Genomic DNA, 144,179 nt, shown 5'->3' on the forward strand with positions numbered 1-144,179 from the left:
ACACCCAAGACCCAAACACCTTCCACCAGGCCTCACCTCCAACATTAGAGGTCACATTTCAACATGAGATTTTTGTTTTCAGGCATGTTCTTGCTTTGTTTGCTCAGGCAGTGGCATGATAACAGTTCACTGCAGCCTTGACCTTATGGGCTCAGGTAATTCTCCCACTTCAGCCTCCAGAGTAGCTGGGACCACAGGCATGTGCCACCACACCCAGCTAATTTTTGTATTTTTTTCCTGTAAAGATGGGGTTTTCCATTATGCCTAAGTTAGTCTCAAAACTCCTGGGCTCAAGAAATTCACTCACCTCAGCCTCCGAAGATGTCAACATGAGATTTGGAGAGAACAAATATCCAACCCATATCACACACCTTAATACACTTCAACCTGTATTTCAATTCACAGATTCCCTCTTCAGCTATGTCTAATGTGTTGTTAAACTCAACCACTGACTTCTTAAATGTTGTCTATTTCAGGTCTATCATCACTTCCACTTGTTTGGGCAGCAAGTCACCCAGGTGCTGAGGCAAGAGACCGAGGGCACAAGCTGTTCCAGTATAATAAAGAAAATATATAGAATAAGAATAGTTATACTAGAAATAGAATATAGGTATGATTATATATAAATACTATTAATCATTAGTTTGTAGCATTACTCTTTTTTTCAATATTATAATAATCTCTGTTCTATAATTATAATCTAGGAAAAACCAGGCCATACAGAATAGGAGCTGAAGGGACACGATGAGAAGTGACCAGAAGGCCAGAGTGTGAACCCTCTGCCATACCCGGACAGGGCCACTAGAGAGCTCCTTGCTCTAGCAGTAACACCAGGGCCTGGGAAAGCACCTGTTACTTAGCAGACCTTGGTCTAGCGGTAGCACCAGTGCCTGGGAAGGCACCCGTTACTTATAGCAGACCGGGAAAGGGAGTCTCCCTTTCCCTGGGGGAGTTAGAGAAGACTCTGCTCCACCACCTGTTGTGGAAGGCCTGGTGCACCGGCAGCCATCCAGAGGCCTAAACGTCTCCCCGTGATGCTGTGCTTCAGCAGGCACATTCCTGGTCTGCTTTCATGTTCCACCCTGTACACCTGGCTCCACCTTCTAGATAGCAATGGCAGAATTAGTGAAAGTACTAAAGTCCTTGAAATGCACAGAAGAAATAATGATGTAAGCTGTCCCTCTCTCTCTCCACCTCTGCTACCAAATAGGGAAGGGCCCCCTGTCCAGTGGATACATGAGTCGTGTGACCTTACCTATCATTGGAGATGACTCACATTCCTTACCCTACCCCCTTGCCTTGTATCCAATCAATAACAGTGCAGCCAGGCATTCGGGGCCACTACTGGTCTCCATGTCTTGGTGGTAGTGGTCCCCCGGGGCCCAGCTGTCTTTTCTTCTATCTCTTTGCCTTGTGTCTTTATTTCTATGATCTCTTGTCTCCGCACACAAGGAGAAAAAACCCACAGGCCCTGTAGGGCTGGTCCCTATACAGTTGGTTCTTTTTCAACTCATTCTCTTTTTTCTTTTTGTTTTTTTAATTTTGATTTTTATTTATTATTATTCTTTTGAGACAGCAACTCACTGTTGCTGCCCAGGCTGGAGTGCAGTGACACAATCTCAGCTCACTGCAATCTCCACCTCCCAGATTCATTTGATTCTCCTGCCTCAGTCTCCCAAGTAGCGGTGATTACAGGCATCTGCCACCACACTGGCTAATTTTTGTATGTTTAATAGTGATGGGTTTCATCATGTTGGCCAGTTGATCTCGAACTCCTGACCTCAAGTGATCTGCCTGTCTCTGTCTCCAAATTACAGGTGTGAGCCACTGAGTCCAGCCTCGTTTTTAAAAGCTTTAAATTTCTTGTTCACGTTTAATTATTTTTACCTCCATGACCATAGTAAGCTTGTCTCACACTGGTGTGTGATCTTTCTAAAATGAGGAGTCTGTGTAACTGTGTCTGTTGTCTCTTATTTCTCCTGAGTCTCACGCATGTCTTGATTCAAGACATCTTTGGTTAGGTAGGGAAGTAATTTTAAATGAATTTACTTTAGGTGGGCTTGGTCTGGGACTGATTATCAGTAAGGAGGCATTCCTGTACTTACAGCCCATTCTTACTCAGCTGTTTATGCCTGCTTCCTCATCTGCAAAATGGGGTAATGATAATGCTTCTGTTGTATGTCTCTTCATGAGTCTTTAATGATAGCTTCTGAGTGCCTGGATCCAGTCATACCTGAAAGTAGTATTTCCATTCCTACTTTGCTTGTCAGTTTAAGCTGGGCTCCTCACAGCAACTGCCTTGATTCCTGCCTAAGCCAGCAGAGTGACTGGGAGATTTGTGGGTGGTGATGCTGGGGTTGAGTGACCCTCACAGTGAGTCTGGCCAGACCCAGTGCATAGGAAGTAGGCTAGGGGGAGTGTTGAGGCTGTGGTCCTTCAGCTGCCACCAATTAGGATTCCCCCCACCATCAGTGTGAAGGGTTGGATGGCTCCTTTATGTCCAGATTCCTGTGGTAGGTGTTCCATCTTGTTTGGGGTGAGGCTGGAGGGACGCTGCCTGGTGGGGGAGCTGGGGTCATGATGGAAGAGGGGGTTGACTGCAGGGGCCACACAGACACAGCACATTTGTCCTGTCTGCCAAGTGCAGGTATCATCTCCACAGGAGGTCTCAGGGGGATAAAATCTTTTCAAAGGATACTACTGGGGGTCTGTGAGGTGGTCTGGAGACTAGCATCCTTTTTTTTTTTTAGCTGGGGTTTTGCTCTGTGGCCTAGGCTGGAGTGCAGTGGCATGATCATAGCTCACTGCAACCTCAATCTCCTGGGTCCAAGTGATCCTCCTGCCTTGGCCTCCCAAATTGTTGAGGTAACAGGTGGCACCTGGCCTGAAAGCAGCCTTTTTATGTCCCCAAATCACACATTTGCCTACATGGATGCATCTGTTCCATGTGCTCTATTTCCACATTAGCTGTGGTGCAGCTCATGTCCGAAGAGTGGTTAGCAGTCCTGGGTCCAGACAAGCCAAACACCACCTCCAGGAACTGACTTCAGTGCAGCGCATGGCATATACTGACCTCCTGACAGAACCTGAGCCATTCCATGACCTCTGTTGCTCAGTGTCCCCATCCAAAACTGGAGTCAACAATGTGTGCATGAGATTGTTGTGAGGATTATGTATCAACATTTGTAAAATGCTTTGGGAAAAAAAACGGGTAAACCGTTGGTGCTTGGAATAGTGCCTGGCACACATAGGGTGTTTTAAAAGCACTTAGAACAGCAGCAATTGGCCCACTGCTGGTGTTCACTAAGCACTCAGAGCTGCACCCATCACACAGCTGGCCTTCAATAAGCACACAGAGCACAGGCACAAAACTGGTGCTTACTTAAGTACATGGAGAAGAAAACCACTCTGCTGAGTGAGGGGCAGACTGGTGCTTTATATATATACACACACAGCAGAAGGTACAGGGCCTCAATAAGAAAATATGCTCTGTTCAGGTGAACCCTCCATGCAGAACACTTGGGGTAGAGGAGAGGGAAGGGCAAAAACGTAAATAAAGACTAAGAAAGAGGGTTACTACTGGAAGGGCAAATACAGGCGGGGAGCACACTGCGGGTGGGAGACAGGACCTGTTCTTCTCTGGGAGATAGCAATGCAGCACGGAGGAGAACAGTAGTCATGACTAAACCTGCAATGCCTGGTGGGGGCACCCAACATAAATAAGAGAAGAGGGGTGGACCCAAGAAGAAATGACTGCAGAGAGGGCTTCCTTTTCTGTGGCAGGACCTAGGGCTCTCAATTAACATCCGTGAACTCAGAGCTGGGAAGAAAGCTGCAGGCAGGGGAGACTGGGGTGCCAGATGAGTTGGGCTGGCACAGTAGGCTTCACATCACGTCCTGGTGTTGATAGAAGGGAAGAAAGGCTGCCTTGGACCGCAGGGAGAGGACAGGAGTCAGTGTGGATTGTGTGGGTGGGTGCGAGGTGGGGCGGCGGTGTCAAAAGGGAAGAAGGGGAGGAGGGAGGATGGAAGTCACACCTGGATCTGATTCTCATGCACAAGTGAGATGCTGTTGTCATAAAAGTAGTGCCACTGGTCCACTGTCCTTGTTGCAGTCAAATGTTGTGTCTGAAAGGGAGAGACAGTTATCCTCACCCTCCCTTCCTGCCCCTAGGACGTGTCCAGATTCACTCTATCATTCTTTCCACCATGATAACCTCACCACTGGCTCACATCTCTAGTCACCCACTGAGAAGGTACTGACTTCCCCCAAGCCCAGATACCCCAGAGCAAGCCCCTGCCTACAGCCTGGCTCATCCAGTGTCCATCATGCATGCCCCCATGATGGTTGGAAGCTGCAATGAGGTCACCCCTGTACAGCTCCGGATTCAAGTCATTCTGTGGTTTGATGACAAACTCAGAGAAGTCCAGGTCCCTGTGGGTGGGGAGAGGGTTAATCCTGGTGCACCCCCTCCTTTCCCTGCCTTCACCCAGCCATCCTCCCCATGGCCCTTGACCAGATAGAAAACTCCACGAGGGTGTCCAACTTCTCTCCGGAGAAGTTGGTGTAGGGAAAGCATTTCAGGTGGACAACAGAACACAGGCAGCATCCACAGGTCCAGCTTCTTGGTGGCCAGCTGGTGCTGCTTGCAGGAGGGGCAGTGCCTACAGACAGAGCCCAAGTCAGCAGACATACTTTTTCCGAGCACCTACTGTGTGCTGTTTGTACTGCCTGACTCTCATGTACCATTTCAAGCCCACAGAGACACTGCCCTTACTATTAGCCCATCTGGTATTCTAGTTTGCTCTGTTCCTGTTAAAATCCTTTCACTCACTCATCAATTGCTTACTAATTATCTTTTGTATATGCTTTCATGCCACGTTTTGTATTTTTGTTTGATTTCTGATCCATGAGATGCTAGTCTTATTTTAGAGCCCACCTCTATCCCTTCATATTTTAGTCATTTATTCATTCACGAGGCATTTAACACTTTGGTACTGTTCTGTATTTCTGTTCCATTTCTGCTCCACGGAGATGCTGCTCTTATTTCTGAGACTGGCCACATGGCCTTGGTTCTCTCTTTTTGTTCATTCTGCAAGTGTCTACTGAGCATCTACTAAATACCCAACACTATTATAAACAGGGAGAAGCAACACACAGTGAACTGAAGTCTTCACCCTCAAGGAGTTAACTCTAATAAAGATGACAAATAACACAAAAGGGGATAGAAGACATCACATCATGTGGCATTCCTGAGCTAGAAAGAAAGTAATGCTTGACTAGGAAGAAAAGAGCACAGAGAGGGGGTGGAGAGGGGACAGTGGGGAAGGGTGGGTTTTTTTGTTGGTTTTTTTTAGACAGAGTCTTGCTCTGTCGCCCAGGCTGGAGAGCAGTGGCATGATCTCAGCACACTGCAACCTCTGCCTCCCAGGTTCAAATGATTCTCCTGCCTCAGCCTCCCGAGTAGCTGAGATTACAGGTGCCTGCCATCACACCCAGGTAATTTTTTGTATTTTTAGTAGAAACGACGGGGTTTTGCCATGTTGGCCATGCTGGTCTTGAACTCCTGACTTCAGGTGATCCACCCACCTCGGCCTCCCAAAGTGCTGGGATTACAGGCATGAACCAACACGCCTGGCCGGGAAGGTTGATTTTTAACAGGGTAGTCAGAGGAGGGCTGTCTGATGAGGTCATGTTTGGTTGGAGACCTGAGCATAATAAGGAGTGAAGTCCAGCAGATCACTGGGGAAAGAACATTCCTGGAGAAGAAACAACCCAGGCCGAGGCACTGAGGTAGGAGTCTGCTCAGGGTATTGGTGGCCAGGGTGGCAGGAAGGGTTTCAGTGTGGAGGAGAGTGGAGGGAAGTATATTTAGAAAGGTAAATATAGTGGTACAACCCAACAAAGCCCTCACAGGCCCCGCTCTGGCCCCTTCTCAGGGGTTTTCTTTCTCCAGGGTCTCCACAGTGGTGAAGAGCTGAATGCACTCCTACAGCCGCACAGAAGCCTCCTTCGTCATGTACCCAACATAGTCATGCTTTACACGGCCCTAGGTTGGGTGAGCAGAGGCCAGCTGTGAAGACTGACGTAGAGGCTGACTGTGAGGAATGGGGGAGAAATGTGGAGTCAGAAGGTGGGGACACACGACACGTCGAGTGGGTCAAAGCATAGACTTTGAAGTTAGGAACCTCAGGCCCTGGAGCTCTCAGCAGGTGTTCAGGTCCCAAGGCCGGGCTGGACCTGGATCTCTTGACTCTGTTCCCGCTGGAGGAGTTTGTGGCGAATGTGCAAAAGCACTCTAGATTTTAGGCACAATGAAAAACTGTCAGCAAAAAGACAAATAACCAAGACTCTCCCAGGAGACAACGAAAGACAGGATGAAGTTGTCTATGTTTTGAGTGTCTTGTTCACCTCTGTATCACCAGCACTCAACAGAGACAGTAGCAAAGTCAGAGGTCTAGACAAAGAAAAATCCCTACAAGTCATTCCATGGCCACATTAAGTCTGAACTATCTTTTGCACGTTGCAGGGGAGGTGTCGAATAAGCAACTAAACAACCAAGTCTGAGTTCAGACCCCACTGGCCCCGCCCCTGGGAAGAGGACACTTATGAAAGCTGATACATCAGAATGTTATACAGGCCCTCTGAAGAGAACTGGTCCCAGGGCACCGACCCTAGGAGCAGGTGCCAGAAAAGCATCAGGCCATAGTAGGAGTTCTTACTATGAGAATTTTTTAAGCTCATGGATGTATATTTAAACAATCTGAGTATTTCCAAAATAACTTGCCTGGCTTTTAAACATTTCTTCTTAAGAGGTCAACTTGTTTATCTACTAAGTACCTCCTTTCTTCTCTCAAATTATTTCATTCAACCTATTTGTCACATATGTAAAAATAGATATAATGTACAATCAACTACCTGCAATGCTACTACCATATAGCTTTGAGTTTAGGAGGTATATCATTTCAGAAAATGTTAGGTGATTGCAGTCATGAGTTAGCTTGCAGTTTGAATCATCAGGAAGAACACCAAGATTGTAGCTATCAAAACATTAGTATGGTTTACCTATTAATATTTCTCACATTCAAGCCCCAAATGAAGGCAAACAACTATCTAGACTTGGGACATGTCTCTTAATGAGAATCTTCCCAAATGCATGCTGTAGGTTCTTTTGACTATCCTATCCCTGAACTTCTAGTTCAGTGAAATACTGGGGAATTGATTGCATTGACCTAGAGAAGTCACGGTTCTCCATGCCTTCATTTGACTGTGTTCACATTACACGGTTTTTTCAAACTAATTACTACCTTTTACCTGGAATAGTTCTCCATTACCATCATATGTTCCACGTGGCCCTATTCTTAACTTCTGATTCATACTCCTAATTAAGACTGAGACCTTTTTCAGAGTTAACTATGAGTATGCTCAATGTTAGAAATATGTTATTTTCTACTTCTGGCCAAAATTCAAACTTCAATATTAGTTGTAAAATTAGCATAAGAAAGTTCACTCCTTTGAGAATGATTGCTATGTGCAAAGTCCCCACAAAATCCCACATTTGCCTTTACACGGGCTCTATCTTTTTTTTTTTTTTTGAGATGGAGTCTCGCTCTGTTGCCCAGGCTGGAGTGCACTGGTGCTATCTGGGCTCACTGCAACCTCCGTCTCCCTGGTTCAAGTGATTCTCCTACCTCAGCCTCCCGAGTAGCTGGAATTACAGGTGCATGCCTCCACGATGGCTAATTTTTGTATTTTAGTAGAAATAAAGTTTCACCATGTTGGCTAGTCTGGTCTCAAACTCCTGACCTTAGGAAATCTGCCCACCTCGACCTCCCAAAGTGCTGGGATTACAGGCATGAGCCACCGCACCCAGCCTTAGTTCTATCACTTTTGACGTAATCTTAATTTGTTAGGAAACATTCCACATAAACGATTTCATCCTCATAAAAATATTCCATAGTTTCTTCCCATAGACAGATTTAAATTCACAAAATGCCACGTTGCTGTGTTCTGTTACTGATTACACAAAGGAGGCAAGCACTCAACTTTCCAGCTCTAAAGCATTCACATTAATGCATTTTGCTACTGACAGGTCTAGCTTGGAATAGATTCTTAGGCTGAAGGAGTGATTATAGAAGACCAGATTTCTTAAAACAGGTAATGAAAAAGAAAGTTGTTATTTGCTTAGCTGAATTATTCTTTTTCATCATGAGTGCTTTACATAATTAAACAGCATGGGCTTGAAGTTACTTTACACTAAGTGAGACTCGTGTTTTCTCTTTTAATTGGTTAATATGATAAATTAGAAGAAGAAATAAAAAATGTTAAAAATCAGGCAATATAAATTTGTAACAATAATAAGAATATGTTTTGAAAGACATGAATAGCCTGAACATTTTATTAAATTACAGTTTCTCATAGTGAGAAACTGAACTGAAAGATACAGATCATTTGTTTCCATTAATAGTTTGTTCTTCTTAGAGAGCCCTGGGATCACACCTTAAAGCAGGGTATTAGTATTCACATTTTAAATAATATCTTGGGCTGTTGCTAATAAGCCACATTTCAAATAAACATATCAGTTACTGAGAGTCCATGTTGTTAATAAGCCACATTTAAAATAAAGGTATCAGTTACTGAGAGTTTAACAAAAACAGATTCCTTTTTCTTTTTCACTCTATAATCACTCATGCTTCTATCCATATTTATAGACTGCCCACAGGCTCAATGTTGTCCCTAAGCCTGTTTTGTTTGGTCCACATTATGTCTACAATTTTGGAGTTATTTTTCTCTCCAACAAGTAACAGGCAATCTCCAGTTTATCATGGTCCCTCACCTCCCTCAAGATTAATCCAAATCTCATTTGACTAGTTTCTGTAATATGTAAAAAATGAAGAGAAGGGCTAGAATAGCAAGTGAGAGGGTGTGGCAATCTTCATATGATGTTTCCAAAGCTGAGAAAGGCATGTGCCTTTATTTTAATCACAGGAGAACAGGGAGTGAGCCACTTGACCTGAATGGGAACTGAACAGAATGAGAATTGGTCTAGTACCTAACAATATAGATTGGTGTACTAGTGAAGTAGTCAGTGGTTGTTGGGTTTAGGAATAAGTGAGTAAGGAATAGAAAGCATGAATGGAAAAACAGCATATGCAAAAGTCCTGGGGTGATAGAGAAATGCTGAGATTGGCATAGCTAAAAAAAAAAAAATAAGAAGAAAAAGACTGTAGCCTGTATGCAGAGACTGTAGGGGAATCTGGTGAGAAAAAACGCTGGAGCAATGGGTAGGAGAGTAAGATGGAGTAACTACAGCATAAGCAAAACTTGCCTCCTAAGTATTGTTAGTAAATAAATATTTATATCAACCCAGCATTTATATTTGCATTTTAAAATCATTATGGAAAGTTTCCAAGGGTACAACAGTAGACAGAATAGTACCTATAATGAATCTCTGTGTACCCTTCACCCAGCTGTAACATAATTTTGCTTCATCCAGATTGATCTTCTTTTTCCCCTCATATTGTTTTGAAGAAAAACCTTAGAAATCCTGTGATCTCATCTATAAGATATTTGTCTTTACGGTAACTTCCTACTGTTGTGGAAAAAAAAGTTTAAAACTAAATGTAAAGGTGGAGTGTGGTGGTTCTCACCAGCGATCTGGAAAAGCATGAGGATTTCCAAATGGGCTTTTCCTCTACAGCTCAGCACCCCGGATTCTCTCATTGGTCCAGGTAAAAGGAGGAAAGGTTCCTTTCCCTCTAGACAACACTGGCAGCAGCTTCCACTGCTACTCACCTAAGGATCTCAGATCTTTGTTTCAGACAGAGTTTTACCTGCTATGAATGGAGATGTACTTCTTGTAATGAAAGGAGAATCCTTGGGTCTTCAGCTCTGTGCCCCTTGGTTTCCTGGATTTAATTCCAAACTCTGTGCTTTCACATACCAGTAATTTTGTTTACAGTTTTCTGCCTAGGATGGTCTAATCTTTTTTTAAAAAAAAAAAAAAAAACAAAATTAATACAGAATAGAAACAGAAATAGTAATGAGTCAGTTTACACTTTAAGAAATGTTTACTTTCCACTTAAAAAACGACATTAATTTTACATGGTCCTGTTTGTTCATTTAGCGGAGACTTACTATAGACTGGAGCTTGGTAAGTACTTTAGCTTAAAATCCAAAGGCTGTTTTAAGAATGAACACACTGGCTGGGCACGGTGGCTCAGGCCTGTAATCCCAGTACTTTGGGAGGCCGAGGTGGGTGGATCACCTGAGGTCAGGAGTTCAAGACCAACCTGACCAATATGGTGAAACCCCATCTCTAGTAAAATTACAAAAATTCGCCAAGTGTGGTGGCGTGCACCTGTAGTCCTAGCTACTTGGGAATGTGAGGCAGGAGAATCGCTTGAACACCTGGAGGTGGAGGCTGCAGTGAACCGAGATCCTGTCAATGTACTGCAGCCTGGGTGACAGAGCAAGACTCAGTCTCAAAAAACAAAAACAAAACAAAACAAAAGAATGAACAGACTAAGTCATGTAAGTGATGAAGGCTGGGAGTCACAAGAGAGCATTCAAGTTTTAAATAATATTCTGGGCCTTTCCAAAGTATGAATTGTACCTATAAAAAAAGGATAAGCTTAGGTACCATAATTCTTATTAAGAAAAAAAATTTTCCCGCTATGAGACAAATAAAACTACATGGTATAATCAAGTACTGCAAATCACTTAAATAGGCACCAAAAGTCCTGGCATTTTTGGTTGATAAAATTTCTTCCTAAAAAAGTCTTTTACTTTGCCCAAAATGTTATTATTTTAATTTCATAAGTAGATTAATAGTTTCAACATACATCAAATTAGACAAGACCTTTTGAAAAATTGCATATTAATTAGAGACAGAGTAGTTGTCCTAAGAAGAATTTTAAATCACAAGATAATTTTAAATTATAAAACAGAGTTTTCTAGTTCTTATTTGAATACCAAAAATGAAAAAGACCATAAAATGCACTAATTAATTAATTGGAAAATATTGTTTTTAAGCCATAAAATAATTCATTTTTTAGGAATTTTGCAAGATAAGCTTGAGAGAAATTAACTTTCAAAAAATTTCTTTGAAATATGCCATCCAGTATGTTAGCCACTAGCCTTATGTAGCTATTTGAATTTAAATTTATTAACATTAATAAAATAAAAAACTCAAGACCTCAGTCTCAATAGACACATGTGGCTAGTGGTTATCATACTGGACAGTACATATACAGAGTATTTTTATCATCACACAACATTCTGTTGAATAATGTTGCTTTAGAAGACACAGCTGGTGGTGGTGGGTGTCAATTCCCGTTTCCTGAATGGGGAAGTGCCTGGTCTGCTGCCTGGTCAGAGAGGGGCAACGTGGGGGGCAGGCCACCATCTCTCCAGCCACAGCTGGGATAGGAGACCTCCTTTCTTCTCCCCTCACTTTTCCCATCCCTTTCTTAAAAACCGCACCTCATTACTTGCCCCCTTTGCCATCAGTTCCCACCAAGGAAAAGAAGAATTGCTGGAAACTCACCCCCCACAGAGCCCAGGTCCTGCCGCCCAGCCCTCCCACAGCCACTCCCAGTAGCTAATCCTTTCTCCGTTACTCTCTCCTAGAATTCTGGCTAATGGGATGAGCCTCCAACCGCCTCTTGAAAAAGTAAACATCCTTTTGTGAGACCCCTCCCGAACCCGACCTCCACATCAACATATCTCGTCGTGCATCTGGCCCTTTCTCAGAGTCTATCCAGCCCTCTTGCTTCAAACCAGTTTACCCCATGCCCCCAGTCACTTAGGACCAACCCCTCCAGGTTCATGGCCCCCGCTGGCCTCCCCCAGTATCGCGGCTACTTCCCTAACACCACCTCCAGCCCCCTTTGCCCTTCCCTGTGTCTGCCCGTTTTCTTTCCCTTCCACTCTCCCTAGCTGTGGGCTAAGCTGAAGACAGGGGCAGAGAGACTGGAGAGATGGTAGGCGTGCCTGAGATATTGGGGTGCTCCCCTGGATGGTACTCTGGGGGGGTCTTGGAAGTGAAAATTTGAATTGTTAGGTTTTGGGGTTCCTGGAGGGGGCAAGATAGCAGGTAGTGGCTGCAGGGCTGTCATGGTACAATTTTGGGGCATTCTATACTACACTTCAGGGAAAAGGACCTGAAGTCTTAAGAGGCTGTGGGGAGACCCCAGATCTGACCCATGCTCCCATCGGCCCCCTCCCAGGTTTCCTGTGGCCAGGCAGAAAGCAGCGAGCCCAATGCTGAGGACAGGACGTCCAAAGATTACTACTTAGACTCCTATGCCCATTTCGGCATCCAGAGGTGAGTGCGGACAGCCCACGGGCCGGCGAACCTTAAGGGGGTTAAATATTGGGGAGGGGGCGGAACCTAATTTCCCACGCATGCGCAATGCATCCTCCGGCAGCAGGCCGCTCCTGTGTCCCTCTGCTGCGCACCCACGTCGCCTCGCCGAGCCTTTGCCTTGGAGACCGAGGTTAATCTCAAGCTCTGCAGGGGCCCCTCTCCGAAGGCTAGGGTGGGAGCGCCCATGAGTGCCTGGGGCCTTAGCCTCGGGTCAGGCAGGGCCCGCTGGTATCTGCCGCCCTCTAGAGACCGGTGGTGCAACTGCGCCCCGGCCTCTCCCGGCCTGACAGCTTCTGGACCCTTGTGACGAAAACACGGAGAGCCGGGCGCGGTGGCTCAAGCCTGTAATCCCAGCACTTTGGGAGGCCGAGACGGGCGGATCACGAGGTCAGGAGATCAAGACCATCCTGGCTAACATGGTGAAACCCCGTCTCTACTAAAAATACAAAAAACTAGCCGGGCGACCTGGCGGGCGCCTGTAGTCCCAGCTACTCGGGAGGCTGAGGCAGGAGAATGGCGTGAACCCGGGAGGCGGAGCTTGCAGTGAGCTGAGATCCGGCCACTGCACTCCAGCCTGGGCGACAGAGCAAGACTCCGTCTCAAAAAAAAAAAAAAAAAAAAAAAAAAAGAAAACACGGAGATCCCAGAATGCGGCTGGGGTGGCGTACTAAGGAATTTTCTTCTTCCCCTGAGGCCACTTTCATAAAATCGTGGCAAAATATACACAAATTACCATTTTTTATTTTTAGAGACAGGGTCTCCTTCTGTCACCCAGGCTGGAGTGTAGTGGTGCAGTCACCAGTCCCTGCAGCCTTGACCTCCCAGGCTCAGGTGATCTTCCCACCTTTCCCTCTGGAATGGCCGGGAATCACAGGCGCGCACCACCAAACCCGGCTAATTTTCTTATTTTTTATAGAGGTAGAGTCTTGCTTGGTTGCCCAGGCTGGTCTTAAGCTCCTGGGCTCAAACTATCCTCTCGCCTTGGCCTCCTGAAGTGCTGGGATTACAGGCGTGAGCCACCGCCCCTGACCTGAGGACTTTTAAAAGCCAGGGTTCGCTGGTTCTTAGGTAGCAATGGTAGCATCTGGCTTAGAAGAGAGTTTAGTCCATCTAGTCTGCTTTTACAAATAGGGAAACTGAGGTGCACGGAAGGAAGTGAGAGGGCCTAGAGCTGTCCCTGGCCGTTCCAGCTGTCAGGACACCCTGTTCTCCAGCTGAGGATGTAGGGCCCTCACGACGTCTTTGTGCTGCTCTTCCCCCACCAGATGCTGAAGGACGAGGTTCGCACCCTCACATAGCAACTCCGTGTTTCACAACCAGCACCTCTTCAAGGACAAGGTGGTGCTGGATGTGGGCTCAGGCAGGGGCATCCTCTGCACGTTCGCTGCCGAGGCTGAAGGGTCATCAGGGTGAGTCTCCAGTGTGGCCAAGGGGGCCCGAGCCTGGGGACAGAGAGGGGGCCCATCGGGGCTCAGGGACTGGATGAAGGAGGATGGGGGCTGAGGATGGAACTGGGGGGGGTCTCACCCTTCCTTCTTCCTGGGCCCTCAGATCGAGTATTCCGGTATCTCTGATTATTCAGTGACGATCGTCAAAGCCAACAAGTTAGACCACAGTGAGCTCAGAAAGAGGATGGGTTTGTGGGAGTGGAGTGGGGAAATGCCCTGCTTCCCCAGGGCCTCCCCAAAGAGTTGTGGGGTCTACAGATGGGCCACAGACTCAGCAGCTCCTCTCCCATGGTCTTTTGGGCTGCCAGCAGCCTGAGAATCTGAGTGTAAAAGCCCTAAGCTTAGCACCTCAGTCTTAAAGTTAGGGTAAGAACCACTCTCTACTTTCTTGAATGAGTAACAGAGTCCCATGGTTGGCGGCTGAGGGCCCACAATGAGAAGTCTCCCCTCTGATTCCCAGATGCCCTCCTCTAGTTTGACCAACACTAACTTCCAGAAAAGTCTGCACCTACAAGCACATATATGAGTAAATGCGTTTACATTTATGTGCATAATTTTCATGCCAGTAGCATTTCGTACCAGGCTCTTCCCTTGGCTTCTTTCCTCTGCGTATTGTGTAGTTTGACACTTTCCAGGATGTTGAGGCATTGCACTCTTTCCACTAACACCATCATAGTACGTCCCCCAGCTTTTTAAACCAGTCTTCTGTTGATGGGCGTTTAAGCTGCTCTGAGATTTTCTTTCTTTTCTTTTTTTTTTTTTTTTTTTTTTTTTTAGACAGGGTCTGGTTCTGTTGCCCAGGCCGGAGTGCAGTGAATGGTGCAATGATGGCTCACTGCAATCTCTCTCAGCCTCCTGAGTAGCTGGGACTACAGGCATGCACCACCATACCTGACTTTTTTTTTTTTTTTTGTAGAGGCAAGGTTTTGCCATGTGGCCCAGGCTGGTCTTGAACTTCTGGGCTCAAGCAGCCATCCTCCCACCTTGGTCTTCCAAAGTGCCGGGATTAAACGCATGAGCCACTGCACCCAGCCTGCTCTGAGATTTTCATCCCCTGCACATAATGTCATTTCATACACAAACTAATATATTTGTGAGGTCAATTTATACAAGCAGATTGCTTGGGCAAAAGGTTAGTGGCCGGAGCAACTGGCCATGCCCACTCTCTCACTTTTATGTTACTTAGGGTCTAGCACGTCCGCTAGGAGGTCCTTGATGCAAGACATGTCAAAGCCATACAAGATCTCCCGCCCTCGGGAGGCAGGCAGGGAGGGTTGAAACCAAAGACAGAACATCCCCGGGACCTGGTGCAGGACTTTGGAAGGCAGAGTGTTGGCCTGAGGTCTCAGAGCCTGACCTGTCAGCTAGAGGTGGTGCTAGAGGCACAGAAAAGCCACTTTGTCCTTTAAGTATCTTCATGAGCTCTGCCTTGTGACAGCCATGCTTTGTGCTTGGCGCCCAGGCTCCAGAAACGGTGGTGAGCAAGGCAGGCTGGCCCTGCCCCAGGGGGACATCTTCTGGAGGACACACCTAAGCCAGCAGCTCAAGGCCTGCAGCCTGTGCACTGGAAGGCAGGACTCCAGGGTGATGAGCCGGTGCACAAGAAGACAGACCACTGCAAAAGAGCATGGGGACAGGCTGGACTCAGAGATGTGCCTGTGGTCCAAGCTACTTGGGAGGCTGAGGTGGGAGGATCGCTTGAGCCTGGGAGTTCAAGTCTCCAGTGAGCTGTGATCCCACCACTGCACTACAGTTTGGGCAATGGTGTTTGTTTTTTTCTCTTTTTTTCTTCAGAGACCCGTTTTTTTTTTTTTTTTTTTTAAGTATGGTGATAGCGAGTCTTTATTGAGCTGGAGCTGGGGGATGGGGTTTGGTATGGGGGGGCAGAGGAAGTCTTTGAGGAGGAGAGGAAGTTGTTGAGTGGCAGAGGAGAGGAGGCTGGAAGGGCAGGCACCCCACCCAAGCCACCCTCCTGAAAGCAGGTGGGAAGCTGGCGCAGGGTTTTAGGTCAGCGTTTGCGTCAACATTTGAGGTCATCACATTGGCAGACTTGTCAAGAAGGGGTCAGGAAGAGGACAAAGCAGGGCCCCTGCATTTGAGTGAAATTTGGCCAGGTGGGGGGGTGGGGCGGGAGTGGTCACTGGACAGAGTTAGAGTGGAGCTCCCAGATTTGGGTGTGAGAAAGAAGGGAACAAGGAATACAGGTTTGAATCTAGCGCGGTTTGTTGGGAGCCAGACAGGCAGGATGAGAAATGAATGAGGAGCCGAGGCCAGGCACCAGTGAGTGAGGACCAGCAGGAGGGGGACAGCAAGGTCATGGGCCCTCCAGGAGCTGGGGAGGGTCGGGAGGAGAAAATGAAGTGGGGTGGAGATACATCCAGAGCTTTCCCTCTCCTGTCCTGCAGGAGGTGGACATCTATACTGTCAAGGTGGGAGACCGGATGTTCACCTCCCGCTTCTGTCTGCAGGTGAAGCAGAATGACTAGGTGCACGCCCTGGTGGCCTACTTCAATATCCAGTTATAGAACTGATAACAGGTGAGCTTTCTTGGGGGTCATGTCCTCCACCAGAGATTTCAATGGAATGATCCCATTTAGCCCCCACTACAAGCTCATGGGGGTCTGTTATTATCCTTGTCTTGTGCGGGTGGAAAGTCTCCATTGTGCAGAGTGTTGAAATCAGAATTTGTACATGAAACCACAGTCCTGAATCATTCATATCCCAGGACCCTCTTCCCTTTCTCTGTCTCTGCCCTCACTCTTCACTCTCTCTGGGTCTCTAACCCCCATCTTGTGCCCTGAGCCTCCTCAGTCTTTGTCTTTCCTCCTCCTTCTAGGACTCTGTCCCCCCTCATTCCTGTGCCCCTCTGTCTGGGTCTCTGTACTCTCCTCTGGGTGCCTGTTGCCCTCTGCTCTCTGGTTCCTTGCCAACCCGTCTCTGATCTCCCTGGACTAATGCAGATGTTGCTGTATGGCCGGGATGCCTCTCCTCCTCACAGGGCTCTGCCACATTTCCCTTCCAGAAGGGCATCCTGGCCATTTCACCCATGGACTTGAACTTGCCCGAGGACTGAGATCTTCCTCAGAAGCTGCTACAAGATTGGACCTCATGTTGCTGCCCTCTTTGTGTACTTTTCCAAGCCTTCCTATTCTACTCAAGGCTGTGAGGTGATGGTTGTCCTTCCAATTTTTGTCAAAAATAAATTGTTTAAAAACTGTCATGTTAAAAAAATTACAAAGTATTCAGTTGTCTGTTCTTTCACTAGAGAACTAAAGTTCTAAGTAGAGAAGATTTGGTTCAGAGATCTCTGTGGTTTACAAATTGAAGAAGGATATTTACTTGGAGCACCTACAAGGGCCTGTTACCTGGACATGTAACATATTTGAGGATATCTGTAAATATGATTCCAGCAACTTGCGTTTTTTTCTCCTATTGTGCAGTCTGGTTATTCCAGCTACTCATGTGTTGACGGTCATGGAGTCTTTCCAGCGAGTTGCAGAGAAAGGTATAGTCTAACTTCACCTGTGTCTAGGACACCACCATCTTCTTGCTTTTCTCCTCCTATTGCTCTTTTTGAGTCTATTTTGCTGATTTCTCATCTACCTATAGACAGTTGTTTGTCACACACACACACCCAACTTTTTTTTTTGAGACAGGGTCTTGCTCTGTTGCCTAGGCTGAAATACAGTGTTGCTACCATTACTTACTACAGCCTTGACCTCCTAGGCGCAAATGATCCTCCCGCATCAGCCTCTCTAGTAGCTAGGAATAAAGGCGTGTACCACTACATCTAACTAATTTAAAAAAAATTGTAGACATGTGGTCTTGTAACCTTTGTTTTCCCAAAGGTTACTGAACTGCTGCCTAAGCCTATGTACCTTGATTTTAAAAAGGCCTCTGCTTGAGACTTAGAGAGGTTTAGTGGCATCTACTGTCATCTTGTGTCTTAAAATATCTTGAGTTTGGCATAGAAAATGATGAAAGGAGATTAAATTTTTTAATTTAAAAGAACAACACTAATTTGGAAGGATGAGAAGCAGAATGCCTTTCCTTTGATTTTTTTTTTCTGTCATCGGATTCTATTCACATCAAGTGGACAAGAATTGAAAGTAAATGAGTTGATAAACAACTAGATTCAAATTAGAAGCAACTTTGTTGCTTGGGGTTCTATACAGAGCTGTCAGACAGAGGCAGCCCACTAGGGCTGCACCATATACCACCCCACCCTCTGAAGCCATCCTTGCAAAATGTTTAATTAAAAAATTCTCATTTTATAATGGTTTGATATTTTTAAAAGCATACATTTAGAAAACTATATATCCCTCAAACATAAAATCTACCTACTAAAGTTTGATAAAACGTGAAAACTAAATCCATAAACCAGAACAGAGGAATGAGCATTTCAAAATGCTTTTGAAGAGTGTTCATAGTTTGATAACATGACAGTTTAAAAGTAAGATCCTTTTTTCTTTTTTTAAATTGCATAATTCATTGATACAAATTGTCAAATTTTAAATATTTTAAAGAGGTGAGCTACTAATCATTTGAACATATTGCTATCAGTGGCATAGTAGCTGTTTTCATGAAGTTGAACATATACTAATAAGCAGAAATTAGCTCTATTATAATCCTGAAAGTCTGAATTTATTGAAAGTAAGGTTTGCTAAAGAAACCTTTGTTCTAATGAAAACACTACACAACTTTACTAAAAAGCAACAACCATATTAAGCTGTCTTGTGACCTATCTTTTCTATAAAACTGTCCAACACAAGCATTACATGCCCTTTTTGAGCTATATGGCCTTTCCTACAGTTATAGTAGTTAAAATACATTAAAATGTTTAAACTATCTTTAAGAAACATGTACATTTTATTCAGCCTACCAACAGAATAAAGACTGCTTCATAGGATCTCTGAGCTCCTTTTGAAGTGCTATAATTTCCATCAACACTTAGGGTGCAAATTATTGTACCCTATTAATGCTAATTGTAGATTAGGAAGTATACGGGAAATAATAAAAATTAAAATAATATAATATTAATAAAATATATGACGCCTCCAATATAAAACAAAAAGATACATACTCAAAGAAACCCATTTTTTTCATTAATTAAAGCTTCAATTAAATAAATCTTTCAAAGTAACTAATGAAAGGTTTTCTTTTCTTTCTTTTTTTTTTTTGAGACGGAGTCTTGCTCTGTCGCCCAGGCTGGAGTGCAGTGGCGCGATCTCCGCTCACTGCAAGCTCCGCCTCCCGAGTTTACGCCATTCTCCTGCCTCAGCCTCCGGAGTAGCTGGGAATACAGGCGCCCGCCACCTCGCCCGGCTAGTTTTTTGTATTTTTTAGTAGAGATGGGGTTTCACCATGTTAGCCAGGATGGTCTGGATCTCCCGACCTCGTGATCCGCCCGTCTCGGCCTCCCAAAGTGCTGGGATTACAGGCTTGAGCCACCGTGCCCGGCCTGAAAGGTTTTCTTGATTTCATGTAACTTGATATAGAGAAGTTGAAATGTATCTTGAAAGACAATTTGACAATGGCAAATTAGAAACACACTAATAAAATACAATCAGAAACTTTAATCCCCCTAAATCCTCCCCATTCACTGTAACAAATACCTAGCACAGTAGCAAATCACAGCATAATCCTTGGGAAATGTTTTACAATTTAATTTTGAAAATACATGTTATAGCAATATGTCAAGTCTAAGGTTAACACAAAATACTTTTTTCAGTAGCCCAATATTTTAAAAGTACAAGATTTCATATTAATCATGTTAAATTTCTTGTTGACAATATATGCAAAGCTAGCACAGCCTTTTTTAAAGACAATAAAACTTTAACTGTGTGTAGAATCTTGCTATAGAGGTAGCTATTAAAACTACACCAGGGCCGGGCGCGGTGGCTCAAGCCTGTAATCCCCGCACTTTGGGAGGCCGAGACGGGCGGATCACGAGGTCAGGAGATCGAGACCATCCTGGCTAACACGGTGAAACCCCGTCTCTACTAAAAAAAATACAAAAAAAAAAAAAAAAAAAAAAAAAAAAAAAAACTAGCCGGGCGAAGTGGTGGGCGCCTGTACTCCCAGCTACTCCGGAGGCTGAGGCAGGAGAATAGCGTGAACCCGGGAGGCGGAGCTTGCAGTGAGCCAAGATCGCGCCACTGCACTCCAGCCTGGGCGACAGAGCGAGACTCCGTCTCAAAAAAAAAAAAAAAAAAAAAAAAAACCACACCGGACAGAATTCTAAAATTGCTGTAACATTTTACCCCATATGCAATAAACGTTTTCCAGAAACATTGTGGTGTTCTAAGGCTGAATCAGTTGGCTCCCAGGGCTGAGTGGCAATAGGAAAGTATGTTTTATTATGAATGTCATGGAGACCGTGTTAAAACTCAAGAGTCACAGGCAGTCAGCAGCAAAGGGTCAATAATGCTCCCAGACACACCGTGTAATCAACAAGGCCCAAGGTTTTTTCAGCACTGCACACAGCTGAAGGGTAAATTAATATAGCCAGGGAAGGACACTGCCCAGCTCCATTTCCCACAGTACACTATGGCTGCTCTAGGGAAAACACCCCCAAAATGAAAATAAAGCAAACTGGTTGTGCAATTGGAAACCAACTAACTTTTTAATGCAATCACAAATTCATCCTTCAAAGAGGCTTCCAAAAAAAATCCAAACAGTATTCAATATAAAGTCTGCCTAAAAACGAAACCACAAGAAGGTTTCATTTTAAAAGTGCTGCATAAGGCCAGGTGTGGTGGGTGGCGCAGGCCTGTAATCCCAGCACTTTGGGAGGTCGAGGCTGGTGGATCACCTGAGGTCAGAAGTTTGAGACCAGCCTAACATGGTGAAACCCCGTCTCTACTAAATACCAAAAATTAGCCAGATGTGGTGGTGGGTGACTGTAATCCCAGCTACTTGGGAGGCTGAGGCAGAAGAATTGCTTGAACCTGTGAGGCGGAGGTTGTGGTGAAGTGAGATCTCACTACTGCACTACAGCTTGGGCAACAAGAGCGAAACTGTCTCAAAAAAAAAAAGTGCTGCATAAATAGGAATTAAGACATAATTACTTAGGTATAGAAAGGACAAACATGGTCTTATGAAGCATTTCAGTTTTTTAAATTTAATTATTTATTTTTATTATTTTATTTTATTTTTGAGATGGACTTTCGCTGTTGTTGCCCAGGCTGGAATGCAATGGAGCAAATTCTGCTCACTGCAACCTCTGCCTCCCGGGTTCAAGCGATTCTCCTGCCTCAGCCTCTAGAGTAGCTGGGATTACAGGCATGTGCTACCAAGCCTGGCAAATTTTGTATTTTTAGTAGAGGTGGGGTTTCTGCATGTTGGTCAGGCTGGTCTCAAACTCCTGACCTCAGGTGATCCTCCCACCTCAGCCTCCCAAAGTGCTGGGATTACAGGTGTGAGCCACTGTGCCAGGCCTCATTTTTTATAATCTTAAAGTTTAACCAAAATTTTTGTGAGTAAAATATTTTAGTTTGGGAGATTTTACTGTTAACCTTGGGGTATAGTATTGCTAGTGCTCAAACAGATTATTCTTACATTTATAATTAAAAGAGTAAATGAGGGTCGGGTGTGGTGACTAAGCCTGTAATCCCAGCACTTTGGGAGGCTGAGTGGATCATGAGGTCAGGAGTTCAAAACCAGCCTAGCCAACATAGTGGAACCTTGTCTCTACTAAAAACACAAAAATTAGCCAGGTATGGTGGCACGCGCCTGTAGTCCTAGCTACTTATGAGGCTGAGACAGGAGAATTGCTTGAACCCGGGAGGCGGAGGTGGTGGTGAGCCAAGATGGCGCCAGTGCTCTCCAGCCTGGGCAACAGAGCAAGACTCCATCTCAAAAAAGAAAAAATAAAAATAACAGAGTAAATGAGAAATCAAAAACTACTACATTTTAGAAAGTGTGAATTACATTTGAATGACTTTGTTTCCAAAAAAGGAACACAACATTTAAATGTTTTCTGTTGGTTCTGAGGACAACATTTTGTCAACAGTTTTTGTATCCAACACTGTGATAAATATATGATGTTAATATTTTACATTTTTCAGTAAAAGTCTATGGGTAGGAATATGTTGATGTATTATTTCTCAAGAAAAAGGTGATTCATGACATCCATCATTTTGTTAATCATTAGGTATTATTTCTAAGTTACTATGTAAAGCCATCTTTCTTGAAACATGAAGAAAAGGTGCTGGAAGAAAAAAGGATAGTGAAAAATTTTAAGGTCTATTTCTTAATTTTTACAATTCAGGTTTTTTATTTTCAAGCAGATAAAATAATATCTTTAAGCATTAAAACATGCCCTAGCTCAAGATGGAGATAACTGTAAACATTCCTCCAACATGTCAAGGGAAGAGTTGCAGTATGTTCCTATTGTTGTAATATCAAAATAATATTAAAAAAGAAACACACTACAATTGTGTAAAATGGCATGTAAAAGAATTTAAGAAACAAATCACTGCCCTTTTATAACATTTTAATTGTATTTTAAAGAAATGTTCTCTATTCATTCTAGTGATGAGGCCATCTTGTTTTTCTTTTATTTAGTGACAATTATTTATAGGTATTGAGGAAAACAGTTCTATATTGTTTAGTAAGGTGCTACCATAAGAATACTCCAAAATTATCATTATTCTGGGGACATGATTTTTGACTAATAAGAATATGAATTAAAAAATAATTCCTGAGGCCAGGCGCGGTGGTTCAAGCCTGTAATCCCAGCACTTTGGGAGGCCGAGACGGGCGGATCACGAGGTCAGGAGATCGTAGACCATCCTGGCTAACACGGTGAAACCCCGTCTCTACTAAAAAATACAAAAAAACTAGCCGGACGTGGTGGCGGCGCCTGTATTCCCAGCTACTCGGGAGGCTGAGGCAGGAGAATGGCGTAAACCCGGGAGGCGGAGCTTGCAGTGAGCTGAGATCCGGCCACTGCACTCCAGCCTGGGCGACAGAGCGAGACTCTGTCTCAAAAAAAAAAAAAAAAAAAAAAAAAAGAAATTCCTTTCTCGATGGTTATTTTTTACTATTAGAAAACTGACATGGATGGCCGGGTGTGGTGGCTCACGCCTGTAACCCCAGCACTTTGGGATGTCAAAGCGAGCAGATCACCTGAGGTCAGGAGTTGGAGACTAGCCTGACCAACATGGTGAAACTCTGTCTTTACTAAAAATACAAAAAAAATTAGCCGGGCATGCTAGCAGGCCCCTGTAATCCCAGCTACTTGGGAGGCTAAAGCAGGAGAATCGCTTGAATCCGGGAGTTCCGGAGGTTGTAGTGAGCGGAGATCGCCGCCACTGCACTAATCTGGGTGACAGAGCGAGACTCAGTCTCAAAATAAATACATTAATTAATTAAAATGAAAATAAAAAAGTTTGGCTACTTGAAATTTTGAAATTTACATTTGGCTCACATTTTATTTCAGAGGATTGCTTCATTTTTAAAATCTCAGGCTGCCTGTTCAAAGGACCAGAAGCCAGGAAGTTCATAAAATCTGAAATTTTAAAATAATCGTTATTATATTCTTTTCATTTGCGAATAGCCATATAATATGTTATTTATAAATGCACGTCACCTTGTACACAAGGTTAAATGCAAATACACTCCCGATTGGTCCTAGCTCAGCTCAGGGAGGAAGCCCTGCCCGAAAAGGTTGCAGCCCAGGCTGTCACTCTTTCTTCATTCAGCACAGTGTCTGGTCAAATCTTCTGTCACTCAGGGACTGAAGGGGCGGGCTTTAAGCGTTATCCAGTCAGAGACTCTAAACTAGGGAACCGTCCAGTAAGACACGCTCCTGGAAAGTACAGGACGGCTTCCGGGATTTGGCTGGTCTTTTGTCTCTTCCTGCAGCCAGAGCTCCTGGTCCCGTCTTCACTGCTCTGTGTCCTCCGCTTCTGGAGGCCCAGTCTGTGTGGCCCGGTGACCTGCAAGTTTTGGGAGATCCACAGCTAAGACGCCAGGACCCACTAGGAAACCCAGAAATGGTGAGAGTGCCGGGTCCGACATCTCCAGAGAGGGGGAAGGGGCTGATTGAAAGCTGTCGGAAGTGGCTGTAGCGGGACTGAGGCCTCCCATCTGTCAGCTCCAAAATCTGAGGCGCCTTGGTGCAGCTCGGCCCTCAGTCCCCTTCAGCCGTAAGATGGCGGCTGGGCGGACAGGCGGGACCCCGGGCGTCCTGTCTCTTCCCTTCTGTGTGACTGTGCCCGGCCTGGAGCCCTCTCTGGGCTGCGCTGCACTCACCGCGCCGCGTCTCTACCCGATTGTGCGGGGACCACGGGAGGGTAGTCAGGGGAGAATCCTGACTCGGGGTGCGGGGTTCATGAATCGGAAGAGCTTTTCGTCCCTCTTTTCTCTTATGAAAAATTTATGGTAGTTACCGCAAACGTTAAATAATTTATTGAAATAGTAGTTCAAAAATTGTAGAGCACCCTAAGAGAAGACTTTTATAAGGTGCATGACGAAAAAACCCACATTCATTAATCGGTTACGTACAGTTAGGTTGGTTGGTTTTTTGAGATGGAGTCTCGCTCTGTCGCCCAGGCTGGAGTGCAGTGGCGCGATCTCGGTTCACTGCAAGCTCTGCTCCCGGGTTCACGCCATTCTCCTGCCTCAACCTCCAGCGTAGCTGGGACTATAGGCGCCCGCCACCGCGCCCGGCTGATTTTTTGTGTTTTTAGTAGAGAGGGGTTTTCACCGTGTTAGCCAGGATGGTCTCGGTCTCCTGACCTCGTGATCCGCCCGCCTCAGCCTCCCAAAATGCTGGGATTACAGGCGTGAGCCACCGCGTCCGGCCACAGGTAGTTTCTTAATTTCCACTCTGAGCGTACAGATTTCCTGGTTATGCAATCAGAGGTTACTTGGCAGTTTATAGTTGGTTAGGTATGAATTTTGTTTCCCATAGTGTAGTAATTTACAAAAACAAAAACAAACAAACAAAAAAAAACAAAAAAGACGCACTGGAGTTAAATTTTTTTTTTAAATCAAAATCCAAAGACTAGAGTCACATCAGTTTCATCGCCTGCCACTTAAGTTATTTTCACACTCCACAGGGGAATGATTTTCCCTTCGTTTTTCAAATGCATCCCAAGCCACCTCTCAAGTCAACACTCCCACCACCCTGCATTCCTTCTTCCTAACTCTGGCTTGCAGTAAAATACTAAATTTTCAGTTCTTTTTGACATTCCCAAATGCCAGTTTCCCCTCCCTAATTCACATTATCAGCTATTTGTCCTTTACTATGCATTTTAGATACCGTGTTTTAATTAATAATTTTTTAAAAATTAAGATGGAGTCTCACTTTGTCACCCAGGCTGGAGTGCAGTTGCGCCATCTCTGCTCACTGCAGCCTTTGCCTCCCGCGTTCAAGCGATTCTCGTGCCTCAGCCTTTTGAGTAGCTGGGATTACAGGCGCGTGCCACCACACCTGGCTAATTTTTGTAGTTTTAGTAGAACCGTGGTTTCACCTTGTTAGCCAGGCTGTTCTCGAACTCATGACCTCAAGTGATCTGCCCGCCTTGGCCTCCCAAAGTGCTGTGATTACAGGCGTGAGCTACTGCTTATGGCCATGAATTACACATTTTTTGACAAAGCATTGGATGGGGCTTTTACAAAGATGTGTTTGAAAAATATTTCCCCTGAGAAGAAAGTGAAGAATAATCCCCTGACACTGTACTGTAACTCTCTTTTATCTTCTCTATGTACAGAAGTCTTATCAGAATGTTTTTGGATCAAGGTTTCCCTTTGGAAACTTTTGGGATTATTTGTTTTCAGCCACCCTTGAATTTTTCCTGGTCTTGGGTTTCAGTATTGTTTGGGGATAAACCAAGATACCCACCATGGTTATGTCTGCTAGAATGTCTAGTGAATATTGGCTCCTGGGTTATTTTCTTTCATAGGAAAACCTGAGGTATGGAGTGTAGCCTCTCAAGGAAGCAGTATTTTACTGCAAGCCAGAGTTAGGAAGAAGGAATGCAGGGTGGTGGGAGTGTTGACTTGAGAGGTGGCTTGGGATGCATTTGAACAATGAAGGGAAAATCATTCCCCTGTGGAGTGTGAAAATAACTAAGTGGCAGGCGATTAAACTGATGTGACTCTAGTCTTTGGATTTTGATTTAAAAAAAAAATTTAACTCCAGTGCGTCTTTTTTGTTTTTTTTGTTTGTTTGTTTTTGTTTTTGTAAATTACTACACTATGGGAAACAAAATTCATACATAACCAACTATAAACTGCCAAGTGACAGGAATCTCCTGGTGTACTTAGTTTTTTGAAAAGCTAACCCCTTGAGACATTAAAGCTGTCTTTACCCAACCCAGCTTCCATTTCTTGGAGACACATTGCTGGTCAGCCAATCAGATGCTGGTATTGAGGGAAAAACAAATAATTTCTGCCCCCTGGGTTTTTTTTAAGGGGACAGAAAAATAGTGAAATAAATATAGTTAAAGAAAAATAGTGAACAATTTGTGAAAGAAAAAAATGGCATCCCAAAAGTCAAAAACAACCTGACCCCAGTGAGATGGTGCAAGAACTTGGAAAGTAAAACGCATCTGGTGCACTCACTGGGCCATACATAGTGCAGTGTCTCCTGAGAGGGTGGTTATTGAGCACTTAATTGAGCAGGATGGGGTGGGAGAATCTCTTAAGTGATTGAATGGCCTTACTTGACACATGAATAAGGCACATGTGGTTTTTAATCAGCACTGCCACTCTCTAGGCTTATCACCTGTGAAAGATTTGTTCACTTCTTGAACCTCAGTTTTTAATTGTTTCTTTAATCTAATATATAGTTTTTAAACATTTTTTTTTAAAATTATACTTTAAGTTCTAGGGTTACATGTGCACAACGTGCAGGTTTGTTACATATGTATACATGTGCCATGTTGGTGTGCTGCACCCATCAACTTGTCAGCACCCATCTTTTACATCAGGTATAACTCCCAATGCCATCTCTCCTCCCTCTCCCCTCCCCATAAGAGGCCCCGGTGTGTGATGTTCCCCTTCCCGTGTCCAAGTGATCTCATTGTTCAGTTCCCACTTATGAGTGAGAACATGTGGTGCTTGGTTTACTGTTCTTGCGATAGTTTGCTGAGAATGATGGTTTCCAGCTGCATCCACGTCCCTACAAAGGACACGAACTCATCCTTTTTTATGGCTGCATAGTATTCCATGGTGTATATGTGCCACATTTTCTTAATCCAGTCTGTCACTGATGGACATTTGGGTTGATTCCAAGTCATTGTTATTGTGAATAGTGCCACAATAAACATATGTGTGCATGTGTCTTTATAGCAGCATGATTTATGATCCTTTGGGTATATACCCAGTAATGGGATGGCTGGGTCATATGGTATATCTAGTTCTATATCCTTGAGGAATCGCCATACTGTTTTCCACAATGGTTGAACTAGTTTACAGTCCCACCAACAGTGTAAAAGTGTTCCTATTTCTCCACATCCTCTCCAGCACCTGTTGTTTCCTGACTTTTTAATGATTGCCATTCTAACTGGTGTGAGATGGTATCTCATTGTAGTTTTGATTTGGTTTGATTTGACTCTTTATCCAGTTTGCCAGTCTGTGTCTTTTAATTGGACCATTTAGTCCATTTACATTTAAGGTTAATATTGTTATGTGTGAACTTGATCCTGTCATTGTGATATTAGCTGGTTATTTTGCTTGTTAGTTGATGCAGTTTCTTCCTAGCATTGATGGTCTTTACATTTTGGCATGTTTTTGCAATGGCTAGTACCAGTTGTTCCTTTCCATGTTTAGTGTTTCCTTCAGGGTCTCTTGTAGGGCAGGCCTGGTGATGACAAAATCTCTAAGCATTTGCTTGCCTGTAAAGGATTTTATTTCTTCTTCACTGATGAAACTTAGTTTGGCTGGATGTGAAATTCTGGGTTGAAAATTCTTTTCTTTAAGAATGTTGAATATTGGCCCCCACCCTCTTCTGGCTTGGAGAGTTTCTGCCGAGAGATCTGCTGTTCGTCTGATGGGCTTCCCTTTGTGGGTAACCGACCTTTCTCTCTGGCTGCCCTTAACATTTTTTCCTTCATTTCAACTTTGGTGAATCTGACAATTATGTGTCTTGGAGTTGCTCTTCTCGAGGAGTATCTTTGTGGCATTCTCTGTATTTCCTGAATTTGAATGTTGGCCTGCCTTACCAGGTTTGGGAAGTTCTCCTGGATGATATCCTGAAGAGTGTTTTCCAACTTGGTTCCATTTTCCCCATCACTTTCAGGCACACCAATCAGATGTAGATTTGGTCTTTTCACGTAATCCCATATTTCTTGGAGGCTTTGTGCATTTCTTTTTCTTCTTTTTTCTCTAGACTTGTCTTCTTGCTTCATTTCATTCACTTGATCTTCAATCATTGATACTTTCTTCCAGTTGATCGAGTTGGTTACTGAAGCTTGTGCATTTGTCACGTATTTCTCGTGTCATGGTTTTTATCCCTATCAGTTGGTTTATGGCCTTCTCTGCATTGATTATTCTAGTTATCCATGCTTCCATTATTTTTTCAAGATTTTTAGTTTCTTTGTTGGGTATGTAGTTCCTCCTTTAGCTCTGAGAAGTTTGATCGACTGAAGCCTTCTTCTCTCAACTCGTCAAAGTCATTCTCCATCCAGCTTTGATCCGTTGCTGGCGATGAGCTGCGTTCCTTTGGAGGGGGATGCGCTCTGATTTTTTGAATTTCCAGCTTTTTTGCCCTGCTTTTTCCCCAGCTTTGTGGTTATATCTGCCTTTGGTCTTTGATCATGGTGACATACTGGTGGGGTTTTGGTGTGGGTATCCTTTCTGTTTGTTAGTTTTCCTTCTAACAGTTAGGACCCTCAGCTGTAGGTCTGTTGGAGATTGCTTGAGGTCCACTCCAGACCCTGTTTGCCTGGGTATCAGCAGCAGAGGTTGCAGAAGATAGAATATTGCTGAACAGCGAGTGTTGCTGTCTGATTCTTGCTCTGGAAGCTTTGTCTCAGGGGTGTCCCCCACCGTGTGAGGTGTGAGGTGTCGGTCTGCACCTAGTGGGGAATCTCTCAGTTAGGTCCCAGACTCAGGGGTCTGGGACCCACTTGAGCAGGGAGTCCGTCTGTTCTCAGATCTCAGCCTCCTTGCTGGGAGAATCACTGCTCTCTTCAAAGCTATCAGACAGGGTCATTTACATCTGCAGAGGTTTCAGCTGCTTTTTGTTTAGCTTTGCCCTGTCCCCAGAGGTGGAGTCTACAGGGACAGGCAGGCCTCCTTGAGCTGTGGTGGGTTCCACCCAGTTCGAGCTTCCTGGAGTCTTTGTTTACCTACTTAAGCCTTAGCAATGGTGGGCGCCCCTCCCCCAGCCTGGCTGCTGCCTTGCAGTTAGATCTCAGACTGCTGTGCTAGCAATGAGGGAGGCTCCTTGAGCATGGGACCTTCCTGACCAGGTGTGGGATATAATCTCCTGGTGAGTCGTTTGCTAAGGCCCTTGGTAAAGTGCAGTATTAGGGTGGGAGTTACCCGATTTTCCAGGTGTTGTGTGCCTCAGTTTCCCTTGGCTAGGAAAAGGGATTCCCTTCCCCCTTGCACTTTCCAGGTGAGGTGATGCCTCGCCCTGCTTCAGCTCTGGCTGGTCAGGCTGCACCAGCTGACCAGCACCGATTGTCCGGCAGTCCCCCAGTGAGATGAACCCGGTACCTCAGTTGAAAATGCAGAAATCACCAGTCTTCTGTGTCACTCACGCTGGGAGCTGGAGCCTGGAGCTGTTCCTATTAGGCCACCTTGCTCCGGGACCATCTCAGTTTTTAATTGTAAGTTGCATTTTATTAGTAGGGCTTGAAAGGTGGAAAAAAAATATATATATGTATATATATATATTTGTAAATGGCATAAAAGAGGTGGGTTTCAGAAAAAAATTAATATCTAATCATATATTCCATTTGTTAAAAATTCTCATTTACCTTTTTCTTTCCCATTGTTGAGTTTTGAAATTTTCTCAGGTGTGTTTTTTATGGCTTGGTGATGTCAAACGGAATTTTAAGGCTTAGCTTTTAGATGCTAGCTATGAAGGAAAAAAACAGGAAAAATCTTCCATTTTGGCTCTAGAAAATGAATACATTTCCACAAGAAAATGTGGTAGATAACTGGTGAGTTACATAGATTCATGAAAACATTAGTTCCTCTTCTTGCAGGGTACGTTTGTGACAGTCACTATCTCTTTTCTCTATCCCTTTATCTTGATTTCTGAGTTTCATGCCAAATTTTATTAGATGAAACTTGGTACCTCCTAGAAGTGTTGCCATGTGACTAATTGTTTACTACATGATTTTTAATTGAAATAATTCGATAATACATTTATTGTTTGAAAGGAATAGATACTTTTGGTTTTCTTATTGAGGTATGAAATGCAGACACCTTAAAATTTCCTTCCCTTATATGAATACTGTGTTTGAGTAATTTTGCTGGATTTTACAGTTTCAAAAACCAGGTGAATAACTCTGAGATGAAGATTAAAGCTTGAGCCCAGTTACTCTGAGCTAAGGCTAATATTGAGCCTGCAAAAAGAGGTTACTAAAGGCCCAATTACTTCTTTCTGGGGAGCCTCCCTCGTCTGCAGGTGTCTCAGCCTGCTCACCACAGCCATGGAAGAAGGCTTTATACTGAGAGAAACTTCAGAGCCATGGAAAGCTGGGGGTCCACAGGCAGATTGAAGGGGACTGGAAAAGTCTTACTGAAGATGAAGCTGTTACTGTTTTGAGGCAGTTCTAGATTTTGTAAAATAAAGCAGTTAGATTTAAGTAAAAAAATAAAAATTGAATTCCGAAGGAGTATTGCAACAGGAGGAAGTACCGGCTATAAGATCTATAAAGATTGCAAAATTTAGGCAGATAAGGGCTTTCTGTCATAGGGAGTAGCAAAGCCAGTTAGAAACAAGGTGCGACGGGAATGGCAAATGGAGGGTGAATAATCAGATTTTAGGTCAGAGAATGTTTTACCCTGAAGTCAGCATGTTCTTAGGAGGAACATAAAATACATTTGTATGTTGACTCAGACTGAGGGTAGCTCAAAGTTCAGGAGCCTGTGAAAAGGAGATAAACTTAATTAAAGTTTGGTTAAGAAGTATTTTATTTGGACCACTGACGACAAATTCAGCTGATTTTTTTTATGAGAAAAAGAAGAAAATGTGGAGAGCCCGTGTCTGGCTATGTGAAAGGTAAGAAAAGAGAGCACCATCTAAGTCATGAATGGGAAGGGTGTTTCCAAGAACAGTTCCTGGAGAACACAAAGGATGGGGAATTTTATTAATCACAGCTGTTCACCTGGATTATCTATGTGCTTCATTTCCCCCCACCTTTTTATTTGTTCTATACATGTCTTCCATTTGACTTGTCCTGGGTTGTATCTCTTTTAATAAACTGGTAAACATCACTACAGTGTTTTGCTGAGTTCTGTGAGTAGCTCTACCAAATTATTGAACTTGAGGGAGATTATGAAAGTCTCCAATTTTTAAATAGTAGCTCAGAAGCATAGATGGGCCCATGGGATTTGTGACTGGCATCTGTAGTAAGGACAGTGTTGTGGGACTGAGCCCCGAATCAGAATCTGCACTGACTCTGGGTGGTGTCAGAATTAAAATATTAGACAATGAGTTGGTGTTGGAGAATTGCTTGGTGTTCAGCAAAGATTACAGAATTAATGCCAGAAGAAAGAGATCACAGAGGCCTGGCCTGACTTGGAATGGAACTCTGGTTGTCTGGGAATGCTAGGCTCTGCTCTTCTGCACATAGGCTGTCACATTGCCCGTTATCCTGTGATTCCATGTCTCCTCCCAGGGTGAGAGAGGATTGAAAACTTAAGAGGAAAGGAGTTTTGATAGCGGACCCCCTTTTCCCACAGCTGCCACCACAGGATTTCCACCCACTCACAGACACACCCACTGGACATGATGTGTCTACACCCCTCCCAGGACTGAACACAACCCTTAGGAATTTCACCACAGTGTTTTTTTTATCCTAGTGTTTCTTGCCAAAAACCTACTGAAGAATCTACAAGTCTCCTGGCATATCCCCACCCCCAGGCACTGAATCTGCAGCAGTAAGCTGTTTTCTCCACCAACCTAGGGTTCTGGACCATCTGTTTATAATCTCATCTGCCTGCATGGACACAGAAATAAACCAGAGTACAGCTCTACCTGGGCCATATCTGTAGCACAAACCATTTCTTCCACCTACATTGTACTCTCCCCTGCTCATGGATTTTTTTCCTTTTAACTTTTATTTTTGGTTCAAGGGTACATATGCAATTTTGTTATGTAGGTAAAATTGTGTCATGGGGTTTGGCGTGTTGATTATTTTGTTACTGAGTTACTATAGAGCCAAACAAGTGTTTTTTTCTGATCCTCTTTGTCCTCCCACCCTCCACCCTCAACTAGACCTCAGTGTCTGTTGTTTGCTTGTGTCCATGTGTTCTTATTGTTTAAATCTTACTTTTAAATAATAACATTCATTTGGCTTTCTGTTTCTGCATTAGTTTTCTAAGGCTAATGGTCTCTAGCTCCATCCGTGTTGCTGCTAAGGACATGATCTTGCTATTTTTTATGGCCACATGGTATCCGTAATGTTTATGTACATATTTTGTTTTTATTAAATCTTGTTTTATGTTATTTAACTTTTTTGGAGAAAGAGTCTCACTCCGTTGTCCAGGCTGGAGTGCAGTGGCATAATCTTGGCTCACTGCAGCCTCAGCTTCTGGGCTCAAGCAGTCTTTCTACCTCAGCCTCCCAAGTAGCTATAAGTACAGATGCACACCACCAGTCGCAGCTAATTTTTGGTTTTGCAGTTTTTGTAGAGATGGGGTTTTGCCTTGTCGTTCAGGCTAGGTTTTGAACTCCTGAACTCAGGCTATCCACCTGCCTTGGCTCCCAAAGTGCTGGGATCACAGGTAGGAGCCACCATGCCTGTCTGTACCACATTTTTTTTATTCAGTCTACCATTGATTGGCATTTAGGTTGATTCCATGTCTTTGCTATTTTGAATATTGCTGCCATGAACCTGCATGTGCATGTGTCTTTTTGACAGAATACATTTCTTTGGGTACATACCCAGCAATTATGAAATTGCTGGGTCAAATGATAATTTTGTTTTTGGTTCTGTGAGGAATTACTACACTGGTTTTCACAATGGTTGAACTAATTTACATTCCCACCAGCAGTGTATAGGCATTCCCTGTTTTTTACAACCTTGCCAGCATCTGTTATTTTTTGACTTTTTAATAATAGCCATTCTGACTGGTGTGAAATGGTATCTCATTGTGGTTTTTCTTTTTCTTTTTTCTTTCTTTTTTAGTAGAGATGGGGTTTCACCGTGTTAGCGAGGATGGTCTCTATCTCTTGACCTCGTGATCCGCCCGTCTCGGCCTCCCAAAGTGCTGGAATTACAGGCTTGAGCCACCGCACCCGTCCTCATTGTGATTTTTCTTTGCATTTGTCTAATAATGAGTGATGAACATTTTTAAAAATATGCGTGTTGGCAATATGGAAAATCTTCTTTTGAAAAGCATCCGTGCATGTTTTTTGCCTACTTTTTAATAAGGTTGTTTGCTTTTTTCTTGTAAACTTGTTTAAGTTTTTTATAGATTCAGGATATTAGACCTTTGTCAGAAGTGTAGTTTACAATTTTTTTTTTATTCTGTAGGTTGTCTGTTCACTCTGCTGATAGTTTCCTTTTCTGTGAAGAAGCTCTTTAGTTTAATTAGGCCCCATTTGTCAAATTTTGCTTTTGTTGCAGTTGCTTTGGTATCTTCATCATGAAATCTTTGCCAGTTTCTATGTTTAGAATGGTATTTCCCAGATTATCTGTCAGTGTTTTGTTTTTCTTTCTTTCTTTTTTTTTTTTTTAACAACTTTAAGTTTTACATTTAAGTCTTTAATTTATCTTAAGTCTTTTTTTTTGTATATGGTATAAGGATGGAGTCCGGTTTCAATCTTCTACATAGTGCCAGCTAGTTATTTCAGCACCATTTATTAAATAGGGATTTCTTCCCAAATTCCTTTCGTCAGCTTTATTAAAGATCAGATGGTTGTAGGTGTGTTGCATTATTTCTAGACCTCTATTGTGTTGCATTGGTCTATAAGTCTGTTTTTTTTGTACCAGTACCAGGTTGCTTTGGTTACTGTAGCCCTGTAGTATAGTTGAGGTCAGTAATGTAATGTATTCAGGTTTGTTCGTTTTGCTTAGGATTACCTTGGCTATTTTTTTTTGGTTCCATATGAAATTTAAAGTGTTTTTTTTATTTCTTTAGTTCTGTTAAAAATGTTAACAGTGGTTTAATAGAAATAGCATTAAATCTGTAAATTTCGTTGGGCAGTATGGCCATTTTAATGATGTTGATATTTTCTATTTATGAGTATAAAATAGTTTTCCATTTGTTTGTGTCGTCTCTGACTTCTCTAGTCAATGTTTTGTAATTCTTGTCATAGAGATCTTTCACCCTCCCTGGTTAGCTGTATTCCTAGTTATTGTGAATGGGATTGTTTTTGATTTGGCTTTTTGTTTGGCTGTTGTTGATGTACAGGAATGCTACTGACTTTAGTACATTTATTTTGTATTTTGAAACTCTGCTAAAGTTGCCTGTCAGTTTAAAGAGCTTTTCTGCTGAGACTGTAGGATTTTCTAGATATAGAATTAGGTCATCTGCAAACAGGGATAGTTTGACTTCCTCTCTTTCTGTTTGAATGCCTTGTATTTTTTCTTTTGCCTGATTGCTCTGGCTAGAACTTCTAATTCTATGTTGAATAAGAGTGGTGAGAGAAGGCACTTTTGTCTTCCTCCAGTTTTCAAGGAGAAATGCTTCCAGCTTGTTTCCATTCAGTATGTAGGCTGTGGATTTGTCATAGATAACTTATTATTTTGAAGTATGTACCTTCAATGCATAGTTTGTTGAGGGCTTTTAACATGAAAGATGTTCAATTTTGTTGAAAGCTCTTTCTCCATCTATTGAGATAATCTTGTGATTTTTGTCCCTAGTTCTATTTATGTGATTAATAACATGTATTAATTTGTGTATGTTGAACCAATCTTGCATCCCATGGATAAAACCTAGTTGAACATAGTGGATTAACTTTTTGATGTGTTGCTGGATTTGGTTTGCTGGTATTTTGTTAAGGATTTTTTTCATCAATGTTTATCAAAGATACTGGCCTCAGGTTTTCTATTTTTTGTTTTATCTCTGCCAGGTTTTGGTATCAGAATGATGCTGTTCTTATGTAATTACTTGGTGAGAAGGTCTTCCTCAATTTTTTTGGAATAGTTATAGTAGAAATGGTACCAGATTTTCTTTGTACATCTGTAGAATTCAGCTGTGAATCTGTCTGGTCTTGGGCTTTTTTTGGTTGGTAGGCTATTTGTTACAAATTCAGTTTTGGAGCTTGTTACTGGTCTATTCAGGGACTCAGTTTCTTTTTCGTTCACTCTTGGGAGGATGTATTTGCCCAGAAATTTATCCATTTTTCTAGATTTTCTAGTTTGTGTGCATAGAGGTGTTCATAGTAAACTTCAATAGTTACTTGTATTTTTGTGGGATCAGTAATAATATCCCTTTTGTCATTTCAAGTTTGGATCGTCTTTCTTCATTAATCTAGCTAGTGGTTTATTTAACTTAGAAAAATTTTCAAAGATTTAACTCCTAGATTTCTTATCTTTTGTGTAGTTTTTACTGTCTAAATCTCCTTCTTTTAACATCTGATTTTGGTTACTTCTTGTCTTCTGCTAGCTGAAGAGTTGATTTGCTCTTGCTTCTCTCATTCTTTACTGATGATATAAAGTTGTTAAATTGAGGTCTTTCTACCTTTTTGATGTGAACATTTAATGGTTTAAATTTTCCCATTAACACTATCTTAGTTGTGTTGCAGAGATTCTGTTATGTTGTATCCTTGTTCTCATTTGTTTTAAAGAACTTCTTAATTCCTGCCTTAATGTTGTTATTTACCCCAAAGTCATTTAAGTGCAGGCTATTTAATATCCATGTAATTGTATGGTATCAAGTGGGTTTTTGTTTGTTCTTTTTGTTTTTGTTTTTTGAAATGGAGTCTCGCTCTGTTGCCCAGGCTGGAGTGCAGTGGCATGATCTCGGCTCACTGCAACCTCTGCCTCCCGAGTTCAAGCAATTCTCCTGCCTCACCCTCCTGAGTACCTGGGATTACACGTGCGTGCCACCACACCCAGCTATTTTTTGTATTTTTAGTAGAGACGGGGTTTCGCCATGTTGACCAGTCTGGTCTTGCACTCCTGACCTCAGGTAATCCGCCTGCCTCAGCCTCCCAAAGTTCTGGGATTATAGGTGTGAGCCACCATGCCCAGCCTAAGTGGGTTTTTAAAATTGAATTATATTTTTATCAAGCTGTAGTCTGTGTGTGTGATTAGTATGATTTTGGGATTTTTGAATTTGCTAAGGATTGTTTTATTTCTGATTGTGTGGTCAATTTTAGAGTATGTGCCACATGGTAATGAGAAGAGTGTATATAATCTTGTTTTTAGGTGGAGAGTTTTATAGATGTCTATTTGGTCAAGTGTTGGGTTTAGGTTCTAATATCTGTGAATTTTCTGTCTCAATACTCTAATAGTGTCTGTGGGGTGTTGTAGTCTACCACTGTTATTGTATCAGAATCTAAGTCTCTTTATAGGACTCTGAGAACTTGCTTTATTCATGTGCAACCATGGACTTTTTATAACACATTTCCTCTTTAGCTTTTTACCCCATAAACATTCTTCCAAGTGCACCATGTGCCCAGGGTTACTCCTTAGATGCCTGAATCCAGTGTCTACTAAAATTCAGATATCCAAGAGTTCAAAAACATGTCCAGAGACCTGGCTGCTTTCGGACAAAACATAAATGAGAAATAAGTGGCTTTATTATCCTACCTGAAAATCAGGGAGGATATTTTGTTCATCTCCCTTAAAGCATTTAGATTATATGTAGGCTTTTTTCTGTGCTTTTAAAAAAATATATGTAAATAATTGTAACAGCTAAATCAACCTTTTTTTCATTCTTACTGACTCAGGATAGTATTCATTTAGGACCTCAGATTCTTTGCTTTTTATTTTTGCTTTGGCAAAGGTTTGTTTCCCTTCTTACCTTCCTTCCTTCCTGCCTGCCTGCCTGCCTGCCTTCCTTTTGAAATAGAGTCTCACTCTGTCGCCACTGCAAGCTCCGTCTCCCAGGTTCACGCCATTCTCCTGCCTCAGCCTCCCTAGCAGCTGGGACTATAGGCGCACACCACCACGCCTGGCTAATTTTTGTATTTTTAGTAGAGACGGGGTTTCACCGTGTTGGTCAGGATGGTCTCGATCTCCTGACCTTGTGATCTGCCCGCCTTGGCCTCCCAAAGTGCTGGGATTACAGGCGTGAACCACCGTGCCTGGCCATGTTTCATGTTCTTAGTCTTTTAAAGTGGACACAGATTTGTTTAGATTAAAGCTCATTGTAAGAGCACACAAAAGTTGAGCACTAAGATAGGATTAAATTTAGCATTGTAGAATGATAAAGACTAAAAAATGCTAAGTTTGTGTGGTGGGAAACTGATTATGCAAGGTAATTATTCAGTATTTGCAGGCTGAAGTATTTACACTTCAAAAGCAAAAGTGAGGTGAGAATTTTTCTCTTAATTATAGTTCCCAAACACTGTCTGGAATTACTAGACATGATATAAATATATTAGATGCCAACTAAGCTTTACTCTAGCAAGGACTTTCCCCCTCAGGCTTCCAGTATACTCATAATTGTGCTGCAGAGTGCATGCTGTCCCCTAAATATGCAGGCAGAACTGTGTCTCTGCCTATTTGCTATTTATAGTTTTGTACAGTCACTTCTAGAGAGGCTAGATCAGATTTTTACAAACTTCACAGGGTCGTAATCTATCATTTTACCTCTTTCAGTGACTCTTCTGTTTTCAGATGTGAAACTAATTCACAGACCACGGGGCCCAAAAGCCCAATCAGAGTAATGACATGTAGACATGAGGTTCTCCGCTTTCCCCTTCCTTCTCTTGCTAAAATGCCCACAAATTTCCTCTTTATGCCCACAAATGTGCAGGTAACATCTGTTGCTATTCCAACAATCCAGGACCTAAACCTGCAGCTCCATTTTCTGAATCTAGGTCTTATATTGGGGAGAAAACCTTCTATTTGAGGAATACAAATTCTTTCAGTTGTCAAACTCAGACATTAAAATAAGAGCACAATTATGTCTTTTTTCCCCCTTTAAACTATATTCATTTCTTAAAACTGTTCGCTGTTGCCATTAGTAGAGTAAATTAAACTATTAGTGTCACACTGGACACTAACACTATAACCCATACTCTAAACCTTCATAATGTATATCCAACTGATAATTAATGTTATTTCTGTAAATAAATAAGAATTTTTGTATCAACCCACTCTCTCTTTTTTTTTTTTTTTTTTTACCTTTACAAATCCACTGGTAACTACTGCTAATTAAAGTGTAGATTCCAGGCAACTTGAATCTTTGCTGCCAGGTTACAGTCCTCATGTTTGGCCCAAATAAACTTGTCAACTTATATTCATGTTTCTTCAGCTTTTTCCTTTTAGGTAGACATATCACTTAGAATGCTAGAGCCGCCCGTATGAGGGGCTTTCTCCGTTGATTGTACTCCACTTGCTGTAACACCCAAGAATGTAGAGCCAGGTTGATCCCACCTAGAATCTACACCTAAGTTCTGGCCCCTGCCTGGGATTACAAGACAGGGTTAGACTTTGTATTGAAAATGTACAGAAAACCAACAAGAGGCATTTTCTGCATTGTGAGATGTCAACACTGACATCTTAAAGTTTCTTTTTAAGAGTGTGGCTCTTTCAGCTTTTCAGATCTTATCCAGTGACCTGCTATAGTTATGTGAGAGGCTCCAGGTGTAAACAATCTGAAGGCAAAATCTGTAAGTGTAAACAAGCATCTTAGGAGTGATAGATCAAGACCTCAAAATATCCACAGCATGATCCCAACTACACCTACCTGTAAAATGTGATTCTGGAGTACAGTATTCTCCTTCCTCTTATCCAAGAGATCCAGGTTCTGGAGCTCCACCAGGGCAGTTCTATTTTCTATTTAGAATCAGCCTGAGTTTCTCCTGCCTGGCTTACCATTGGGCCGTCAGCCCAGGCTCACTGGAAACCCTCTCACAATCAGCTGGGTGTTGCTGAGAAATTTGAGGATGTCCAGAGCAGAACTGTGTCAGTCAGACAAGAGTGGTTAATTCTGCTAACTCTCAGTGTAAGAGAAATGAAGTCAGCCTGTGTTTGTTCCTCCCTTCATACAAAATAGGTCTTTGGTTGGTAGCCAGATGAGAGTTTCTCCAGTTTCCTGGCACTCGGGTGAAAAACGAGGTCTGGAGACTCAAACAGATAAAGTAGTATTTTAAACTTTTTATGGCCATTCAAAAACTAGTTGAAGCAGTCATGGTTCTTACCATCCAGGAACTTTCAGTCTAGACTAGCAGCTAGATATATTGTTGAATTAAGCATCATATGGTTGGTACAATGAATAGATGTGTGCAAAAAACCTTAGGCTTTACTTGGGCCACTTTATGTTTTTGTGACTTCTGATATCATCTTAAGAGATACTTAGGGACAGAAGAGTTGTTATTACTCTTTGTATTTCTATTACCTTGCTAAGAATACATATTTATCTTCTAATAAAATTACCCTAAGAAACCTTAAGAGATTTGTTTAAATTACTCATCAGTTTATGTTATAAAATTAACAGGGCAGTGGCGAAAAAAGATTAAAATTACACAAAGTCTGGCATTTAAGTTTCTCTTGGGTAAACTTAGGAAAAATAGAACTGGAAATACCCCTGGAGACATAGAGAGCAGAATTCTACATAGGGTTCTCTCCCTGACCCAATTCTATTCAGAGTCACCTTGTTTGGGGGCTTCATTTAGGTCTGGCACCACCATGGAGTCTTGCCTCACAGAACTGATTGGGAAAAATCAATCAGAGTTTTGGGTAGTGAATCCTGCTACCTTTCTAGAGCTGTTATGCACAATTTCCTGAAACCCAGAAGGAGATAAATGGAAAAAATCAAGTATGCATTTTAAGGTCTTAATTTTTAAAGTTTCTATTAAAACCAGTGCTTGCAGAGACATTCCATTTAGCAACTTGTTTTCTATGCCTTCAGATCCAGTAGTTGCTCCACAAGTCACAAGAAAATAAATATAAATACAATAAAAATTTCGCTGAACTACATTAACCTCTTCCTTTCTGTATCCCTCTCATCTGTCTATATTTAGCTTTTACTCTATACATTTTTTAACAACCAATGACTGAGAAACAGAAAAGTAAATACAAATGGTGGGCCTTTTATCTTAATAATGGGAATTATTAGACACTTAGTACTAAACCCTGGGGTGTTACGAGGATTAAATCACATAATACATTATTCCCAACACAGTTCTCTGTAACATACTCTTGATCACATAGTACTTGCTTAATAAACATTGCATTAGTACACGTGTACATGTTCTTTTCCAAATGCAGACTTATTCAGACATTGCTGCCTCCTATTTTCTCTGTAAACTTTAAAGAGCCAACAAAGAATATGATATTGTAGGATGGAGATTGGTTGTCTTCATTTGTACCAAAATTATTTGTGTTGTGACAAGAGTGCTGAGTGTAAGGGATTCTGTGCTGTGCCCGCTTTCTCTAACTAATCTAATGATGAGTCCATGGGGAGCACCATCAGCATTGACAGTGGACTTGTTTAAAACATACATTTACGGACCGTTTGCAAACCTTCAGAATCGCATTACCTAGAGTGGGGCCAAAATTATCAAGAGATTTATAAGGTCATTCAAACATGTGAGGTAATTCTTAGCTAAGTGGTTATCAGCCTAGGCTTCTAATTAGGATTACATGGCCAATTTGCAGATATCACTATACTTGTGTTTATGAGCCAGCAAAACTGGGAAAAACACAGGTTCTTTCATTTACTGGATGTTTGACAAAATATTCTTATTAGGACAAAAACAGTTACATTACTGGTGAACTTGTTAGAAATTCAGAAACTCAGACTTTATTCCAAATCTTCTGAAAAAAATAATCTGCGGGGGCGGAGCAAGATGGCCGAATAGGAACAGCTCCAGTCTCCAACTCCCAGCGCGAGCGACACAGAAGACCGGTGATTTCTGCATTTTCAACTGAGGTACTGGGGTCATCTCACTAGGGAGTGCCGGACAATCGGTCCTGGTCAGCTGCTGCAGCCTGACCAGTGAGAGCTGAAGCAGGGCGAGGCATCGCCTCACCTGGGAAGTGCAAGGGGGAAGGGAATCCGTTTTCCTAGCCAGGGAAACTGAGACACACAACACCTGGAAAATTGGGTAACTCCCACCCCAATATTGTGCTTTAAGCAAACAGGCACACCAGGAGAATATATCCCACACCTGGCCGGGAGGGTCCCATGCCCACGGAGCCTCCCTCATTGCTAACACAGCAGTCTGCGATCTAACTGTAAGGCAGCAGCCAGGCTGGGGGAGGGGCGCCCGCCATTGCTGAGGCTTAAGTAGGTAAACAAAGCCGCTGGGAAGCTCGAACTGGGTGGAGCTCACAGCAGCTCAAGAAAACCTGCCTGTCTCTGTAGACTCCACCTCTGGGGACAGGGCACAGCTAAAAAAAAAACAACAAAAAGGCAGCAGAACCTCTGCAGACGCAAACGACTGTCTGACAGCTTTGAAGAGAGCAGTGAATCTCCCAACACGGAGGTTGAGATCTGAGAACAGACAGACTGCCTGCTCAAGTGGGTCACTGACCCCTGTGTAGCCTGACTTGGAGACATCCCCCACTAGGGGCAGTCTGACACCCCACACCTCACAGGGTGGAGTACACCCCTGAGAGGAAACTTCCAAAGGAAGAATCAGACAGGTACACTCGCTGTTCAGCAATATTCTATCTTCTGCAACCTCTGCTGCTGATACCCAGGCAAACAGGGTCTGGAGTGGACCTCAAGCAATCTCCAACAGACCTACAGCTGAGGGTCCTGACTGTCAGAAGGAAAACTATCAAACAGGAAGGACACCTATACCAAAACCCCATCAGTACGTCACCATCATCAAAGACCAGAGGCAGATAAAACCACAAAGATGGGGAAAAAGCAGGGCAGAAAAGCTGGAAATTCAAAAAATAAGAGCGCATCTCCCCCTGCAAAGGAGCGCAGCCCATCGCCAACAATGGATCAAAGGTGGTCAGAGAATGACTTTGACGAGATGAGAGAAGAAGGCTTCAGTCCATCAAACTTCTCAGAGCTAAAGGAGGAATTATGTACCCAGCGCAAAGAAACTAAAAATCTTGAAAAAAGAGTGAAAGAATTGACAGCTAGACTAATTAATGCAGAGAAGATCATAAACGAAATGACAGAGATGAAAACGATGACACGAGAAATACGTGACAAATGCACAAGCTTCAGTAACCGACTCGATCAACTGGAAGAAAGAGTATCAGTGATTGAGGATCAAATGAATGAAATGAAGCGAGAAGAGAAATCAAAAGAAAAAAGAAGAAAAAGAAATGAACAAAGCCTGCAAGAAGTATGGGATTATGTAAAAAGACCAAATCTACGTGTGATTGGGGTGCCTGAAAGTGAGGGGGAAAATGGAACCAAGTTGGAAAACACTCTTCAGGATATCATCCAGGAGAACTTCCCCAACCTGGTAGGGCAGGCCAACATTCAAATTCAGGAAATACAGAGAACGCCACAAAGATACTCCTCGAGAAGAGCAACTCCAAGACACATAATTGTCAGATTCACCAAAGTTGAAATGAAGGAAAAAATCTTAAGGGCAGCCAGAGAGAAAGGTCGGGTTACCCACAAAGGGAAGCCCATCAGACTAACAGCAGATCTCTCGGCAGAAACTCTACAAGCCAGAAGAGAGTTGGGGCCAATATTCAACATTCTTTTTTTTTTTTTTTTTTTTTTTTTTTTTTTTTAATTATACTTTAAGTTCTAGGGTACATGTGCATAACGTGTAGGTTTGTTACATATGCATACTTATGCCATGTTGGTGTGCTGCACCCATCAACTCGTCAGCACCCATCAATTCATCATTTATATCATGTATAACTCCCCAATGCAATCCCTCCCTCCTCCCTCCTCCCCCCTCCCCATGATAGGCCCCAGTGCGTGATGTTCCCCTTCCTGAGTCCAAGTGATCTCATTGTTCAGTTCCCACCTATGAGTGAGAACATGCGGTGTTTGGTTTTCTGTTCTTGTGATAGTTTGCTAAGAATGATGGTTTCCAGCTGCATCCATGTCCCTACAAAGGACGCAAACTCATCCTTTTTTATGGCTGCATAGTATTCCATGGTGTATATGTGCCACATTTTCTTAATCCAGTCTGTCACAGATGGACATTTGGGTTGATTCCAAGTCTTTGCTATTGTGAATAGTGCCGCAATAAACATACGTGTACATGTGTCTTTGTAGTAGAATAATTTATAATCCTTTGGGTATATACCCAGTAGTGGGATGGCTGGGTCATATGGTACATCTAGTTCTAGATCCTTGAGGAATTGCCATACTGTTTTCCATAATGGTTGAACTAGTTTACAATCCCACCAACAGTGTAAAAGTGTTCCTATTTCTCCACATCCTCTCCAACACCTGTTGTTTCCTGACTTCTTAATGATTGCCATTCTAACTGGTGTGAGATGGTATCTCATTGTGGTTTTGATTAGCATTTCTCTGATGACGAGTGACGATGAGCATTTTTTCATGTGTCTGTTGGCTGTATGAATATCTTCTTTTGAGAAATGTCTGTTCATATCTTTTCACCACTTTTTGATGGGGTTGTTTGTTTTTTTCTCGTATATTTGTTTGAGTTCTTTGTAGAATTCTGGATATTAGCCCTTTTTCAGATGAGTAGGTTGCAAAAATTTTCTCGCATTCTGTAGGTTGCCTGTTCACTCTGATGGTAGTTTCTTTTGCTGTGCAAAAGCTCTTTAGTTTAATTAGATCCCATTTGTCAATTTTTGCTTTTGCTGCCATTGCTTTTGGTGTTTTAGACATGAAGTCCTTGCCCATGCCTATGTCCTGAATGGTACTACCTAGATTTTCTTCTAGGGTTTTTATGGTATTAGGTCTAACATTTAAGTCTCTAATCCATCTTGAATTTATCTTCGTATAAGGGGTAAGGAAAGGATCCAGTTTCAGCTTTCTACTTATGGCTAGCCAATTTTCCCAGCACCATTTATTAAATAGGGAATCCTTTCCCCATTTCTTGTTTCTCTCAGGTTTGTCAAAGATCAGATGGCTGTAAATGTGCGGTATTATTTCTGAGGACTCTGTTCTGTTCCATTGGTCTATATCTCTGTTTTGGTACCAGTACCATGCTGTTTTGGTTACTGTAGCCTTGTAGTATAGTTTGAAGTCAGGTAGCGTGACGCCTCCAGCTTTGTCCTTTTGACTTAGGATTGTCTTGGCAATGCGGGCTCTTTTTTGGTTCCATATGAACTTTAAAGCCGTTTTTTTCCAATTCTGTGAAGAAACTCATTGGTAGCTTGATGGGGATGGCATTGAATCTATAAATAACCTTGGGGAGTATGGCTATTTTCACGATATTGATTCTTCCTATCCATGAGCATGGTATGTTCTTCCATTTGTTTGTGTCCTCTTTGATTTCACTGAGCAGTGGTTTGTAGTTCTCCTTGAAGAGGTCCTTTACATCCCTTGTAAGCTGGATTCCTAGATATTTTATTCTCTTTGAAGCAATTGTGAATGGAAGTTCATTCCTGATTTGGCTCTCTGCTTGTCTGTTACTGGTGTATAAGAATGCTTGTGATTTTTGCACATTAATTTTGTATCCTGAGACTTTGCTGAAGTTGCTTATCAGCTTAAGGAGATTTTGGGCTGAGACGATGGGGTTTTCTAAATATACAATCATGTCATCTGCAAACAGGGACAATTAGACTTCTTCTTTTCCTAACTGGATACCCTTGATTTCTTTCTCTTGCCTGATTGACCTAGCCAGGACTTCCAACACTATGTTGAATAGGAGTGGTGAGAGAGGGCATCCCTGTCTTGTGCCAGTTTTCAAAGGGAAATTTTCCAGTTTTTGCCCATTCAGTATGATATTAGCTGTGGGTTTGTCATAAATAGCTCTTATTATTTTGAGGTACGTTCCATCAATACCGAATTTATTGAGCGTTTTTAGCATGAAGGGCTGTTGAATTTTGTCAAAAGCCTTTTCTGCATCTATTGAGACAATCATGTGGTTCTTGTCTTTGGTTCTGTTTATATGCTGGATTACGTTTATTGATTTGCGAATGTTGAACCAGCCTTGCATCCCAGGGATGAAGCCCACTTGATCATGGTGGATAAGCTTTTTGATGTGCTGCTGAATCCGGTTTGCCAGTATTTTATTGAGAATTTTTGCATCAATGTTCATCAGGGATATTGGTCTAAAATTCTCTTTTTTTGTTGTGTCTCTGCCAGGCTTTGGTATCAGGATGATGTTGGCCTCATAAAATGAGTTAGGGAGGATTCCCTCTTTTTCTATTGATTGGAATAGTTTCAGAAGGAATGGTACCAGCTCCTCCTTGTACCTCTGGTAGAATTCAGCTGTGAATCCATCTGGTCCTGGACTTTTTTTGGTGGGTAGGCTATTAATTGTTGCCTCAATTTCAGAGCCTGCTATTGGTCTATTCAGGGATTCAACTTCTTCCTGGTTTAGCCTTGGGAGAGTGTAAGTGTCCAGGAAATTATCCATTTCTTCTAGATTTTCTAGTTGATTTGCGTAGAGGCGTTTATAGTATTCTCTGATGGTAGTTTGTATTTCTGTGGGGTCAGTGGTGATATCCCCTTTATCATTTTTTATTGCATCTATTTGATTCCCCTCTCTTTTCTTCTTTATTAGCCTTGCTAGCGGTCTGTCAATTTTGTTGATCTTTTCAAAAAACCAACTCCTGGATTCATTGATTTTTTTGGAGGGTTTTTTGTGTCTCTATCTCCTTCAGTTCGGCTCTGATCTTAGTTATTTCTTGCCTTCTGCTAGCTTTTGAATGTGTTTGCTCTTGCCTCTCTAGTTCTTTTAATTGTGATGTTAGAGTGTCAATTTTAGATCTTTCCTGCTTTCTCTTGTGGGCATTTAGTGCTCTAAATTTCCCTCTACACACTGCTTTAAATGTGTCCCAGAGATTCTGGTATGTTGTATCTTTGTTCTCATTGGTTTCAAAGAACATCTTTATTTCTGCTTTCATTTCGTTCTGTACCCAGTAGTCATTCAGGAGCAGGTTGTTCAGTTTCCATGTAGTTGAGCAGTTTTGATGGAGTTTCTTAGTCCTGAGTTCTAGTTTGATTGCACTGTGGTCTGAGAGACAGTTTGTTATAATTTCTGTTCTTTTACATTTGCTGAGGAGTGCTTTACTTCCAATTATGTGGTCAATTTTGGAATAAGTGCGATGTGGTGCTGAGAAGAATGTATATTCTGTTGATTTGGGGTGGAGAGTTCTATAGATGTCTATTAGGTCCGCTTGGTGCAGAGATGAGTTCAATTCCTGGATATCCTTGTTAACTTTCTGTCTTGTTGATCTGTCTAATGTTGACAGCGGAGTGTTGAAGTCTCCCATTATTATTGTATGGGAGTCTAAGTCTCTTTGTAAGTCTCTAAGGACTTGCTTTATGAATCTTGGTGCTACTGTATTGGGTGCATATATATTTAGGAGAGTTAGCTCTTCCTGTTGAATTGATCCCTTTATCATTATGTAATGTCCTTGTCTCTTTTGATCTTTGATGGTTTAAAGTCTGTTTTATCAGAGACAAGGATTGCAACCCCTGCTTTTTTTTGTTCTCCATTTGCTTGGTAGATCTTCCTCCATCCCTTTATTTTGAGCCTATGTATGTCTCTGCATGTGAGATGGGTCTCCTGAATACAGCAGACTGATGCGTCTTGACTCTTTATCCAGTTTGCCAGTCTGTGTCTTTTAATTGGAGCATTTAGTCCATTAACATTTAAGGTTAATATTGTTATGTGTGAACTTGATCCTGCCATTATGATATTAACTGGTTATTTTGCTCGTTAGTTGATGCAGTTTCTTCCTAGCCTCGATGGTCATTACATTTTGGCATGTTTTTGCGATGGCTGGTACCGGTTGTTCCTTTCCACGTTTAGGGCTTCCTTCAGGGTCTCTTGTAAGGCAGGCCTGGTGGTGACAAAATCTCTAAGCATTTGCTTATCTGTAAAGGATTTTATTTCTCCTTCACTTATGAAACTTAGTTTGGCTGGATTATGAAATTCTGGGTTTAAAATTCTTTTCTGTAAAAACGTTGAATATTGGCCCACACTCTCTTCTGGCTTGTAGAGTTTCTGCCGAGAGATCTGCTGTTAGTCTGATGGGCTTCCCTTTGTGGGTAACCCGACCTTTCTCTCTGGCTGTCCTTAAGATTTTTTCCTTCATTTCAACTTTGGTGAATCTGGCAATTATGTGTCTTGGAGTTGCTCTTCTGGAGGAGTATCTTTGTGGCGTTCTCTGTATTTCCTGAATTTGAATGTTGTCCTGCCCTACCTAGGTTGGGGAAGTTCTCCTGGATGATTTCCTGAAGAGTGTTTTCCAACTTGGTTCCATTTTCCCCCTCACTTTCAGGCACCCCAATCACACGTAGATTTGGTCTTTTTATGTAATCCCATACTTCTTGCAGGCTTTGCTCCTTTCTTTTTCTTCTTTTTTCTTTTGGTTTCTCTTCTCGCTTCATTTCATTCATTTGATCTTCAATCGCTGATACTCTTTCTTCCAGTTGATCGAGTCGGTTACTGAAGCTTGTGCATTTGTCACGTATTTCTCGTGTCATGGTTTTCATCTCTGTCATTTCGTTTATGATCTTCTCTGCATTAATTAGTCTAGCTGTCAATTCTTTCACTCTTTTTTCAAGATTTTTAGTTCCTTTGCGCTGGGTATGTAATTCCTCCTTTAGCTCTGATAAGTTTGATGAACTGAAGCCTTTTTCTCTCCTCTCGTCCAAGTCATTCTCTGACCAGCTTTGATCCATTGTTGGCGATGGGCTGCACTCCTTTGCAGGGGGAGATGCGCTCTTATTTTTTGAATTTCCAGCTTTTCTGCCCTGCTTCTTCCCCATCTTTGTGGTTTTATCTGTCTCTGGTCTTTGATGGTGGTGACGTACTGATGGGGTTTTGGTATAGGTGTCCTTCCTGTTTGATAGTTTTCCTTCTGACAGTCAGAAGGACTGTCTGTTGGTCTGTTGGAGATTGCTTGAGGTCCACTCCAGACCCTGTTTGCCTGGGTATCAGCAGCAGAGGTTGCCGAAGATAGAATATTGCTGAACAGCGAGTGTACCTGTCTGATTCTTCCTTTGGAAGTTTCCTCTCAGGGGTGTACTCTACCCTGTGAGGTGTGGGGTGTCAGACTGCCCCTAGTGGGGGATGTCTCCCAGCTAGGCTACTCAGGGGTCAGGGACACACCTGAGCAGGCAGTCTGTCCGTTCTCAGATCTCAACCTCCACGTTGGGAGATCCACGGCTCTCCCCAAAGCTGTCAGACAGAGTCGTTCGCGTCTGCACCGGCTCCCGCTACTTCCCCTGTTGGTCTTCAGCTGTGCGCTGTCCCCAGAGGTGGAGACTACAGAGACAGGCTGACTTCCTTGAGCTGCTGTGAGCTCCACCCAGTTCGAGCTTCCCAGCGGCTTTGTTTACCTACTTAAGCCTCAGCAATGGCGGGCGCCCCTCCCCCAGCCTCGCTGCTGCCTTGCGGATAGATCGCGGCAGACTGCTGTGTTAGCAGTGAGGGAGGCTTCGTGGGCGTGGGACCCTCCCGGCCAGGTGTGGGATATATTCTCCTGGTGTGCCTGTATGCTTACAGCGCAGTATTGGGGTGGGAGTTACCCGATTTTCCAGGTGTTGTGTGTCTCAGTTCCCCTGGCTAGGAAAACGGATCCCCTTCCCCCTTGCGCTTCCAGGTGAGGCGATGCCTCGCCCTGCTTCAGCTCTCGCTGGTCAGGCTGCAGCAGCTGACCAGCACCGATTGTCCGGCACTCCCTAGTGAGATGACCCCAGTACCTCAGTTGAAAATGCAGAAATCACTGGTCTTCTGTGTCGCTCGCGCTGGGAGTTGGAGACTGGAGCTGTTCCTATTCGGCCATCTTGCTCCGCCCCCCTGGAATCTCAACATTCTTAAAGAAAAGAATTTTCAACCCAGAATTTCATAATCCAGCCAAACTAAGTTTCATTAGTGAAGGAGAAATAAAATCCTTTACAGATAAGCAAATGCTTAGAGATTTTGTCACCACCAGGCCTGCCTTACAAGACGCCCTGAAGGAAGCCCTAAACATGGAAAGGAACAACCGGTACCAGCCATTGCAAAAACATGCCAAAATGTAAAGACCATCGAGGCTAGGAAGAAAGCTGCATCAACTAACGAGCAAAATAACCAGTTACTATCATAATGGCAGGATCAAATTCACACATAACAATATTAACCTTAAATGTAAATGGACTAAATGCTCCAATTAAAAGACACAGACTGGCAAACTGGATAAAGAGTCAAGACCCATCAGTCTGCTGTATTCAGGAGATCCATCTCAGATGCAGAGACATACATAGGCTCAAAATAAAGGGATGGAGGAAGATCTACCAAGCAAATGGAGAACAAAAAAAAAGCAGGGGTTGCAATCCTAGTCTCTGATAAAACAGACTTTAAACCATCAAAGATCAAAAGAGACAAAGAAGGCCATAACATAATGGTAAAGGGATCAATTCAACAGGAAGAGCTAACTATCCTAAATATATATGCACCCAATACAGGAGCACCCAAATTCATAAAGCAAGTCCTTAGAGACTTACAAAGAGACTTAGACTCCCATACGATAATAATGGGAGACTTCAACACTCCACTGTCAACATTAGACAGATCAACGAGACAGAAAGTTAACAAGGATATCCAGGAATTGAACTCATCTCTGCACCAAGCGGACCTAATAGACATCTATAGAACTCTCCACCCCAAATCAACAGAATATACATTCTTCTCAGCACCACATCGCACTTATTCCAAAATCGACCACATAATTGGAAGTAAAGCACTCCTCAGCAAATGTACAAGAGCAGAAATTATAACAAACTGTCTCTCAGACCACAGTGCAATCAAACTAGAACTCAGGACTAAGAAACTCCATCAAAACCGCTCAACTACATGGAAACTGAACAACCTGCTCCTGAATGACTACTGGGTACATAACGAAATGAAAGAAGAAATAAAGATGTTCTTTGAAACCAATGAGAACAAAGATACAACATACCAGAATCTCTGGGACACATTTAAAGCAGTGTGTAGAGGGAAATTTATAGCACTAAATGCCCACAAGAGAAAGCAGGAAAGATCTAGAATTGACACTCTAACATCACAATTAAAAGAACTAGAGAGGCAAGAGCAAACACATTCAAAAGCTAGCAGAAGGCAAGAAATAACTAAGATCAGAGCCGAACTGAAGGAGATAGAGACAAAAAAACCCTCCAAAAAATCCATGAATCCAGGAGTTGGTTTTTTGAAAAGATCAACAAAATTGACAGACCGCTAGCAAGACTAGTAAAGAAGAAAAGAGAGAGGAATCAAATAGACGCAATAAAAAATGATAAAGGGGATATCACCACCGACCCCACAGAAATACAAACTACCATCAGAGAATAGTATAAACACCTCTACGCAAATCAACTAGAAAATCTGGAAGAAATGGATAATTTCCTGGACACTTATACTCTCCCAAGACTAAACCAGGAAGAAGTGGAATCCCTGAATAGACCAATAGCAGGCTCTGAAATTGAGGCAATAATTAATAGCCTACCCACCAAAAAAAGTCCAGGACCAGATGGATTCACAGCTGAATTCTACCAGAGGTACAAGGAGGAGCTGGTACCATTCCTTCTGAAACTATTCCAAGCAATAGAAAAAGAGGGAATCCTCCCTAACTCATTCTATGAGGCCAACATCATCCTGATACCAAAGTCTGGCAGAGACACAACAAAAAATAATTTTAAACCAATATCCCTGATGAACATCGATGCAAAAATCCTCAATAAAATACTGGCAAACCGGATTCAGCAGCACATCAAAAAGCTTATCCACCATGATCAAGTGGGCTTCATCCCTGGGATGCAAGGCTGGTTCAACATTCGCAAATCAATAAACGTAATCCAGCATATAAACAGAACCAAAGACAAGAACCACATGATTATCTCAATAGATGCAGAAAAGGCTTTTGACAAAATTTAACAGCCCTTCATGCTAAAAACGCTCAAGAGATTCGGTATTGATGGAACGTACCTCAAAATAATAAGAGCTATTTATGACAAACCCACAGCTAATATCATACTGAATGGGCAAAAACTGGAAAAATTCCCTTTGAAAACTGGCACAAGACAGGGATGCTCTCTCTCACCACTCCTATTCAACATATTGTTGGAAGTTCTGGCTAGGGCAATCAGGCAAGGGAATGAAATAAAGGGTATCCAGTTGAGAAGAGAAGAAGTCAAATTGTCCCTGTTTGCAGATGACATGATTGTATATTTAGAAAACCCCATCGTCTCAGCCCAAAATCTCCTTAAGCTGATAAGCAACTTCAGCAAAGTCTCAGGATACAAAATTAATGTGCAAAAATCACAAGCATTCTTATACACCAGTAACAGACAAACAGAAAGCCAAATCATGAATGAACTTCCATTCACTATTGCTTCAAGGAGAATAAAATACCTAGGAATCCAATTTACAAGGGATGTAAAGGACCTCTTCAAGGAGAACTACAAACCACTGCTCAGTGAAATCAAAGAGGACACAAACAAATGGAAGAACATACCATGCTCATGGATAGGAAGAATCAATATCGTGAAAATGGCCATACTGCCCAAGGTTATTTATAGATTCAATGCCATCCCCATCAAGCTACCAATGCGTTTCTTCACAGAATTGGAAAAAACGGCTTTAAAGTTCATATGGAACCATAAAAGAGCCCGCATTGCCAAGACAATCCTAAGTCAAAGGGACAAGGCTGGAGGCGTCACCCTACCTGACTTCAAACTATACTACAAGGCTACAGTAACCAAAACAGCATGGTACTCGTACCAAAACAGAAATATAGACCAAAGGAACAGAACAGAGTCCTCAGAAATAATACCACACATCTACAGCCATCTGATCTTTGCAAACGTGAGAGAAACAAGAAATGGGGAAAGGATTCCCTATTTAATAAATGGTGCTGGGAAAATTGGCTAGCCATTAGTAGAAAGCTGAAACTGGATCCTTTCCTTACTCCTTATACGAAGATTAATTCAAGGTGGTTAGAGACTTAAATGTTAGACCTAATACCATAAAAACCCTGGAAGAAAACACCAAAAGCAATGGCAGCAAAAGCCAAAATTGACAAATGGGATCTAATCAAACTAAAGAGCTTCTGCACAGCAAAAGAAACTACCATCAGAGTGAACAGGCAACCTACAGAATGGGAGAACATTTTTGCAATCTACTCATCTGACAAAGCGCTAATATCCAGAATCTACAAAGAACTCAAACAAATATACAAGAAAAAACAACCCCATCAAAAACTGGGCAAAGGATATGAACAGACATTTCTCAAAAGAAGACATTCATACAGCCAACAGACACATGAAAAAATGCTCATCATCACTCGCCATCAGAGAAATGCAAATCAAAATCACAATGAGATACCATCTCATACCAGTTAGAATGGCAATCATTAAAAAGTCAGGAAACAACAGTTGTTGGAGAGGATGTGGAGAAATAGGAATACTTTTACACTGTTGGTGGGGTTGTAAACTAGTTCAACCATTATGGAAAACAGTATGGCAATTCCTCAAGGATCTAGAACTAGATGTACCATATGACGCAGCTATCCCACTACTGGGTATATACCCAAAGGATTATAAATTATTCTACTACAAAGACACATGCACACGTATGTTTATTGCGGCACTATTCGCAATAGCAAAGACTTGGAATCAACCCAAATGTCGATCTGTGACAGACTGGATTAAGAAAATGTGGCACATATACACCATGGAATACTATGCAGCCATAAGGAAGGATGAGTTTGCGTCCTTTGTAGGGACATGGATGCAGCTGGAAACCATCATTCTTAGCAAACTATCACAAGAACAGAAAACCAAACACCGCATGTTCTCACTCATAGGTGGGAACTGAACAATGAGATCACTTGGACTCGGGAAGGGGAACATCACACACTGGGGCCTATTATGGGGAGGGGGGAGGGGGGAGGGATTGCATTGGGAGTTATACATGATATAAATGATGAATTGATGGGTGCTGACGAGTTGATGGGTGCAGCACACCAACATGGCACAAGTATACATATGTAACAAACCTGCACGTTATGCACATGTACCCTAGAACTTAAAGTATAATAAAAAAAAAAAAAAGAAAGAAACAAGAAAAAAAAATAAAAAAAAAATAATGAAATTAAAAAAAAAAAAAAGAAAACAGTTTCTGGGCTCTCTATTCCGTTCCATTAGTCTGTGTGTCTTTTTTTTATGACAGTACCACCCTGTTTGGGTTCCTGTAGCTTTTCAGTATATTTTGAAGTATGGTGGTGTGATGCCTCCAGGTTTGTTCATTTTGCTCAAGATCATTTGGCCATTCAGGGTATTTTGTGGTTTCATACAACTTTTAGAATTGTTTATTTCTATTTTCTGTGAAGAATGTAAGTGGCATTTTGATAGTTATCAAATTTTGCATTTAATCTATAAATTGATTTGAGTAGCATGGACATGTTAACAATAGTATTTTTTACAGACCGTGAGCATGGGATATCTTTCCATTTATTTGTGACTTCTCCAATTTCCTTCATCAGCGTTTTATAGTTTTGAGTGTGGAGATCTTTCACCTTGTTTGTGAAATTTATTCCAAAGTAGTTTTTGTAGTTACTGTAAATGGGCTTGTTTTCTTCATGTCTTTTGCAGATAGTTTGCTGTTAGTGTATAGAAACACTACTAATTTTTGTATGTTGATTTTATATCCTGCAACTTTACTGAATTTATTATTTCTAGCAGCATTTTGGTGGAACCTTTAGAGTTTCCTATATAAGATATGTTGCCTGCAAACAGGGACAGTTTGACTTCTTTCTTTCCAATTTGGATGCCTTTTGTTTATTTCCCTTGGCTACTGCTCTGGCTAGAGCTTCCAGTACAGTGTTGGATGGGAGTGGTGAGAGTGGGCATTCTGAGCTTATTCTGGATCATAGAGAAAAAGCTTTCAAGTTTTCCCCATTGAGTGTGATGTTAGTCGTGGTTTGTCATCTATGGCCTTTATTGTGTTGAGGTGCATTCCTTCAATATGTAATTTTTGCGAGTTTTTATCATGAAAGAATGTCGAATTTTGCCAAATGTTTTTCTATATCTATTAAAATGATTATATAAGTTAAAAAAAAATCTGCAAGACAAGATTTCCAGTTCATTATATACATTGAAATTTGAGAGGTGCCTTCTAACTCAACATGTCTTTTCCATCTGAAAAATATACACAGCTCATTTTGTGTGATGTAAATACAGCACTCAAAAATGTATGTTTGTGTTTATGCTCTGAATGTTATATGTTATAATCCAGAAAACTATTATATATACACTGATGTTGTGGATTATGCCACTCTCTTTACACAGAGTTAGAGAATATATTAGAAAATATTTCTGTGTTGAGAATTACTTTATGAATTGCATTCACTCTTATGAGTTACAAGGAATTCTCTTCACTCTCTCATTTCATCTTGAGTCAAATTAAAAATTCTGCCCATGGCCACTTGGTAAATGTGTTCGTGTGTGTTTTCAGGGACCACTGACATTTATGGATGTGGCCATAGAATTTTCTCTGAAAGAGTGGCAATGCCTGGACACTGCACAACAGAATTTATATAGAGATGTGATGTTAGAGAACTACAGAAACCTGGTCTTTCTCGGTGAGAATAACTTCAATACACATTTCATAATATATTCTAAAGGTTTTATTTTATTTATTTATTTTTTGTGTAGATTTTTTTTGGTAGTTTTTGCTTTGTATGAATGAATTTCAGATTCCTGTTTTGAAATAAATTCTGGGGATTTGTCTGTGTAGAGAGAAATATCTTCAAGACGTTTCATCTTGATTTGAATTTTCTACATTCCTCAGCTGATCTGTGTTTTTCACTCTAGATTATTGGTAATGCCTGAAGGTTGGTGTCATAAAATATTGTTTCCTCTGCCTTAAAATCCACCTGTTTTTATGTTTCTTTGTGTTTTGTTTTTTTGAGATGGAATCTTGCACTGTCCCCATGCTGGATTGCAGTGGTGCAAGCTTGGCTCACTCCAGACTCCACCTCCTGGGTTCAAGCAATTCTCCTGCTTTAGCCTCCCGAGTAGCTGGGATTACAGGCGCACACGACAACACCCAGCTACTTCTTTTGTATTTTTAGTAGAAATGGGATTTCACTGTTTTTCCCAGGCTGGTCTCTAACTCCTGATCTCAGGTGATCTGCCTGCCTTGGCATCCCATAGTGCTGGGATTATAGGTGTGAGCCACTGTGCCCGGCCTTCCACCACCAATTTTTGATTCAGTAGTACTGGGTAGTGAAATTAAGAACGTACAAATTTAAAATATTTTCTAAAGATTTAGAAATTTCTGTTATAAATTGCTATTTACTATTTTATAAATTACTATTAATTTACTAGACTATTCTATTACATCCTCTTTACTGAGCAGATTACTAGCTTGAGAATTGAAGAATATGAGCAATATTCATGTTATTTCTTTTTAATGAAACAGGTATTGCTTTCTCTAAGCCAGACCTGATCACCTATCTGGAGCAAGGAAAAGAGCCTTGGAATATGAAGAGACACGAGACTGTAGCCAAACCCCTAGGTATGTGAGAATGAATGCAACAGAAGAGAGGTCCAAAAGTCAAAGAGAAAGTCAGTCCTTAAAATGTGATTTGGGATGCTGTGTTCCAAAGGAAAGAGTTTCTGGGATGCCTGAGGATTTTTAAATTTTACTGTCACACAAGGACATCTTCTGTCCTATGTTTTTAAATTTTCTAAAGATTTGACTTTCTCTTTGGTGATCTTCCTTCAAGTTTACATTGAGAGCCAAAGTCCTCTTCATGAAGTATAAGAGACTGCAAAATCTGGCCACTTTTCTGTTGTTTTGGGGGATACACAAATATCTGCATAATTTTGAAAAACCTCTATGTTAAACTATTATTTTAAATTCTCTTTTAGCATTATATCTGAAACAGGTGAGTAGTGGTTTATGTTCTATTTTTTTGTTGATCATTTTTCTACACAGTCCATCCAGTTTTTATTACTATACTCTTGAAGTATAGTTTGAAATTATAAAGTATGATGTCCTTATGCTCTGTTCTTTTTCCTTAAGGTTGCTTTGGTTATTCAAAGTTTATTGTAGTTTCATGTACATTTTAGAATTGTATTTTTCATTAATGTGAGAAAAATATCAGTGAAATTTTGATAAGTTTATTGAATTTATAGATTACTTTGGATAATATGGCACCTTACAAATATTTATCCTTGGCTGGGCGTGGTGGCTCACACCTGTAATCCCAGCACTTTGGGAGGCTAACGTGGGTGGATCACGAGGTCAAGAGATCGAGACCATTCTGGCTAACACAGTGAAACCCCATCTCTACTAAAAATACAAAAAAGGAACTTGCAGTGAGCGGAGATCACGCCATTGCATTCCAGCCTGGGCGACAGAGCGAGACTCCGTCTCAAAAAAAAAAAAAAAAAATTCTTTGAATCCATAGAAATAAAAAATTTCAAATTTATTTGTGTCTTTAATTTCTTTCATTGATATCTTATATCTTTCCTTGTGAAGACTTTTTACATCTGGTTGAATTTGTTACCAGAAATTTATTATTTTAATGCTCTTCCAAATAGATTATTTTTCTATTATATCAAAGAGTTTGTTTTAAGTGTATGGAGCCATAATTTATACTTGTAATTTAATTTTATTTTTCTAGTCTACTGAGTATATTTATTAGTTTAGACCAGTTTTAATGTACTGTTTATAGTTTTTTATGTATAAGATCATATGATCTAGAAACAGCAACTGTTTACTTATTTGTCTTCAATCTTCAGTGGCTTTTGAAAACTTTTTGACTACTTATTCTGCCACATACTTTCAGTGCTATGTTAAAATAGAAGCATTGACAATGGGCACAATATAGTTTTGCATGAGTGTCTGTGAATTTGAAGGAGCAAACACCTCTGCAAGTTTTTATAAACTGGTTTCAGAAGGTAAAGATTGTTTTTTTTTTGGGACCCCAGGGTGATGGGATGCTCTCTGGGTTTGTAGTGGAGAAGGATTATAGTTTGGTTTGTCACAAGACTTACGAGTCTACACTAGGGTCCACCTTTAGTTGGCTTGTTACAAGGAGCTTGGGTAGTTATAATTTCCATTTTACTTTTAGATAGACTTAATATCCTTCAGGACTTTGATCTTTAGAACAGATACTAAGTGGGGTTTCTGCAGTTGGGTCTGCATATGGTGGGCCTTGTATCAGGATGTGGATGAGTATGGCTTTCACTGAATACCAAAGAGGATTTTCCTAGGTCACTGTGTGGGTTTCTATGTAGGCTTAACTGGCCATGAACTGTGGTCCAGGAAGCTGAAACTGAGTCATGGAACTGCTTCACAGACCGTAGTAAAGTCCAAGGTCTGCAGTCCTGCCTGCATGGCTATTAATTTGTGTCTTCCTCTAGGCCTCTGGTAGGGCAGAACCTCTCCCAGACTGTGGCTGGGAGGAGTTTGGGATGGTTACAGAGTAAGTTCACAATTCTCAGTGAGACCAAGTTGGGTGAACTATTTCCTGGTCATTAGCCAGGAACAGAGGTCCTGTAGTTTGCCACTTTAATGAGGGCCTGCCTTCTGAAAAGAACACTCCTCAATCTTGGGCTTTAGGAGAGTTTCAGAACTTCCTTCCTGAATCTTAAAGCTCTATTAAAGGCACTTGTTTTTGAGATGGGGTCTTGCCACATAACCCAGACTGGTCTTCAAATCCTTTTCTGCAACAATTCTCCAACCTCAATATACCATGTAGCTGTCATTACAGATGTGAGCCATGATGTCTGGCTCTATTGTATAGACATTTTTGTCAGGGGTGGCTGACAAATTTTCTTGCTGTGGGGGAATAAGAAGATAGAGCACCTTTTTCCATCTTACTGATGTCACTATCTCTATACATTTCTACTTTCTGTTTCCTATTTCAAATTTCTCTGCAATATTAGATTTAGACATTTTAGACAATATGTTAGAATTTACATGTTGTGCCTGAAATAAATGAGATAATTAGTATTACAGAATCTTTGAGGTGTCAGTTTTCTTCCTGGAAACCTTTGTGGCCAGTGGCACCTTTGCCTGAGTTCTTGTCCTGCGTCCAGAAAGCATAAGGTATGCAGACAAGTGAAGGGTGAAGAAAACAAAGAGGATCTTTATTTAGTGTTAGAACAGCTCAGAGGAGACGCACAGTTGGTAGCTCCTTTCTGTAAGCAGGTCATCCCATCGAGTGTTCAGCTCTCAGCAGAGAGGAGGCCCTGGAGAGGGTGACTTCTCTCTGCAGGCAGGTCATTCTGAGGTCTCTGCAGGTCTCTGAAACTGCCAGGCAAAGAAGGTAGCTCCTCTCTGCGGCTGGTCATCCCGTTGTTTCTGTGTCCTCTGCCCTCTCTGGCTGAGCCCGGGGCTTTTCTGGACCTCAGAGAGGAGAAAGTACATTCCAGTTTGTCCTTGGGTGGCCCTGGTCAGGCCTGGAGGAGGCACCAGAAGTCCTCACTCTGGTCTGCGGGCCCCTGAAGGTTGGGCTCTACAAGGGACTCCTCTTCTGCCAAGGAATCTGTCTTCCTCCCACTGCCATTATTATATGGCTCCAGGGCTTGGCTCCAACCCTGCTCTGAGCTCCCAGTGCATGGGTGCTGGGAGAGAAGAGAGGCAGCAGGAGCAGACACCTCCAAGCCAGCAGAAATGGGGGAGGGTCCTCCCAGGACCCCAGTGATGTAGGCAGCAGTGATGCCCAGTCTTCTACCTGGGAGGGCGGCTGCAGCTGTTCCCAGGGAGCTCCGACCCCACCAACTTGAAAAGGGCAGAGCTGTTGCTTGTCCTTGTGGAGCAGGAGGCCCAGGTCTGCAGCCATGGGTCAGGCAGCTGCAGCTGCACCCAGGAGGGCAGATCTTGGCTTTTCCTGCCTGACCCTGTTCCCCCGCCCCCACCAGCACCACCACGAGCACAAGGAGGATCAGATCCACAGCCATAGTTTGGGTGGCTGCAGCCCCACCCAGAAGGGCAGGGCTCCTGCCTGCTTTGTAGAGCAGAAAGCCTGAGTCTTCAGCAGCACCCAGGGAGTTCCTGTCCTAACTCAGAAGAGGTGACATCTCACCCGCTCCATGGAGTGTGCAACCTCAGCTGCGCCTCTCTGCTGAAGCCAGCATAATGGCAGCAGCTACTTCCATCAATCCCCCCTCTGAAGAGGTACATCTAACTGCCATTAGAATAGGGGCGTTAGGGATGATGACCATTAACTGCTTCATACTGACATGGGATGTTGTTTTGGGAAAACAATAGTTCTCTCTCAGAGGCCTATCCAAGGGTTTCCAGTAAAAGAGATTTATCTACTGAGGCTCTATTTGTATACCATTTGAAGTTTGATAGCCCATCTCTTGTTTTTTTCTGAGCTATAGTCAGAGATCATTGGTTGGTTCACTTCCACAATTGTCAAAAGGTACAAATAACTCAAAAGCTTCCTTGATTTTGAAAAACAAAACATAAGGATCAGCAATGTTCCAAGCAAAAAGTCAAGAAAGATTAGTCTTCTATTCAGTTCACCCAGTCAACTCCTGTTCGCAATCTCCAAAGTTAGCAGAAACCTGCACCCAAGGGTTATAATCCATTCTTTGAGCGGATCAAAACAGCAAATATCTATGAATGTTAGAATGTCCTAGGATAGTCACAGTGAAAGACATGATTGACAAAAGAAATATAGTCACCTTTGTGATTTATGATAACCTAACACATAACTTTAATTATGATTGATAACACAAACTCAGACGTCAGAACTCTAGGAATCCCATACAATTTTTGGAACACACATTAACATTTTTCACTAAAATATAACCTGAAAATCAAACACCACCTGATCAATCCTATGTAAGTAAACATGTCAAATAATCCTGTAGTTACCTCTCTCTTGGATGTCCCAGGGGCCCTCTGTAGCATCAAAAAGCTAGGGGTTAGAAAAGACAACTTTGAAGCTGTAAGGGCTCAAAACACTTAATAGAAGTTCAGGTTACCATAAGTCATCTGTTTAAATGACTCAAAGTGTTGTATTTTGTTTGTTTGTTTTTTGTAAAGTAAAAACCTTCACTCGTCGAGAGGGAACATCTAGTTTTTCAAACAGTCCGTTTCTTGTCTTTCCCTTCTTTTTTAGAGAGTTTATTCAAAAGTCAAAGAAAAATCTTTTTCAAGAGAGAGAAAGCCAAATTTCACGCTTGCATTAGTCTATTGTTGTCAACCTCAGCTTTTTAAATTAAACCTTATAGATAATTTTATCCAATCTTAACAAGTTTGACTATGAGGTACAATTCTTAAAAATCTTTTATAACCCTTTACAAATTTGTGTTAAAGGGTGGGTCAGTGCCTGAAGACACCCTTGTGCTTTTATTCCAATGTTCAATTTATGGAAAAACCAAATAATACCCTTTTGAATTTAGTCAATATGTTCACATACAGATTCTCTTTACAATTTTTAAAAACTCTCCATAACTTGTTTGAACCTTTAGTTGTATCTTATTTAAAACAATCCTTTAACCCTCTAAACTAGGCAAAAATTTGCATTTTCACGCCTTATATTATTTCACTAAAGACATATTTCACTTCTCTTATGCACCTTGCATGTAAATCTGTTTTCAGTATTCTCAATTACATGTTATAATGGCAACTGTTAGCAATGATTAATTTTGGTGAAATATTTGGTAAGTTATTTTAGTTACGTACTTAGGTGCATATCAGGTCTGTTTCCAGCATAGCTAGGGGCATGGCATATATCCCCAGCCCTTAAAAACCTGTAAAGCATGAAAGTCGAACAACTTTAAAAATCCAAAGAAGCAGTCCATGACCTTAAAGCGTTTAGCCAACCTAGTTTCTGGCTTGCATAATTTAGAATATGTATCTACATTTTGAAGACATTTCTATTTTTACCAATAATTTTAAAGCCAGCTTAAGTTATACTCTAGTCACATGTATTTGAAAATTGCTTACACTTATTACTTGAGTGCTCTTACTTGCAAGCTAATTTGGTAGACACAGCATGTATCAGTAAAGAAACACATCTAGACATATATACACACAAATGAAGATCTAATAGCTTGGAACCCTAGCCATGACATAGCAATACAAGCTCACTGGTTTTATTTTGTTTGCCCCAGTAGATAATCCAATAAAGGCTGTGAACCAAAATTTTGGGTAAAGCAGTTTCCATGGCAGTTTAATTTTTAAAGGCCCAACCTCTGCAGACTCCAAAGAACACTGGGACTAAACAGCACCAAAGGAGAGCATCACATGTTAACCAGGCCATCTGCTTAGAACCACATCACAAAAGCCTGTATATATGCATTGCCCTTCCACTTTCCCATTCAGTGGTAAACTCCAGATTCCATACAATGTTGGGGGCCAAACGGTATGGCAAATGTGAGACAAAATTCTAGGGAGGGTTTAATACTAGACCTCAGAATTTCTGCCAGGGGTGTTCCTTTCAGAGAGGTTGAGGTCCGGAGGAACCCCTGTGATGTCCCCTTTGGGATCCAGTCTTAGAGTGTCAGACGTCTCTGACCTTAGGTTTATGTTTTCCTTCCAGAGGCAATGGCCTACTATGAGCTTTATAAAACTACACTTGCCTATGCTAACCATTCCACTACAGTGATAGCCATGAACTAAAAGGCATCATAGCTTTAATACTTTCAAAGTATTTGGTCTAAGTGCTTGGGCCCAAAAGATTGAGACCAGCCTGGTGAACATATAAAGACCCTCTCTCTACAAAAAAATTTTAAAAATAACCACGCATGATGGTGTGCCCCTGTGGTCCCAGCAACTTGGGAGATTGATGGGGCTGGATTACCAGAACCTGGGAGTTTTGGCTATAGTGAGCCATATTTGTGCCACTACACTACATCTTGGATGCCAGAGTAATACCCTATGTGGTTTTTTTTTCTTTTTCTTTTTTTGAGCCACAGTTTCACTCTTGTTGCCTAGGCTGGAGTGCAATGGCGTGATCTCGGGTCACCACAACCTCCGCCTCCTGGGATCAAGTGATTCTCCTGCCTCAGCCTCCCAAGTAGCTGGGATTACAGGCATGTGGCACCATGCCTGGCTAATTTTGTATTTTTAGTAGTGACCGGGTTTCACCATGTTGCCATGCTGGTCTTGAACGCCAGACCTCAGGTGATCCACCCACCTCAGCCTCCCAAAGTGCTGGTATTCCAGGCATGAGCCACCGTGCCCAGCCTTATCCTGTCTTAAGAAAAAAAGCTGTACACTTCAGGCGTGTTAAGTATATTCACATTGTTATGCAAAAAAGAAATTTTACATTTGTAAAACTAAAACTCAGTACCCACTAAGTAACAATTGCCCACTTTACCCTTTCTTCAGCCCCGAGAAACATTCTTCCACTTTGTTTTTATGAATGTGACTGCTTAACATATCTCATATAAGGGGTATCATATAGTATTCATTGTTTTGTTACTGGCTTATTTTAGGTAATATAATATTCTCAAGGTTTATCTTAAAATGTGACAAGATTTTTTTTTAGGCTAAATAATATTCCACTGTATGTGTGTGTTACTTTTTTGTTTGTAAGTGAAAGAACTTTGGAGTTGCGTCAGCCTTTTGGCTTTGTGAATACTAGTACAATAAACATAGATGTTCAAATATATTTTCCAGGTCCTGAGTTGCATACTTTGGATATAGATTCATAATTGAGATTGCTGTATTTGATGATACTTCCATGTTTAATTATTTGAGAAACATAACATTTTACAGTGATGGCTGTATTTTTGTTTTCCACCAACAATCAAAATGGGTTTCGTTTACATTGCATCATCAATAGATTTACTTCTTTTAAAAGATTTGTAAGGGCCATTCTAATTGGTGTGAGGTGATTTTGGTTTTCATTATAATTTTTATGCATTTCTCTACAAATCAGTACTTTTGTATGTCCTTTCAAATGCTTCTTTCTAAAGTTTAGTTCAGTTATGTGTCTATTTCTAAATCTAATTATTCAACTCTATTTTTAAATGTTAAGAGTTGTTTATATATTCTGAATATTAATTCCTATCACATGTGATTTGTTAATATTTTCACCCTTTTCCTAAAAGGCATCGCGTCACTCTATTGAATGTTTTCTTTGATGTACAGAAATATTGAAGTATAGTGTAGTTAAATGTTTCTGTTCTTTGTTGCCCAAGCATTTAATGTCGTATCTAAGAAAATGGTGCCAAGAGCAATGTCATGTCTTTCCCTTATTTTGTTTCTAAGAGATTTATTATTTTATTATGTGCAAGTATTTTATTTAAACTATTGTTTTTATATGGCTCAAGAAAATGATCCAACTTTATTAGTGTAGATTTCCTGTTTTCAACATTATATTTTGACTATAAAATCAAATTATTAATCAAACTTGATAAAATATTATTTATCTTTATGGTGTATCATGGCAACACGGTGGAAGATTATTTGATCATATACAGAAGGGTTTATTTCTGGGCTCTCTATTCTGTTCTTTCATCTGTTTATCTGTCTTTGTGTCAGTACCACATTGTTTTTGTTATTGTAGCTTTTAATATGTTTTGAACTCAGAAAGTATAATGTCTCTTTATTCTTTTTCATGGGTATTTATTTGGCTATAGTTCATAATCAAATTTTAAAATTTCAACCAAAAGTCTTGTAAAAAGCTGCTATTGGGATATTTATAGGGATTATACTGAATTTGTATATCACTGTAGGTTGCATTAACATCTTTAACATATTTAAGTTTTTGACTATTGAGCAAGAATATGTTGAAGAGTGTGTTTTAATTTCATATGTTTTTTGATTTGCCAGTTTTACTTTTGCTATTTCTAGTTTCATTCAGTTTTAGTCAGAAAACACATGTGTATTATTTTGGTCTTTGATATGGTTTGACTCTCTGTCCCCATCCAAATCTCATCTTGAATTGTACTCCCATAATTTCCACATGTTGTGGGTAGTACCTGGTGGGAGATAATTTTAATCATGGGGGCAGTTTCCCTTGTACTGTTCTCGTGGTAGTGATTAAGTCTCACAAGATCTGATGGTTTTATCAAGAGTTTCCGCTTTTGCATCTTCCTCATTTTCTCTTGCCGCCACCACGTAAGAAGTACCTTTCATCTCCTGCCATGATTCTGAGGCTTTTCCAGCCATGTGGAACTGTAAGTCCAATTAAACCTTTTTTTTCCTTCCCTGTTCGTGGTAGGTCTTTATCAGCAGTGTAAAAACAGACTAATACAGTCTTCTTAAGTTTATTTGTTGTTGTTGTTGTTTTGAGACACATCTTACTCTGTTGCCCAGGTCAGAGTGCAATGGCATGATTTTGACTCACTGCAGCCTCAACCTCCTGGGCTCAAGTGATCCTTCCCACCTCAGTCTCCCAAGTAGCTGGGACTACAGACATGCACTACCATGCCTAGCTAATTTTTTGATTATGTGTAGTGACAAGGTCTCACTAGTTTACCCAGGCCGGTCTCAAACTTCTGGCCCCAAGTGAGCCTTTCACGTTGGTCTCCCAAAGTGTTGGATTATAGGCATGAGCCACTGCACTTAACCAGCATTCTTAAATGTAATAACGTTATGTGTCCTAACAGAATATACCAGGTGCAAATAAGAATATTGTGTATTCTCTTGCTTTTGACTGGAAAGTTTTGTACATGTCTGTTAAGCCTACTTGGTCTATGATAGGGTATGAATGTCCATGTTCTCCAGACTTCATGCTGCATTATAATCCTCAGTGTTGGATGTGGAACCTGGTGAGAGGTATTTGGATCATGGTCATAGGGGTAAATTCCTCATGAATGGCTTGGCACCATCCTTTTGGTAATCAATAAGTTCACACTTCATTGATTCAAGTGAGAGCTGTTTCCTTAAAAAAAACATGGCTATTTCACTCACACTTGCTCAGTCTCTTATCATGTGATATATCCAGTTATTCTTTGCCTGCCAGCATTATTGTAAGCTTCCTGAGATCCTCACCAGAAGCTGATGCTGGCACACACTTCTTGTACAGTCTGCTTACTTGGCAGCCAAGTAAACTCTTTTCTTTATAAATGATCCACTTTCAGGTATTCCGCTATATGCAAAGTAATTAATACCGTCTATAATGTTGTCTGAGTTTTCTGTTTTCTTACTGAATTTTCATCTGAATGTTCTAATTATTGAAAATGTGATCTTGATGTCTACAATTATTATGTTCCTATGTAGTTTTTTCTTCACTTAACATTTGCTTAATATATTTTAAAGCCCTGATGTTACATATAGATAGATAAATGTAATAGTTATAGATTCCTGGTAACTTGACCCATTTTGCCATTATATAAGTCTTTGTCTCGTGCTAGTACTTGACTTAAAGCATATAATGTCTAATATAATTATAACCACCTAAACAAATTGTACTTACTATTAGCATGAAATATAAATTTTTTCCACTGTTACTTTCAGCCTGTTTGACTCAATGCTAAAATAAGTCTCTTGTAGGCACCATATTGTATGCATTTTTTAAAACACTCAGGCATTTTGTTCCTATTTCTTTTTATAATTTAATTAATTTATTTGTTCATTTATTTTTGAGATAGGGTATCACTCTGTCAACCAGTCTGGTTTACAGTAGTGTGATCATGGCTCACTGCAGCCTCAATCTCTGAAACTTTTATGATCCTCTCATTTCAGTCTCTGAAGTAGCTGGGTTACAAGTATATGCCATCACAGGCAGCCATATTTTTTTTTTTTTTTTGGTATTTTTTGTAGAGACAGGGTTTTTTTCTTGTTGCTCAGGCTAGTCTTGGACTGCTGGGATCAAATGTTCAGTCCATGTCCTACTTCCAAAATCCTGAGATTACATTTCTTTTTATTAAGTGGTTTAATTTATACTTTAAATAATTGCTTAAAAAATGGAGTCACTGTTACCAGTTTTATTATCACTGTTTTATGTATTTTTTTGTAGATATGTTTTCTCATTTCCTGTTTTGCTGCCTTAATTTTTATTTTTATTTTGCAGTGGTTTTGATTTTTTAATTTTGTTTTGCATATTTTTAATGAATATTTTGTAATCTTAAAATATGGAGATTATATAACGCATCTTAATATATTTTAATCTCATAACAGCTTCAATTGAATATAAAAACTATACTTCTGTATGTATTTCCCAGTGTTATTGATATTAAAACTATTTCATATTGTGTACCTAGTAACATTTATGCAGATTTATTTTTTGTTTATCATATTCTCTACAACCTTAAGAGTTTTATGCACTATCATTATGATAGTAAAGAATTCTGTATGTCTTTATATTTACACTTAGTAGAGAGCTTTAAATTTGTATGTGGTTTTATAATACTGTTTAGTATCATTTTATTTTTCAGCAAATTGACTCATTTTAGCATTTCTTTTTTTTATATGCAGTTTCACTGTGTTGCTAAGTCTGATCTTGAACTCCTGGTCTCAAGTGAACTCACTGCTGTGTTCACCTAAAGCTGTAGAATTACAGGCATGAGCTACTGTGCCTGTCCACCATGTAGCATGTTTTGTAGGACTATGGTAGTAATGATGAACACCCTCACCTTTTATTTTGGAAAATATTTATTTGTATCTTCTTTTTAAAGTAAAGTAATTTAGAATCAAGAATTAGTGCTAAGAATTTTTTTTATTGCATCAAAATTTGGGAAGTTGTTTGACATTTTTATCTCCAAGCAACCTCTATATTACTTTTTCCCTGTAGTCTTCTAAGATTCATTTTGTGAATATATTGATCTACTTGACGATGTCCAATCGGTTTTACATTCCATTTATAATTTTGTTTGACAGTTTTTGTATTGTATATTTTAGGGTATGACACCTCACGCCAGTTAATTGTGGTTTGATTAGTTTATAATTGTGTATGACAATATTTAACTCTTTATAATTTAAGACAGTATGGAGGAAAAATCAAACACGTATCAGCCATATGTCTATTGTCAATATAATTATCTCTTTTTTTGCCTAGATAGATATTATCCCTGTACTTCTTTATGACTACTGTATTTGTTGTGTAGGTTTATTGTGGATGATTATTTAACCCTAAGTGAGTAGTCATAAAACTTTTTCTAATTTCAGCACCTATCTGTGAATCTATTATTTTTGTGTGGGAGCAAATCTTTTTTATTTTTTATTATTTATTTATTTATTTATTTATTTTGAGATGGACTCTTGCTCTGTTGCCAGGCTGGAGTTCAGTGGTGCAATCTTGGTTCATGGTAACCTCTGCCTCCTGGGTTCAAGCAATTTCACTGTCTCAGCCTCCAGAGTAGCTGGAACTACAGGTGTGCACCACCACACCCAGCTAATTCTTTGTGTTTTAGTAGAGATGGGGTTTCACCATGTTGGGCAAGATGGTCTTGATCTCCTGACCTCGTCATCTGCCACCTCGACCTCTCAGTGTGCTGAGATTATAGGTGTGAGCTGCTGCTCCCAACCGGGAGAAAATGTTAGATTTGAAGATAATTTTAAAACCATCAGATACCAGAATCTATTCTAGGTATTGTTCATTTTTACTTGTCAGAAACACGTAACAAAATTTATAATGCAGTATTATTAAATATTCATTTTGGTCATGTTAATTACATTGACATTATTATGCTACATATTGCTAGAATGTTTTTGTCTGGCAAAGCCAAATCTCAATACACATTACACAACATGAATTTTTCTCATTTCTTGGCACTTTTCAAACACCATTCTGTTTTCTGTTCCTGAGAGTGTGGCTACGTTATGTATTTTATACAGTCTCTGTCTCTTTGAGGCTGGCTCATTTCTTTTTGCATAATGTCAGTAACATTTATCTTTATAGTTAGAATGTTTTCTGGTTTTTGAAAACTGAGTGAAATTCTAATATTTTCAAATTATACCTACTGAATGATTTTGGTGACAGAAATTTGCATTACTTCAAGAATGCCATGTGAAATTCCAAAAGCATTGCATTAAATTTGTCGACTACATTGAGCAGTGTGGACATCTTCATAATATTAATTATTTCAGCCTTTCAACAACAGCATGTTAAAGAGCTTGTTGTTTAATTTATATATATTTATGAAATTTTCAGCTTTTTTATGGTTTTATACTCATTCTATTTTGATGGTAGTAATTTTTTAAAATTCAGTTTTAAAAATTTTGTTAAGACTTCTTTTTTGATCTAAGAAGTGGTCTATCAAGGACAATGTTGGATGAGATATTGAGATGAATGTATCCTGATATTGTTGAGTGTTCTCTATACCTCTGTTAGGAATAATTGTTTTATACTGCCTTCAAGTCCTCTGTTTCTTTACTAATGTGTCTTGTTTCATTTTTATTATAGAATATGGGGTATTGAAGTATCCTAGTAATATATGCTCTGTGATTCTTTAGTTTTTGTCAATATTTGCTTTATATACTTCGAACCTTAATGTGAGATATACACACACACAAATGTACATAAAAATTTGTCATAGGTTCCCAGTGAATGAATCTATTATTACTTAATATCTTCCTTTGTAGCTTTGGAGTTTGGACTTCAAGTAAATTTTATAAAATATGAGAGTTTTTGACTTAAGATATGTAGCTTGTATATTATTTTGAGCTGTTCTACCATTTTGTTAATATGTTTATGGAACATCTACTTCTATTTTGCTGCTCTCAGGTTTTTTTTTTTGGTCATTAAATCTGAAATGACTTGTAGAAAGGCAAGTTGGGTCTTCCTTTTTAAAATATGTTGTATAGATCTCTATTGAAAGTATGTCTCTTGATTGAAAAGTTATATATATGTGTGTGTGTGTATATATATAATTAAATAGAAAGACTAATGCTATTTGATTCTTTTATTTGATTCTTGTATCTTTGTTCCTCATTTCCTCTCTTTCTGGTCTTTGTGTCTTTTTAATTTCTGTATTAATATGCTTTTACTTTCTTATTTTCTTTTGTGCATCTATACAGATATTTTCTTTGTGATACCTTGGGGTTTACATAAAACCTCTGAAAGATACAACAATATACTTTAATCTTGTAAAAAATTAACTTCAGTTGCAAAGAAATATTCCTCCTCATTACATTTGCTCTCTCTTGTTATTTATGTTGCTAATTATATCTTTATGTTGTACATTCATTAACAGATGTTTATAAAAATTTCTATGCTTTTATCTTTAAATTTTTAAACAATAATTTAAAATGTTTTTTGCACCTTTATGATAATGTTATGGAATTCTATTTTTGTGTATGTGCATATCTTTCCCAGAATGATGTGTTTTCATATAATTAGGTGCTATTTTCTTGCATCATGTTATTTTCAGTGAAAGGAACTCTTTTTATCATCTTTGATATGTAGGTCACATGCAGTGCCAATATACTTTCTCAGAATTTGGTTATTTTGGAAGGTTTTTTTCTTTTTATTTGGTAGGACAGTTTTGTTGTTGGTATAATTTTCCCTTGACAGATATTTTTTTCAGGACTTAGACTATAGCACATAGTTCCCTTCTGGCCTGCAAATTTTTTGTTGGCAAATTCACTGTTTATCTCATGAGACTATGCTTGTAAATGACACATCACTTTCCTCTTGTATCCCCCAAGGTTTTCTTTTTGTCTGTGATTTTTGAAATTGAGTTCATATATATGTTGGTTATACATGTCTTTATGCATATCCTAGTTTGTTTGTTCAGCTTCTACATTTTTACATCATCTTTTTCTTCCGGGATTTTTTTTTTTTTTTTTGACTGAATCTCGCTCTGTCATCCAGGCTGGAGTGCAGTGGCATGATCTCGGCTCACTGCAACCTCCACTTCCTGGGTTCAAGCAATTCTCCTGTCTCAGCCTCATGTGTAGCTGGGATTACAGGTGCACACCACCATGTCTAGCCAATTTTTGTAGTTTTAGTTGAGATGGGGTTTCACCATGTTGGTCAGGCTGGTCTCGAACTCCTGACCTTATGATTTGCCTGCCTCAGCCTCCCAAAGTGCTGAGATTACAGGCGTGAGCCACTGCACCTGGCCTCTTCTAGGATTTTTAGTTATTATTTCTTTTTGTATTTTTTGCCTCTACAATGTTTTGATGTTTTAATGTTTTTGTTATTCCATTTTTTGTAGTTGTCTGTTTTCCTATTTCACTCACTGTTATTTAATTTGAAATTAATTTATGCATCTTCATTTTTTATGGTTGCTTTCTGAACATTTTATAATTTTTATATGGGGCTATGTTGTTGTAATATTTTGTATGTATTGTATTCTTTGATTGAGATTTGGACATTTAAAAAGAGCTATCTGTCACAGTCTTTATGATGTAGCTTATTTTCTGGCATAGCCTGAAACCAATTTTTTTAGCTAGAGATTCTGGGAATCTCTCAAACATGTTCTTAGAATGTGTCTTGTCTGAAATTTTGTGTTCATTTTTTAGTTAAAGAAATTTATTAGTGTTTCTTCTTAATGGCCAGTCGTCATTTTATACATGTGTTTTCTCTCTGTGGTACTGCAGTCTGTCTACTGCTGTAGCATTTACCTTTGGTCTTAGCAGACTCAAACTGTCATTCTAAAGAATACCACTGTAGTTGTCTGTTCTCATGCTGCTAATAAAGACATACCGAAGACTGGGTAATTTAAAAAGAAAAAAACTTTAGTGGACTCACTGTTCCATGTAAGTGGGGAGACCTTACAATCGTCGCAGAAAATAAAGGAAAATCAAAGTGACATCTTACATGGTAGCAGACAGAGAGAGGGCATGTGCAGAGGAACTCTCTTTTATAAAAACTATCAGATTTTGTGAGACTTGTTAACTGTCACAAGAACTGCATAGGAAATACCTGGCTCCATAATTCAATTACCTCCCACTAGGTTTCTCCCACAACTCAAGAGAATTATGGGAGCTGCAATTCAAAATGAGGTATAAATGGGGACGCAGAACCAAACCATATTAGCCACCACTTCCTTTAGTACTTAATGCCATGGGAGACAGAAACCAGTGTGTAAAAAGCCAGAAATAGAAATGTATGTGGTCACTATTATTGTCGGTTTTTTTGGAAAAAAACAGGTGTTGGCAATTTACTTCTAAAGGCACTGTATTATGTTTGGGGAGCAGGAAGAGGTTTGTTGGGTAAATGTTACGGGCTTTTCCTTCTATGTGACTCTTTGCATTGTGCTCACCTGGGATACTGCACAGAAGTAACTTATTTATAAATCTTTCACAAATGTATTTTGTTCAGCATGTTTTTGTTGAATTTACATGTCTATGAAGGAATTAGTGTCTGTGGTACTTTTCTGTGCCATCTTGCTTATGTAGTTTGTATAATTTTATAGTTTAGATATATAGAGTATACAAATCTTAGTGTAGCAAGTGGAGTAATTTGTTATTTTTATTTTTTTTCAGTTATGTGTTCTTATTTTGCCCAAGACCTTTGGCCAGAGCAGAACATAAGAAGTTCATTTCAAAAAGTGATACTGAGAAGATATGGAAAATGTAGAGATGAGAATTTACCACTAAGAAAAGACTGTAAAAGTGTGGATGATTGTAAAATGCACAAAAGAGTTTATGAGAAACTTAACAAATGTTTGACAGCTACCCAGAGCAAAACATTTCTATGTTATAAATCTGTAAATGTCATTTACAAATTTTCAAATTCAAATAGATGTAAGACAAGACATCCTAAAAAGAAATCTTTTAAATGTAGCAAATGTGACAAATCATTTTGCATGCTTTCACATCTAATTCAACATAAAATAATTCATACTAGAGTGAATTCCTACAAATGTGAAGAATGTGGCAAAGCCTTTAACCAGTCCTCATACCTTACTACACATAAGATAATTCATACTGGAGAGAAACCATACAAATGTGAAGAATGTGGCAAGGCTTTTAAGCACCCATCAACCCTTAGTAAACATAAGAGAATTCATGGTGGAGATAATTCCTGCCAATGTGAAGAATGTGGAAAAGCTTTTAAGCAATTATCAAACCTTAATAACCATAAGAGAATTCATACTGGAGAGAAACCCTACAAATGTGAACAATGTGGAAAAGCTTTTAATCACTCCTCAACCCTTAGGAAACATAAGATAATCCATAGTGGAGAAAAACCCTACAAATGTGAAGAATGTGGCAAAGCTTTTAATTGCTCATCAATCCTTAGGAAACATAAGATAATCCATAGTGGAGAAAAACCCTACAAATGTGAAGAATGTGGCAAGGCTTTTAACCACCCATCAACCCGTAGTAAACACAAGAGAATTCATAGTGAAGATAAACCCTACAAATGTGAAGAATGTGGAAAAGCTTTCAAGCAGTTATCAAACCTTAATAACCATAAGAGAATTCATACAGGAGAGAAACCCTTCAAATGTGAAGAATGTGGCAAAGCTTTTAACCAGTTATCAACCCTTACTAAACATAAGAGAATTCATACTGGAGAGAAACCCTACAAATGTGAAGAATGTGGGAAAGCTTTTAAGCAGTCATCAACCCTTACCAAACATAAGAGAATTCATAGTGGAGAGAAGCCCTTCAAATGTGAAGAATGTGGCAAAGGCCTTTGTGACTCCTCATCCCTTACTATATGTAAGAGAATTCATAGTGGAGGAAAACCCTACATGTGTGAAGAATGTGGCAAAGGCTTTTGCAAGTCCTCATCCCTTACTACACATGAGGGAATTCATAGTGGGGAAAAACCCTACAAATGTGAAGAATGTGGCAAAACTTTTAACCACCCATCAAACGTTAGTAAACATAAGAGAATTCATAGTGGAGATAAACCCTACAAATGTGGAAAAGCTTTTAAGCAGTTATCAAACCTTAATAACCATAAGGGAATTCATTTTGGAGAGAAACCCTTCAAATGTGAAGAATGTGGCAAAGCTTTTAACCAGTTATCAACCCTCACTAAACATAAGAGAATTCATACTGGAGAGAAACCCTACAAATGTGAAGCATGTGGGAAAGCTTTTAAGCAGTCATCAACCCTTACCAAACATAAGAGGATTCATAGTGGAGAGAAACCCTTCAAACGTGAAGAATGTGACAAAGCTTTTAACCAGTTTTCAAACCTTACTACACATAAGGGAATTCATAATGGAGCGAAGCCCTTCAAATGTGAAGAATGTTGCAAAACTTTTAACCAGTTTTATAAACTTACTGTACATAAGAGAATTCATAATGGAGAGAATCCCTACAAATGTGAAGAATGTGGAAAAGCTTTTAATCACTCCTCAGTCCTTAGGAAACATAAGATAATCCATAGTGGAGAAAAACCCTACAAATGTGAAGAGTGTGGCAAAGCTTTTAATCGCTCATCAGTCCTTAGGAAACATAAGATAATCCATAGTGGAGAAAAACCCTACAAATGTGAAGAATGTAGCAAGGCTTTTAATCACCCATCAACTCTTAGTAAACATAAGAGAATTCATAGTGGAGATAAACCCTACAAATGTGAAGAATGTGGAAAAGCTTTCAAGCAGTTATCAAACCTTAATAACCATAAGAGAATTCATACTGGAGAGAAACCCTTCAAATGTGAAGAATGTGGCAAGGCTTTTAACCAGCTGTCAACCCTTACTAAACATAAGAGAATTCATACTGGAGAGAAACCCTACAAATGTGAAGAATGTGGGAAAGCTTTTAAGCAGTCATCAACCCTTACTGAACATAAGAGAATTCATAGTGGAGAGAAATCCTTCAAATGTGAAGAATGTGGCAAAGGCTTTTGTGACTCCTCATCCCTTATGACACATAAGAGAATTCATAGTGGAGAGAAACCCTTCAAATGTGAAGAATGTGGCAAAGGCTTTTGTGACTCCTCATCCCTTAGGACACATAAGAGAGTTCATAGTGGAGAAAAACCCTACAAATGTGAAGAATGTGGCAAAGGTTTTTGTAACTCCTCATCCCTTGCTACACATAAGGGAATTCATAGTGGGGAAAAACCCTACAAATGTGAAGAATGTGGCAAAGCTTTTAACCACCTATCAACCCTTACTAGACATAAGATAATTCATAGTGAGGAAAAACCCTACAAATGTGGAGAATGTGGGAAAGCTTTTAATGACCCATCAACCCTTAGTAAACATAAGAGAATTCATAGTGGAGATAAACCCTACAAATGTGGAGAATGTGGAAAAGCTTTTAAGCAGTTGTCAAACCTTAATAACCATAAGAGAATTCATAGTGGAGATAAACCCTACAAATGTGAAGAATGTGGAAAAGCTTTTAAGCAGTTGTCAAACCTTAATAACCATAAGAGAATTCATACTGGAGAGAAACCCTTCAAATGTGAAGAATGTGGCAAAGCTTTTAACCAGCTATCAACCCTTATTAAGCATAAGAGAATTCATACTGAAGAGAAACCCTACAAATGTGAAGAATGTGAGAATGCTTTTAAGCAGTCATCAACCCTTACCAAACATAAGAGAATTCATAGTGGAGAGAAGCCCTTCAAAAGTGAAGAATGTGGCAAAGGCTTTTGTGACTCCTCATCCTTTACTACACATAAGGTAATTCATAGTGGAGAGAAACCCTTGAAATGTGAAGAATGTGGCAAAAGCTTTTGTGACTCCTCATCCCTTACTACACATAAGAGAATTCATAGTGAATAAAAACCCTTCAAATGTGAAGAATATGGCAAAGCTTTTAACCACCCATCAACCCTTACTAAACATAACTCATAGTGGAGATACACCCTTCAAATGTGAAGAATGTGGCAAAGCTTTCAAGCAGCCATCAAACCTTAGTATACATAAGAGCCTTCATACTGTAGAGAAGGCTTACAAATGTGAAGAATGTGGAAAATCTATTAACTATTTCTCAAACCTTACTAGACATAAGAGAATTCATACTGGAGAGCAACCCTACACATGGGAAGAATGTGGCAAAGCCGTTAACTGTTCCTCAATCCTTACTACACATAAGGCAATTCATACTGCAGAGAAACCCTACAAATGTGAACAGTAGGGAAAGGCTTTGGTGTATTCTTAGCCTTTACTTAACATAAGAATTCATGGTAAAGAGAAACCCTATACAAATGTGAAGAATGTGGCAAAGACTTTTGTGAATCCTCAGCCAGCCCTTGGTAAACATAAAATAACTCATACTGAAGCATGTAGGAAAGCTTTTTACCAGTACTCAACTCTTACTAACCATAAGCGACTTCACACTGAAGAGAAATCCTACACTCATGATGAATGTGGAAAAGTTTTTAACTGTTCCTTAAACCTTACAAAACATGAGATAATGCATAATGAATGGAAACTCTACTAATGGTAATGTGGCAAAGCCTTTAGTGTATTATTAATCTTTACTAAACATAAGGTAGTTCATACTGGAGAGAATTCCAACAAATATGAAAAATGTAAAGATTTTAACAAGTTCTCAACACTTATTACACACAATTCATATTGGAGAGAAACCCTACTAGCATGAAGAATGTGGCAAAGCCTTTTACGAGTCCTCAGTTCATAGCAGACATAAAATAATTTATATTGGAGAAAAACTCTATGAACCCAAAAGATGGGACAATGCTTTTAACAACACCTCAAACTTTTTTTTTTTTTTTTGATGGAGTCTCACTCTGTCACCCAGGCTGGAGTGCAGTAGCATGTTCTCAGCTCACTGCAAGCTCCGCCTCCCGAGTTCATGCCATTCTCCTGCCTTAGCCTCACGAGTAGCTGGGACTACAGGCGCCCACCACCATGCCCAGCTATTTTTTTGCATTTTTTACTAGAGATGGGGTTTCACCATGTTAGCCAGGATAGTCTCTATCTCCTGACCTCATAATCCACCTGCCTTGACTTCCCAAAGTGCTGGGATTACAGGCATGAGCCACTGTACCTGGCCCACCTTAAACTTTTGGAAATATAATGTTCCCAGACCCCAGAAATATGAAGAATGTGTCAAAGACTTTAAATGGTTGTCAGTCTTGATTGTAGGTAAGATACTTCATACTGTAGAAAACTACATGTGTGAAGAATGTGACAAAACTTTTAGTGTTCACATTTTATTGCACAAGAAAGCATTTATACTTGAGAAAAAAATTGTAGAATTATAAAGAATGTGGAAAAGCCATTGATATCTGCTCATATCTTAACATCCAAGAACTCAATAAAAGCATTGTAAGTGTAATTACTGGCAAAATATCCTTCAGAAAATATAAACCGTTAAAGTGAAGAAGAGCATTCTGAAGACAAACATTACAAATGTATAGGGGGTTGTAGTATGATTACTTGTGTCATAGGCATTATTGTGCAGATTTTGTATTAGAGGAAAACCCTGAAACAGTTTCTCAAACGTTGTTCAACATAAGGGAATTTATATTGGAGAAAAGCTTAATAAATGTAATGATTTTGAATGAAGAATTGTTAAAAAATGACAACTAGAAAAACACCAGAGTTGATAGTAAAATATATTTTTACAGATGCAGTAAATATGAAAAAGACATTTACTTCAAAACTAGGTGTATGTCAACATCAGATATTTCACAGTTGAAATTTCAACTAAGGCACTGACCCTCTAGACATTACACTAAATCAGAGTGTTGAGTGTAGAAAATTACCCAAAACTAAAGATGTTAGGTAAATTATTTGTAAATAACTTTAAAATAAGAAAACAGGAGAGTTACAGTTGCATTCAAAGTATGCTATTTTCAATGAAAAAACTTCGTTTTTTTGGGGGGGAAATTAGTAATGATATAATTCATCTCACAAATTACTTCATGTCGTATCTTTTATTTTAGTGGTCATAATAAAAATCATAGAAAAATATATTTAATATCCATACGTTTCTAAGTCCTGAATAAGTATTTTTAAAAATTTGTTATATATTTTTATTTGAACATGTGAACTCTGCCCACAAACACATACAGACTTTGAGTGCTGATTCACATAAAGTTAAATATACACGTTAGTCTAATGATATGCCTTAATTGTAATAGAATTGTAGAGAGTGTGTATGAGTTTTACCTATTTTCAGAAAAAAAGCGATATTATAACAAAACAATAAGGTGTCTAATATACTAAACTAAAAACCTCATGAATGCTGAATGCAAATCTGTTTAATTCATTACTGTACACACTACTTTTCCTGTTTCTTATAATTTGTTTTTTGTTTTATAGTATAAGATGTAATAATTGTGAGCTGGTTAGTAATTTTCATAAAATTTTGTAGGGCAAATGAAATAATTTTTAGATGTAATTTCATAATTAGTATAGTTATACCTTTTTAGTTAGAGCATTGTGTTCAATTGGAGAACCTTCTGTAAGCTTTCTATTTACTTGTTCCTTTTACATTTTAAAGTTGACATAAGTAAATTTATTGGCTTATGACATAAGTCAGTTTATTCAGATAACTACTTGGGAGGCTTCATGAGTCATGAGGATTTTGGGTTTGTCTTTTATTGTTTTTTCTGTCTGCTTTTTTTGTTTGTTTGTTTGTTTGTTTTTGTTTTTTTTCTTTTTGTGAGACGGTGTCTCACTCTGTCCCCCAGGCTGGAGTGCAGTGGGATGATCTTGGCTCACTGCAGCCTCCACCTCTCGAGTTCAAGTTCCCCTGTCTCAGCCTTCCCAGTAGCTGCGATTACATGTGCCTGCCATGACACCTGCCTGATTTTTCTGCTTTTAGTTTCATCATGTTGGCCAGGCTTGTCTTGAACTCGTGGCCTCAGGTGATCTGACAGTTTCGGCCTCCCAAAGTGCTGGGATTACAGGTGTGAGCCACTACACCTGGCAAAGATGTTTTGATATATTAATGTAGCAAACAAAAATGACAGTGCTTATGTAACAGATGCTCCATAATTTCTGCTGGAGTTAGCTTGCAAGTTCAAGTCAGAGATGGAAAATATCAGTGGTGAAGAAATAACATTGATTCTTCATGTGAACAGAACCTTTTTCCTGGCTGCACAGCTGACGATTGATTTGAAGATAACTTCTGCTTTTATTTTCTGATTATCTTCAGTTTTTTTGTCTTATGTGTATTCCAACTATGTATGCATCACAGACCTTCTTTTTCTGTGTTATGGCTACAGTGTTCTCACTTTTATTTTTATACCATGTCATTTCACATGGTACATTGTAGATTTTGATTAGAAAGTTGTTTTTTGTTTTGTTTTGTTTTTTGAGATAGAGTTTCACTCTTGTCCAGGCTGTGTGCAGTGGTGATCTCGGGTCACCACAACCTCTGCCTCTTGGATTTAAGTGATTCTCCTGCCTCAGCCTCCGGGGTAGCTGCGATTGCAGGCATGTACCAACATACTCGGCTAATTTTGTATGTTTAGTAGAGATAGGGTTTTTCCATGTTGGTCAGGCTGGTCTCGACCTCCCAACTGCAGGTTATCTGCCCCTCGGCCTTCCAAAGTGCTGAGATTACAGGCGTGAGCCACTCCTCACAGCCCGAAAGTTGGTATTTTTAATGTACTAAAAGTTGGTTTTAACTGGAGAGTTTGCTTATCAATATAACTTTGACATCAGATAAAGGCATACATTATCCACACGGGAGAGAATTAAATCATTTAACATTGTTTTTCTTTGTTTGTAAAAGAAAAATTTTAAAAGATTCTTATACAAAGTGTGCCAAATATAAAATATATCTTTGAAATTAAATTTCTAACAGTTAATGGTAAGGAATTTTTAATGTTTTGTGATATAGCACAACTTATGTTTCCATGCAGAATATTCTGTATTTAAGCGTGAATGTTAAAATTTGCAAAATAATAAAATTACCTCTGTAGATTTTAAATTTGAATAATTTTTGATATTGATATTACAATTTGAAGGAATTTCTCAGTTGTATAAATTTTTTATTGGGTGAAGTTTAGCATACAATTTTTATACTTAGTCACCTAACTGCAGCCAACTCCTTGGCCATTTTCTCTGGAAAACGTGAAGATTATGCCAGTTTTTGAATTAAAAGATTTTCTGTTATTTTGCTTGCAAACTTGTTTACTGTGTTCACAGAGTGGCCAGTCATAGGACCACCAGCAATGCCTGCACTTTTACTGTCTTTAATTCCATTACCATCATCACCAGAAACTCCAGGTGTCCCAAACTTAAAGTAAAAGCCCTAAAATACATTGGCTTCTCCCAGGTACTGTGCTGTGTCCAGAACATGATGTTAGCTATCAGAGTTTCTATGGTTATAATTGACAAATGACAAAACAGCACAAAGTTATATATTGTTAGTACTATTCAGGCAAGTTTATGACAAATAGAGACCATATTTGAACTATTGTTAACTTTCTATAAAGTTTTAAAAATATTTTAACTTGATAGGGGAAAAGGGTATTCTTTAAAATACGATATTTTGAAGTATATATACATTGTCAAATGCTTAGTTGTATGTAATAAATGCATTAACTCACAGAATCAACATTTTTGCCGTGGGACCACATGGCATTGTCTTAGCATTTTTCAAAAATACAAATACATTATTATGCACTATAGCCACCATGCTGTACAATAAATCTCTTATTCTTCCTATGCAACTATAGTTATGTATTCTTGGTAAGACATTTTTCCAACCCCCCTTTTCTTCTAAATACCTTGGCACCTGGTGGTCACTATTATACTCTGTACTTCAATGTTTTTTAGAATCCATGTGTAAGTGGAATCATGAGATACTAGTCTTTCTATGACTGGCTTAATTCAACTAATATCTTCCAGGTTAATCCATGTCATTTAAAATAATAGAATTTTTTAAAAGATAATCCATTTTGTGTATATACCATATTGTATTCATTTATGTATTAGATGTTGAACAGTTAATTCTATATTTGGACTATTGTGAAGGGTGCTGCAAACAACATAGAAGTGCAAGTATTTGTTCATTCTTATTTTATTTTGAATATCTAAAAGTGCAATTACTGTATTATATGGTAGATTGATTTTAAATTTTTTTCAGAAATCTCTCTTTTTTTTAATGGCTGTCCTCATTTATGTTCAAACCAATAGTGTGCAGGCATTTTCTTTACATCTTTACCAATGCTCTTTTTTTTTTCATTTGGTAAGAATTTTTGTAACAGGAGTGATTTGATAGCTCATAGTATTTTTTGTTGCCTTCCTCTGACAATAATTGACACTGAGCATTTTTTAATATATCTCTTGGCCATGTCTTTTCTTGAAAAATATTTTAAGATTTTTGCTCATAGTTATTTGTTTTTTGTTGTGTAGTCATTTGAGTTTCTTGCATATTTTATATATTATCCCCTTGTCACTCAATAATTTGCAAATACTTTCTCCCATTGTTTAGTTGTCTTGTAATGTTGATTGTATTAGATTCTGTACAGCAGGTTTTTAATTTGAAATAATCTGTCTTCCATTTTTTCTTTTATTCTCTGGGATTTTGAGGTTAAATTTAAAAAATCATTGCCCAGACCAATGCTGTGAGCCTTTTAGTCTGTGTGTTTATAGTAGTTTAGAGTTTCCAGTCTTACATTTAAGTAACTAATTTATTTTGAATTCTGAGATGAGGATCTCATTTTATTGCTTTGAATGTGGATATAAAGTTTCCTCAACACCATTTATTGAAGATACTGCCTTTTCCCTAAGAAACTGTCACCTTTTAAAGTATGTTACTGGTATTTTGATAGAGGTTGCATTATAACTGTAGATCACTATGTGTAATAGAGGTAGTTAACAATATTAATGCCAATTCATGAATGAGTAATATTTTCCATTTTTGTGTTATTTAATGTTTTTAGAGTACAGTGTAAAGTGTTTCACCTTTTTGGTTGAGTTTGTTTCAAAGTATAGTTACTACAGTTATTGTGGATAAGATTGTTTTTAAATTTCATTTTGATATAGTTGTTAGGGTATAGAAGTCCTACTGACTTTAGGATGTTGCTTTTGTGTTCCGCAAATTTAATGAATTTGTTTAATAGTTCTGATATTTTTTAGTAAAGTGTTCAACTTTTCTATACATAAGATTGTGTCATATTTGAACAGGATAATTTAACTTCTTTTATTCAATCTGAATTCCTTTGATTTTATTCTCTAATTTCTCTATCTTGGACATTTGTACCATGTTTAGTAGGACTGAAGAAAGTGGACATCCTTGTTCTAGCTCATAGAGTGAAAGCTTACAACTTTTCCTGTTTAGTGTGTTCTTAGGTGTTTTTTTTTTTTTTGCTATGCATGAGATATTTTGACTTGAGATGATTTTTTTCTATATCTAATTTTTTCAGAGATTTATCATAAAGGGATGTTAAATTATGTCAAACTTTTATTCTACATCTATTTAAATTTTAGAGTTGTGAAATCATAACTAATCCTACATAAATAAAAAAAGTTTTAAAGACTACTATGAACATCACTGTGCATGCAAATTACAAAATTTGTAGAAAATAAATAATTTTCTGAATACTCACAACTTCCCAAGATTGAACCAAAAGAAACAGAAGTCTTGAACAGAGCAAAAATGTATAAAATGTATAATGAGATTGAATAAGTAATACAAAACATACCAATCACAAAAGGCCCTGGATGGCTGGGTGTGGTGGCCCATACCTGTAATCCCAACACTCTGGGAGGCCATGGCAGGTGGATCACCTGAGGTCGGGAGTTCAAGACCAGCCTGAAAAACACGGAGAAACTCTGTCTCTACTAAAAATACAAAAAATAGGCAGGGGTGGTGGTACATGCCTGTAATCCCAACTACTTGGGAGGCTGAGGCAGGAGAATTGGCTCAACCTGGGTGGTGGAGGTTGTGGTCAGCTGAGATCATGCCATTGCACTCCAGCCTGGGCAACCAGAGTGAAACTCTGTCTCAGAATAATAATAATAATAATAATAATAATAATAATAATAATAATAATAATATAATCCCTGGATCAGAAGAATTCACAGCCAAATTCTACCACATATACGAAGATGAGCTGGTGCTATACTGAATGTATTCCAAGAAAATCAAGGTGAGATTCCACCCTAACTCATTATGTGAAATTGGTATTATCTTGATACTAGAATCTAGTGAAGAACAACAATAACAAAAGAAAAACACAGGCCAATGTTCCTGTGAACATTAAAACAAATTCTCCATGAAATACCAGCAAGCTGAATTCATGAGTAAATATTTTGCCACAATCATGTGAGTTTTATTCTGTATTCAAGAATGTTTCTTTATATGCAAGTCAATAAGTGCAATTTACCTTGTAAAAATAATAGCAAAAAGTTATGAACTAAATAGATGCAGAAAAAGCACTCAAGAAAATCCAATATTTATGGGGCAATGACAAAACATACCTCAATAAGAGCCATCTATTACAAATTCTCAACCAACATCATACTGAACAAGCCAATGTGGATGCATTCTTCATATGAATAGAAGTAAGACCAGAAAATCTACTGTAAACACTCCTGTTAACATAGTTCTGGAAATCCTAGCCAGAGCAGTTTAACAAAAGGCATTTATATAACAATAACGTCAAATTATCTTCACTGATGACATAATTTTCTACCTGGATTTCACCAAAAGACTTCTAAGCCTAAAAATGACTTCAGCAAAGTCTCAGAATATAAAATCAATATAGACAAATGAGTAGCATTTCACACACCAATAACATTGAAGCTGAGAACAAAATTGAAAACATGGTTCTGTTTACAATAGACACAAAAAATAATACCTAGGAATATGTTAAATCAAGGAAGTAAAGTATCTCTACAAGGAGAACCACAAAATACTGCTGAAAGAAATTAGAGACAACACAAATATTAACGGAAAAGCATACCATGCTCATTGAATTGAATAGTCAATAAAATTCAAATGTTTAGGCTGACTAAAGCAACCTGCAGATTAAGTGTTATTTCTATCATGCTATCAATGCCATTTTTATAGAAAAAAATACTATTCTAAAATTTATATGGAAGAATAAAAATGCCCAAATAGCCAAGGCAACTTTACACAAAAAGAACCTGGAGGCCCCCCACATTACCTGAGTTCAAACTGTACTACAAACTACAGTTACCAGTATAACATGGTTCTGTTGCAATAATATACATATAGACCCCTGGAACAGAAGAGAGAGCCCTGAAATAAAGGTACACTTCTACAACCAACTTATTTTTGACAAAGTCAACAGAAATAGATGAATGGGAATTAACTCCCTGTTCAATAAATGGTACCAAGAAAATTGGTTAGTCATGTGCGGAAGAAGAAAACTGGACCCCTACCTCTTAACATATAAAAAACATGACTAAAGATAGATTAATAACTGTGAGACTTCAAGCTATAGAAATCCTAGATGAACACCTAGAAATTATTCTAGGTACTGGCTCCTAAAGAAAATTTATGACTGACATTTTAAAAGTGAGTGCAACACAAAAATAAAAAATTCCATCTAATTAAAGAGCTTCTACACAGCAAAAGAAACCATTAGCCAAGTAAACAGACAACCTGCATTATGGAATTAAATATTTGTAAACTGCATATAAGAAGGATTAATATACAGAATTTATGAGAAATTTAATAAGCAAAAAAGGAGACAGATGAAATAGGCACTTCTCAAAGGAAGACCTAAGAGCTGGCAATAAACATGCAAAAAGTTGCTCAGTATTCATAATCATCAGAGTGACGTACATCAAAATGACAGTGTGGTACCATTTTATACCAGTTAGAATTGCTGTTATTAAAAAGTGAAAAAACAGATGTTGTAGTTTCAAAGAAAAGGAAATTTTTATGCACTTGGTGAGAATGCAAATTAATTGAGCTCCTGTGGAAAGCAGTTTGGGGATTTCTCAAATAACTAAAAATAAAATTATCTTTTGACCCATCAACCTCATCAGTGGGTATATAGCCAAAGGAGAATAAATTATTTTACCAAGAAGATACTAAACAATCACTTGTTTATTGAAGCACTATTTACAAAAGCAAAGACATATAATTAAACGAGGTACTTAGGAATCTTAGATTGGATAAGAATAATGAGGTACTTATACACCATGCAATACTATACAGCCACAGAAAATAATAAATAATTTTTTTGTGCAGCAACATGTATACAGCAGAAGGCCATATTCTAAGCTAATTAACACAAATCAGAAAAACAAATACCACATGTTCTCACTTATATGTGGGAGCTAAACATTGGGTGCACATGGAAACAGTAAACACTGGGAATTTTAAAAAGAAAAAAGGAAGGGAGACAAGTATTGAGAAACTATCGGATCTGATGTATGCTGCTTGGGAAATGGGATTATTAAGTGCCCAAACCTCAACATCATGCAATATACTAGTGTTACAAATCTGCCTATGTACCTTCTGAATTTAAAAATAATTAAATCCTTTGTGGTATAATGACATGTTAGATTTCTCCAATTCTGGGTTAACAGTTGTAATTAGTGGTGAAAGAATTATTTACTCCTTAAGGCATAGGAATGAATGTTTGTTTACCAGGTCTCTTTGCATTCTATAAGCTGCTATCTCTGAAAACTCTTGACCTATAGCCTGAGAAGTGTTTTATTCCTAAGTATGCAGCTAAAACAAATGACTCTACATCTTTATCATTTATTATCTGTACAGTAGACTCTAGAGTTAATTTGTAACTCTACTCTTGGGGTAAAATGGTATGTTTAATCCCTTTTTTTTCAGAATGAACCATTTTTGAAAATGTGAGGCTGTGAAAATCCTGCTAAATTGCTGAATTAGGAAAAGGAAATATTTTTAAAAAATGCATAAAGGTCTTACTGCCATAGCTCAATAATGATGAAACAGACAGTGTGGGTTATTCAAGACCTACATTGCTGCAAATGCTCATTCCATCACAATCATTCTGGTAAAAAAAGGAACAATGGGTTAAGAAGGTTTAGAATACTTTTCTGATTCAATTGCAATGTTAGATTTCTGTTTTTATTTGCTATATAGAAGTCTGTACTTCAACAAAAGATGCCATGAATTTCAAGTTAATACGCTCACACATATATTCTCTCTAGAAGGGTACTAATGTGTTTGAATCGAAATGTAGCATTTGTGGCCAGGCACAATGGCTCATGCGTGTAATCAGACCTACATTGCTGCAAATGCTCATTCCATCGCAATCATTCTGGTAAAAAAAGGGAACAATGGGTTAAGAAGGTTTAGAATACTTTTCTGATTCAATTGCAGTGTTAGATTTGTTTTTATTTGCTATATAGAAGTCTGTACTTCAACAAAAGATGCCATGAATTTCAAGTTAATATGCTCACACATATATTCTCTCTAGAAGGGTACTAATGTGTTTGAATCGAAATGTAGCATTTGTGGCCAGGCACAATGGCTCATGCGTGTAATCCTAGCACTTTGGGAGGCTAAGGTGGGCGATCACCTGAGGTCAATGAGATCAGACTGGCCAACATGGTGAAGCCCCATCTCTACTAAAAATACAAAGTTAACTTGGCATGGTTGTGCACACCTGTAATCCTACCTACTCGAAAGTTTAAGGCAGGAGAATCGCTTGAGCCCAGGAGGCAGAGGTTGCAGTGAGCCAAGATTGCACCATTGCACTCCAGTCTGGGTGACAAGAGTGACTCCATCTCAACAACAACAACAAAAATGTAGCACTTCTGGCCTTTCTTGTGCTGCTCTGTTTGTGTGAAATAGGATGGCAGAAAGTAAAGCAGAGTCAATCATGATATTTCTAGTTTCTACAGTGACAGCATCTGAAATCTAGTGTTAAGTCAACTAGAAATAATGATAGTATTTACAAACTGAGAAAAAATAGTTCTTTATTTTTAGTTTATGTTTTATAGTTTATAAAATGTAGTTTCTGAATTATTAAGTTAAACAACTTGAACATGCAGATACATAAAATTTCATCTGAATGATAGTATTTTATTTATTTATTTATTTATTTATTTATTTATTTATTTATTTATTTTGAGACGGAGTCTTGCTCTGTCACCCAGGCTGGAGTGCAGTGGCCGGATCTCAACTCACTGCAAGCTCCGCCTTCCGGGTTTACGCCATTCTCCTGCCTCAGCCTCCCGAGTAGCTGGGACTACAGGCACCCGCCACCCTCGCCCAGCTAGTTTTTTGTATTTTTTAGTAGAGACGGGGTTTCACCGTGTTAGCCAGGATGGTCTCGAGCTCCTGACCTTGTGATCCACCCGTCTCGGCCTCCCAAAGTGCTAGGATTGCAGGCTTGAGCCACCGTGCCCGGCCTGGATGATAGTATTAATATTTTAATAGCTTATGATTTTGAGTTACAGTTGCCTCACTGGGTTTATCTGAAAGCAGTAGTTTATTTTCTAAGTATAAATAGAGAATAGGCTTTCCATAATCCTAAGTATAGAGATCTTTTAAGATTAGCACTATGATTATATCTGAATAAAATTTATAGATTTCAAGTAACAGAAATTTTGATTTTTTAATAGATATGAAAAAGCAATGAAAATAATTTGTTAAAGTGAGTTTTTTAAAAAAACTTCACGTGTTCGGTAAATAACATTTGAAACCACATTGTGACTGACTAGTAATTCCAATCTGTTTTATTTTAGTCACTGAGAAAACTTAATTAATTATTCAACAAAGGTATTTTTATATTAGTGGTTTTGAAACTTTCAGAAACTATTTATTATAAAAATTCAATATATTTTAAAAATAAAATTATTGCCTTTTTAAGTCAGAAGAGGGATGTCATTGTTAGAATTAATCTACCAAAGTATTTGTTTTAGACTTAATAATAACTACTTTAAACTGAAAATCAAGTTCTACATACTAGCTAAGGGTTAAAAAATGATATTAAAATTTATCTTTATTTCTACTAAATTAGAAAATTTAAAGCTGAAATGCGAAGTCAGGAATGAAAACAAGCATTGGATTAGAGTGTGTTTGGCATGGTGGTTAAGATTGAAACTCAGTATCAGGTAGTTCCTGATTGCATCCCAGGTCAGCCAATTATGGGCTGTATGACCTGAATAGTTTTATGTCGTCTCTGTGCTTGACTCCTCAGCTGTACACTGAGGATAATACTGCCAAAATCCTAGGGTTTTGGTAAAATGGAAGCAATTAATGCAAATAAAGGTGCCAGAAGAGGACACAGCACATAGCAAGTGTACGGACAATTTATAAGCTCTTATTTGTTGATTCTGTTAGATCATGATAAATGCTAATCCTGAAAACAAGGTGGCCACATTAGTAGTTTGTAACCCATTTTCATTCTTACTCAGTCTGTGGTAAAATAGAAGTTGGCAAATTCCCATATATTCATATACGACATGGATATAAATATGAAAAGATTTCTTATTGAGTACTATTCACACTCCAGTAACACTAGATAAATAAGCATTTAAATGCTGGGTGTTTGTCAATTTTAAAATTAGAGAAGGAGGCAAACTCTTTTTTCATATATTTAATAAATTCCTTATGTTCATTTGTTAAATTTAAATGTAGTTTAAAAATATAAATTCAAATAACTTTTCTTCTCTAACAAGTGAAGGAAATTATTTATTTAGACATTTAGAGAATTTTAAAGAGTTGCTTTAGAGTCTTTTAAAGTATTATATTGTTTTGAACATAAAAAATCAACATTTGATTCCTGAGTGTTGGGTTCAGACTATTCATGATATTAAAAGTTTACTTACCTACATCACGAAATGAGCAAGCCAGTTGAAATAAAAATGTATATGTGTATGTTTCCTGGAATTTTAAGAGGAAAAAACATTTTTTCTCTAGTCTAATTTCTTAAAGTTTTTCTCTCTTTTTTTAAATTACTAGTATTTTAGATTGACAAATTAAAGATGTATACATTTATGGGATACAATGGGATGTTTTAATATAGGTATATAATATGAAATAAGCCATATTAAAGAACATTTGTCAGCTCACTTAGCAATCATTTTTTGTGGTGAGACATTTGAAATTTACTCCCGGTTATTTTGAAATATATAATACAGTACAGTTTACTAGAGTCATGCTGCTGTGTAATCTCAAAACTTATTTTCCCCATTTGAAACCTTGTACCCTTTAGTCAACAACTTCTTATTTTCTTCCCACCACTCCCAGCCTCTAATAACCATTATTCCACTTTCTACTTTTTTGAGTTAAACTTTGTTAGATTCTACATATAAATGAGATCATGCAGTATTTGTCTTTCTTTGTCAGGTGTATTCCGTCTAGCATAGTGTCCTCCAAATTTATCTATATTGTTTTAAATAATAAGATTTACCCCCTTTTAAGACTAAATAGTATTCCATTGTGTATCTATACCACATTTAAGAAAATTAATTTAGATATATTAATGTATTCATCTATTGGTTTGAAACAATCGTTTCTTATTTAGGGATATTTTTTATCAAAGCAGGTGTGTCTCAGATGACTAGAAGTGAAACCTCATGCCTTGGAATTACCAGATAAACATTCCTTGGCCTTTGTTGTATGCATCAAAAGGATTGATGGCGTGAGTTTACTGGTGCAGAGAACCATTGCAAGTCTTCGCCTAAAGAAAATTTTTAGAGGTGTGTTTGTAAAAGTCACCCCCACCCAGAAACTAAAAGTCTGCTTATAGTGGAAGCTTATATAGTGGGACCTTATGGGACCTGGGGATTTCCAAATCTGAAGTCTGTCCAGGATCTCATTTTGAAGCGTGGACAAGCCAAGGTCAAGAATAAGACCATCCTTCTGACAGACAACACAGTGATTGAGGAGCATCTGGGGAAGTTTGGTGTCATTTGCTTGGAAGACTAGTAATGAAATTGCCTTTCCAGAGAAGCATTTCCAGGAGATCTCATGGTTCTTGTGCCCTTTCCACCTCTCAGTGGCCTGTCATGCTACCAAAAATAGAACAGGCTTCCTCAAGGAAATGGGCACACCTGGGTATTGAGATGAACACATCAAGCAGCTTACCTGTCAGCTGAACTAGACCCAGTTGCCAAAACTGCAGTGAATTTTTATCAATGAAATGGAAACATGTTTTTGCCTTTTTGGAGAATTTGTATCAAGTATATTCAGAGAAGATTATTTCCCGGTTTACCTTCAAAAACTGGAAAGGAAGGGTCAAAGAAAAGACAGTAGCTTATATTCATGGCAAGTAACTCTCATCACAGTCCAGTTTCAAGGAAAAATTCCAGAGTTTTCCACATTGGCTGCCACCTTATCTGAAAGCAGCATATTCTATGGAGGAAGGAATCTTGCTTTGTTCCATCTTCTATTCTAGGGTTTAATGTTGGTAAGTGAGTAACTCTAGCATTTGTACAAGCTCCCTAAGACTCCTGCAGCAGTCAACCAAGCACAGGGACGTAATTGAATCTGGAGATTCCTGGGGACTTGTTTTGAAAAAGACATGACATACACAGAAGAAGAAAGGCACAAAAGTAAATATTCATTTGTCTCTGCTGTAAGTCTATGTTCTAACTTTTCAGTGATGGCTTTGAGGGCTCTCAGACTTGACTGGCTCTAAGTGTATCTGGTGACTTTTGTATTCTAACCTGAAACTGGTTTAGTACTTTTTCCTAAAAGCTCAACATTTGAGAATGGGGACTCCTTCACCAGAAAAACATGTATAAACTCAAAATGTTGCTTGCAGTTCTGTGGTGTTTAGACCTTTCTCAATTACCTGTGCTCTTTACGGGTTTTGTTTTTTTTTTTTGGTTTTTGTTTTTGTCTTTGTCTTGAGATGGAATCTCACTCTGTTGCAGCTCTGATCTCAGCTCACTGCAGCCTCCACCTTCTTGGTTCAAGTGATTCTCCTGCCTCAGCCTCCCAAGTATCTGGGATTACAGGCATGTGCCATCATGACTGGATAATTTTTGTATTTTTAGTAGAGATGGAGACAGGGTTTTCACCATGTTGGCCAGGCTACTCTCGAACTCCTGACCCCAAGTGATCCACCCACCTCTGCCTCCCAAAGTGCTGGGATTACAGGCGTGAGCAACCGCACCTGGCCCTTGTGTACCTTATGTGAGGAAGTCCTGCTCTTAATCCATATATGTCATGCAGACCCTGATCTTGCTACTCTTGTTCCATGTCCTGTGGAAGACCAAAGTTTACCAAGATAGCTTTTTCCTTTCATGTTGGCAGACAGTGTTGCCCCCTGCACCATCTATAACTCAGAAATGCCCACCATTTCTCCCCCTGGGCTTCAGGATAGAATTACCTCATTTTTCTGATGATCAGCAGTCTCCCTTAAAACACAAATCAGGAAGAAATTAACAGTTTTCTTCATTTGGCATAAATGAAATTAGCACTTATTGGCTTTCTAGGCCCCAGACAGGAAGGCAACTTAATTTGTTCCTTGCATATTCTAGTTTCCAGAAGTATTACCCCTTGTCCTGCTGGTAATGACATAGTAGCTAGCAGACCAGCAACTGGGCATCTGGGGATTTTAACCCTGAAAACAGTGGGTCTGATAGTGCTTGTGTTTTTCATCAGTGTCCACCCCAAGTGGGTCTGAAGTTCCTGCTACTGTCTTCACTTAGTTACCCCCCCACTTGCCATCTGAGCAGTTGGTGAGGATGTGCCAGGCCTAGGTTAAACTTGGAAACATGCTTGACCATTCTATTCCCTGTTCCTTTCAGATCAGTTTGGCTGCAATTTTGACTCCTGGGACCCTCAAGCATAGCTGGGAAATCAAGTTAGAGGTATAACTGCCTTAAAATATGCCCACTTATGAGGTAATTAGATTGATTCTCTCCAGAGGTAACCTGCCAAGAAGAGATGCTATAGATGTTACTCTTATACTGTAAAACATTGTGAAATCAGATAACTTTAAAATGATGTATTACAAACTTATGGAAAAAGCAGTTGTGACTATGGAAGCCTAAGGCTTATATCCCAGCTGTCTTACACTAAATATGGGTACAGTGTTTCCACTCTTGTCTAAAAATGGGAGCTAATACCCTCCAACCTGTTTGCCTGACATGGTGGTTAAAAGGATTAAGCAAAGCAATAGTTTGTAATTTATTCTGTCAGAGCAAACTGATGGTAAATAAAAGGAATAAGTTGACTAAAAATAACTTTTTTTAAAAAATAAGAAAAACCATAAAACATGTTTGTAATTTATAATTGTAAACAAATAAAAGATGTTATGAAAATCAAATTCACATCTTTGAATGGCTTGGCATAATAGCCATGTTTTTTTAAATGGCTAGATTACTGACAAAAAGCAAAGAAAATATTTTGGTTTTGCTCAATCATTAAGTTTTTGACCTTCTAAATCTAAAATACTGCCAAAAGGATTTGAAGGGAATATTTTTTAGGTTGGCTTCTTAGGGTTTCCAATGCAATACAAGAAGAATTTTGATAGGCCAAAAAAAAAAAAAATGCATTCTACATACACAAATTTCTCTTCTCTGATTGCTTTAACATTGAAAATGGAAGATTGAACATTTAGTATCTCAATATAGAGTAAAAATATTTATTTTTCAGTCAGTCAAGCCAATAATTCTGTAAAACTAATGGGTAACAGATACCTTTAGCTGACCAAAAAAAAAAAAAAAAAAAAAAAAAAAAAAAAAAAAAGAATGACTATATTCAGTAAGTATCTAGCCATGCAATTGACAGCCCAGTTAAATTCAACCCCCAATATATGCAGGTGAAAAGCATTTATGTGCAATGTGCTGCACCTCCAGTTAGTACTTTCTTCTGCCTGTCTACAGAAATACCAATTATCCCTAAGTAACTCAGAGTAAATACTGGGAACTGAGAATGCTGTGTGCAGAGTGATTGCTGGGAATATGGTTAATGCATTTCTTCCATATTAAAAAAAAATCATGAATCCTCAAAAAGGCTTTTAGTAAAAGACTGTTTATTTCTAGTCCTCAATTTGGATTCATGGAAAATTTAATATTCCAGGTAAGTCAGAGACACTTAAATGTCAACCAAATTTTATAAAGCATATTTGAATGAGATCAAGTCTTTGGTGAGAATTTTATTAGTTAATTTAGAGAAAAATTAAAAACCAATACTTTGGGCCAAATAACAGTGTTTGGCATAGGAGTACCACCCAAACAAATGCTCTTCATCATCATTATTGTTAAAGTAGCAATAGCACCACATGCTTTCTGGAACCAGCTGGCCTGTTTTTCACTTATGTAAAGTGGTGAATGCACTGAAATAGTGAAGGAGGTAATATAAATTGAATTCTTCTATGAAATACAATTTTTAATAAGCATTTGTTATAGAACTATAGATGAGACTATTTGTATGAAGTTATATTTTTACTTTTAGTAACAGAATAACTTCATTCACAATATTCTTATTTCAGATACTATTCTTTTTTCTGCTGTATCTTTGCTAGTTTTGGGTCAAATATTACCTGAGCTCAATAATGAATATTTATTTCACCACAAGCGTTTTATTACTGACAAATATTAATATTTTATTTAACTTGCATTAGCTTTTGGTGAAAATAATTTTTTTCAGTGTGTTGTTTATTGCTGAGAAGTGTCCATTCTGCCAAGAAACTGCAATTATCAGCTCTACCCACATTGACTAATACTGAGTGAAAGTGATTGTGTGGATAAGAAGCAAATGAGTCTTTTCTGTATCTCCTTCATTTATTGGCTGAAGAAAGAGGAGGATGCAGATATAAAATGAAAGAAGATATCCCAAAAATATCATGAAGAAGTCACCTTAACCAGAAAAAAAAGTAGGGGATGGTTATGGCAGCAGAGAAAATTATTTTGCTAAGCCTCTGAAATATTAGTATACAACCTGCATTGCTTTAACAAATATATTATTTCTTCAGTTTTGATTCTTCAGGATATCATTTAATTCCCTGGTGAATCAAAACTGAGAGGAGAATAACTTATTTGTTAAAGTAAGACTTGGAGATCCATTACTTTTGACCAATATCTCCTCCACCCCCAACCCCAGGCAATCATCATTCTACTTTCTGCCTTTATGAATTTTTTTACACTCTACATAGAAATGAGATCATATGGTATTTTTTTTTTTTCTGTGCTGACTCATTTCATGTAGCACAATGTTTCCCGGGTTCATCAGTGTTGTTGCAAATAACAAAACTTCCTAGCATTTCATTGTATAAATATATCACATTTTCTTTATCCATTCACCTGTTGATGGATACTTGATTTTTATCTTAGCTATTGTGAGTAATCCACTTCCTTCTCTTTCATTTGTGTTTATCTTTTTTCCTACCCTTTTTTATTTCCAGGAATAGTTTAATTTTAAAATATAAATTATAATTGTTAAATACCTTCATTTTGATGCCTTCTTTTTGGTTAATATTATGACGGATTGAAAAATAAGTTTAAAAAAATACTTGGATTAAGGCCATTACTTCATTAGTAACATAATTTGAGACAAAATGGTAAGGAAAATCAACATTGATTAGTGAAATAATAATTAGCCCTGGTAGTTATTTTCTCTTCCACCTAACATGAAAGCTGCCTCTTTGTGTCATTTCTCCCAGTGGTGAGAAAGAGGCTTCTGATCAAATTGGTCAGCATAGAATTTTGTAAAATTTACTCTTTTGATCTGAAAATTAAACTAATCTATTACCAGTAAAGTTTCTTTTTTTTTTTTTTTTTAAATTTGAGATGGAGTGTTGCTCTGTCACCTAGGCTGGAGTGCAATGGCACGATCTTGGCTCACTGCAACCTTGGCCTCCTGGGTTCAAGTGATTCTCTTGCATCAGCCTCCCTGGTAGCTGTGATTACAGGTGTGAGCCACCACGCCCAGCTAAATTTTTTTTTTTTTTTGTATTTTTAGTAGAGACAGGGTTTCACCATGTTAGCCAGGCTGGTCTCCAACTCCTGACCTCAGGTGATCCAACCACTTTGGCCTCCCGAAGTGCTGGGATTACAGGAGCCACCACGCCTGGCCGATTTTCTGATATGTATTGTTTTACTCTATTCTGTTTAAATTCTTCAGAAAAACTAATCTGACAAAGCATGCATTTAAATTTTTTGGAATTATAATTACTTAAAAACATTTTTTATAGAAACTAAAACTAAAAATAATTTTAGATTCTTAGAAAACATCTCTCAAATACTTCGTTACCTTCCTCTGACAGTAGATATCTATTTTTCTATATTGCTATGAAACAGCTTTGTTTTCTGTGGCCAACTCCATCATTTCTATTCTATTTTGTTGTACAGCATTTATGTTATGAATTTTACATTTTAAAAGTTATAGTCCATGGAATGTCATTTTCAAACAGTTGACAAACCTTTTTCCATGTAAAACTATCTGCTTAATTAGCACTTTATTTTCACTCTTCAAAGTCATTTCAATTGGATGAAAAGCAAAGGGAAAGTTAGGTGAGTGTGCTGAGCTGGTCCTTTCTAGTGTCCATCTATTCAAATTCACACAGGTAATCTTCTAATGAAAGAGGATGCTCTTCAACAGCAATGTGGAACACATGTGAAAAAAGAGAAAACGCTGCCTTTCAGGAAAACGAATTAATTGTTCTTATTCTGTGTGTGTGTTGATTGTAAAGTTGAGAATAAAGACTAAAGTGAGAGAGAGAGAGAGAGAATACATTAGTAGTGCAATGCAATGCAGATCCTATGCAACCTTCTTGTTTGTCAAACATACCCTGAATGGTTTTAAGTATTATGTTGCTGTATCCCTCACTTATTGAACTCTGATGATCATTTTCTACTTTATCAACTTAAATATGCACTACGCATCATCCAGAGTCTTGCCCTTGATGCTTAAGTGCTCAGACATAAAGCTATTGAAAATATTATTGATAAAAAGATGAGGTTTTATTTATTTTGCTACAGAGCATTTGATGCTTGTAAGCTTAAGTCCCTTGAACCTTTGAAAACATGCTTCAGTTTTTCCTTCATTTGGAAAGCCAAATTTAGTTAGGAGTAATAAAACAATAAACTTGAATATAAATCATATTGGAATTGAACCCAAATTATTAAATATTACATTTGATAAATGAATTTGTGTCAGAAATGTTTTTAAAATTTTGAAAAGAAAGTGTGATAAAGCTTAAACTTGAGAAATACCCATGCTTTTATGACAAATCATTTTCTGATTATTCAAAGTTTCAATTTTGCAGTGTTATGTAGTAGACTTCAGTACAAGTTGTTTGTGTTTAAAATGTGAATACTAACATATCAGAGAAAAAATGTTAATAATAAGAAATACAAAGCAAAGCGTGATTATAATGATGGTCGTTGGAGACCTTCGAGTTTTTTTTTTTTTTTTTTTTTTTTTTTTTTTTTAGTTAAAAATATTTAAATGAGAGAAACACAACAAAGCAGATGCATCAGAGAGTAATTTGTTGCAAAGGAGGGAGACTATTTTAAAAGTTAGGTGCAGAATAGCCAGTACATTCTGAGAGAAAAAGGATTCATGGCGGGCTGCTTATAAGAATGAGACAGCAGATGTGTGGCATTATTTCTGAGGGCTCTGTTATGTTCCATTGGTCTATATCTCTGTTTTGGTACCAGTACCATGCTGTTTTGGTTACTGTAGCCTTATAGTATAGTTTGAACTCAGGTAGCATGATGCCTCCTGCTTTGTTCTTTTGGCTTAGGATTGTCTTGGCAATGCAGGCTCTTTTTTGGTTCCATATGAACTTTAAAGTAGTTTTTTCCAATTCTGTGAAGAAAGTCATTGGTAGCTTGATGGGGATGGCACTGAATCTATAAATTACTTTGGGCAGTATAGTCATTTTCACGATATTGATTCTTCATATTGTGAAAACATAGAATGTTTTTCCATTTGTTTGTGTCCTCTTTTATTTCGTTAAGCAGTGTTTTGTAGTTCTCCTTGAAGAGGTCCTTCACATCCCTTGTAAGTTGGATTCCTAGGTATTTTATTCTCTTTGAAGCAATTGTGAATGGGAGTTCACTCATGATTTGGCTCTCTGTCTGTTATAGTCTATAGGAATTCTTGTGATTTTTGCACATTGATTTTGTATCCTGAGACTTTGCTGAAGTTGCTTATCAGCTTAAGGAGATTTTGGGCTACTACCATCTGACCTTTGACAAACCTGATAAAAACAAGCAGTGGGGAAAGGATTCCCTATTTAATAAATGGTGCTGGGAAAACTGGCTAGCCATATATAGAAAGCTGAAACTTGAGCCCTTCCTTACACCTTATACAAAAATTAATTCAAGATGGAGTAAAGACTTAAATGTTAGACTTAAAACCACAACAACCCTAGAAGAAAACCTAGACAATACCATTCAGGACATAGGCATGGGCAAAGACTTCATGACTAAAACACCAAAAGCAATGGCAACAAAAGCCAAAATTGACAAATGGGATCTAATTAAACTAAAGAGCTTCTGCACAGCAAAAGAAACTACCATCAGAGTGAACAGGCAACCTACAAAATGGGAGAAAATTTTTACAATCGACCCATCTGACAAAGGGCTAATATCCAGAATCTACAAATAACTTAAACAAATTTACAAGAAAAAAATCAACCCCATCAAAAAGTGGGCAAAGAATATGAACAGACACTTCTCAAAAGAAGACATTTATGCAGCCAACAGACACATGAAAAAAAGCTCATCACTACTTGCCATCAGAGAAATGCAAATCAAAACCACAATGAGATACCATCTCACACCAGTTAGAATGGCGATCATTAAAAAGTCAGGAAACAATAGGTGCTGGAGAGGATGTGGAGAAATAGGAACACTTTTACACTGTTGGTGGGACTGTAAACTAGTTCAACCATTGTGGAAGACAGTGTGGTGATTCCTCAAGGATCTAGAACTAGAAATACCATTTGACCTAGTCATCCCATTACTGGGTATATACCCAAAGGATTATAAATCATGCTGCTATAAAGACATGCACACATATGTTTATTGCGGCACTATTCACAATAGCAAAGACTTGAAACCAACCCAAATGTCCATCAATGACAGACTGGATTAAGAAAATGTGGCACATATACACCATGGAATACTATGCAGCCATAAAAATGGATGGGTTCTTATCCTTTGTAGGGACATGGGTGAAACTGGAAGCCATCATTCTGAGCAAACTATGGCAAGGACAGAAAACCGAACACTGCATGTTCTGACTCAGGTGGGAACTGAACAATGAGAACACTTCGACACAGGGTGGGGAACATCACACATCGGGGCCTGTCGTGGGGTGTGGGGACAGGGGAGGGATAGCATTAGGAGTTATACCTAATGTAAATGATGCGTTAATGGGTGCAGCACACCAGCACGGCACATGTATACCTATGTAACAAATCTGCATGTTGTGTACGTGTACCCTAGAACTGAAAGTATAATAAAAAAATAAATTATGGTAATGTTCACACACAAAAAAAGAATGAGACAGCAAAAATTGTAACTAGGGAGACTCCATGGGAGTCTTATGTAATTATTAGGAGATGGGAAGAGGTGTTACTAGTAAGCATGTTCTGGGTTGTCCTCTTGGTGCACATACACAGTGAGTGTACATGCTTGTTCATATGTCATATGCCTCATTAGCATCTTAAATCTCCACCCACGAGTGTGTTTTACACTACTATAATAAGTAAATGGTCAGTATGTTGACAGGTAAAATCAAAGTTTGCATGCTTTCTACAGGGAACATTTCCTACTGGAGGTAGCTTTGCTTAAATCAGCTGGAATACAATGCAAATACTTTGGTTTATTGTGTTGATGATATGCAGTCACCATGCAATCACCATGGTTGCTGCATCCTGAGAACGTGGTGACTTTCTTGACCACCTATCCTGCCTCAATAGTACTTGTCTTTATTTCCAACGACCAACTCTGGACTAATATTAAACTGTTTCATCAATATTGTCAGCAGTGGGAAAATCACAATTCTTAAACATATTTGAGCTTGATTAGTGTCATTAGCTGTATCCCCAGAATAAATTATTTTACAACCTTAGAGCTTCAATATTTATTATTAATAAAAGTACTATTTCCCCCAGGGCTGATTTAATTCTTACATGGTGGCTATAAGTATTTTTCACTGAATGTCTTTCCTAAATATAGTAATTATTTAAGAATAAAAATAAAACCACTCATGTTTCAAAGATATTATAATCAATGCATTATATTTTGTCATATTTAATGTATTTATAATTTCTAAAATATGCCAAAATAAGAATTTTATTATTTTTTCTAGAATAACAGACTAAGGGTTTCTAAATCATAACTTTGCTTACCTTTGCATATGGTTTTGACTGCTACCATTGAATTTAGGTTGAATTTTAAATGTACTGTTTAGCCTGTGTGGTTTTTGGTTCATTTGTGAAAGCAAATATAATAGACTTGGACTAACTTGGCTTCATTTCTTCTCTCTTGCTCTTATTACATCTCGGGCTTTAGAAATGACTAGGATTCAAATAAGGTTGGTTTTGAATCAAGCAACAGAAAAATCCCAGAAAAGACTGAGGGAAATAGCTACTGGACATTGCCTTTCAGTGAGATTTATGCATGAAACAGAGTTCAATGAAATTCATGATATTATTGCAAGTTTGTTAAATTTAGAAACTGACTACTTACAACATATTAGGACACTTATCTTAGTTTGTCTATCACACCCCTAGCTTGGGGAACTGGACATAACAGAAAAGGATATCGCTGCTGTAATAAGATTGGGAATAAATACTTACATATTTGTAAATATTTCTCTTAATAATCCTTAGATATGTGTCATTCTTGCTCAGTCATGTTGGCACAACAGTTTATGATTCCAGAGACTGCTTCCCACCAAATTCAAGCCACGGTGTTTTCAGCTTTTTATGTTTTTTTTTTTTCTTTTACCCAGTATGCTTCACAGTTGACATCATTATGGTGGGGTTCCCCAGGCAATCCCTGAGCCTTAGAGCTCACCGTCCTACCTTATCCTTCTTGCTTGGCATGCTGTGTTGTTGAGTCCCTCTCACTCCATACTTGAGTTTTAATAAGGCCTCAGTTTGGAGGAACCAGAGGAATGCATTGCCATGTATGTTGGCTTCAGAATCCAGATCCTCTTGAGGATAAAGACTTTACATTTATTATTCATAGTACAAAGTAGTATTTTTAAGACGTGGACATGTTTCACTCAAATTAAATATAAATGATTTTATCAGTTGTCGACATGGTCAAAATAGAGTATCAAGTTCACCAAATGTTCTGCTTTAGGCTCTCCCAGCACAAAGATCAATATATACAAATTGGTGGATGTTAGTTTTTTTGGTGTAGGTTTTTGTTTGTCTTCATTTTGAAAGATTTTTTCTTACTTTATGCAGATGTAAGGTACATGAAGCTTACCAAAAGCTTTAGTGTACCAACTATTTTTAAACCAAAAGTTCAAATATGTCAGTATTCAAAGTGACATTCTGGATACCGTTTTTTGTTTGTTTGAGATGGAGTTTCGCTCGTGTTGCCTAGGCTTAAGTGCAATGAATGATGCGATCTCGGCTCACCACAACCTCTCTGCCTCCTGGGTTCAAGCGATTCTCCTGAATAGCTGGGATTACAGGCATGCACCACCTCATCAGCCTAATTTTGTATTTTTAGTAAAGACAGGGTTTCTCCATGTTGGTGAGACTGGTCTCAAACTCCCAACCTCAGATGATCCGTACCCCTTAGCCTCCCAAAGTGCTGGGATTACAGCAAATAAAAAAGCACCCAACCTCTGGATACCATATTTTATGTCGTATAGTTTGCATTTGTTAGTACTACATTTCAGTTTTTTCTTACGTGGTGGAAGGTTATAAAAATGTATTCCAATTGATTTCTTAAGTAACAGTAGAATCTGTTTTTTCAGACAGTAGCATACGAACTCTTGATATACCACCTTTAGAGGTCCTGAAAGCAGCTGGATAAATTTGGTAAAATCTGGAATTACAAGCTCATTAGAGGCACAGTCAAGAAAACACGTTAGCTCAATTTAATTTATTTGTCTAAATTCTTGTTGAGCCATATTCATCAGTATATGTAACACTAACTATGTAAACAACTCCTTTATACTGAGTCTGAACTTGTTTCATCTGGTGGTTTTACTTTAAATTTTTGAGCTGTATAACATTCAAAAAAGTAACAGAAAATAATAGAATTTGATTCAAAGAATATGAAAAGAAAAGTCATACAGGCACACTGAAAATGAATTGCAATCTGGCACTTGACACCTGACAAATTAACAGATTGAGCAGATTAGACCAGATCTAAATCTCTGTAAACAATATTTTTTTATTTAAAACATCATCAATGGCTGGGTGCGGTGGCTCATGCCTGTAATCCCAGCACTTTGGGTGGCTGAGGCGGGCAGATCACGAGGTCAGGAGATGGAGACCATCCTGGCTAACACGGTGAAACCCCGTCTCTACTAAAAATACAAATAATAATAATAATAATAATAATTAGCCAGTCGTGCTGGCATGTACCTATAGTCCAGCTACTTGAAAAGCAAGGGAATCACTTGAACCCAGCAGACAGAGGTTGCAGTGAGCAGAGATTGTAGCACTGCATTCCAGCCTGGGCGACAGAGCGAAACTCCATCTCAAAAACCACACACACACACACACACACACACACACACACACACACACACACACACACACAAAACAAAACAAAACAAAACAAAAAAATCAACCAAACAAAAATCATCGACAATTTAATAGGCCAGTGGGATTTCAAGAAAATAGATTTGTTTACCCATTATCAATCAATATTAGCTAAAACTAGACAATTTTTTTTTTTTTTTGAGGCGGAGTCTCGCTCTGTCGCCCGGACTGGAGTGCAGTGGCCGGATCTCAGCTCACTGCAAGCTCCGCCTCCCGGGTTTACGCCATTCTCCTGCCTCAGCCTCCCGAGTAGCTGGGACTACAGGAGCCCGCCACCTCGCCCAGCTAGTTTTTTTGTATTTTTAGTAGAGACGGGGTTTCACCGTGTTAGCCAGGATGGTCTCAATCTCCTGACCTCGTGATCCGCCCGTCTCGGCCTCCCAAAGTGCTGGGATTACAGGCTTGAGCCACCACGCCCGGCCAAAACTAGACAATTTTAAACACAGCATACACAAAATAAAATCAGCCAACTAGCTCCAGACTTAATCTGATTAAAACAAGACTTCTCAGTACTTGAAAACACCAAATTATTGATTAAAAAATTCATTTTGAACAGATCTTTGATCAAATGTATATATTACTACTAAGTAAAACCTAATACTAATAGGTTTGATTCATGAAATATTAGTGAATGTGTATCACTGTAGTTAAAAGTAAGCAATTATTTAAGTCCACTGTCTAAATGATTTGGATTATATTATTTGGTATTTTAATCGAGTGCCAGTATTCATGTAGCATAGAAAACCACCCATTTTTTTTTTTTACTATTTTGCCATTTTATAAAATAAGACTGAATTTTTGGAGATGTTTTTGTAGAAACTAGTCTTTTCTAAAAAAGATTTAGACATCAAAAAATAGAGATATTAATGTCATATTATATACATAGTTTGCTCAACTGTACAGTAATTTGTAAAGTTGGTTTGTGTACACCAATCTGAGATTACCTAAAACATAATAACGTGTCTTTTTAATGTCATATTTAACATACCAAAGTTCAAAATATATCCAGACAGGCAGGAACTGTGGTGACCACTTTAAAAAACAAATGTTGTAGCATGATACACTGTTCTGTGTATGTACAGATTGAAAACCAAACTTTGAAGTTTTTGAATCATAAACAGGAGCATTATTTGTGAGTCTGCACCTTAAATACAGAAACCAAATACATAGTTTACTCTTGTTAACTTAAAATATACTGCATTTTAAAAATTCAAGTGTCAGAAACTTCATGAGCCATACAACTGTTAACTGCATTTTCAAAATATAAAACTTTAAAAAATGTAAACTAAACCGTGACAGTTTAGTTGAAAAAAATGATTAATGACTTTTTTATTTGCACTTGTGTTCAGAATAAACTTTATTCATTTTGGAACAAACAGGAGATGATGCGGTGGTAACTTGCTGGGTGGTGACTGTGATGGTATTTACTGTCCTACGGATGGTGGGATCCAGTGGACCAGAATTGTGAGCACTTTACCATGTTCACTGCTGACCTTTCTGTGACTAGGATTCGTTTTCCAGACTCCGTCATCAACTCCATTTCTGTTGTGGTGTGAAGCATTTTGTACTGCTTTAGCATCTGTCTTTGATTTCTGCTAATTTTCTTTCACTTTTCATTTGTCTTGTCCATCTCTGGTGGTTGCTTTGCTGTCCTACTTTGAGGAGTTTGGGCAGCTTCACCCTCAATTATATAATTATGTAGATATATAACCACAAATATAATGAACATATATTTGTATCTTCAGCTTGTGTAGGCCTTGACCTTGGCAAGCCCTCTTTCAGAATGTCATGCCAAATTATACTACCAGCATTATATGAATAATAATTTATTCTCTAATTGTTTTTATTTTTCAAACCTTACAGTGTAAACTCTGTGAAAACAGAGACATTTCATGTCATTCACCACTACATTTGCAGTTTTTAAATTAAATAAATAAATAAATTCGATTTGACTTTGAAGCATTTATTTTCTTAAAACTGGCTGTGGTAGCCGAGTGCGGTGGCTCACACCTGTAATTCCAGCACTTTGGGAGGCCGAGGCAGGCGGATCACGAGGTCAGGAGTTCGAGATCAGCCTAGCCAACATAGTGAAACCCTGTCTCTACTAAAAATACAAAAAATTAGCTGGGCGTGGTGGTTGGCACCTGTAGTCCCAGCTACTCAGGAGGCTGAGGCAGGAGAATCTCTTGAACCCAGGAGGTGGAGGTTGCAGTGAGCCAAGATCATGCCACTGTACTCCAGCCTTAGTAACAGAGTGAGACTTAATCTCAAAAAAAATTATATATATATTGTTTGGCTTTTTATAGTCTCTTTTGAGTCCATATGAGTTTTAGAAATGTTTTTGTGTTTCTGCAAAATAAAATGACAGTTAATACTTGACGGAGATTGCATTGAATCTGTAGATCACTTTGGGTAGTGTGGACGTCTTCACAATATTGTCTTCCAGCCCTTGAAGAAAAGCATGCTCAAGAGTGTGTTGTATAATTTCCACGCATTTATAGATATTTCAGTATTTTTCTGTTCTTCGTTTCTAATTTTATTCTCTTTAAATAAAAAATGATAGTTTGTAATATTATAATCTTTTTCTTTGAGACAGAGTTTTGCTCTGTTGCTCAGGCTGAAGCACAGTGGCTCATTTATAGCTAACCATAGACTTGATCTCCCAGACTTAATAAATCCTCCCACCTCATCCTCCTGAGTAGCTAGAAGCACAGGCATGGCAAGCTAATTTTTTTTATTTTATATTTTGTAGAGACAGGGTCTCCCTATGTTGCCCAGTACAGTGTTGAGGTCTTGACTCTCGTTGCATACACTGCCAGCAGTAAAGATTTTCACACTCCCACATAGACACAGCCCACTGTTGAAGTTCTGAATTTCACAACCAAAGGCAGTCAAAAGTTGGTATTATTACCCTTATATGTGTATTCAGCCTTCAGGTGAGATGATGAGTCTCTGACCAAGATTCAGCGAATATGTTAGGCTCTAACTCTCCTATTGTGTGTTGTCTGAGGTTGAGGCTTTCATGCATGGATCCAAATTACTGTTGAAATTGTGACTTGCATACTTGGACACATGGGGTGTATAAAAGTTTATTAGGTGCATACTTTTTAATACTTGGACCCAGAACAGGTGCAGGAATGTCAATTCCATTCTCAGACCTTCCCACAGGTGTGACTGTGACATATGTTTTTGCCCAGCCAGAACTTGATTGATTTGAATATACCGCCTGAAGAAAGCCCACAGTTTTGATTGCGACATAGACCTAAGCCAATAACCTTGGTAATGTGGCCCTCCTGCCTAGTCCCTTCTCACAGACGGCATTGTGATATACCTCTGGTCTCATTTCCAGGTGATGTGATTGTCCTTTCCTGCCTGGGCCCCATTTCCAAAGGGGATTGTAACATTTTGCTGAGGCCAGCACTCACACAATGTAATTCTTCAGCCTGGGTTCTGTGCACAGAAGACATTGTGACACATCACTGTTCCCAACACCGTAATGACATGAATTTTTTACCAGCACTCAACTCACAGGAGGGATACTAATATATATCTGGCTCAGTATTCACTTGATGTGACTCTGCTGCCTGGTTCTGCCCACAGGTAGGATTGTGACATATACCTAGGTTGAGGTCACGGGAATAATGATGACTGTCATATGACAGCCCAGGCAATAGAAGAGATTTTCACTCTCATAGCTAAGGTTAGAATAATCAGTAAGGTTCTCGGTCTCCTAATTTTATAAAGATTACAGATGATTATGACACTTATGAATATTCTGTAAATACTTGGGTCTTATCAGAGTCCATTACAGAAGTAAAATGTTGGCTCTCATGGGCACACTATCCAAAAACTGGGATTGTCACTCTCACCTATGGACAAAGCCCACTGGCGAGGTTGTAAATCTCACATGTGCAAACAGTCCACAGTTAGAATTGGGACTGTCATATGTGTATCTGACACATACAACAGATGTTGGAAGTTGACCCATTTCTAGACCCAGCTCATAAGCATGTCAATGTCTCTCATACCTGGTCCCAGGAAATAGAAGACATGTTGACTCTCATATCTAGGGCTGCCTCAACAGATAAGATCCTGGGCTTCCTACCTTTACAGACATCTCAAAGCATTACAACACTCATGCATATTGTATAATGCCCTAAGGTGGTGCAGAGAGTATTAAAACAGAGCCCAGCTCAAAATTCTTATTGGGACTCTTGTATGCACACACATCCCACAGTTAGGATTAAATGTGAACAGAACCCACTCACGAGGTCCTGGATCTCACTCACAGAACAGTTCACAGTTGGAACTGTGACTGTCATATCTAGATCCATCCACAAATGAGGTGGTTTCTCATTTCTGGACCCAGATCACAGGCACATTGATGACTCTCATACCTGAACTTAGGGCAGCATGTAGGATCATGGACTTATACCATCAGTAAAGTCTCAGAGCAGGTTTCATTCTCATGCAGATCATATGAAGCTCTTAAGTGGCACAGAGGGTGTCTTATAAACACCCAGCACACAGGTGACATTGTGACTGTTCTATGCACACAGAACATACACTGAGGTATGTCATCTTCCCATATAGACACAGTCCTTTATTGAAATTCTGAATATCACATCCAGATCAGTTGAAAGTTGACACTGTGACTCTCATATATAGAACCAGTTCACAGGTAGAGTAGTGACTTTTATACCAAACATCAGCACACCCATGAGTCAGTGACTGCCCTAATTAGACGGCGATTACAGGTGATGTTGGAGCTTTCATGCATGAATACTGTCCATCACTGATATTGTGGTTTGTGTACCTTAACACAAATCACAGGTGTTGTCTCTTATACCTTGAGCCAGAAAACGTGTGGCTCTGTGAATCTCATCCCAGGACCTTCCTGCACTTGTGACTTTGACATATAATTTTTTCTCAGAACCAGATAGAGTTTACCTCCCTGCATAAGCCCTGTCAACAGTTGGGATTGTGACATATACCTAATCCAAACAGCTAAATGATGTGACTGTTCTCCCTGAGCCTTGGCCACAAGGGGCATTGTAATGCATTTCTGAGTCCATCACCTAGATGGTGAGACTCTGCTTTCCTGCCTGTGCCCTGCCTCCAGTAACAGAAAAAGGGGAATATTACCTAGGTGGTATGACTGTCCTCTCATAACTGGGCCCTCAGAACAGAGTGGGATTGTGACATATTGCTGGACCCAGCATCTAGGTGATGTGACTCTTTTGACCGGGTTCTACATACAGTGGGCATTGTGACATATCACTGAGTCTAGCACTCAGTGAAAGATGATGTGACTTTCCTGTGTGGGTCCTGCCTATAGAGGGATATTGACATTTCCATGGCCCAGCATTCAGGTGATGTGACTTTCCTTCTTGGTTCTGCTCATGGGTGTGGTTGTGACCTATACCTTGGACAAGGCAACTGTCATGATGATGGCTTTCTTACATGGACCAAGCCAATAGGAGAAATTTTGACTCTAAGCTAGGCTTAGGGCAACAGCTAAGGTCCATGGGTTACTAATTATAAAAAGGTCATAGAAGATTATGACACTCAGATGTATTTTATAAAACCTTTGGGGTGTATAGAGAGAGTCACATAACATGGTCCAGTAAACAGATGAGCTTGTGACTCTCAAAGACAGATGAGCTTGTGACTCTCAAAGATGCACGTATCCAACAATTAGGATTATCACCTTCATACATGGACAGAGTTCAATAGTGAGATTTTAACTGTCACACATGGATGCAGTTAAGAGTTGAAATTGTGACTGTAGCCAACAATTAGGATTGTCACCTTTATACATGGACAGAGTCCAATAGTGAGATTTTAACTGTCACACATGGATGCAGTTAAGAGTTGAAATTGTAACTGTCATATGTGGATCTGCCCTCAGGCTGGATGATGACTAATTTCTGGATCCAGATTACAAGCATGGTGTTGATTCTCATACTTAGACCAAGCCAATAAGACATATATTGACTCTTACCTAGCCTTAGGGCAATGGGTAAGGTCCTGAGTTTCCTGCCTGTACAGAGGTCACAGAAACTATGAAATTCTAGCATATGGCATAATTCCCTCAGGTGGTACAGAATATGCAAAAACAGGGCCCAGCACACAGTTGAGGTTGTTACTTTCATATACACATCCAGTCAAAACTTGATTTTGTCGCCCTCACACAGAGGCAGTGCCCACTGCTGAGGTCCTAAAACTTTCGTGCATGCAGTTCACAGTTGACATTGTGGTGGCCACAGGTATGATGGTGATTTATTTCTGGACCCTACTCACAGGCACATTGATGAATCTCATTCCTGGACACAGCCAATAAGAGAGATGTTGACTCTCCTGTCTGTGCTTAAAGCATTGTGTAAGATCGTGTGTCCACCCAAGCATGCAGGTTTCAGAGAGTACTGAGACTCTTATGCTTATTTTTTAATTCCCTCAGGTGGTATAGAGAGCATCACAAAAGGGCCCAAATTACCGGTGAGATTGTTACTCTTATATGCACTCCCAGCCAACAGTATTGTCACTTTCCAGATGAACACAGCCCGCTTTTAAAGTTCTGAATCCCACATCTAGAGGCAGTCAAAAGTTTGCATTGTTTCTGTCGTATGTGGATTCTATGAACAGGTAGGATGGCAACTCTGGACCAAGATTCGGCACCTTGTGATGTTTTTATTTTTTACTGGGACACTGTCTGCAGATGAGGTTGGGACTCTCATGCGTGGGCTTAGTTTACTGTTGAGGTTGTTACCTGCCTTTTGGGTGCAACTCACAGGAACTATTGCCTCTGAATCTGAAGCTGGGGAATATGAAAGATTGCAAATTTTATCCCTGGACCTTTACACAGCTGTGACTGTGACATACACCTTTGCTCAGGCCCAGCCTACAATTTAGATTATGAAATATACTTAGGTTTAGTACATAGATAATGTGACTTTCCTGCCTGGACTCTGCCATCCAGGGAAATAGTGATATATCTCTGGGCCAATCACCTAGGTAATGTGACTCTCCCTTTCTGCCTGGGCCAGTCCACAGGAGTCATTGTCGGATATCATTGGGCCCATCACCTATGTTATGTGACTCTTTTCGTCTTGAGTTTGTTTACAGGAGGAACGATGACATATTGCTGGGACCATCACCTAGGTGACATGACTGTCTTCTGCCTGGAACATGTTTACAGGGTGGATTGTGACATTTGCTTTGCCTAGCACCCAGAAGATACAATTTTTATTGCCAGGATCCTGCCCACAGGAAAAATATTGACATATCACTGGCCTAGCACCTAGGTGATGTGACTCTCCCTCCTGGTCTTTGCCCACAGGTGGGATTGTCACATATAATTAGGTCCAGCCCACAGGTATGATGAAGACTCTCTTACATGTGGACCCCACCAATAGAAGAGATTTTGACTTATAGGTAGGCTTAGGGTAACAGGTAAGGATCCAGGTCTTCTACATGTAGAAAGGTCACACAACATTACAACAGTCATGCGCATTTTGTAAAGCCCTTTGGTGATATAGAGTGTGTCATTTCAGGGCCCAGCACAGAGGTAAAATTGTGACTCAGTAGGCACACCCAGATGACAATTAGCATTGTTTCCCTCACAAATTGACAAAACTTACTGGTGAGGTCCTAACTTTCATAAGAGGGTACAATACACTGTTAGAATATTGACGGTCAAATGTGAATCTGGCCAAAGATCAGATGGTGAGTTATAACTGTACCCTGCTTACAGGCCCAGTGATGACTCTTATACCTGCACCCAGTCAATAAGAGAGCTGTTGACTCTCATAGGTAGGCTTAAGCCAAAAAATAAAGTCCTGGGTTTTCTACTTTAAAAAAATAATAACAGGTGATTACCAAAGGACGCATGTTGTGTAAAGCCCTCAGATGGTACAGTGAGTGTCTTAATAGGACCCAGCACAATGCTGAGATTGTGACTATTGTATGAACACCCAGCTGACTGTTACGATTGTCACCCATACACATGGACAGAGTAGAATAGTGAGTTTCTGAGCCTCACTGACAGACATAGTGCACTGTTGGAATTGTGCCTGTCACATGTGGATTGAGCCACAGGAGGGATGTTGACCCATTTCTGTACCCAGATCACAGGAACATAAATGGTTCTCATACCTGGACCCAACAAACAGGAGAGATGTTGATGCTCATGCCTAGTCTTAGGGCAATGGGCATAATCATACATTTGAGGTTGTAACATATACCTGGGAAGGCACAAAAATCTCAAAGCAGATTGTGCACATATGCCATGTGAAACCATCAGGTGGCACAGACAGTGTCATAACAGGGACCAGCAAACAGGTGAGATTGTGACTCTCATACGCACACCCAGCTGATGGTAAGAATTCTCACCCTCCCACAAAAACCCAGCCTACTTAATGACATTCTGAATCTCACACTCAGAGGCAGTCAAAAGTTGGAATTATGACTCTCACACATGCATGCAGTCCACAGGTAGGATGGTGACTCTCACATCAAAATTCAGCACCCCTGTGAGGCTGTGACTCCCCTACTGGGACAATGTCTGCAAGAGGAGTTCAGATTCTCAGGCACAGATCAAGTCCACTGTTGAGGTTGTGACTTGGTACTTGAACACATCTCACAAGATATGTTGACTGTCGTAAGTGAAGCTAGGACATTAGTGGGATTTTGAATCTTATCCCTAAACATTTCTTTAGGTATGTTCCCCTGCCCTCAGGGGAAATTGTGATATATCTCTGGGACAATCATCAAAGTGTAGTGACTCTCCTTTCCTGCTCTGGCCCTGCCCTTGGTTGAGATTGTGAAATATCACTGGGCCCTTAACGAAAATGATGTAACTTCTGTCCCTGGGCTCTAATTAGAGAAGGCATTGTGAAATATCTCTGGGCCCATCACCTAGGTGATGTAACTCTGCCTTCCTGCCTAAACCTGCCCCCAAGAGGCATTGTGACTTATCACCAGGCCCAGATCCCAGGTGATGTAACTGTCCTGCCTTGGCCTTGCCCACAGAAGGAATTTTGACGCATTGCTGTTTCCAGCACCGAGGTCATATGACCCTAGAGAATTGCCCCTGCCCCCCGGGGGGGATTTTGACCTCTCATTCAGTCAATCACCTAGGTGATGGGGCTCTTCTCTGCTGCCCAGATCCTGGCTAAAATGGCAATTGTGACATATCTGTGGCCAGCATCCAGGTGATGTGTCTTGTCTCTCCGCACAATTGGAATTGTGAAGTATACATGAGCACAGCTTACAGGTGGGATGATGACTCATACCTGAAAACACTGTGACTCTTGTAGTTAGTCTTAGGACAACAATGAAGGTCCTGGGTCTTCAGCTTTAGGGTGGTCATGGTGTGTTTTGACCATCGTGCACGTTGTATAAAGCCATCAAGTGCTACAAAAAATGTCATGATGTAGTTCATCACATAGGTGAAATTGTGGCAGTTGTATGCACACCCAGTAAAAAGTAAGGATTGTAACCCTCTGACATGAACAGAGCCCAGTGTTGAGATTCTGAATTACATGCCAAGAGGCCATATTTGGAATTGTGAACGTCGTAAGGCAATCCAATCCACAGATGGGATGATAACTCTAAGACCAGGAATTAGAACTCCTGGGGACTGGAATTCCCCTATTAAAACACAGTCTTTGGGTGAGCTTTGGGCTCTTGTGCACTGATTCACTCCACGGTTTTGATTAACTTGCATACTCCTTCTGAGAAACTGCATTGCGATGTGTGAATGCAACTCGCAGAGTTACACTTTTCTCTTCAGTGATCAGTTTGCTAACACAATTTTCTGGAAATCTGTAATGGGATACTTCTTATGTCAATGAAGCTTATAGTGACAAAGGAAATATCCTCAGATGAAAACTAGAAAGAAGCTTTCTTAGAAACTTCTTGGTGATGTGTGAATTCATCTCACAGAGTTCCACTTATGTTTCGTGGAGCAGTCCATTAACACTGTCTTTGAGGAACCTGAGACGGGCTTCTTTGGGTCGCATTGAGGCCTACGCTGATAAGGGAAATATCATCAGTTAAAAACGTGAAAGAAGCTTTCTGAGAAACTTCTTTGTTATCTGTGAATTCATCTCACAGAGTTACACTTATGTTTCGTGGAGAAGTCCATTAACACTGTCTTTGAGGAACCTGAGAAGGGCTTCTTTGGAGCGAACTGAGGCTTTCGCTGATAAAGGAAATATCATTAGTTCAAAACGTGAAAAAAGCTTTCTGAGAAACTTCTTTGTGATCAGTGAATTCATCTCACAGAGTTACACCTTAGACCTCAGGAAGCAGTTTGCTAACACTCTTTTCGTGGAATCCGCAAAGGGATATTTGGGAGCCCATAGGGGCCCATGGTGAAAAAGGTAATATCCTCAGATATTAACTAGCGAGAAGCTTTCTGAGACATTGCTTTCTGATGTGTGAATTCATCACACAGAGTTCCACCCTTCCCTTTTTGGAACAGTTTGCTAACTCTGTTGTGTTGGGTTCAGCAGAGTGATATTTGGGAGCTCATTGACGGCTTTGGTGAAAAAGGAAAAATCCTCAGATCAAAACTGGAAAGAAGTCTTCTGAGAAACTGCATTGCGATGTGTGAATGCAACTCACAGAGTTAGATGTTTTTCTTCGGTGATCAGTTTGGGAACACAGTTTTCTGGAAATCTGCAATGGGATATTTCGTAGCACAATGAAGCTTACGGTGACAAAGGAAATATCCTCAGATGAAAACTAGAAAGAAGGTTTCTTGGAAACTTCTGGTGATGTGTGCATTCATCTCACAGAGGTACACTTATGTTTCATGCAGCAGTCCATTAACACTGTCTTTGAGGAACCTGAGAAGGGCTTCTTTGGATCGCATTGAGGCCTACGCTGATAAAGGAAATATCAGTTCAAAACGTGAAAGAACTTTCTGAGAAACTTCTTTGTCTTCTGTGAATTCATCTCACAGAGTTACATCTTATTCCTCAGGAAGCAGTTTGCTAACACTCTTTCCGTGGAATCTGGCAAGTGAGATTTGGGAGAACATAGGGGCCGATGGTGAAAAAGGAAACATCCTCAGATAATAACTAGAGAGAACCTTTCTGACAGATGGCTTTCTGATGCGTGACTTCATCACACAGAGCTCCACCCTTCCCTTCTTGGAACCGTTTGTTAACTGTGTTGTGTTGGCTTCTGCAGAGTGGTATTTGGGAGCTCAATGAGGGCTATGGTGAAAAAGGAAATATCCTCAGATCAAAACTGGAACGAAGCCTTCTGAGAAACTGCATTGTGATGTGTGAGTGCAACTCACAGAGTTAGACGTTTCTCTTCAGTGATCAGTTTGCTAACACAGTTTTCTGGAATTCTGCAATGGGATACTTCTTTGCGCAATGAAGCTTACGGTGACAAAGGAAATATCCTCACATGAAAACTAGAAAGAAGCTTTCTTAGAAACTTCTTGGTGACGTGTGAATTCATCTCACAGAGTTACACTTATGTTTCGTGCAGCAGTCCATTAACACTGTCTTTGAGGAAGCTGAGAAGGGCTAGTTTGGATCGCATTGAGGCCTGCGCTGATAAAGGAAATATCATCAGTTCAAAACTTGAAAGAAGGTTTCTGAGAAACTTCTTTGTGTTCTGTGAATTCATCTCACAGAGTTACAGCTTAGTCCTCCAAAAGCAGTTTTCTAACACTCTTTTCGTGGAATCTGCAAAGTGAGATTTGGAAGCCCATAGGGGCCCTTGGCGAAAAAGGAAACACCTCAGATAATAACTACAGAGAAGCTTTCTGAAAGATTGCTTTCTGATGAGTGGATTCATCACACAGAGTTCGACCCTTCCTTTTTGGAACAGTTTGCTAACTCTGTTGTGTTGGTTTTGCAGAGTGATATTTGGGAGCTCATTGAGGGCTATGGTGAAAAAGGAAATATCCTCAGATCAAAACTGGAAAGAAGCCTTCTGAGAAACTGCATTGCCATGTGTGAATGCAACTCACAGAGGTACACGTTTTTTTTCAGTGATCAGTTTGTTAACAAGTTTTCTGGAAATCTGCAATTAGATACTTCATAGCGCAATGAAGCTTACGGTGACAAAGGAAATATCCTCCGATGAAAACTAAAAAGAAGCTTTCTGAGAAACTTCTTGGTCATGTGTGAATTCATCTCACAGAGTTACACTTATGTTTCGTGGAGCAGTCCATTAACACTGTCTTTGAGGAACCTGAGAAGATATTCTTTGGATCGCATGTAGGCCTACGCTGAAAAAGGAAATTTCATCAGTTGAAAATGTGGAAGAAGCTTTCTGAGAAACTTCTTTCTGATCAGTGAGTTCATCTCACAGACCTGCAACTTAGCCCTCAGGTAGCAGTCTGCTAACACTCTTTTCATGGAAACTGCAAAGTGATATTTGGGAGCCCATGGGGCCAGTGGTGACAAAGGAAATATCCTCCATAATAACTAGAGATAGGCTTTGTGAGAGATTGCTTTCTGATGTGTGACTTCATCTAACAGAGTTCCACCCTTCACTTCTTGGAACAGTTTGCTAACACTGTTGTCGTGGATTCTGCAAAGTGATATTTTGGAGCCCATAGGGGCACATGGTGAACAAGGAAGTATCCTCACAGAAGAACTAGAGAGATGCTTTCTGAGAGATTGCTTTCTGATGTGTGACTTCATCACAGAGAGTTCCACCCTTCCCTTCTTGGAACACTTTGCTAACACTGTTGTCGTGGATTCTGTAAAGTGATACTTGGGAGCTCATTGAGGGCTATGGTGAAAAAGGAAATATCCTCAGATTAAAACTGGAAAGAAGCCTTCTGAGAAACTGTATTGCCATGTGTGAATGCAACTCACAGAGTTACACGTTTCTCTTCAGTGATCAGTTTTTTAACACAGTTTTCTGGAAATCTGCACTTAGACACTTTGTAGCGCAATGAAGCTTACGGTGACAAAGGAAATATCCTCAGATGAAAACTAGAAAGAAGCCTTCTGAGAAACTTCTTGGTGATGTGTGAATTCATCTCATAGAGTTACACTTATGTTTCGTGGAGCAGACCATTAACACTGTCTTTGAGGAACCTGAGAAGGGCTTCTTTGGATCGCATTGAGGCCTGCGCTGATAAAGGAAATTTCATCAGTTAAAAACGTGAAAGAAGCTTTCTGAGAAACTTCTTTCTGATCAGTGAGTTCATCTCACAGACTTACAACTTAGACCTCAGGAAGCAGTTTGCTAACACTCTTTTCGTGGAAACTGCAAAGTGATATTTCGGAGCCCTTAGGGACCCATGGTGAAAAAGGAAATATCCTCACATAATAACTAGAGAGAAGCTTACTGAGAGATTGCTTTCTGATGTGTGACTTCATCACAGAGAGTTCCACCCTTCCCTTCTTGGAACAGTTTGCTAACACTGTTGTCGTGGATTCTGTAAAGTGATACTTGGGAGCTCATTGAGGGCTATGGTGAAATAGGAAATATCCTCAGATTAAAACTGGAAAGAAGCCTTCTGAGAAACTGTATTGCCATGTGTGAATGCAACTCACAGAGTTACACGTTTCTCTCAGTGATCAGTGTTTTAACACAGTTTTCTGGAAATCTGCACTTAGACACTTTGTAGCGCAATGAAGCTTACGGTGACAAAGGAAATATCCTCAGATGAAAACTAGAAAGAAGCCTTCTGAGAAACTTCTTGGTGATGTGTGAATTCATCTCATAGAGTTACACTTATGTTTCGTGGAGCAGACCATTAACACTGTCTTTGAGGAACCTGAGAAGGGCTTCTTTGGATCGCATTGAGGCCTGCGCTGATAAAGGAAATTTCATCAGTTAAAAACGTGAAAGAAGCTTTCTGAGAAACTTCTTTCTGATCAGTGAGTTCATCTCACAGACTTACAACTTAGACCTCAGGAAGCAGTTTGCTAACACTCTTTTCGTGGAAACTGCAAAGTGATATTTCGGAGCCCTTAGGGACCCATGGTGAAAAAGGAAATATCCTCACATAATAATTAGAGAGAAGCTTACTGAGAGATTGCTTTCTGATGTGTGACTTCATCACAGAGAGTTCCACCCTTCCCTTCTTGGAACAGTTTGCTAACAGTGTTGTCGTGGATTCTGTAAAGTGATACTTGGGAGCTCATTGAGGGCTATGGTGAAAAAGGAAATATCCTCAGATTAAAACTGGAAAGAAGCCTTCTGAGAAACTGTATTGCCATGTGTGAATGCAACTCACAGAGTTACACGTTTCTCTTCAGTGATCAGTTTTTTAACACAGTTTTCTGGAAATCTGCACTTAGACACTTTGTAGCGCAATGAAGCTTACGGTGACAAAGGAAATATCCTCAGATGAAAACTAGAAAGAAGCCTTCTGAGAAACTTCTTGGTGATGTGTGAATTCATCTCATAGAGTTACACTTATGTTTCGTGGAGCAGACCATTAACACTGTCTTTGAGGAACCTGAGAAGGGCTTCTTTGGATCGCATTGAGGCCTGCGCTGATAAAGGAAATTTCATCAGTTAAAAACGTGAAAGAAGCTTTCTGAGAAACTTCTTTCTGATCAGTGAGTTCATCTCACAGACTTACAACTTAGACCTCAGGAAGCAGTTTGCTAACACTCTTTTCGTGGAAACTGCAAAGTGATATTTCGGAGCCCTTAGGGACCCATGGTGAAAAAGGAAATATCCTCACATAATAACTAGAGAGAAGCTTACTGAGAGATTGCTTTCTGATGTGTGACTTCATCACAGAGAGTTCCACCCTTCCCTTCTTGGAACAGTTTGCTAACACTGTTGTTGTGGATTTTGCAAAGAGATATTTGGGAGCTCATTGAGGGCTATGGTAAATAGGAAATATCCTCAGATTAAAACTGGAAAGAAGGCTTCTGAGAAATTGCTTTGCCATGTGTGAATGCAACTCACAGAGTTACACGTTTCTCTTCAGTGATCAGTGTGTTAACACAGTTTACTGGAAATCGGCAATTAGATACTTCATAGCGCAATGAACCTTACGGTGACAAAGGAAATATCCATAGAAGAAAACTAGAAAGAAGCTTTCCTAGAAACTCCTTGGTGATGTGTGAATTCATCTCACAGAGTTACACTTATGTCTCGTGGAGCAGTCCATTAACACTGTCTTTGAGGATCCTGAGAAGGGCTACTTTGGATCACATGGAGGCCTATGCTGATAAAGAAAATTTCATCAGTTAAAAACGTGAAAGAAACTTTCTGAGAAACTTCTTTCTGATCAGTGAGTTCATTTCACAGACTTACACCTTAGATCACAGGAAGCAGTTTGCTAACATTCTTTTCATGGCAACTGCAAAGTGATATTGGGGAGTCCTTAGGGGCCCATGGTGAAAAAGGAAATATCCTCACATAATAACTAGAGAGAAGCTTTCTGAGAGATTGCTTTTAGTGTGACTTCATCACACTAAGTTACACACTTCCCTTCTTGGAACAGTATGCTAACACTGTTGTCGTGGATTCTGCAAAGTGATATTTGGGAGCCATAGGGGTCCATGGTGAAAAACGAAGTATCCTCACATAAGAACTAGACAGACAGAAGCTTTCTGAGAGATTGCTTTCCGATACGAGACTTCATCACACAGAGTTCCACCCTTCCCTTCTTGGAACAGTTTGCTAACACTGTTGTCGTGGATTATGCAAAGTGACAATTGGGAGCTCATTGAAGGCTATTGTGAAAAAGGAAATATCCTCAGATTAAAACTGGAAAGAAGCCTTCTGCGAAACTGCATTGCCATGTGTGTATGCAACTCACAGAGTTACACGTTTCTCTTCAGTGATCAGTTTGTTAACACAGTTTTCTGGAAATCTGCAATTGGATACTTCACAGCACAATGAAGCTTACGGTGACAAAGGAAATTTCCTCAGATGAAACGTATAAAGAAGCTTTCTTAGAAACTTCTTGGTGATGTGTGAATTCATCTCACAGAGTTACACTTATGTATCATGGAGCAGTCCATTAACACTGTCTTTGAGTAACCTGAGAAGGGCTTCTTTGGATCGCATTGAGGCCTACTATGATAAAGGAAATTTCATCAGTTAAAAACGTGAAAGAAGCTTTCTGAGAAACTTCTTTCTGATCAGTGAGTTCATCTCACAGACTTACAACTTAGGCCTCAGGAAGAAGTTTGCTAAAACTCCTTTCGTGGAAACTGCAAAGTGATATTTGGGAGCCCATAGGGGTCCATGGTGAAAAAGGAAATATTCTCACATAATAACTAGAGAGAAGCTTTCTGAGAGATTGCTTTCCTATGTGTGACTTCATCACACAGAGTTCCACCCTTCCCTTCTTGGAACAGTTTGCTAACACTGTAGTCGTGGATTCTGCAATGTGATATTTGGGAGCTCATTGAGGGCTATGGTGAAAAAGGAAATATCCTCAGATTAAAACTGGAAAGAAGCCTTCTGAGAAGCTGCATTGCCATGTGCAAATGCAGCTCACAGAGTTACATGTTTCTCTTCAGTGATCAGTTTGTTAACACAGTTTTCTGGAAATCTGCAACTAGATACTTTATAGAGCAATGTAGCTTACGGTGACAAAGGAAATATCCTCAGATGAAAACTAGAAAGAAGCTTTCTGAGAAACTTCTTTCTGATCAGTGAGTTCATCTCACAGACTTACAACTTAGACCTCAGGAAGCAGTTTGCTAACACTCTTTTCGTGGAAACTGCAAAGTGATATTTGGGAGCCCATAGGGCCCATGATGAAAAAGGAAATATACTCACATAATAACTAGAGAGAAGCTTTCTGAGAGATTGCTTTCTGATGTGTGACTTCATCACACAGAGTTCCACCCTTCCCTTTTTGGAACAGTTTGCTAACACTGTTATCGTGGATTCTGCAAAGTGATATTTTGGAGCTCATTGAGGGCTATGGTGAAAGAGGATATATCCTCAGATTAAAACTGGAAAGAAGCCTTCTGAGAAACTGCATTGCCATGTGTGAATGCATCTCGCAGAGTTACACGTTTCTCTTCAGTGATCTGTTTGTTAACAGAGTTTTCTGAAAATCTGCAATTAGATACTTCATAGCACAATGAAGCCTACGGTGACAAAGGAATTATTCTAAGATGAAAATTAGAAAAAAGCTTTCTGAGAAACTTCTTGGTGATGTGTGAATTCATCTCACAGAGTTACACTTATGTTACGTGGAGCAGTCCATTAACACTGTCTTTGAGGAAACTGAGAAGGGCTTCTTTGGATCTATTGAGGCTTACGGTGACAAAGGAAATATCCTCAGATGAAAACTAGAAAGAAGCTTTATGAGAAACTTCTTTCTGATCAGTGAGTTCATCTCACAGACTTACAACTTAGACCTCAGGAAGGAGTTTGCTAACACCCTTTTCGTGGAAAATGCAAAGTGATATTTGGGATCCCGTAGGGGCCCATCATGAAAAAGGAAATATCCTCACATAATAACTGGAGAGAAGCTTTCTGAGAGATTGCTTTCTGATGTGTGATTTCATCACACAGAGTTCCACACTTCCCCTCTTGGAACAGTTTGCTAACATTATTGTCGTGGATTCTGCAAAGTGATATTTGGGAGCCCAAAGCGGCCGATGGTGAAAAAGGAAGTATCCTCACATAATAAGTAGAGAGAAGCTTTATGACAGATTGCTTTCCGATGTGTGACTTCATCACACCGAATTCCACCCTTCCCTTCTTGGAACAGATTGCTAACACTGTTGTCTTGGATTCTGCAAAGTGATACTTGGGAGCTCATTGAGGGTATGGTGAAAAAGGAAATACCCTCAGATTAAAACTGGGAAGAATCTTTCTGAGAAACTGCATTGCCATGTGTGAATGCAACTCACAGAGTTACACGTTTCTCTTCAGTGATCAGTTTGTTAACACAGTTTTCTGGAAATCTGCATTTAGATAGTTCATAGCGCAATGAAGCTTACGGTGACAAAGGAAATATCCTCAGATGAAAACTAGAAAGAAGCTTTCTGAGAAACTTCTTGGTGATGTGTGAATTCATCTCACAGAGTTACACTTATGTTTCGTGGAGCAGTACATTAACTATGTCTTTGAGGAACCTGAGAAGGGCTTCTTTGGATCGCATTGAGGCATGCGCTGATAAAGGAAATTTCATCAGTTCAAAACGTGAAAGAAGCTTTCCGAGAAACTTCTTTCTGATCAGTGAGTTCATCTCACAGACTTACAACTTAGACCTCAGGAAGCAGAGTGCTAACACTCTTTTCGTGGAAACTGCAAAGTGATATTTGGGAGCCCTTAGGGGCCCATGGTGAAAAAGAAAATATCTTCACATTATAACTAGAGAAGAAGCTTTCTGAGAGATTGCTTTATGATGTGTGACTTCATCACACAGAGTTCCACCCTTCCCTTCTTGGAACAGTTTGCTAACACTGTGGCCGTGGATTCTGCAAAGGTATATTTGGGAGCCCATAGGGGCCAGGGTGAGAAAGGAAGTATCCTCACATAAAAACTACAGAGAAGCTTTCTGAGAGGTTGCATTCTGTTGTTTGACTTCATCACACAGAGTTCCACCCTGCCCTTCTTGGAACAGTTTGCTAACACTGTTGTCGTGGATTCTGCAAAGTGATATTTGGGAGCTCATTGAGGGCCATGGTGAAAAAGGAAATATTCTCAGATTAAAACTGGAAAGAATCCTTCTGAGAAACTGCATTGCCATGTGTGAATATAACTCACAGAGTTACACGTTTCTCTTCAGTGATCTGTTTGTTAACACAGTTTTCTGGAAATCTGCAATTAGATACTTCATAGCCCAATGAAGCTTACAGTGACAAAGGAAATATCCTCAGATGAAAACTAGAAAGAAGCTTTCTGAGAAACTTCTTGGTGATGTGTGAATTCATCTCACAGAGTTACACTTATGTTTCGTGGAGCAGTCCATTAACACTGTCTTTGAGGAAACTGAGAAGGGCTTCTTTGGATCTCATTGAGGCTTACGGTGACAAAGGAAATATCCTCAGATGAAAACTAGAAAGAAGCTTTATGAGAAACTTCTTTCTGATCAGTGAGTTCATCTCACAGACTTACAACTTAGACCTCAGGAAGGAGTTTGCTAACACTCTTTTCTTGGAAAATGCAAAGTGATATTTGGGATCCCGTAGGGGCCCATCATGAAAAAGGAAATATCCTCACATAATAACTGGAGAGAAGCTTTCTGAGAGATTGCTTTCTGATGTGTGATTTCATCACACAGAGTTCCACACTTCCCCTCTTGGAACAGTTTGCTAACATTATTGTCGTGGATTCTGCAAAGTGATATTTGGGAGCCCAAAGCGGCCGATGGTGAAAAAGGAAGTATCCTCACATAATAAGTAGAGAGAAGCTTTCTGACAGATTGCTTTCCGATGTGTGACTTCATCACACCGAATTCCACCCTTCCCTTCTTGGAACAGTTTGCTAACACTGGTGTCTTGGATTCTGCAAAGTGATATTTGGGAGCTCATTGAGGGTATGGTGAAAAAGGAAATACCCTCAGATTAAAACTGGGAAGAATCTTTCTGAGAAACTGCATTGCCATGTGTGAATGCAACTCACAGAGATACACGTTTCTCTTCAGTGATCAGTTTGTTAACACAGTTTTCTGGAAATCTGCATTTAGATAGTTCATAGCGCAATGAAGCTTACGGTGACAAAGGAATTATCCTCAGATGAAACTAGAAAGAAGCTTTGTTAGAAACTTCTAGGTGATGTGTGAATTCATCTCACAGAGTTACACTTGTGTTTCGTGGAGTAGTCCATTAACACTGTCTTTGAGGAACCTGAGAAGGGTTTCTTTGGATCGCATTGAGGCCTACGCTGATAAAGGAAATTTCATCAGTTGAAAACGTGAAAGAAGCTTTCTGAGAAACTTCTTTCTGATCAGTGGGTTCATCTCACAGACTTACAACTTAGACCTCACGAAGCAGTTTGCTAGCACTCTTTTCGTGGAAACTGTAAAGTGATATTTGGGAGCCCTTAGGGGCCCATGGTGAAAAAGATAATATCCTCACATAATAACTAGAGAGAAGCTTTCTGAGAGATTGCTTTCTGATGTGTGACTTCATCACACAGAGTTCCACCCTTCCCTTCTTGGAACAGTTTGCTAACACTGTTGTCGTGGATTCTGCAAAGTGATATTTGGGAGCCCATATTGGCCCATGGTGAAAAATTAAGTATCCTCATATAAAAACTAGAGAGAAGCTTTCTGAGAGATTGCTTTGGGATATGTGAGTTCATCACACAGAGTTCCACCCTTCCCTTCTTGGAACTCTTTGCTAACACTGTTGTAGTGGATTCCTCCAAGTGATATTTCGGAGCTCATTGAGGGGTATGGTGAAAAAGGAAATATCGTCAAATTAAAACCGGAAAGAAGCCTTCTGAGAAGCTGCATTGCCATGTGTGAATGCAACTCACAGAGTTACACGTTTCTCTTCAGTGATCAGTTTGTTAACACAGTTTTCTGGAAATCTGCATTTAGATACTTCATAGCGCGATGAAGCTTATGGTGACAAAGCAAATATCCTCGGATGAAACCCGGAAAGAAGCTTTCTTAAAACTTCTTGGTGATGTCTGAATTCATCTCACAGAGTTACACTTATGTTTCTTGGAGCAGTCCATTAACACTCTCTTTGAGGAACGTGAGAAGGGCTACTTTGGATCACATTGAGGCCTTCGTTGATAAAGGAAATTTCATCAGTTCAAAACGTAAAAGAAGCTTTCTGAGAAACTTCTTTCTGATCAGTGAGTTCATCTCACAGACTTACAACTTAGACCTCAGGCAGAAGTTTGCTAACACTCCTTTCGTGGATACTGCAAAGTGATATTTGGGAGCCCATAGGCGCCCATGGTGAAAAAGGAAATATCCTCACGTAATAACTAGAGAGAAGCTTTCTGAGAGATTGCTTTCTGATGTGTGACTTCATCACACAGAGTTCCAATCTTCCCTTCTTGGAACAGTTTGCTAACACTGTAGTCGTGGATTCTGCAAAGTGATATTTGGGAGCTCATTGAGGGCTATGGTGAAAGAGGAAATATCCTCAGATTAAAACTGGAAAGAAGCCTTCTGAGAAGCTGCATTCCCGTGTGTGAATGCAGCTCACAGAGTTACACGTTTCTCTTCAGTGATCAGTTTGTTAACAGAGTTTTCTGAAAATCTGCAATTAGATACTTCACAGCGCAATGAAGCTTACGGTGACAAAGAAATATCCTCAGATGAAAACTAGAAAGAAGCTTTCTGAGAAACTTCTTGGTGATGTCTGAATTCATCTCACAGAGTTACACTTATGTTTCGTGGAGCAGTCCATTAACACTGTCTTTGAGGAACCTGAGAAGGGCATCTTTGAATCGCATTGAGGCCTACGCAGATAAAGGAAATTTCATCAGTTCAAAACGTGAAAGAAGCGTTCTGAGAAACTTCTTTCTGATCAGTGAGTTCATCTCACAATCGTACAACTTAGACCTCAGGAAACAGTTTGCTAACACTCTTTTCGTGGAAACTGCAAAGTGATATTTGTGAGCCCATAGGGGCCCATGGTGAAAAAGGAAATATCCTCACATAATAACTAGAGAGAAGCTTTCGGAGAGATTGCTTTCTGATGTGTGACTTCATCACACAGAGTTCCACACTACCCTTCTTGGAACAGTTTCCTAACACTATTGTCGTGAATTCTGCAACGTGATACTTGGGAGCCCATAGGGGCCCATGGTGAAAAAGGAAGTATCCTCACATAAAAACTAGAGAGAAGCTTTCTGAGAGATTTCTTTCCGATATGTGACTTCATCACACAGAGTTCCACCCTTCCCTTCTTGCAATAGTTTGCTAACACTGTTTTCGTGGAATCTGCAAGGTGATATTTGGTAGCTCATTGAGGGCTATGTTGAAAATGGAAATATCCTCAGATTAAAAATGGAAACAAGCCTTCTGAGAAACTGCATTGCCATGTGTGATTGCAACACACAGAGTTACACGTTTCTCTTCAGTGATCAGTTTGTTAACACAGTTTTCTGGAAATCTGCAATTAGATACTTCATAGCGCAATAAAGCTTACGGTGACAAAGGAAATTTCCTCAGAAGAAAACTATAAAGAAGCTTTCTTAGAAACTTCTTGGTGATGTGTGAATTCATCTCACAGAGTTACACTTATGTATCGTGGAGCAGTCCATTAACACTGTCTTGGAGGCACCTGAGAATGGCTTCCTTGGATCACTTTGAAGCCTACTCTGATAAAGGAAATTTCATCAGTTCAAAACGTGAAAGAAGCTTTCTGAGAAACTTCTTTCTGATCAGTGAGTTCATCTCACAGACTTACAACTTTGACCTCAGGAAGAAGTTTGCTAACACTCCTTTCGTGGAAACTGCAAAGTGATATTTGGGAGCCCATTGGCGCCCATGGCGAAAAAGGAAATATCCTCACATAATATCTAGAGAGAAGCTTTCTGAGAGATTGCTTTCTGATGTGTGACTTCATCACACAGAGTTCCAATATTCCCTTCTTGGAACAGTTTGCTAACACTGTAGTCGTGGATTCCGCAAAGTGATATTTGGGAGCTCATTGAGGGCTATGGTGAAAGAGGAAATATCCTCAGATTAAAACTGGAAAGAAGCCTTCTGAGAAGCTGCATTGCCATGTGTTAATGCAGCTCACAGAGTTACACGTTTCTCTTCAGTGATCAGTTATTTAACACAGTTTTCTGGAAATCTGCAACTAGATACTTTATAGAGCAATGTAGCTTACGGTGACAAAGGAAATATCCTCAGATGAAAACTAGAAGGAAGCTTTCTGAGAAACTTCTTTCTGATCAGTGAGTTCATCTCACAGACTTACAACTTAGACCTCAGGAAGAAGTTTGCTAACACTCTTTTCGTGGAAACTGTAAAGTGATATTTGGGAGCCCATAGGGGCCCATGATGAAAAAGGAAATATCCTCACATAATAACTAGAGAGAAGCTTTCTGAGAGATTGCTTTCTAATGTGTGACTTCATCACACAGAGTTCCACCCTTCCCTTCTTGGAACAGTTTGCTAACACTGTTGTCGTGGATTCTGCAAAGTGATATTTGGGAGCCCATAGGGACCCATGGTGTAAAAGGAAATATCCTCACAAAAGAACTAGAGAGAAGCTTTCTGAGAGATTGCTTTCTGAAGTGTGACTTCATCACACAGAGTTCCACCCTTCCCTTCTTGGAAGAGTTTGCTAACACTGTTGTCGTGGATTCTGCAAAGTGATATTTCGGAGCTCATTGAGGGCTATGGTGAAAAAGGAAATATCCTCAGATTAAAACTGGAAAGAAGCCTTCTGAGAAACTGCTTTGCCATGTATCATTGCACCTCACACAGTTACCCATTTGTCGACAGTGATTAGTTTGATAACACAGTTTTCTGGAAATCTGCAATTAGATACTTCATAGCGCAATGAAGCTTATGGTGACAAAGGAAATATTCTTAAATGAAAACTAGAAAGAAGCTTTCTGAGAAACTTCTTGGTGATGTGTGAATTCATCTCACAGAGTTACACTTATGTTTCGTGGAACAGTCCTTTAACCCTCTTTGAGGAACCTGAGAAGGGCTTCTTTGGATTGCATTGAGGCCTACGCTGATAAAGGAAATTTCATCAGTTCAAAACGTGAAAGAAGCTGTCTGAGAAACTTCTTTCTGACCAATGAGTTCATCTCACAGACTTACAAATTTGACCTCAGGAAGCAGTTTGCTAACACTCTTTTTGTGGAAACTACAAAGTGATATTTCGGAGCCAATAGGGGCCCATGGTGAAAAAGGAAGTATCGTCACATAAAAAATAGAGAGAAGCTTTCTGAGAGATTGCTTTCCAATGTGTGACTTCATCACACAGAGCTCCACCCATCCCTTCTTGGAACAGTTTGCTAACACTGTTGGCGTGGATTCTGCAAAGTAATATTTGGGAACCCATAGTGGCCTATGGTGAAAAAGGAAGTATCCTCATATAATACCTAGAGAGAAGCTTTCTGAGAGATTGCTTTCCGATATGTGAATACATCACACAGAGTTCCACCCTACCCTTCTTGCAACAGTTTGCTAACAGTGTTTTCATGGATTCTGCAAATTGATATTTGGGAGCCCACAGGGGCCCAGAGTGAAAAAGGAAGTATCCTCACAGAAAAACTAGAGAGAAGCTTTCTGATAGATTGCTATCTGATATGTGACTTCATCACACAGAGTTCCACCCTTCCCTTCTTGGAACAGTTTGCTAACACTGTTGTCGTGGAGTCTGCAAAGTGTTATTTGGGAGCCCATAGGGGCCCATGGTGAAAAAGAAGTATCATCACATAAGAAATAGAGAGAAGCTTTCTGAGAGATTGCTTTCCGATATATGACTTCATAACACTGAGTTCCACCCTTCCCTTCTTGGAACAGTTTGCTAACACTGTTGTTGTGGATTCTGCAAAGTGATATTTGGGAGCTCATTGAGGGCTGTGATGAAAAAGGAAATATCCTCAGATTAAAACTGGAAAGAAGCCTTCTGAGAAACTGCATTGCCATGTGTGAATGCAACTCACTGAGTTACACATTTCTCTTCAGTGATCAGTTTGTTAAAACAGTTTTCTGGAAATCTGCAATTAGATACTTCATAGCGCAATGAAGCTTATGGTGACAAAGGAAATATCCTCAGATGAAAACTAGAGAGAAGCTTTCTTAGAAACTTCTTGGTGATGTGTGAATTCATCTCATAGAGTTTCACTTATGTTTCGTGGAGCAGTGCATTAACACTATCTTTGAGGAACCTGAGAAGGGCTTCTTTGGATCGCATTGAGGCCTACGCTGATGAAGGAAATTTCATCAGCTCAAAACGTGAAAAAAGCTTTCTGAGAAACTTCTTTCTGACCAATCAGTTTATCTCACAGACTTACAGCTTAGACCTCAGGAAGTAGGTTGCTAAACTCTTTTCGTGGAAACTGCAAAGTGTTATTTGGGAGCCTATAGGGGCCCATGGTGAAAAAGGAAATATTCTCACATAATAACTAGAGAGAAGCTTTCTGAGAGATTGCTTTCTGATGTGTGACCTCATCACCCAGAGTTCCACCCTTCCCTTCTTGGAACAGTTTGCTAACATTGTTGGTGTGGATTCTGCAAAGTGATATTTGGGAGCCCATAGGCGCCCATGGTCAAAAAACAAGTAACCTCACATAAGAACTAGAGAGAAGCTTTCTGAGAGATTGTTTTCCGATATGTGTCTTCATCACACAGAGTTCCACCCTTCCCCTGTTGGAACAGTTTGCTAACACTGTTGTCGTGGATTCTGTAAAGTGATATTTGGGAGCTCATTGAGGGCTATGGTGAAAATGGAAATATCCTCAGATTAAACTGGAAAGAAGCCTTCTGAGAAACTGCATTGCCATGTGTGCATGCAACTCCCAGAATGCACGTTTCTCTTCAGTGATCAGTTTGTTAGCACAGTTTTCTGGAATTCAGCAATTGGATACTTCATGGCGCAATGAAGCTTACGGTGACAAAGGAAATGTCCTCAGAAGAAAACTAGAAAGAAGCTTTCTTAGAAACTTCTTGGTGATGTATGAATTCGTCTCACAGAGTTTCACTTATGTTTCATGGAGCAGTCCATTAACACTGTCTTGAGGAACCTGAGAAGGGCTTCCTTGCATCGCTTTGAGGCCTACGCTGATAAAGGAAATTGCATCCGTTCAAAACGTGAAAGAAGCTTTCTGAGAAACTTCTTTCTGATCTGTGAGTTCATCTCCCAGACTTATAACTTAGACTTCAGAAAACAGTTTGCTAACACTCTTTTCGTGGAATCTGGAAAGTGATATTTGGGAGCCCATAGGGGTCCATGGTGAAAAAGGAAATATCCTCAAATAATAACTAGAGAGAATCTTTCTGAGAGATTGCTTTCTGAAGTGTGACTTCATCACACAGAGTTCCACCGTTCTCCTCTTGAAAAGGTTTGCTCACACTATTGTCCTGGATTCTGCAAATTGATATTTGGGAGCCGATAGGGGCCCAGGGTGAAAAAGGAAGTTTCCTCACATAAAAACTAGAGAGAAGCTTTCTGAGAGATTGCTTTCTGATATGTGACTTCATCAAACAGAGTTCCCCCATTCCCTTTGTGGAACAGTTTGCTAACTCTGTTTTCGTGGATTCTGCAAAGTGATATTTCGGAGCTCATTGAGGGCTATGGTGATAAAGAATATATCCTCAGATTAAAAGTTGAAAGAAGCATTCTGAGAAACTGCATTGCCATGTGTGAATGCAACTCACAGAGTTACACGTTTCTCTTCAGTGATCAGTTTGTTAGCACAGTTTTCTGGAATTCTGCAATTGGATACTTCATGGCACAATGAAGCTTACGGTGACAAAGGAAATGTCCTCAGAAGAAAACTAGAAAGAAGCTTTCTTAGAAACTTCTTGGTGATGTATGAATTCGTCTCACAGAGTTTCACTTATGTTTCGTGGAGCAGTCCATTAACACTGTCTTGAGGAACCTGAGAAGGGCTTCTTTGGATCGCATTGAGGCCTACGCTGATAAAGGAAATTTCATCAGTTCAAAACGTGAAAGAAGCTTTCTGAGAAACTTCTTTCTGATCAGTGAGTTCATCTCACAGACTTACAACTTAGACCTCAGGAAGAAGTTTGCTAACACTCTTTTCGTGGAAACTGTAAAGTGATATTTGGGAGCCCATAGGGGCCCATGATGAAAAAGGAAATATCCTCACATAATAACTAGAGAGAAGCTTTCTGAGAGATTGCTTTCTAATGTGTGACTTCATCACACAGAGTTCCACCCTTCCCTTCTTGGAACAGTTTGCTAACACTGTTGTCGTGGATTCTGCAAAGTGATATTTGGGAGCCCATAGGGACCCATGGTGTAAAAGGAAATATCCTCACAAAAGAACTAGAGAGAAGCTTTCTGAGAGATTGCTTTCTGAAGTGTGACTTCATCACACAGAGTTCCACCCTTCCCTTCTTGGAAGAGTTTGCTAACACTGTTGTCGTGGATTCTGCAAAGTGATATTTCGGAGCTCATTGAGGGCTATGGTGAAAAAGGAAATATCCTCAGATTAAAACTGGAAAGAAGCCTTCTGAGAAACTGCTTTGCCATGTATCATTGCACCTCACACAGTTACCCATTTGTCGACAGTGATTAGTTTGATAACACAGTTTTCTGGAAATCTGCAATTAGATACTTCATAGCGCAATGAAGCTTATGGTGACAAAGGAAATATTCTTAAATGAAAACTAGAAAGAAGCTTTCTGAGAAACTTCTTGGTGATGTGTGAATTCATCTCACAGAGTTACACTTATGTTTCGTGGAACAGTCCTTTAACCCTCTTTGAGGAACCTGAGAAGGGCTTCTTTGGATTGCATTGAGGCCTACGCTGATAAAGGAAATTTCATCAGTTCAAAACGTGAAAGAAGCTGTCTGAGAAACTTCTTTCTGACCAATGAGTTCATCTCACAGACTTACAAATTTGACCTCAGGAAGCAGTTTGCTAACACTCTTTTTGTGGAAACTACAAAGTGATATTTCGGAGCCAATAGGGGCCCATGGTGAAAAAGGAAGTATCGTCACATAAAAAATAGAGAGAAGCTTTCTGAGAGATTGCTTTCCAATGTGTGACTTCATCACACAGAGCTCCACCCATCCCTTCTTGGAACAGTTTGCTAACACTGTTGGCGTGGATTCTGCAAAGTAATATTTGGGAACCCATAGTGGCCTATGGTGAAAAAGGAAGTATCCTCATATAATACCTAGAGAGAAGCTTTCTGAGAGATTGCTTTCCGATATGTGAATACATCACACAGAGTTCCACCCTACCCTTCTTGCAACAGTTTGCTAACAGTGTTTTCATGGATTCTGCAAATTGATATTTGGGAGCCCACAGGGGCCCAGAGTGAAAAAGGAAGTATCCTCACAGAAAAACTAGAGAGAAGCTTTCTGATAGATTGCTATCTGATATGTGACTTCATCACACAGAGTTCCACCCTTCCCTTCTTGGAACAGTTTGCTAACACTGTTGTCGTGGAGTCTGCAAAGTGTTATTTGGGAGCCCATAGGGGCCCATGGTGAAAAAGAAGTATCATCACATAAGAAATAGAGAGAAGCTTTCTGAGAGATTGCTTTCCGATATATGACTTCATAACACTGAGTTCCACCCTTCCCTTCTTGGAACAGTTTGCTAACACTGTTGTTGTGGATTCTGCAAAGTGATATTTGGGAGCTCATTGAGGGCTGTGATGAAAAAGGAAATATCCTCAGATTAAAACTGGAAAGAAGCCTTCTGAGAAACTGCATTGCCATGTGTGAATGCAACTCACTGAGTTACACGTTTCTCTTCAGTGATCAGTTTGTTAAAACAGTTTTCTGGAAATCTGCAATTAGATACTTCATAGCGCAATGAAGCTTATGGTGACAAAGGAAATATCCTCAGATGAAAACTAGAGAGAAGCTTTCTTAGAAACTTCTTGGTGATGTGTGAATTCATCTCATAGAGTTTCACTTATGTTTCGTGGAGCAGTGCATTAACACTATCTTTGAGGAACCTGAGAAGGGCTTCTTTGGATCGCATTGAGGCCTACGCTGATGAAGGAAATTTCATCAGCTCAAAACGTGAAAAAAGCTTTCTGAGAAACTTCTTTCTGACCAATCAGTTTATCTCACAGACTTACAGCTTAGACCTCAGGAAGTAGGTTGCTAAACTCTTTTCGTGGAAACTGCAAAGTGTTATTTGGGAGCCTATAGGGGCCCATGGTGAAAAAGGAAATATTCTCACATAATAACTAGAGAGAAGCTTTCTGAGAGATTGCTTTCTGATGTGTGACCTCATCACCCAGAGTTCCACCCTTCCCTTCTTGGAACAGTTTGCTAACATTGTTGGTGTGGATTCTGCAAAGTGATATTTGGGAGCCCATAGGCGCCCATGGTCAAAAAACAAGTAACCTCACATAAGAACTAGAGAGAAGCTTTCTGAGAGATTGTTTTCCGATATGTGTCTTCATCACACAGAGTTCCACCCTTCCCCTGTTGGAACAGTTTGCTAACACTGTTGTCGTGGATTCTGTAAAGTGATATTTGGGAGCTCATTGAGGGCTATGGTGAAAATGGAAATATCCTCAGATTAAACTGGAAAGAAGCCTTCTGAGAAACTGCATTGCCATGTGTGCATGCAACTCCCAGAATGCACGTTTCTCTTCAGTGATCAGTTTGTTAGCACAGTTTTCTGGAATTCAGCAATTGGATACTTCATGGCGCAATGAAGCTTACGGTGACAAAGGAAATGTCCTCAGAAGAAAACTAGAAAGAAGCTTTCTTAGAAACTTCTTGGTGATGTATGAATTCGTCTCACAGAGTTTCACTTATGTTTCATGGAGCAGTCCATTAACACTGTCTTGAGGAACCTGAGAAGGGCTTCCTTATATCGCTTTGAGGCCTACGCTGATAAAGGAAATTGCATCCGTTCAAAACGTGAAAGAAGCTTTCTGAGAAACTTCTTTCTGATCTGTGAGTTCATCTCCCAGACTTATAACTTAGACTTCAGAAAACAGTTTGCTAACACTCTTTTCGTGGAATCTGGAAAGTGATATTTGGGAGCCCATAGGGGTCCATGGTGAAAAAGGAAATATCCTCAAATAATAACTAGAGAGAATCTTTCTGAGAGATTGCTTTCTGAAGTGTGACTTCATCACACAGAGTTCCACCGTTCTCCTCTTGAAAAGGTTTGCTCACACTATTGTCCTGGATTCTGCAAATTGATATTTGGGAGCCGATAGGGGCCCAGGGTGAAAAAGGAAGTTTCCTCACATAAAAACTAGAGAGAAGCTTTCTGAGAGATTGCTTTCTGATATGTGACTTCATCAAACAGAGTTCCCCCATTCCCTTTGTGGAACAGTTTGCTAACTCTGTTTTCGTGGATTCTGCAAAGTGATATTTCGGAGCTCATTGAGGGCTATGGTGATAAAGAATATATCCTCAGATTAAAAGTTGAAAGAAGCATTCTGAGAAACTGCATTGCCATGTGTGAATGCAACTCACAGAGTTACACGTTTCTCTTCAGTGATCAGTTTGTTAGCACAGTTTTCTGGAATTCTGCAATTGGATACTTCATGGCACAATGAAGCTTACGGTGACAAAGGAAATGTCCTCAGAAGAAAACTAGAAAGAAGCTTTCTTAGAAACTTCTTGGTGATGTATGAATTCGTCTCACAGAGTTTCACTTATGTTTCGTGGAGCAGTCCATTAACACTGTCTTGAGGAACCTGAGAAGGGCTTCTTTAGATCGCATTGAGGCCTACGCTGATAAAGGAAATTTCATCAGTTCAAAACGTGAAAGAAGCTTTCTGAGAAACTCCTTTCTGATCAGTGAGTTCATCTCACAAACTTACAGCTTAGACCTCATTAAGCAGTTTGGTCACACCTTTTTCATGGAAACTACAAAGTGATATTTGTAAGCTCATAGGGACCATGGTGAAAAAGGAAATATCCTCAAATAATAACTAAAGAGAATCTTTCTGAGAGATTGCTTTCTGAAGTGTGACTTCATCACACAGAGTTCCACCCTTCTCCTCTTGAAAAGGTTTGCTCACACTATTGTCCTGGATTCTGCAAATTGATATTTGGGAGCCGATAGGGGCCCAGGGTGAAAAAGGAAGTTTCCTCACATAAAAACTAGAGAGAAGCTTTCTGAGAGATTGCTTTCTGATATGTGACTTCATCAAACAGAGTTCCCCCCTTCCCTTTGTGGAACAGTTTGCTAACTCTGTTTTCGTGGATTCTGCAAAGTGATATTTCGGAGCTCATTGAGGGCTATGGTGATAAAGAATATATCCTCAGATTAAAAGTTGAAAGAAGCATTCTGAGAAACTGCATTGCCATGTGTGAATGCAACTCACAGAGTTACACGTTTCTCTTCAGTGATCAGTTTGTTAACACAGTTTTCTGGAAATTTGCAATTAGATACCTCATAGCGCAATGAAGCTTACGGTGACATAGGAAATATCCTCAGATGAAATCCAGAAAGAAGCTTTCTGAGAAACTTCTTGGTGACGTGTGAATTCATCTCACAGAGTTACACTTATGTTTGGTGGAGCAGTCCATTAACACTGTCTTTGAGGAACCTGCAAAGGGCTTCCTTGGATCGCTATGAGGCCTACGCTGATAAAGGAAATTTCATAAGTTCAAAACGTGAAAGGATCTTTCTGAGAAACTTCTTTCTGATCAGTGAGTTCATCTCACAGACTTACACCTTAGAGCTCAGGAATCAGTTTGCTAACACTCTTTCGTGGGAACTGCAAAGTGATATTTGGGAGCCTATAGGGGCCCAGGGTGAAAAAGGAAATATCCTCACATAATAACTAGAGAGAAGCTTTCTGAGAGATTGCTTTCTGATGTGGGACTTCATCACACAGAGTTCCACTCTTTCCTTCTTGGAACAGTTTGCTAACACTGTTGTCGTGGATTCTGCAAAGTGATATTTGGGAGCTCATTGAGGGCTATGGTGAAAAAGGAAATATCCTCAGATTAAAACTGGAAAGAAGCCTTCTGAGAAACTGCATTGCCATGTGTGAATGCAACTCACAGAGTTACACGTTTCCCTTCAGTGATCAGTTTGTTAACACAGTTTTCTGGAAATCTGCAATTAGATAATTCATAGCGCAATGAAGCTTACGGTGACAAAGGAAATATCCTCAGATGAAAACTAGAAAGAAGCTGTCTTGGAAACTTCTTGGTGATATGTGAATTCATCTCACAGAGTTACACTTATGTTTCATGGAGCAGTCCATTAACACTGCCTTTGAGGAAGCTGAGAAGGGGTTCTTGGATGGCATTGAGGCCTACGCTGATAAAGGAAATTTCATCCGTTCAAAACGTGAAAGAAGCTTTCTGAGAAACTTCTTTCTGATCAGTGAGTTCATCTCCCAGACTTACAACTTAGACCTCAGGAAGCAGTTTGCTACCACTCTTTTCATGGAAACTGCAAAGTGATATTTGGGAGCCCATAGGGGCGCATGGTGAAAAAGGAAATATCCTCACATAATAACTAGAGAGAAGCTTTCTGAGAGATTGCTTTCTGATGTGTGACTTCATCACACAGAGTTCCACCCTTCAATTCTTGGAAGAGTTTGCTAACACTGTTGTCGTGGATTCTGCAAAGTGATATTTGGGAGCCCTTAGGGGCCCATGGTGGAAAAGGAAGTATCCTCCCATAAAAACTAGAGAGAAGATTTCTTAGAGATTACTTTCTGATATGTGACTTCATCACACAGAATTCCACCCTTACCTTGTTGGAACAGTTTTCTACCACTGTTGTCGTGGATTCTGCAATGCGATATTTGGGAGCCCATAGGGGCACATGGTGAAAAACGAGTATCCTCACCTAAAAACTAGAGAGAATCTTTCTGAGAGATTACTTTCGGATATGAACTTCACCACACAGAGTTCCACCCTTCCCTTCTTGGAACAGTTTGCTAAAACTATTTTCGTGGATTCTGCAAAGTGATATTTGGGAGCTCATTGAGGGCTATGGTGAAAAAGGAAATATCCTCAGATTAAAACTGGAAAGAAGCCTTCTTAGAAACTGCATTGCCATGTGTCAATGCAACTCTCAGAGTTACACGTTTTTCTTCAGTGATCAGTTTGTTAACACAGTTTTCTGGAAATCTGCAATGAGATACTTCATAGCCCAAGGAGGCTTATGGTGACAATGGAAATATCCTCAGATGAAACCTAGAATGAAGCTTTCTTAGAAACTTCCTGGTGATGTGTGAATTCATCTCAGAGTGTTACACTTATACTTCGTGGAGCAGTCCATTAACTTTGTCTTTGAGGAACCTAAGAAGGGCTTCTTTGGATCGCATTGAGGCCTAAGCTGATAAAGGAAATTTCATCAGTTGAAAACGGGAAAGAAGCTTTCTGAGAAACTTCTTTCTCTTCAGTGAGTTCATCTCACAGACTTACAACATAGACCTCAGGAAGCAGTTTGCTAACACTCTTTTTGCGAAAAATGCAAAGTGATATTTGGGAGCCCATAGGGGCCCATGGTGAAAAAGGAAGTATCCTCACATAAATACCAGAGAGAAGCTTTCTGAGAGATTGCTGTCCGACATGTGACTTCATCAGTCAGAGGTCCAACCTTCCCTTCTTGGTACAGTTTGCTGCCACTGTTGTCGTGGATTATGCAAAGTGATATTTGGGAGCTCATTGAGGGCTATGGTGAAAAAGGAAATATCCTCAGACTGAAACTGGAAAGAAGCCTTCTGAGAAACTGCATTGCCGTGTGTGAATGCAACTCACAGAGTTACACGTTTCTCTTCAGTGATCAGTTTGTTAACACAGTTTTCTGGAAATCTGCAGTTAGATCCTTCATAGTGCAATGAAGCTGACGGTGACAAAGGAAATATCCTCAGATGAAAACTAGAAAGAAGCTTTCTCAGAAACTTCTTGGTGATGTGTGAATTCATGTCACAGAGTAACACTTATGTTTCCTGGAGCAGTCCATTAACACTGTCTTTGAGGAACCTGAGAAGGGCTTCTTGGATCGCATTGAGGCCTAAGCTGATAAAGGAAATTTCATCAGTTCAAAACATGAAAGAAGGTTTCTGAGAAACTTCTTTCTCATCAGTGAGTTTGTCTCACAGATTTACAACCTAGACCTCAGGAAGCAGTTTGCTAACACTCTTTTCGTGGAAACGGCAAAGTGATATTTGGTAGCCCATAGGGGCACAGGGTGAAAAAGGAAGTATCCTCACATAAATACTAGAGAGAAGCTTTCTGAGATATTGCTTTCTGATGTGTGACTTCATCACACAGAGTTCCAGTTTCCCTTCTTGGAACAGTTTGGTAACAATGTTGTCGTGGATTCTGCAAAGGGATATTTGGGAGCCCATAGGGGCCCATGGTGAAAAAGGAAGTATCCTCACATAATAACTAGAGAGAAGCTTTCCGACAGATTGCTTTACGATATGTGACTTCATCACACAGAGTTCCACCTTTCCCTTCTTGGAACAGTTTGCTAACACTGTTGTCGTGGGTTCTGCAAAGTGATATTTGGGAGCTCATTGAGGGCTATGGTGAAAAAGGAAATATCCTCAGATTAAAACTGGAAAAAAGCCTTCTGTGAAACTACATTGCCATGTGTGAATGCAACTCACAGAGTTGCACGTTTCTCTTCAGTGATCAGTTTGTTAACACAGTTCTGGAAGTCTGCAATTAGATACTTCACAGTGCAATGAAGCTTACGGTGACAAAGGAAATATCCTCAGATGAAAACAAGAAAAAAGCCTTCTTAGAAACTTCTTGGTGATGTGTGAATTCATCTCACAGAGTTACACTTATGTTTCGTGGAGCAGTCCATTCACACTGTCTTTGAGGAACCTGAGAAGGGCTTCTTTGGATCGCATTGAGGCCTACGCTGATAAAGGAAATTTCATCAGTTCAAAACGTAAAAGAAGCTTTCTGAGAAACTTCTTTCTGATCAATGAGTTCATCTCACAGACTTACAACTTGGACCCCAGGAAGCAGTTTGCTAACACTCTTTTCGTGGAAACTGCAAAGTGATATTTGGGAGCCCATAGGGGCCCATGGTGAAAAAGGAAATATCCTCACATAATAAGTAGAGAGAAGCTTTGTGAGAGATTGCTTTCTAATGTGTGACTTCATCACACAGAGTTCCACCCTTCCTTCTTGGAACAGTTTGCTAACACTGTTGTCGTGGATTCTGCAAAGTGATATTTGGGAGCCCATAGGGGCCCATGGTGAAAAAGGAAGTATCCTCACATAAGAACTAGAGAGAAGCTTTCTGAGAGATTGCTTTCTGATATGTGACTTCATCACATAGAGTTCCACCCTTGTCTTCTTGGAACAGTTTGCTAAAACAGTTGTCGTGGATTCTGTAAAGTGATATTTGGGAACTCATTGAGGGCTACGGTGTAAAAGGAAATATCATCAGATTAAAACTGGAAAGAAGCCTTCAGAGAAACTGCATTGCTATGTGTGAATGCAACTCACAGAGTTACACGTTTCTCTTCACTGATCAGTTTGTTAACACAGTATTCTAGAAACCTGCAATTAGATACTTCACAGCGCAATGAAGCTTACGGTGACAAAGGAAATATCCTTAGATGAAAACTTGGAAGAAGCTCTCTTAGAAACTTCTTAGTGATGTGTGAATTCATCTCAATGAGTTGCACTTATGTTTCGTGGAGCAGTCCATTAACACTGTCTTTGAGGAACCTGAGAAGGACTTCTTCGGATCGCATTGAGGCCTATACTGATAAAGGAAATTTCATTAGTTCAAAACGTGACAGAAGCTTTCTGAGAAACTTCTTTCTGATCAGTGAGTTCATCTCACAGACTTATAACTTAGACGTCAGGTAGCAGTTTGCTAACACTGTTGTCGTGGAAACTGCAAAGTGATATTTGTTAGCCCCTAGGGGCCTGTGGTGAATAAGGAAATATCCTCACATAATAACTAGGGAGAAGCTTTCTGAGAGATTGCTTTCTGATGTGTGACTTCATCACAAAGAGTTCCAAACTTGACTTCTTGGAACAGTTTGCTATCACTGTTGTCGTGGATTCTGCAAAGTGATATTTGGGAACCCATAGGGGCCCATGGTGAAAAAGGAAGTATCCTCACATAATAACTAGAGAGAAGCTTTCTGAGAGATTGCTGTCCGACTGTGACTTCATCACTCAGAGGTCCAAACTTCCCTTCTTGGTACAGTTTGCTGCCACTGTTGTCGTGGATTCTGCAAAGTGATATTTGGGAGCTCATTGAGGGCTATGATGAAAAAGGAAATATCCTCAGACTGAAACTGGAAAGAAGCCTTCTGAGAAACTGCATTGCCATGTGTGAATGCAACTCCCAGAGTTACACGTTTCTCTTCAGTGATCAGTTTGTTAACACAGTTTTCTGGAAATCTGCAATTAGATACTTCATAGCACAATGAAGCGTACGGAGACAAAGGAAATATCCTCAGATGTAAACTAGAAAGAAGCTTTCTGAGAAACTTCTTGGTGATGTGTGAATTCATCTCACAGACTTATAGTTATGTTTCGTGGAACAGTGAATTAACACTCTCTTTGAGGAACATGAGAAGGGCTTCTTTGGATCGCATTGAGGCCTATGCTGATAAAGGAAATTTCATCATTTCAAAACGTGAAAGAAGCTTTCTGAGAAACTTCTCTCTGATCAGTGAGTTCATCTTACAGACTTACAACTTAGACCTCAGGAAGCAGTTTGCTAACACTCTTTTCGTGGAAAGTTCAAAGGGATATTTGGTAGCCCATGGGGGCCCTAAGTGAAAAAGGAAATATACTCACATAATTACTAGAGAGAAGCTTTCTGAGAGATTGCTTTCTGATTTGTGACTTCATCACACAGAGTTTCACCCTTCCCTTCTTGGAAGAGTTTGCTAACACTGTTGTCCTGGATTCTGCAAAGTGTTATTTGGGAGCTCATTGAGGGCTGTGGTGAAAAAGGAAATATCCTCAGATTGAAACTGGAAAGAAGCCTTCTGAGAAACTGCATTGCCGTGTGTGAATGCAACTCACAGAGTTACACGTTTCTCTTCAGTGATCAGTTTGTTAACACAGTTTCCTGGAAATCTGCAGTTAGATCCTTCATAGTGCAATGAAGCTGACGGTGACAAAGGAAATATCCTCAGATGAAAACTAGAAAGAAGCTTTCTCAGAAACTTCTTGGTGATGTGTGAATTCATGTCACAGAAATACACTTATGTTTCCTGGAGCAGTCCATTAACACTGTCTTTGAGGAACCTGAGAAGGGCTTCTTGGATCGCATTGAGGCCTAAGCTGATAAAGGAAATTTCATCAGTTCAAAACGTGAAAGAAGGTTTCTGAGAAACTTCTTTCTCATCAGTGAGTTTGTCTCACAGAATTACAACATAGACTTCAGGAAGCAGTTTGCTAACACTCTTTTCGTGGAAACTGCAAAGTGATATTTGGGAGCCCATAGGGGCCCATGGTGAAAAAGGAAATATCCTCACATAAATACTAGAGAGAAGCTTTCTGAGAGATTGCTTTCTGATGTGTGACTTCATCACACAGATTTCCAACCTTCCCTTCTTGGAACAGTTGGCTAACACTATTGTCGTGGATTCTGCAAAGTAATAATTGGGAGCCCATAGGGGCCCATGGTGAAAAAGGATAAGTGATCAGTGAATATCCTCACATAAGAACTAGAGAGAAGCTTTCTGAGAGATTGCTTTCTGATGTGTGACTTCATCACACAGAGTTCCACCCTTCAATTCTTGGAAGAGTTTGCTAACACTGTTGTCGTGGATTCTGCAAAGTGATATTTCGTAGTCCATAGTGGTCCATGGTGAAAAAAGAAGTATCCTCACATAAGAACTAGAGAGAAGCGTTCTGAGAGATTGCTTCCTGATACGTGACTTCGTCACACAGAGTTCCACCCTCCCCTTCTTGGAACAGTTTGCTAACACTGTTGTCGGGGATTCTGCAGAGGTATATTTGGGAGGTCATTGAGGGCTATGGTGAAAAAGGAAATACCCTCAGATTAAAAATGGAAAGACGACTTCTGAGAAACTGCATTGCCATGTGTGAATGCAACTCACAGAGTTACACGTTTCTCTTCACTGATCAGTTTGTTAACACAGTTTTCTGGAAATCTGCAATGAGATACTTCATAGCGCAATGAAGCTTACGGTGACCAAGGAAATATCCTCAGATGAAAACGAGAAAGAATCTTTCTGAGAAACTTCTTGGTGATGTGTGAATGCATCTCACAGAGTTACACTATGTATCTTGGAGCAGTCCATTAACAATGTCTTTGAGGAACCTGAGAAGGGCTTCTTTGGATCGCATTGAGACCTACGCTGATAAAGGAAATTTGATCAGTTCAAAACGTGAAAGAAGCTTTCTGAGAAACTCCTTTCTGGTCAGTGAGTTCATGTCACAGACTTACACCCTGGACCTCAGGAAGCAGTTTGCTAACACTCTTTTTGTGGAAACTGCAAAGTGATATTTGGGAGCCCATAGGGGCCCGTGGTGAAAACGGAAATATCCTCACATAAGACCTAGAGAGAAACTTTCTGAGAGATTGCTTTCTGATGTGTGATTTCATCACACAGAGTTCCACACTTACCTTCTTGGAACAGTTTGCTAACACAGTTGGCGTGGATTCTGCAAGGTGATACTTAGGAGCTCATAGGGGCCCATGGTGAAAAAGGAAGTATCCTCACAAAAACAATAGATAGAAGATTTCTGAGAGACTGCTTTCTGATGTGTGACTTCATCACACAGATTTCCACCCTTCCCTTCTTGGAACAGTTTGCTAACACTGTTGTCGTGTATTCTGCAAACTTATATTACGGAGCCCTTAGGGGCGCATTGTGAAAAAAGATGTATCCTCACATAAGAACCTGAGTGACGCTTTCTGAGAGATTGCTTTCGTATAGGTGACTTCAACACACAGAGTTCCACGATATCCTTCTTGGAACAGTTTGCTAACACTGTTGTCGTGTATTCTGCAAAGTGATATTTGGAGCCCATGGGGCCCATGGTGAAAAAGGAAGTATCCTCACATAAAAACTAGAGAGAAACTTTCTGAGAGATTGCTTTCTGATGTGTGACTTCATCACACAGAGTTACACCCTTCCCATCTTGGAACAGTTTGCTAACACTGTTGTCGTGGATTCTGCAAAGTGATATTTGGGAGCCCATGGGGCCCATGCTGAAAAAGGAAGTATCCTCACATAGAAACTATGGAGAAGCTTTCTGAGAGATTGCTCTATGATATGTGACTTCATCACCCAGAGTTCCACCCTTCCCTGGTTGGAACAGGTTGCTAACACTGTTGTCGTGGATTCTGCCGAGTGATATTTGGATGCTCCTTGAGGGCTATGGTGAAAAAGGAAATATCCTCAGATTAAAACTGGAAAGAAGCCTTCTGAGAAACTGCATTGCATTGTGTGAATGCAACTCACAGAGTTACACGTTTCTCTTCAGTGATCAGTTTGTTAACACAGTTTTCTGGAAATCTGCAATAAGATACTTCATAGCGCAATGAAGGTTACGGTGACAAAGGAAATATCCTCAGATGAAAACTAGAAAGAAGCTTTCTTAGAAAGTTCTTGGTTATGTGGGAATTCATCTCAAAGAGTTACACTTATGTTTCGAGGAGCAGTCAATTAGCACTGTCTTTGAGGAACCTGAGAAGGGCTTCTTTGTATCGCATTGAGGCCTTCGCTGATAAAGGAAATTTCCTCAGTTCAAAACGTGAAAGAAGCTTTCTGAGAAACTTCTTTCTGATCAGTGAGTTCATCTCACAGACTTACAACTTAGAATTCAAGAAGCAGTTTGCTAACACTGTTTTCGTGGAAATTGCAAAGTGATATTTGGGAGCCGTTAGGGGCCCTTGGTGAAAAAGGAAATCTCCTCACAGAAAAACTAGAGAGAAGCTTTCGGATAGATTGCTTTCGGATTGTGACTTCATGACACAGAGTTCCACCCTTCCGTTTTTGAACGGTTTGCTAACACTGTTTTTTTTTTTTATTATACTTTAAGTTCTAGGGTACATGTGCATAACGTGCAGGTTTCTTACATATGTATAATTATGCCATGTTGGTGTGCTGCACACATCAACTCGTCAGCACCCATCAATACATCATTTATATCATGTATAACTCCCCAGTGCAATCCCTCCCTCCTCCCCCCTCCCCATAATAGGCCCCAGTGTGTGATATTCCCCTTCCCGAGTCCAAGTGATCTCATTGTTCAGTTCCCACCTATGAGTGAGAACATGCGGTGTTTGGTTTTCTGTTCTTGTGATAGTTTGCTAAGAATGATGGTTTCCAGCTGCATCCATGTCCCTACAAAGGACGCAAACTCATCCTTTTTGATGGCTGCATAGTATTCCATGGTGTATATGTGCCACATTTTCTTAATCCAGTCTGTCACAGATGGACATTTGGGTTGATTCCAAGTCTTTGCTATTGTGAATAGTGCCGCAATAAACATACGTGTGCATGTGTCTTTGTAGTAGAATAATTTATAATCCTTTGGGTATATACCCAGTAGTGGGATTGCTGGGTCATATGGTACATCTAGTTCTAGATCCTTGAGGAATTGCCATACTGTTTTCCATAATGGTTGAACTAGTTTACAATCCCACCAACAGTGTAAAAGTGTTCCTATTTCTCCACATCCTCTCCAACAACTGTTGTTTCCTGACTTCTTAATGATTGCCATTCTAACAGGTGTGAGATGGTATCTCATTGTGGTTTTGATTTGCATTTCTCTGACGGTGAGTGATGATGAGCATTTTTTCATGTGTCTGTTGGCTGTATGAATGTCTTCTTTTGAGAAATGTCTGTTCATATCCTTTGCCCAATTTTTGATGGGGTTGTTTGTTTTTTTCTTGTATATTTGTTTGAGTTCTTTGTAGATTCTGGATATTAGCCCTCTGTCAGATGAGGAGGTTGCAAAAATGTTCTCCCATTCTGTAGGTTGCCTGTTCACTCTGATGGTAGTTTCTTTTGCTGTGCAAAAGCTCTTTAGTTTAATTAGATCCCATTTGTCAATTTTGGCCTTTGCTGCCGTTGCTTTTGGTGTTTTAGACATTAAGTCCTTGCCCATGCCTATGTCCTGAACGGTACTACCTAGATTTTCTTCTAGGGTTTTTATGGTATTAGGTCTAACATTTAAGTCTCTAATCCATCTTGAATTAATCTTCGTATAAGGGGTAAGGAAAGGATCCAGTTTCAGCTTTCTACTTATGGCTAGCCAATTTTCCCAGCACCATTTATTAAATAGGGAATCCTTTCCCCATTTCTTGTTTCTCTCAGGTTTGTCAAAGATCAGATGGTTGTAGATGTGTGGTATTATTTCTGAGGACTCTGTTCTGTTCCATTGGTCTATATCTCTGTTTTGGTACCAGTACCATGCTGTTTTGGTTACTGTAGCCTTGTAGTGTAGTTTGAAGTCAGGTAGCGTGACGCCTCCAGCTTTGTCCTTTTGACTTAGGATTGTCTTGGCAATGCGGGCTCTTTTTTGGTTCCATATGAACTTTAAAGCAGTTTTTTCCAATTCTGTGAAGAAACTCATTGGTAGCTTGATGGGGATGGCATTGAATCTATAAATAACCTTGGGGAGTAAGGCCATTTTCACGATATTGATTCTTCCTATCCATGAGCATGGTAGGTTCTTCCATTTGTTTGTGTCCTCTTTGATTTCACTGAGCAGTGGTTTGTAGTTCTCCTTGAAGAGGTCCTTGACATCCCTTGTAAGCTGGATTCCTAGGTATTTGATTCTCTTTGAAGCAATTGTGAATGGAAGTTCATTCCTGATTTGGCTCTCTGTTTGTCTGTTACTGGTGTATAAGACTGCTTGTGATTTTTGCACATTAATTTTGTATCCTGAGACTTTGCTGAAGTTGCTTATCAGCTTAAGGAGATTTTGGGCTGAGACGATGGGGTTTTCTAAATATACAATCATGTCATCTGCAAACAGGGACAATTTGACTTCTTCTTTTCCTAACTGGATACCCTTGATTTCTTTCTCTTGCCTGATTGCCCTAGCCAGAACTTCCAAGACTATGTTGAATAGGAGTGGTGAGAGAGGGCATCCCTGTCTTGTCCCAGTTTTCAAAGGGAATTTTTCCAGTTTTTGCCCATTCAGAATGATATTAGCTGTGGGTTTGTCATAAATAGCTCTTATTATTTTGAGGTACGTTCCATCAATACCGAATTTATTGAGCGTTTTTAGCATGAAGGGCTGTTGAATTTTGTCAAAAGCCTTTTCTGCATCTATTGAGATAATCATGTGGTTCTTGTCTTTGGTTCTGTTTATATGCTGGATTACGTTTATTGGTTTGCGAATGTTGAACCAGCCTTGCATCCCAGGGATGAAGCCCACTTGATCATGGTGGATAAGCTTTCTGATGTACTGCTGAATCCGGTTTGCCAGTATTTTATTGAGAAGTTTTGCATCGATGTTCATCAGGGATATTGGTCTAAAATTCTCTTTTTTTGTTGTGTCTCTGCCAGGCTTTGGTATCAGGATGATGTTGGCCTCATAAAATGAGTTAGGGAGGATTCCCTCTTTTTCTATTGCTTGGAATAGTTTCAGAAGGAATGGTACCAGCTCCTCCTTGTACCTCTGGTAGAATTCAGCTGTGAATCCATCTGGTCCTGGACTTTTTTTGGTGGGTAGGCTATTAATTGTTGCCTCAATTTCATAGCCTGCTATTGGTCTATTCAGGGATTCCACTTCTTCCTGGTTTAGTCTTGGGAGAGTGTAAGTGTCCAGGAAATTATCCATTTCTTCTAGATTTTCTAGTTGATTTGTGTAAAGGCGTTTATAGTATTCTCTGATGGTTGTTTGTGTTTCTGTGGGGTCGGTGGTGATATACCCTTTGTCATTTTTTATTGCGTCTATTTGATTCCAATCTCTTTTCTTCTTTATTAGTCTTGCTAGAGGTCTGTCAATTTTGTTGATCTTTTCAAAAAACCAACTCCTGGATTCATTGATTTTTTGGAGGGTTTTTTGTGTCTCTATCTCCTTCAGTTCGGCTCTGATCTTAGTTATTTCTTGCCTTCTGCTAGTTTTTGAATGTGTTTGCTCTTGCCTCTCTAGTTCTTTTAATTGTGATGTTAGAGTGTCAATTTTAGATCTTTCCTGCTTTCTCTTGTGGGCATTTAGTGCTATAAATTTCCCTCTACACACTGCTTTAAATGTGTCCCAGAGATTCTGGTATGTTGTATCTTTGTTCTCATTGGTTTCAAAGAACATCGTTATTTCTGCTTTCATTTCGTTATGTACCCAGTAGTCATTCAGGAGCAGGTTGTTCAGTTTCCATGTAGTTGAGCGGTTTTGATTGAGTTTCTTAGTCCTGAGTTCTAGTTTGATTGCACTGTGGTCTGAGAGACAGTTTGTTATAATTTCTGTTCTTTTACATTTGCTGAGGCGTGCTTTACTTCCAATTATGTGGTCGATTTTGGAATAAGTGCGATGTGGTGCTGAGAAGAATGTATATTCTGTTGATTTGGGGTGGAGAGTTCTATAGATGTCTATTAGGTCCGCTTGGTGCAGAGATGAGTTCAATTCCTGGATATCCTTGTTAACTTTCTATCTCGTTGATCTGTCTAATGTTGACAGTGGAGTGTTGAAGTCTCCCATTATTATTGTATGGGAGTCTAAGTCTCTTTGTAAGTCTCTAAGGACTTGCTTTATGAATCTGGGTGCTCCTGTATTGGGTGCATATATATTTAGGAGAGTTAGCTCTTCCTGTTGAATTGATCCCTTTACCATTATGTAATGGCCTTCTTTGTCTCTTTTGATCTTTGATGGTTTAAAGTCTGTTTTATCAGAGACAAGGATTGCAACCCCTGCTTTTTCTTGTTCTCCATTTGCTTGGTAGATCTTCCTCCATCCCTTTATTTTGAGCCTATGTATGTCTCTGCATGTGAGATGGGTCTCCTGAATACAGCAGACTGATGGGTCTTGACTCTTTATCCAGTTTGCCAGTCTGTGTCTTTTAATTGGAGTTTTAGTCCATTAACATTTAAGGTTAATATTGTTATGTGTGAACTTGATCCTGCCATTATGATATTAACTGGTTATTTTGCTCGTTAGTTGATGCTGTTTCTTCCTAGCCTCGATGGTCTTTACATTTTGGCATGTTTTTGCAATGGCT

The 144,179-nt window shown here is 39.7% G+C and overlaps 1 protein-coding gene across 1 annotated transcript; it reads left to right on the forward strand.

Moving 5' to 3' along the window:
- Positions 1 to 23,739: 23,739 nt before the first annotated feature.
- On the forward strand, positions 23,740 to 102,640 carry LOC104653868 (zinc finger protein 91-like). Its single transcript, XM_030925350.1, has 5 exons — positions 23,740 to 23,822; positions 54,653 to 54,779; positions 55,622 to 55,717; positions 71,498 to 74,704; positions 102,528 to 102,640. Exons 1-5 carry the CDS (start codon positions 23,820 to 23,822, stop codon positions 102,638 to 102,640), a joined length of 3,546 nt encoding a protein of 1,181 aa, XP_030781210.1. The 5' UTR covers positions 23,740 to 23,819.
- Positions 102,641 to 144,179: the final 41,539 nt, after the last annotated feature.

This window comes from Rhinopithecus roxellana, chromosome 20 (genome assembly GCF_007565055.1).
Source record: "Rhinopithecus roxellana isolate Shanxi Qingling chromosome 20, ASM756505v1, whole genome shotgun sequence".
NCBI classification, from domain to species: domain Eukaryota; kingdom Metazoa; phylum Chordata; class Mammalia; order Primates; family Cercopithecidae; genus Rhinopithecus; species Rhinopithecus roxellana.

Excerpts from the sequence above, each read along its gene's own strand:
- LOC104653868 (XM_030925350.1), top strand. Across the intron at positions 54,780-55,621 it reads CAGAAACCTGGTCTTTCTCG|GTATTGCTTTCTCTAAGCCA; the intron begins GTGAGAATAACT and ends TTAATGAAACAG. Across the intron at positions 55,718-71,497 it reads GACTGTAGCCAAACCCCTAG|TTATGTGTTCTTATTTTGCC; the intron begins GTATGTGAGAAT and ends ATTTTTTTTCAG.